The sequence below is a fragment of the Mauremys mutica genome, chromosome 6 (assembly GCF_020497125.1).
Source record: "Mauremys mutica isolate MM-2020 ecotype Southern chromosome 6, ASM2049712v1, whole genome shotgun sequence".
NCBI classification, from domain to species: domain Eukaryota; kingdom Metazoa; phylum Chordata; order Testudines; family Geoemydidae; genus Mauremys; species Mauremys mutica.
In genome coordinates this window covers 78,624,545-78,738,294 of record NC_059077.1, presented here as the reverse complement: position 1 = coordinate 78,738,294, position 113,750 = coordinate 78,624,545, and the positions used below count along the sequence as shown (strand labels likewise).

General features: G+C 46.1%; 1 protein-coding gene and 5 long non-coding RNA genes across 10 annotated transcripts; all 6 read left to right on the top strand.

The window, feature by feature from the left end:
- The first annotated feature begins 8,458 nt into the window (after positions 1-8,458).
- On the top strand, positions 8,459-14,072 carry HINT1 (histidine triad nucleotide binding protein 1). The gene is made up of 3 exons (XM_045020065.1): positions 8,459-8,636; positions 11,896-12,000; positions 13,744-14,072. The coding sequence occupies exons 1-3, from the start codon at positions 8,526-8,528 to the stop codon at positions 13,906-13,908; spliced, it is 381 nt and encodes a 126-aa protein (XP_044876000.1). The 5' UTR covers positions 8,459-8,525; the 3' UTR covers positions 13,909-14,072.
- Positions 14,073-43,985: 29,913 nt separating this feature from the next.
- Positions 43,986-46,716, top strand: LOC123372124. Its single transcript, XR_006580117.1, has 3 exons — positions 43,986-44,364; positions 44,783-45,849; positions 46,264-46,716. It is a non-coding gene; the product is annotated as an uncharacterized LOC123372124 (long non-coding RNA).
- Positions 46,717-49,691: 2,975 nt separating this feature from the next.
- Positions 49,692-67,023, top strand: LOC123372123. Of its 5 annotated transcripts, none has more exons than XR_006580112.1 (4): positions 49,692-50,255; positions 50,670-51,736; positions 64,661-66,156; positions 66,572-67,023. It is a non-coding gene; the product is annotated as an uncharacterized LOC123372123 (long non-coding RNA). The 5 variants fall into 5 exon arrangements; XR_006580116.1 differs by lacking the exons at positions 49,692-50,255; positions 50,670-51,736 and adding exons at positions 59,645-59,659; positions 62,186-62,386; XR_006580114.1 differs by lacking the exons at positions 49,692-50,255; positions 50,670-51,736 and adding exons at positions 60,460-60,592; positions 62,186-62,386.
- A 1,572-nt stretch (positions 67,024-68,595) lies between these two features.
- LOC123372126 lies at positions 68,596-73,379 on the top strand. Its single transcript, XR_006580118.1, has 4 exons — positions 68,596-69,117; positions 69,533-71,029; positions 71,444-72,513; positions 72,928-73,379. It is a non-coding gene; the product is annotated as an uncharacterized LOC123372126 (long non-coding RNA).
- A 1,535-nt stretch (positions 73,380-74,914) lies between these two features.
- On the top strand, positions 74,915-77,876 carry LOC123372377. The gene is made up of 3 exons (XR_006580248.1): positions 74,915-75,477; positions 75,892-76,957; positions 77,372-77,876. It is a non-coding gene; the product is annotated as an uncharacterized LOC123372377 (long non-coding RNA).
- Positions 77,877-78,238: 362 nt separating this feature from the next.
- Positions 78,239-82,356, top strand: LOC123372319. Its single transcript, XR_006580211.1, has 3 exons — positions 78,239-78,867; positions 79,286-80,673; positions 81,101-82,356. It is a non-coding gene; the product is annotated as an uncharacterized LOC123372319 (long non-coding RNA).
- Positions 82,357-113,750: the final 31,394 nt, after the last annotated feature.

Here is a 113,750-nt window from a genome sequence, read left to right as displayed (position 1 = left end):
TAAATCCTAATGTAATCAACATTGAAGGGAGAAAATTAAACTACCCATACAATTTACTGGATTCTAAATTAATTGTGTCAACTCAGGAAAAGGACCTGCGTATCAGACACCTCCGTAGAACTGTGCCCAATGTGCAGTTGTAGAAAACAAAGCAAACAAAATATTAAGAATGGGAGAGAGAATAATATAGTATAGAAAATATTATAATGCCATTATATACATCAGTTGTTCACCCTCACTTGGAATAGAGTGTTCAGTTTTGGTAACCATCTAAAAAAGTATCAGAGGGATAGCCGTGTTAGTCTGGATCTGTAAAAGCAGCAAAGAGTCCTATGGCACCTTATAGACTAACAGACATATTGGAGCATGAGCTTTCGTGGGTGAATACCCACTTCGTCAGATGCATCTGACGAAGTGGGTATTCACCCATGAAAGTTCATGCTCCAATATGCATCTGACGAAGTGGGTATTCACCCACGAAAGCTCATACTCCAATATGTCTTTTAGTCTATAAGGTTCCACAGGACTCTTTGCTGCATCTAAAAAAGGACATTGCAGAATTAGAGGAGGTTCAGAGGTGGACGACAGCACTGATATGAGAACTGGAAAAATTCATATGGAGAGAGATTGAACAGAGGACTATTATTTACCTGAGAAAGGAGATGAGTAAAAAGAGACATAATAAAAACATACAAAATAATATTATGGAGAAGGTAGATTGGGAACTTATTTTCTTCATCTCACACTACAAGAACAAGGACACTGACGCTGAAAAGTAACAAATTCAAAACTGATAAATTCTAGCTTACTAACTTATATAGTCTCCATTACTGTAGTAGCTGAGTACTTCACAATCTTTAATGTATTTATCCTCACAGCACCCCTATGAGGTAGGAAAGCACAATTATTCCCATTTTACTGATAAGGAATTGAGAGATTAAGGCCCAGATCCTCAAAGGTATGTAGGTGTCTAATTTCCATTGAGTTTAATGGGAGTTAGGTGCTTAAATACCTTTGAGAATCTGGGCCTAAATGACTTGCTGAAGGCAATGGAGGATGGTTAACATAGCAGGGAACTGAACCCTAGTTCACTCAAGTAGCAGGCTAGTAGCCTGACTACCTGACCATCCTTCACACAATATGTAATGTGACTATGGAACTCTGACATAGGATGACATTTCTGCTAGGACTTCAATAAGACTGAAAGAGAGAGTGGACATTTATATGGCTAGCTTGAGTTTCTAGAGTTATAATAATTAATGCAAAAAAGGTGTTTTGGAAGGGATATAAAATGCCATGCTTCAGGTTTTTAGCCATGTCCATCTATTACACAAGGCTTTCATAGGGGAAAAATCTCAAGTATCTATCTCCCTACTGTGGGATTTTTTGGACTGTCCTCTGAAGCATCTCGTAGTGGCCACTGTAGAGACAGAAGATTGGACTAGGTGGACCACAGATCTGATCCAGTATGCCTTTGTTTCTACACTGTATATGCTTGTATCTAAGTACTCTTCAACATGTAATGGAAGTCTGAGCTTTCTTTTCTGTGTGCTATAACCCTGACCTGATCACTTCTAGGGCAGGATCTGTTAGTCATCACACCAAATAGTTCTTTATTTCTTTGCTTGAGACTATCAACTATCACCCCATTCCTACAACTGTCTCTATAGAGGTACCTCCTGTGCCCACTCAGAGCCCCACTGAAGTCAAGGTACTTTGTGCGAGTACAGGGGTTTGCCCATGCTGAGCCAGTTGCCAGATTGGGGCTTATAAAATCAGTTAATACCAATTGTCGTGGAGCTGGTTTTTATTATGTGGATACCTCTCCACTAGGAAGAGAAGTGAGACTGACAGCTCGTGAATCATCAAACAATCATAAAATGATAACAGTTATGGGGCGCTAGCAACTGCACTAGATACAGATCAGTGACTGATCTTAAGCCATCAAGTGACCCTATCATCACCTTTTTCTGAGAAAGGGAAAATGTTATTACTTTTCTTCTCACATCAAAACACCTGAATCCAGTGATTGACTCTGTGTGAGTCTGATTATAAGAAAGCATACAATGAACCTAAAGGTGTCTCTGTCACGCTGATTTTCATTCATGGATGCAATTTTTAATTTAGAAAATTAATTTCTCTAACAGAAATAGACAGTTCTCTTTATAAGATATGTCGAACTTTATGGTGTGTAAGCCATTAAGTGTTGTACTTGTAATGTGTTAGTTAAGAATCAGTTGTCATTTTCTTTATATACCTAATATTTTTAGTGGTTTATAGCTGAGTTAAAAAATTAGCCAGAGGCTGAATCTTTTGATAGGATTAATTGAGGATGGAATAGGAACTGTAATTCCTTAATCATCTCTGCAGCTTTAAGTTAGACTTTTTAAATGTAGATAACTATATTTCTTTGTTTAATTATAATTCCATATGATATATACGTAACAGTCTGTCAGCATTTCCATTATCATCTTCTATTTTCAGGAGATCATTCTCTTTGGGGGAAATTTACTTTGAGATAAAATTTGTTAAATAGGAGCAGATACATTATTTTAACAATTTATTACTAACACGGAAGGAATAATTTTTAATAATCATGAAATTTTTTTGGGAAAACTTCCTGAAATATGTTGAATAAATTATTCAATGAACATAGCCCTGATCCTGGAATACAATCCACTAAGAGGTGCAAGAATCTTTGTAATCGAATACAATTGCAGGTTCAAGGGCCACATTAGTGAATTATTCAACTATTCATAAAAACTGGGTGAATAACATAATTTTTTTTGATTATTTTTAAGCTATTGCAAAATTAAATAAGTAGTTTGATAATAATTATTTAACCAGGTCTGTTTATTACATTTGAAAAATGCTGCAGCACATTTTGATCAATGTTTTTAAATTATGTTGGTTTATCATCTTTTTTTGAGCTACTAATATCTAGCAAATAATAGAGGCTAAGGTCTCCAATGAAATCAGTGGTACTACTTACAGAGCATACTGTTAAATACATGAATAAGTTTTGTAGGATCAGGGCCTTAAATAAGTATTTGTGTAATATTTTGATCTATCATTTTGTATCTAATCAATTATGTCAATTTTTATGTTCTTTCCTTAAAGATGTTTTAATCCTATGAAATAAAAAAGTAAGTTTAACAGCATCTTTGTTAAAATAACATTCACTGTCTGACAAACACAGAAAAGCAAGGACATTAAAAGCTGAGGAAGGAATTCTGTCCTTATCTCACCCCCTTACAACTAAGCAAAGCAGTACGCTTAGGACATATATGTACCAAAATACCTGCATACACTGGGGTGAGGTAAAGGACAGAATGTCAGCCCACGGTTCTTTGATTTGTTTGGTCAGACCTTTCTTTTTATTGTCCCAGGACATATTATTACTAGACAGCCACTAAGGAAGGAGTATGACAAATTCTGCTCTTTTACACCATCTTCAAATAACTGAAGTAACTCAAGATTTACACAGGTCTGAGAACAGAATTCTGCCCACTATTCTCTCCATAGTTATGGTTAAATCACATATTTCCCTTACAAGAGTATATAATGATCCTATATATAAGAATTTTTATGGAAAGTGTGAGAAAAATCAAACCAGGGCTTTGCAAACTAGGTTAAAAATTAGGTGGAGTGTTTTTTTGTTTTAGCTTTTTGAATGTTTTCTAATATTTTTAAACTTTTCATCTCTCAAAAGCAGCTTCACCTAGAAACACTGCATGAATTAGGTTTGTTAATCTCAGTGAGGTGTAGTGCATTTGTCTAGTTTTGAGGTTGGAAGATGGACCAATTTGCAGGACTGAAATGCTAAGATTTTTCTCAAAATCTCCTGTCAGTGCTAGCAAAGATGGGAATGCTAATGTAGACCAGCTGCCAGTGCCATTTTGTCATCTAAGGCCTTGTCTATACTACACAGTTTTGTCAACAAAAGCCAGCTTTCGTCGACAAAACCGTGGAGTTGTACATACTGAAATGCTCCTCCCGCCGATGTAACTTCCCTGTTATGCCAACATAATAACAAGCGGCATAGAGCTTTTTGTAACGTAGTTAGAGCGACACAGAATTAATGTAGACACCTCACTTGGTTATATCGCCCTAATTGGCCTCCAGGAGGTGAATGCCCATCATGACTGCTCTGGTCAATGGTTTGAACTCTGCTGTCCTGAAGGTACATGGGTATACCCCTTCTCCCGCCACACACATATACATTCCTCTTCCTGTTTGCTCGGCATACACAGTTCACACAGCATCTTCCCAGCTGACCATGCTGGCTTTCACCTGCGTGGAGCACACGAGAGCTGTTTAATCTGCTGAGTCTATGGGGAGAGGAGGCTGGGCAGTCACAGCTTCGCACCAACTATAGGAATTTTGATACCTACGGGCTGATTCCTAATGGCATGCAGGAGAAGAGGCACAAAAAGGACATGAACGGTGTCGTAATAAAATCAAAGAGCTGAGGCAGGCATGCCAGAAGACAAGGGAGGCCAACTGTTGCTCTGATGCTGCGCCAAAGACATGAGGAACAGCACGCCATCCTCAGTGGATGGCAGCAATCCCACTTCCACTGCCAAGAGTCCTGTGGATACTTGGAGGGGACTGGAGGCAGTGGCCAGTGGACTCAACCCTGATGAGGAAGTGGTGGATGAGGAGGTGGAGCTGGAGGACGATGTGGAGCACATGGCAAGGGTTGTCTGGTGTTGTGGTGAGTCAGCACCTCTTTTTTCCACTCCGGAGGAGTCTAGCTAGTCCCAGCACTCCCGCTCTGGCACACAGGATGCAGGAGGGGGGAGTTCCGGTAAGTGCTCATTTTGCTCAAGTGCTCATACTGCCCGATGAGAGGAAACTGAGCTCTCATGTACTTTGTTATATGGTAGAGGAGGGATAAGGGACAGAAATTAACAACAGAGTGGAGCCTGTCCATCTACTCAGTGGAGCCATGACAGAAAAGTTTGTTAATGTACATGGGGATGTCTTGGGAATCCTCCATAGTGTTCTCCAGGAAACAATTCGCTGGGTATTCTGCAATCTTTCGCTGAAGGTTCCATGGGAGAGCTGCCTGTTTATCCCATTGCTATAAGAAACTTTGCTGTGTCACCTGGCAATTGTTTCTGGAAGGATCAGAGCAGCACACAGGCGAGCGGCATATGGAGCCGGTCTGAAGCCACACACATATAGGAGATGCTCCCTTGCTTAGGATGCATGCTTAGGAGTGAGATATTGGGTTCTATTGCCCTAGCCAGTGGAAAAGGGTACCAATATTCACAATAGGCTCCCTAGTGGGTTATTAACCCCCCCTTCGCAAACCACCCATTGTCCCTTCCTGCCCTTTCCCTCTTGCCCACCACCTCCTTCCCTGTGAACTCACCATAATTAGAGCTCATGACAACCTGTGTATTATCCAAGGGACAGTGAGAAAGAAGTATGTGTAACTTTTGTGATTCACAGCAGTAAGCGCACTCACAATACTGTCTTTATTCATTGTTTCTTTGTCTTCTGCAGATGTGCCTTTGAGAACGCACTCCTCCACAGTGGCAGAGTGCCTCTGTCAGATAAGGTGGCGACTGAGGAGGAGTAAGGAGAATCTGTTTCGCGAGGTGCTGCAGTCAACAGATGCAGCACAAAGTGAAACAAGAATGTGGAAGGAGACAATGAATGAAAGACTTAGGCTGGATAGACAGGAAAGTACACAGGGACAGTAGTGGATGATAAAGCCCCTCGAAGACCAGAGATATTGAAGTCCCTTGTTAGCCTGCATTTCCAGCAATCTGTGTCCTCCAGCCACAACAGAACTGCAGTCCATGCTCTTCCCAAATTCCCCCCAGCGCATTCCTTGCATGTACCCGGTTCTCACAGTACCCCATGCATTCCACGCCTGGGGACTGGTTTCCCAGTGAAAGTTGGAGTTATACCCAGCTGCAAGAGCCCTAACGGTGAGACTGTTCTTCTTTGTCATGTCCCCTGTTTGACCAAAAGTTTGTGTTTGATTCTGTTATTAAACTTGAGTCTTTGAAATAAAATAAGTCTTAATTTGTGAAATACATCCATCCATCCATCACTCAGTCCTGTTGAGACACATTGGCTATAGGTAGGACTATTTGCTCTTTATAATTAACACTCAAGAAGCAAGTACTTTATGATGGCAACTAAATACTGCCTCGCCAAATGCACCTTACAGACACATGATTGGGAATCATTGTCAAAATGCTCCTTCAAAGCCTCTCTGATTCAAATAGCCTCCTGCTCTGGCCAAAAAGACAATGCCAGAGACCTTTTACTGGCCAAAAGCACATTCAACCATTATTCGGCATCTGCTGAGCCTGTTGCTGAAGTGCTCCTTGCTGCTATCTAGGTTTCTGGTGTAAGGGTTCATGAGCCCTGGGAGTAAGGGGTAAGTGGGGTCTCCAAGATCCCTATCGGCATTTTCACACACCCCCATTGGAATCTTCTGATCTGGAAAAAAAGTCCTAGCATGCAACTTTCTATACAGTCCAGTGTTCCGAAAAATGCATGCAACATGCACCTTCCCTGACCACCCTGCACTGATGCCAGTGAAACGGCTGTGGTGATAGACCATGGAGAAGTAGCCCTTTGAGTTGATGTACTCCATTGCAAGACAGTTGGGGGCCAAAATTGGGATATGTGTTCCATCTATCGTCTCTTCGCAGTTAGGGAATCCCATTGCCTAAAAGCCATCAATTATTTCCTGCACATTACTGAGAGTCACAGTCCTTGGTAGCAGGACCTGCACACTTGCATCACTGCAGCCTCCACAGTGGACTTTTGAACTCCAAACTGATTCACGACTGACCACTAGCAGTCTGGAGTTGCCAGCTTCTACACAGTGATTGCCACACACTTTTCTTCAATGAGGGCAGCTCTCATTCTGGTGTCCTTGTGCCACAGTGCTGGGGCAAGCTCCGCACACAGTCCCAGGAAAGTGGCTTTGTGCATCCGAAAGTTCTGCAGCCACTGCTCGTCATCCCATACATGCATCATGATGCAGTCCCACCACTCAGTGCTTCTTTCCTGAGCCCAGTGCCGACACTCTACCATGCCAAGCTGTTCTGTGAATGCCAGCAGCAATCTTGAATTATTTGTTTCCATGGCAGACAGCAGGGCAGGCATAACTGATACACTCTCTCTTTTGCAGCTCATGTAATACTGCAGGACCAGATGCGTTGTGTTCAGCACACTCATCACCAGAATGGTCAGCAGCTCAGGATCTATGTTGTCAGGCAGAGATGGCAGGTGCACAATTCACTGTGGATTGTTGAAAAACGGAGCAAAATGAAGTAGAAGCCCATGATGGGATGGAAAGAACTGCATCATGGGACAGCGAGCACATCCCCATAATGCACCATGATCCACTCCCAGAGCTCCCAGCAGCAGAGGGTTGCGAGTTGCACAGTGGGATAGCTACCCACGATGCAACATTCTCTCTGCCGATGCAATGACCGGATGTGCTCAGTCGACACAAGGAGCATAGTGTGAATATACTCCACCGATGCCATTAAAACAACTTACTGTCATTGACAAAACTTAAGTTGACTTAACTCTGTAGCATATATATGGCCTTACCCTGCTCAGAACAGGCAGAACTGCTGTGAGTCTGCTTAGCAAGGGGAAGTGTGCACAGAGGATGGACATATTTCACAGTTATGGACATGCAGGTAAGTTTTGGGGGCAGTGCAAGGGCAGTTGGGTAGGCTCAGTTGCTCCATAGATATGCAGATAAACCATCCATTTACTTCTTTTGAGCAGGAGCTCCAGAAACTACTAGATCTTCTCTCTATATTCCATAGAACAATACGTGGCCAAGCCTCTCAGTCTGTGTGCTGATTCCTAGGGTGAGAGCTTTTGGGAATAATCACTGAAGTCAGTTACATCGTGGGGGGTTCGTATGAGCACAGGGATCCACTGCCATAGAGTCAGGTTCAGAAGTGGGGCCTTTCCATTTTCTACTTTTGCTCTCCTCCCATTGATAGCAGTGGCAGTGGCACTGTAGATTGAAAAGCAGCACACAATCCACGGGCTACATTCCCTGGCCTTGTCACAGAATGAACGGGCCACTTCCGGTTAAAAAACCACACCAACAACCCCAAAGCCAGCGGGTACCGCTGGAATAAGAAAGTGTCGGAACTATTCACGTTTGTTTGGCTAAAGCACATTTTAAGACAACCTGAGACCTGGCCCTGCAATGTGAATAACTGCTCATGGGATCAGTCCCACAATCACACATGGGAGTAAATGTCCGCAGGACCAGGCCCTGCACTTGGGCCCCAATGTCACCTGACAATGTTTAATGGCAATGACAGGGCCCAGCAGCACGGCAAGAAGCACCCCGCTGCCCCTTTAACTCCGGGCCCAGCAGGGCGGGGACAGGTTGATGGGCAGGCGAGAGCACCAATGCCGTGGGCTGAGGCCGGCGGGGGGCGGGCGGTAGGTCACCACCACGCCAGTGCGCGGGCGGACGGGCTCAGCGCGCAGGGGGCCGAGCCGAGCCGGCAGCGATGGCTGACGAGATCCGCAAGGCGCAGGCCGCCCGGCCCGGAGGCGAAACCATCTTCGGGAAGATCATCCGCAAGGAGATCCCGGCCAAAATCATCTTCGAGGACGAGCAGGTGGGGGCTGCGCGCGGGGCGCGGCTGGGGGGGGAGGCGGCAGCTGCAGCAGCAACGGCTGCGGGCGCTTGCATGGGCGGGAGGCGGGTTGCGGGCTGGGGCTGCTGCGTGGTGCCCTCCTCTGGCAGCAGCTCCCCGGGCGCGGGGCTGTGCGTGTGCCCGGCATTGCACGCGGGGTGCTGGGCTGGGGGGGCTCCCCGGGCGGTCACTGGCAGGCGCGGGGGGTCCGTGGGCTGTTCCCGTAACTAACGGTGCAGGGCTCGCTGCGGGGCGAGAGGAAACGCGGGCTAAAGGCGTGAAATGCACAATCGCTTCTGTGGTGCATGTCAGAGCTCGCTGTTCTCGGCCTCCCCAGCTGGGGCAGCGGGCTTGAAGCTGCGGCCATTCCCCGAGCTCGTTGCGGCGGTGTTGCTGCGCTGATTAACAGCCGCGCCTTTTGTAATAATCATTTGTGGGAAAAGGGAAGCCAGGTTCCGATCCCAGCCCGCCAGGTTCCACGGCTTCCCTGTTGGTGCAGCGGTGCTGCCAAACCCTGGATCACGGATCGCTTGTTTCTGGTCACCACAGCCCCCTCTCCAGAGCGTAAATAGAGAAGTGTAGCGGGCCCTCTGAAACAAAACCAAAACCCTTCTGGACCTTAATGGATCCTAGCTGGTACAAGTAGTGCAATAAATTGCATCTGTTCCCTGGATCTTGTGTGATCCAGCCATTTTGCCCTCCCCCTCATAGATTGCATTGCTTAACTATTAAATAATAAGTTTAGCTGCTCCTCCTTTAGCAAAAAACAAACACCCCCCCCCATAACAATCTAGCAGACCCTGCAAGACAACAGTTCATCCTGGCATGGTAGTACTGACAACACTTGGACCCAGCACTGGATTCAGCCTGTATTGGGCTTCAGTGATCTAAATTCATGTTTAACCACTCTTGTATTTTAAAAATCAAGACATAGGCGTGTCTGTCTGAAGCAGCATTGCATGAACTCTGATCTGGCATCTGAATCATGCCATCTTTTAGCCACAAATCTAGAATTTGTACCATTAAAATACGCAGCCATCCTGCTATGAGACAGCAACCAAAATCCTAATTTGGCACTGGTACCTGTTGGATCTGGCTCATTTTTAATGGCATGTCTCCTGATTTTGACTCCTACAGTTAGGAAAAATTGCATATTTACTAGAGCAACATAATAATCCAGATCTTTTATCTAGCAGTTTGACTCTGACTGAATCCACTTGGGGTTGACACTGAACATTGAAATCATTGCAAGCTGTGGTTGCTCTTTGCTTGTGAAAATCAGGTCCTGTATAAATGCAATGCAGAAGATGGGTTCTCATTGAAAAATATACCATTTGTCTGACCCGTATGGCTAATGACAGTTGAAGAGCCAATATCTTAATAGGTCAGGATAATATCACAGTTGTTGAGGGGAAGTTTCATTCTAGAACACTAAATGGTTTTGAAGTAGATTCTAAAGCAATTTCTGTGCTGCTGCTTTGCAACCAAGATGTGTATATAAGTGTATTACTTTCTCTTTGTCTATGTGAAAGTTTCAAGAAACTTTGCCTCTAATGATGGTAAACTGTAGAGCAGGGGTTGGCAACCTTTCAGAAGTGGTGTGCTGAGTCTTCATTTATTCACTCTAATTTAAGGTTTTGCGTGCCAGTAATACATTTTAATGTTTTTAGGTCTCTTTCTATAAATCTATAATATATAACTAAACAATTGTTGTATGAAAAGTAAATAAGGTTTTTAAAATGTTTAAGAAGCTTCATTTAAAATTGAATTAAAATATAGAGCCCCCCCCCTACTGGTGGCCAGGTCCTGGGCAATGCGAGTGCCACTGAAAACCAGGTCACGGGCTGCCTTCGGCACCTGTGCCATAGGTTGCCTACCCCTGCTGTAGAGGATATATTGCTGGAGTCAGTGTAGTAAAATGAGTGTGCTTTTCAATTTGCCAGGTGAGCTGACAATAAATAACCTAGTATGAGAAATGGGAGAAATCCAGTTTCCAGTCTTAAAACACTTTGGGACGCTTAAGTAATTATGTGACCATCGTCTCTTACGTGATAAGAAGAGGAAACTTGTTATAACTCTTAAGGAATTAAAACTTGCAGGATTAAAGGATGTTTCAGTGTAATCCGCTAACTTAGTGGCTTTCAACCTTTCCAGAGTACTGAACCCCTTTCAGGAGTCTGATTTATCTTGTGTACCCCAAATTTCACCTCACTTAATAACTACTTGCTTAGAAAATCAGACACAGAAATACGAAAGTGTCACAGCACACAATTATCTGGTAAAAATGAGAAAGTAATTATTTTTCAGTAATAATTTTCCAATTGATTAATTTTATAAATATTGTACTTACATTTCAGTATGATTCTTGAACCTGTTTTTCACTTACAAGCCTTGTCTGAAGCCACCTGAGTACAATGCAGCCTGGGTACTTGCTCAGAAAGCTAGTCTGAGCTGCTGCAGCTGCACTGCTATTTTTAGTGCACTAGCTCAAATAGAGCTAGCATATGGCTGTCTGCCCATCCTGGGAAGCACTCTGCCAGCTACTAGGTAAAACATACCCTAAAGGCTTAAGAAAAAGCTTCTTTAGATAGGGTTATTTTGTAAGTCCCCTGTGGAGTCTGTTCCTCTGAAGGCTCTGTCATTTTCTGGTGACAGATAGGATACTGGACTGATGTGAGATTACAGTTCCAAAGAGATGGAAAAAAAGATGTCATCTGTGTTTCAATTACACTACTTGCATTCATGTGATATCTGTTATAATACTTAGTCTTTAAAAATGTATAGAATAGTAGCAAATTGTAGTGATATATTTGCTCTTTGATATGAATGTACATAACTAATTCTACTAGTTATTAGGTACAGCCGTGAAAAGAATAAATTGCAAAGTTCATTGCCTGAAAATTTCCTTTTTATTATTTAGAATGCTTACAACTATTTCTAAAGTAATTCCTGAAAATAAACCAACCAATGTTCTTTGTTCATACTAAAAACTGTTCTTTGTAGGCCTCTGTATGTGGGCATTTTGTGTTAATTTGAGTTAAGGTTTTCCTCTTATTGCTAACTACATTTTAAGGGATATCAAGTAACCAGCGCTAATTTTGGAAAGTTATTGAAGTTACCATCTCAACTTCAGTTTGTACCAGTAGGGGTGTGGGTAGCAAAGAGATGTTCAGATTTGTATATGGGGCTTATTTTCACCTAAAAAGTTAGTGCTTCAGCTCTTAATCATTTCTTTCTCCAGTGCCTTGCGTTCCATGACATTTCACCCCAAGCTCCAACACATTTCCTAGTGGTTCCTAAGAAGCCTATTGTCCAATTATCTGAAGCAGAAGATTCAGATGAATCTGTAAGTATTGTGAAAGTTTATTACACTACAACATATAAATTCTATCTACATTGAATCTACCATTATAATATATGAAAACTATTAGTTTTTTAAGGCAGGAATCTTGTTTTATTTTCTGCCTGAAAGGTGCAATGCGTGCCTATGGTGCTTTAACTCCAAGTTTAAATGTTATTATGACATAGGTTTAAAACAAAAGCTCTGAAAGTTTAAAATATTAAATGACCAAAACACACTCACAAGATGCAGTGGCATTGTTAATAATTCATTAGCTGCTCTGAGACCACCTGACTTAGGACTATGATAGGGTGTCATCCTTTAAAATGTTCATTGGCAGATGTACCCTGTAATCGGTTCTGCCATGCTCTTTGTTGAATAAGTTATTACAATGTTGAGCTGGTGGAAGTTGGTACAAGTCTGCCTAAAAATAAAAAACAAAACCTTGGAATGGAGATATGTTCAACGAAAGGAGAAACAGTAGAGGAACATTATCAGCTTTGCATTGGCATCAGGTGTAATTTTCCGTTCTGAATCATTGGTCACTCAGCTAGAGAAATGCCTTCTCAGTCTCCTGGTGGGCAATTATAATACCATAGAATCACAGAAGTGTAAGACTGGAAGGGACCTTGATAGATCATCTAGTCTAGTCCCATGCACTCACTCAGAATTCAGCATTATCAGGATCATCCGAACAGGTGTTTGTCTAACCTGTCCTTTAAAACCTCCAATGATAGTGATTCTATAACCTCCCTAGATAATTTGTTCCAATGCTTGCGATAAAACAGCTTAATGCTTAAAGTGGTGTATTGGGGGAGGAGTGACTTTATTTTAAAATGAAAGAAATCCAAAGAAATGGAAGTCCAGATGTGAAATTTGTTCAGGTGAATCATGAAAGTGCTGTGTATTTAGTATTAGGAAGTTAACTACGCTTGATCAGAATATGTTTTGTTCTTGACCCCTTTCGCACTATAAAGAGCTACAGGCTGAATCACCTTTTCTGGAACCATGGCTCAGCATTACATTTCGTAGCTTATATTGGTCATAGATTGTAGTCTCATTAGGGCAGTAATTTTTTGTAGATGCTAGAATGCTCTTTGGTGCATGGCCTCTTTCTCCTTTTTAGGCATTTGAACAGCATCTATTGTATCTAGGCTGCTATTGCAGTCAACAAAAAATATTATGTAGCTTTAGAAATGCATGTCTCTAGTGCAAAATATTGCTTTTGTTTGAAATATATTCTAATGTCCATCTTTCTGTCCTACACTAGATTATACTTGTTCTAATATGGAGAATAAGGGTTTGTGGCATCTTGTATTGGAGTGAGTTGTTAGGGTTGGCAAGAAGTGCCTGAAATGATGAGAACTAGGTCTCAGCTGTCTTGAAAATTGGTCCCCAAGTCTTTGTGAACATATACTAGATAAGTCAACTTTTTTTTTTAATTGGATTTTTCTTCATTGCCTAAGGAATGAAAGGGCCTAATCATGAGAGGTGCTGGCTGTTTGTGACTTCCATTGGCTGGAACTTGCCCCTAAACTCCCCCCCCCTTTTTTTTTTTTAAAAAAAAGCTATTTTATAAATAAGATTATTGATCTTATATGCAGTTTCATTTCACTGTAGTTTTTAAAATTCACTTGGAGGATGTTTTTTACCAGTTATTCCACATAACTGATAAACTAATATTCAAATTGCTCACAATTGGTTTTTGTGGCTGATTTTTCTCTCTCCCTTCCCTTTTAATCCTTTCAGCTTCTTGGGCATTTAATCATTGTTGGCAAGAAGTGTGCTGCTGAATTGGGCCTGACCAAGGGATACCGAATGGTCGTGAATGAAGGGCCAGATGGTGGGCAGTCTGTCTATCATATACATCTCCATGTTCTTGGTGGACGTCAGTTAGGCTGGCCTCCTGGCTAAGTTGCAGCAAGAATCAGCATTCTATGTGGAAATGATCCCTGTATAGTTTTAATACATTGCCCAAGAATCCAACTACTGTTTACAGAAAAAGGTGGTTGAATGTGTTAAGGGCAATAAAAGTTTTCAACAATGCTCACGCAATAAAGTTATAGCATATAACATCATCTCTGTGTTTTTTTTAATTCCTGTTTTTGCTTACAAAACTGTTTCTATCAAAATCTTTCCTGAATGTGAATATGTAGTGATGCTTACACTGCATTCAGTAACTTGCTTCACTGAATGTGGCGAACTGTATGATAAGGGTGGATATGAAGAAAGTTTTATTTAGTACATCCAGTCTTTAATATCTCATCAAGAGCGTACCTCTTCAGTTTCCTGAACACTGTAGGAACAATACACACAGAGGCAGGGCAGGTTGCCATTAAAACTGAGAAATATCTAAATGATGTATATGTGGTTAAAATACTCCCACAGCTATTATTGCAAACCTGAAAATTCCTCCTTAGAACTGGTTCATGTTTTCAGGATTATCTGTTTCTAACACCAAGAAAAACACACATTTTCCTTAAACGCTCTAAATGAATTCAGTGCTTGTGTAAGAAGCTAGATTGTCAGCACGGGCAGAGTAAAGTTCTCTTATCTGGAGAACATGTACTGCATGAACAGTAGAATTTTTTGCTATATTCACCCCCCTCCACCCAGTGTGCTTTTAGAGAAACTGCTTCGAGAGGTGAAAAGGGAATTCCTTTTTCTAGATTCATTCAGCCTTTGGCAAATTGTTAGAGAGAGAAGTGCACTGGATCCACCAACCCATTTCACATAAGTTGTCCACTAGAAGGTAACTGTGTTGAACTTATTTCAGTGCCACTTGTGGGGCTCCATACAGCCCTGTTCACACACCTGAATCCCACCTTGTGCAACTAGTAGCTCTTTCTCATCAGTTTCTCTTTTTACCCCAAACTGAAGATGGTTTCTCATTATGTCTGGTCTTGATTCAAGTTTTTGAATTTGCATCCCTGCTGCTACCCTTTCTGTCAGTCTTTAGCTATTGGTATTGTGGATGGATGAACAGATGAAGAAAAGATTTAGCACAGCTGGGTGAATGAGTTGCAAGCATTTTCTGAGGTGACTAGAGGCTATTGTGAGTATGGGAGAGGGAAGGCAATCACAAATGTGAGATGCACCTGGATACTCCTGGACACTTCTCTTTACATAGGGCACCACAAAACCCACTGTTACAACAACCTAAGGTAAAACTTTGTTACTCATAACCAAGGCTGAATTTGAGCTCTCACCTCAAGGTAAGAGATTCAACATTTCTTTGCTAAGGCCCAGATCCACAAAAGTATTTATTTAGGCTCCTAACTTTCATTGATCTCAGTGGAAGTTTGGAACATAAATACTCTTATGGATGTGGGCCTTAATTTTTGAGCAATCCAGGCCTGCTGGAGTACAGCTGACCAATGTACACAAGCAATTGTGAAAGAATTATAACTCGTTTGTACTAACCGCCTTCACTTTGACTTTAGTTATCTTATATATTGTCTCCTTCTTGTTTCTTTGTCTTTTTATTTTCTTGTATGCTGGAAGTTGATTCTTTAATCAAACAATTTATCTTGGGTGCTGTGTTAGCCTTTTATCTGAATATAATTGTTAGCTGTGGATTTAAATAGAGTTTTCATTCAGTCTGCTTCTTCTTTGGTTATCTGGGAAAAACAACAATGACAATTTCTTTTGGTTTTTGCCAGAAGGAGTGGGGCTAATAAACTTGAAGTGCAGCCCTGTTTTATTGTTTCAGTTATGAGTTTCTGCTTTATTGTTAAGGTGTGATACTGTTGTGTGTTAGATACTTTCTTCAGGTCCAGTTGTGAATTAAGATACGTTGGGGGAAAATTCAGCACAGGGGTAACATGTGGCTCTACTGGCCATGTAATGTGCGGGTGGGTGTGCCTATTGTTTAAATCTGAGCTAACTCCCATCTGATCCATAGAAAGTAGTTGCCAAGGTCCATAACAATTCTCGTCCAATCTTTCTCAGCATGAAATAGTTACCACAATCTGGGTCCTATTTGTATTCCAACAATATCCATAATGATCTAAGTGCTTTGTATATACACAGGAAGACTTATTTACTGCCTTAGGGAGTTTAGTTTAAGAAAGCAAACAACCCATGAAGGGCGGGGAAGAGTGTTGCAGTCAAAATATATGAAAGGTTTATATCTAGTGGGGGTTGTATTGTTTTCTGACATAAATACCCATTGACAATCTCAAAAAATCCGTTCTTAGGTTGGCCAACTTCCCATAGCCATCTTGGAAGAAGTGGGTCTCGGGGATAGATATGGAAGAGAGAGATTTGTGAATGAGAGTTTCATGTGTGATGGGGAACATAGAATATGTGGAAGTTGTAGGGCAGGTGAAGACAGACCAGAGGGAGCAATAGGATAAGAACAACAAAACAGATGCACAGGGAGAAACAGTGAGGACAAAAATCTTGTGATGGAAAAGGGAGAATAAGTGGATGGACTCAGAAGAGTGGATAGCAGGGGCAACAAAACAGACAAGGGTGATGGTCTCAGCAGCTAGAGGGTGGAAGATGTGTGTGATGGGAAGGCCAGAGAGAAGTAGCTTACAGTAACTAACCTGGCATGTGGTGAGGACCTACATACTAGACTTTTTTAGTGATATGGGTAGAAAGGGGGGCAGGGAGGAAAAGAGCAGAAATAGGAATCTTTCACACACAAAAAACACACCACTTCTGAATGCACCAAATCCTGTAAAACTGAACATAGACAAATTGGTTAATAATTATTAGAAATGTCCTGTTGTACATTAAAAGGATTCCCCTCCAATATATCATTATTAAATTCATATGATTCACTGTGCTTCAGGTGACAATGAGTGGCTTACATTAATCACTTTTTTTTAATCTGTACCATTTTTGCCTTTTCCCCCAGTTTCTGGTAAAGGATTTACTGGACTGCATTTCATTCAGTAAATCCTCTCACATAAATTACTGCTACATTTCATAACTCACTGAAACATCTTTTTTTATCTCTTTCTTGAGGGACTTAATCAGCTCCTTTCCATCACTCTCTTGGTGTGATATGTTTTTAACAAACCTCATCTGGGTATTTGGGACCACTTAGCAACTCACCAGCATTCCCCAGAATTTCTTTGCTTATTTGAGTGCATTCATGATAAAATACAACTTTTTCTTTCATTGCATTGCTTTTCATATAAATGTTTAGTATTATTTAGGGAACTAAAAGATGAGGTGTTCAGACTTCTAGCTTTTCAGGTGGATAACATGGGCCCAATGGGAATATCAGACCTATTAATGGTTTTCCTAACTAAGCAGTGGATGCCACTGTTCTTTTACAGCAGTGCTCTCCTTGTGCCAGTGTTTCCATTGAAGTGGATGGGGCCACAGTACTCATTTTTGTGGAACTGGCTCCTAATCTGTAGTAGATCTAGTTAAAGGGATCCAACGCCATAATGAAAATGAGGTGAGCTGCCAAGTGATAACATTAATACTAACACATTACTGAAAATGCAAAAAGCATTATCAAGCATCTTCAGGACTATCTTCATACATCTGTATTTGCCTTTGCTTGTAACATGCAGGCAGGAGTGGTGTATTGAATTGCTTCTTTCTTCTTATGCTGGCAATACGATTGCCTGATTCTTCCCCATTATTAAATTATAAATAAATGAGACTATAACCGTGATGCTGGGCTAAAAAGAATTTAGCAACTTGCTGGATAACTGCCCCTGATTGAATCTTTAGAGACATATCAGATAATTTTTGTGTTTACATATATATTGTTAGAGGTTAACTATGTAACCGAACAGTTTCTGTCTATGCTGTTGTCTGTTAATTCAGAGATCAAAAGAAGATCTTAACATTTAAGTGTACTAATATCACTGTCTTAATTTTTCTTTAAAGTTTGTGGTAAATCACCTGTAAAATGGTGTGAGATAGGAAATTGCCTTATGTTAATCTATGTAGCTAATTACCAGTGATGCTTAGGAAACAGAAGGTTACTACAAAAGCCTATGTTTGCCCAAGGACTGGTGCTGTCAAGAGCCATCAAAAATCTCTATTTAAAACTCTTGGGACCTGATCATTTCATCTCAGATATGCTTAAGCGTTATTCAGGGGAATTTGAGTTGTAAGGCAGCTCTCCAGTCCCATCTGGACTGCCCTAATATTGAATATTTGGGCATTGGACAACAACCTGATGAACTGATTCTGAAAAGGATTCTTTGCAATTCTAAAGCTCACCATCTCTACTGTGAAACTGACCTAAGGACTCTGTTCCATGTCTGTATGTATAATGATCTTTTAACCAATACTCTCTTTTATTTTTTAATAAATTTTAGTTTAGGTAATAAGAATTGTCTGTAAACGTTTATTTGAGAAAGGTCTGAAATATTCATTGACCTGGAAGGTAATGTGTCTGATCCTTTGGGATTGATAGATAATGAACAAGATTTTCAATAAGCATCATCATATTTGACTTGCTGTCTGGGAGGAAGCGCAAGGCTGGGTTGTGTTTTGGCTTCTGGGTAACCAGTAAGGTGTTGTAGAAGCTGTTTTGTTGCTGGCATGGTAAATCTGAGTATCAGAATAATCAGTTTTGGAGATCGTCTGCCCATTCTTTGCAGTTTGCCCTGATTAAGCAACCTGAGTGTGGCCCCTTTGGGACCCGGGTTGCAATAACCATAGGGTGACCAGATGTTAAGGGGTAAATATCGGGACCACTGCAGGGAGGGCGTTGGTTTTTTTGTTTTGTTTGTTTTTTTACACTCATCCATCTGGGAGTTCGGCGGCAATTTGGCAGAGAGCCCTTCAGTCGCAGACAGTCTTTGGCGGTATTTCAGAGGCGGGTAATAAACCTTGCTGCCAAAGACAGAAGCACCCGCCACCGAAGACCATCCACGACTGAAGGACTCTCCGCCGAATTGCCACCAAAGACCAGGAAACAAAATATCGGGACAAATGGCATCCTGACCGTACTCTGGTCGGGACGTGGGACAAACTCTTCAAAATCGGGACAGTCCAGTTTTTATCGGGATGTCTGGTCACCCTAAATAACCATCTCTAGGTCAGTTAAAAAGAGATGCAGCATGATGCATGGACAAAATAGCCACTGATGCTTTCTTTATGGTGCTGCAATTAAAATGAAGGGAACTGTGGTCTGATTTGCAGTTCCACTTATACTTTAGATCTTGTATCACTAAGTTAGTTAGGGGACAGATTTTCACTTCCACTTCCTTCCTTCCTTCTTCAATGCTTAGCCAGATAGTCAGCCATAGTGATCGTTCACCATTTGGTCCATTCCTGCGCAACTGCAAAGGCTTGACAGCCTGAGAGTCCAACATCGGAACAGACTTGATGAACCCATGTAATAGGGGTTCTTCCTCTGGATTGCTTCCACCCCTCAGATGTTACAAACCACCTGGAGAACAGCGCTGGAACATCTTGTGCCATCCTTGCGGTATGTCCAAAAAGTGTAAGGCACCGCTTGTGGACAATGGCCCCAGTAGTCTGTAGACCCGAGTGACCATAAACATCTGCATTACAGATGAAGGGCATAAAGTGAAATGACAATACACGACATTCACATTTTGTGTGGAAAGCCTCCAGCTTCCTTCCTGGCCCATCTTTAAAGGTATAATCATTCCTGTGGTGAGTGGTGTCTTCAATGTACGGATTAAATACAGACTAAAAGACTTGGCCAGCCCCCCGTTGATTACTATTTTTCTCCTAGACAGTGCTGAGGGGGGATATGTCAAAGGGCCCTGATACTGTGAACCTCTAAACCCACAGAAAGCTCTCTGCAGATTGTAGAGAAGAGACTGATGCCAGGGGTGTGCTGCCTTCCTGGAGTTCCTCACAGGGAATGACCTAGGCCAAGATATCTTGTCTTTTAACCAAAAGAGTAAAAACTAGCTCAAAAGCAGATCGGTGTGAATATGCAGTGAGAGTTTTGTGCAGATTTCAGGAGTTCTTGAAGTCTACTGCACTTAAATATGTTTTCCAAGGAGTTGAAGTGCCACATTTAATTAGTGTACTCATTATTAGCCACAGTTGGCTAGAGAAAAATGAATCATTCTGCTCTCGAAAGCCATTAGTCAGGTTCTATATGTGGAACATATTTTTTTAGACTGCCTTAATTACATCACCTCAGTTCTGGCAGTAGATGCAGACAAACAAGACTCAAGTCAGTTATGAATGAATAGGAGTGAATTTACTTTCTTCAGGTACCTTGCTCTTGAGAACTCAGCCACTTTCTGTTTGACCTACATTGCAGAAAGCCTACCTGTTTAACTAACTGGGCTGCTAATGAATATTTCCACCTGAAAATGGAATCTTCTTTGAGTGCTTTCATATGTCACTTACACTGTAGGTGTGTGCACGCATGCCTTGTGCACTGGTGTGGGAGTACCCATAGGGGTGGCCTTGAGAAGCGAGGGTATGAAGGGTGGACTTGCCCCGTCCGTCCCTTAGTTCCTTCTCACCTTCCGTGGTTGCTGGTCAGAGCCCGAGTGGTTTTTTTTGTGAATTATTTGCGTAGTGGTACTCTTTTCATCCTGGACTCTTAAAAGTTTTGTTTTATTTCTCATCTTATTAAATTTTTTTTACTAGTTTATTTGGATTATTTTAGCTTTCTGGCTAAAGCTTTGCTTAGCAGAGCCTCTGGGCCCCACCCAGTATGAGGAAGGTCTGTGCCAAGGTCTCCAGGATTTAAGTCACGCATGAGCTACAGAAAGCTTATGCTCATCAGTGACCCTCATTTGTGCTGTCTCAAGTGCCTGGGTGAGGGTCACGTTAGAGACAGGTGCTCCAGTTGCCATGGTTTTAAGGCCAGGGCAAAGAAACTGAGGAGGAGCATGTCTAGTACATCCTCATGGAGGCAGCCTAGAAACCGGTGTTGAAAACCCATCAGTCATAAACGGGAAGCTGTTCAGTAGCCCTTTGTTGAAGTGCTCTCCCAGCATTACCAGCAGAATGGAGGAGATCCCTATCACTAGGTCTGTGTTCTTCAAGTACTGAACAGTCCTGACCTCAGAAGCATAAGAAAAGAGTTGGTATCTAGTTCCTCGAAGTCCAGAGCCCAGGACTCCACAGAGGAGGTTGATTTGGTACTGATGATAGAATGCATCCTTCAGCTCCCTGGTACTGACTGGTGTGCTCTCAGGGACCACTGAGATCAACTGCCTCATTGGCTGTGACAGGCCAGTCCTTGATTCCTCCAGGTCAACTGCCTATCTCTGTCCCAACCACTCTGGAGAGGCCTATGCTGTGGCTAGAGATTTACTGTGCCTGCTTCAAGCCCTCCCCTCTGATTCAAGCTGAGGGAACCCTCTGTGACACTGCACCCCATATTCTTAATAGAGATATTATTATGATATGTTTATGGCATAATTATGATGTATTTTATGCAAGATAGGTGAGATGTGAAAATGAAAAGGTTATGAGTTAGTGAATATGAGTATCCTATTTGTATGCATTTTTGTATTTGAAGTTAGGAATATTGACTATGTATCTGTATTATAAATGTATTTACACTGGGGGAACGCCCACTAGGCAAAAGGCTCTCAGTCGAGATGGCTGGCTGGGAAGGGCCCTTTTAGGTTAATAAGCCATTAGGAGAAAACAGTAGGCCTTAGTAGAAGCTTATCTCCCACAGGGGAGCTTTCCTGAGAACACTATGGATAGCCTCCGCATTATGGCTGCTGTGACACTACAGGGACATGTGACCAGGTCATCTGGTGCTGGACGCCATCTTGGGACATCAGTGTTTTTTCACTGACTGGCATGGGAGCCAAACTTTGAAACAAAGGGTTCCTGCCATATGCAAAAGCTATTTAAGGCAGGGGAGTGATATCATCATGGTTTTTCACTGACTCCCCACCTAAAGAGACTCCTGGAAACATCTGAGGAACAAAGACTGAACTGGGGGAAGTGCTGGACCCAGGCTAAAGGGATTTTTAGCCTGTGAATGGAACACCTGGGGGATTCCAAGCTGTAAGCTAGTGCAACTTGCCCCTTAAGAATCTGCAGACTGCTTATATCATCACTTAGGGTAAGGATTTGCGATTGATATCTGATCTATGAAGTATATGTAGCATAGCTTGCATGTTTTGTTTATTTACTAGGTAATCTGCTTTGATCTGTTTGCTATCACTTATAACCACTTAATCTATCATTTTATAGTTAATAAACCTATTTTATGTTTTAATCCAAACCAGTGTGCATTTGACTAAGGTGTCTGGGGAAAATCTCAGCTTGGTTTCTACAAGTGTGCATGGGCCTCTTCACATTGAGGGAGAGGCAGAGCAGGTGCGAAACACATATACTGGCCAGATTTGACCAGGGTAGAATGGTACGTCTCTGGAGTCCTAGGCTGGTGGTTAGAAAGCCTGCATGTAACTGCAGCTGGGTGTATCCCTACCTGCATGACTGCTGGTGGAAGTACAAGCTTGGAGGGTTTTGGAACTTGTCACAGCAGCCCAGTGTTAGAGAAAGCCCAGGCTGGTGGGTCAGAGGGCTCAGTTCTACTTCAGTTCCAGGTGGCATCCCAGGGGAACTCATCACACCCTTGTCTGGCATTGCTACAGCATTCAAGACCATCGGCACTGGAGCACTGCAGTCACAAACTCCCTCAGCCCTGGTACCAAGACAACCTGTGCAGCAGGTCCCTTTGTCTCCACACATTCCTACCATGACTTTTTGGTAATGGATGCAGCAGCTATGGGATGGGGAATGCATCTGGGCAATCTTCGGGCTCATGGTTTATGGTTCGCACGTGAGGCCAGGTTACACATCAATGTATTTGAATTATGTACAATTTTCTGAGCACGTTAGCACTTCCTCCCTCACATTCAAGAAGAGTCAGTTTAGGTGTTTGTTGCCAACAGCAGCCTTTTACGCAAATGAACAGGGAGGATCCAGACTGGATAGCCTCTGCCAGGAGGCAGTCTAGCTCTGGAATGTGAACTTCTGTTTTTGAAACTCTGTCACTCTCAAACCTTCTCACTCAGGACGAATGTTTGCGGGCTTGTCTGCAACTTGTCAGAATAGCAAGTATGCCCATTTTTGTTCCAGAATTGGTCATAGACTGTGATCAATATCAGACAACTTCCCATTTCTTTGAAATAAGAGCTCCTATATGCATACCCACCAATACTCCTGATTCCCAGGATCATTTGTCAAGCTCAAGCAAGAACAGGGTAGGATGATTCTTGGCCCAGCCTGGCCAAGACAAACATGATATTCAGACCTCTACAGACTAGCCACTGTAGAACCCCTGCTGCAACCAGTATTTAGAGGCATGCTGACACAGAACCATGGCCAGGTATTATTCTATCTCATGGCTTTTCTTGTGTTTTTTCTTGTGGTTGAATGCAGAAGGGACTCAGAGGCAGTCCACAATGTGTCCTTAACAGCAGGAAACCTTCCATAGGGGCTACTTACCTCAGTAAGTGGAAACATTTCTCCATCTGGTCTGTCTGCATAACTTCTCACTGATGCAGATTAAAATTCAAATGGTGCTGGACTTTCTCTTGAACCTCAAGAAATCAGGTTTAGCAATTAGCTCCATCAGGATACATCTAGTGGCCATCTTGTCTTTTCAACCTTGCACAGATGGTAGGACTATTTTCACTCAACCTCTCACAAACAGATTCCTGAAGGGTCTAGATTGTTTCTGCCCATCAGAGAACCAACACCTTTCTAGGACCTGAACTTGGTTTGTCTGCACTTATGGACCCTCCCTTTCAGCTACTGCGCACCTGTCAGCGAAAGTTGCCTTCTTGGTAGTCATTATGTCTGCCAGGAGGATGCAGAATGCATTGGTCACTGACCCACTATACACAGTTCTTCTTCAAAGTCAAGATGCAGCTGGGATCACATCTCCGGTTCCTTTGGAAAGTGGTTTCTGACTCCCATTTGAACCATTTGCCAATGTTCTTCTCAAAACCACAGTCACATAGGGATGAGGGCAGACTCCACACCCTAGAGGTTCATTGAGTGTTAGTCTTTACTTGGATTGGACTAAGCCACTGTAGTTAGTGAGCATTCTGCAGGTGAAGCATTTGCAGACTGGGCCCTGTTTTATTACAGAAAGGAATCTGTGAAATTTCACATCTCCTCATGAGGAGATGTAGACTAAACATCCCTGAACTGCTGAAGATGGGCAATCAACTGCAGCTAATATTACTGTGTGACAGCAGAAGGCTACAGTCCAGTGTATTTGATACTCCAATTCCTGGAGAAGGGGTACATCACCTACAAGACAATAAACCATCCTCCTCCTCAGAGTCCAGGAATCTTGATTATATTTTTGAGCCATTATCTCCTAATTAGCAATCCTTTCTTTTGTAGCACAACTCTGTTGCTCTATACCTTAGGCAGCTAAGTCGATTGTTTTATAGAACTTGCTTTCTATATGTAATATATAAAATTTACTTTTCACCATTTAATCCATATGATAGCTTTTGCACTTCAGCCAGTTTGAACAATGAATATATATAACTGTCAGGTTCACTTTCTGGAGTTGCTCCATAGAATTAAATAGAAAATTCTCTTCCTGTTAGATTTTTGAACCCTCCTATATTCTTCCCTATCAAAAAGATGTTTTCCATTACAAGACTTCAATGTATAGAAATCTATTACATTTCTGCCATAATTAACCCCCTATTAAATTCTGTCAGATGTTCCCATAAATAAGAGGAAGCTTGCTATTAGCAGCCTATTCTTTTTGGGTCTGGCTTCTATACAGGAGGAAGTAGAAACCATGGAAAGCAGTGGCAGGATGAGCCACCATGAAGCTTGTTAGTTGTATTATATATTAACCCTTATTAGTATGTTTAAATGATCATGAACTAGTAGGCAGATCACCAACAAATATACCCCTCAGCTTTCATAATGCAAATATTTATGGATCAGTGTGTAGCAAAGTTAAATGGCTTCTTTTTTTGCTCTCTTACAACATTTTCTCTGTACACAGTGTAGTTGTAGCTGTGTCAGTTCCAGGATATTACAAAGACAAGGTGAGTGGGTGAGGTATTATCTTTTATAGGACCCACCTTGTTTCTCTCTAACATTTTCTTTGTGCCATTCTAATTTCTGAGCAGCTTTTCCTAATGCATTTTCCCAGGTTTGCCACATGAGGGCAGAGCAAGACAGTAGTTAATGTGTATTTTTAATTCTGTGACACACTGTTGGCTGTCGGTTGGTTTTCACATTTTCATTGGAATGTCAACTTTAACAATTAAAGTAAAAAAAAAAAAAGATAAAAAATTAGTGTTGTTGCTTCTCTTAAACAGTTTCTTCTCCAGAGCAGAAACACTCATTTGCAGAATATAGAATGTCAGTTTTCATCATAATTAGCATGGCCGGGAGTCCCTGTTCATAGTGTTTTTAGCTTTTAACTTGCCTGCCGCAATTTTCAGAGCTAGTGTCTGATGGATCAGAGAAACCTTGTGTCGTCCTGTATTGTTCTTGAGAGAGCTGGCATGCACACTAGTCCGGTTATGTTAATTTAACTTGATATATGCTGGATGGCCCTTTTGAGCAACCATCAGCGTAATGCTGTTATTAATATATTTTATTCCAAGTGTTAAAAGTGACATGCATGAAAGCTTCTTTACATATCTGACAAATTGCCATCACAGGCATATGAAACATACAAAGACACTCAGCACTTTGTGATTTCCTTTTGAAACCTTGTCATAGCTGTCTCATTATTCAGACTGCTGTTGGATTGTGGTATCGTGCTGCTAACTCTATAGGACTGTGTTCAGTATGTTAATAGGGAGAGAGGTCATAAACATTCACTAAATAATAAACAGGATTACACTGACACCACTCAATTATTAAGCAGTTTTCTTCTTAACTGAAAGTGTCTGTCACCTTAGCTTTCTTTCTGAAATACATACAGTTTAAGTACACTGGTACAAACCCACTATTGTTATCAGTGCAGCAGCCATTTAAAATGCTGTTTAAAATGTGGTTTGCTTTCGCAGTAAAATATTTCACACACCATTATTATTGGCTGAAATTGGTGTTTAAATTTCATAAAGCACATTTAATTGAAATATGAACATTCCAGTAACTTTGGAATAAGATACTGAATGCCCCAAATAGCCAGGTTGGGGGGCATTCAGTGTAATATTAACTTTACATGTATTTGTTTTTTAATTTAATTTTAATGTTTTGCCCCCAAAGCTCTGATTCACCAGCTCCTGCTCTGTGTAGTGCCTTAGAATTGCACACGCAACAGAGCCCCACTAGAGTATGGGCCAGCCTATTGGCAGGGCATGAGAGGGTGAAAAAATCCCACCCTTGACCAGGGGCAAAAGCCACCTGCCTTGCAAAACCTTCTTAGGCCTGGTCTACACTAGGACTTTAATTCGAATTTAGCAGCGTTAATTCGAATTAACCGTGCACCCGTCCACACCAGGAAGCCGTTTAATTCGATCTAGAGGGCTCTTTAGTTCGAATTCGGTACTCCACCCCGACGAGGGGAGTAGCGCCAAATTCGACATGGCTATGTCGAATTAGGCTAGGTGTGGATGCAAATCGAACTTACTAGCTCCGGGAGCTATCCCACACTGCACCACTCTGTTGACGCTCTGGACAGCAGTCCGAGCTTGGATGCTCTGACCAGCCACACAGGAAAAGCCCCGGGAAAATTTGAATTCCTTTTCCTGTCTGGACAGTTAGAATCTCATTTCGTGGTTGGACATCGGGGCGAGCTCAGCAGCACCGGCAGCGATGCAGAGCTCTCCAGCAGAGGAGTTCATGTAATCTCTGAATAGAAAGAGGGACCCAGCATAGACTGACCGGGAACTCTTGGATCTGATCGGTGTGTGGGGCGAGGAGTCTGTGCTTTCGGAACTGCGCTCCAAAAAACGGAATGGAAAGACCTACGAGAAGGTCTCCAAAGCCATGAGAGACAGAGGATACAGCCGGGATGCCACGCAGCGCTGTGTGAAAATCAAGGACCCCAGACAAGGCTACCAAAAAATCAAAGCGGCAAATGGACGCTACGGAGCCTGCCACCACTGTCCCACCAGTGACCATGGACTCTGACGATGGGACAGTGTCAACGGCCAGTTCCTCGGCGATGTTCGCGGACGGGGAAGATGAGGAAGGGTTTGTGGAGGACGAGGCAGGCGACAGCGCTTACAACGCTGGTTTCCCCGACAGCCAGGATCTCTTCATCACCGTCACGGAGATCCCCTACCAACCCTCCCCGGCCATTAACCCGGACCCTGAATCAGGGGAAGGATCACTCGGTAAGTGCTTTAACCATGTAAACTTTTATTCTTAATATAACAGGAATCTGAAGTATGTGAAAAGGAGGTCTCTCTATATATGGGGATAGAACAGAAATCCTCCTGGGAGATCTCAACGAAGCTCTCCTGGAGGTAATTGAAAAGCCTCCGCAGGAGGTTCCTGGGGAGAGCTGCCTTATTGGGTGCTCCGTGGCAGCACACTTTTCCGGGCGAGGCTTTCATGAGGTACTCAGGGAGCATTGCCTCCCCGAGCACAGCTGCATAGGGCCCTGGTTTGTGCTGGCTTTCACGCAGCATGCGCTCTCTATCTCCTTCAGTGACCGTCCTCAGGGTGATCTCGCTCGGAGACTCCTGCATCTAATTAGGGGAATTACTGTAATGTTACGCCTGGTCCAGAGTATTTTTCAAAAATCTCCGGACAGACGGCATAGCACAGACTCAGCACGCTGCTGCGTGACGAGCGTAACGGAAAGCCAAAGAATCAAATGGACGCTCATGGAGGGAGGGGGGACTGAGGACGCAAGGTATCCCACAGTTCCTGCTGTCTCCGAAAAGCATTTGCATTCTTGGCTGAGCTCCAAATGCTTCTAGGGTCAAACACAGTGTCCGCGGTGGGTCAGGGCATAGCTCGGCAATTTTCGCACCCCCCCCACCCCCAGAAGTGAAAGGGAAAACAATCCTCTGTTGACTCTTTTACATGTCACCCTATCTTTACTGAATGCTGAAGATAGATGCGATGGTGCAGCACTGAACACCGACATCCTCACTCCCCCCACGCTATGGATGGCTGATGGTGCAATATGGCTGGTATCCGTCCTCATCATCAGCCTATTGGCACATGGGGCAGTGCAAAAGGACTGGTAACCATGCGTACTAGCATCAGTGAGGTCAATCAAGGGCGCCTGGCCCTAATTTTTCCTGGTAGATGGTGCAGTATGGCTGGTAACCATCCTCATCATAGCAACAGGGGGCTGAGCTTCATCAGCCCCCACCCTTCATGTGTAAAGAAAAGATTCAATTGCCCCTGGACTAGCAGCAGGATGCTGGGCTCCTCTCCTCCACACTCCTTAATGTCCTATCTGGACTATCATAGCAACTGGAGGCTGCCTTCCACTCATTTCTCACTAACAAGGCACTGTGTCTTATTCCTGCATTCTTTATTACTTCATCACACAAGTGGGGGGACAATGCTATGGTAGCCCAGGAAGGCTGGGGAAGAATGGAATGAACAGGTGGGGTTGTTGCAGGAGCACCCCCTGTGAATAGCATTCAGCTCATAATCTATGCAGGATCTGACACAGAGCAGCTGTGCTCTCTGGTTCTCTGATACAGTGGTTCTCCAGTACACTTGCCCATATTCTAGGCAGGACTGATTCTATTTTTACATACCAAAAAGGAGGGATTGACTCAGGGAGTCATTCCCAATTTTGGCTTTTGCGCCCCTGGCTAAGAGCAGCCAGGGGCACTTATGACAGCAGCAAATGGCGCAGTGCAAAAGGACTGGTAACCATGCCCATCTTATTACCAATTTATGGTATGGTAGATGGTACAGTATGGCTGGTAATCATCTCTGCTATCATGCAAAAGCAAAAGCATGCTGCTGTGTAGCGCTGCTGGACCGCCTCTGTCAGCGGCATCTAGTACACATACGGTGACAGGCACAAAAGGCAAAATAGGCTCCATGGTTTCCACGCTGTGGCGTCTGCCAGGGCAATCCAGGGAAAACGGGCTTGAAATGATTGTCTGCTGTAGCTTTCCCGGAGGAAGGGATGACTGACGACATTTACCCAGAACCACCCGCGAAAATGGTTTTTGCCCCATCAGGCACTGGGATCTCAACCCAGAATTCACAGAGACAGACTACACTGTGTTCATTGTTCGCCAAAATTTATCTTTGTAAGGAATTCACTCTCTTTTTCCCATCACACAGCTTCGACTGTCTCCAGACCTGCCACAGCATCCCCCTCACAGAGGCTGGCAAAGATTAGGCGGCGAAAGAAAAAGACAAGGGACGAGATGTTCGCTGAAGTTAGGGGGTGCTCCCGAGACGAGGCGGACCAGCAGAGCCAGTGGAGGGAGACCCTCTCTCTGTACCAGCGCTCACACAGCGAACGGGAGGAGAGGTGGCGTGAGGAAGACAAGCAGTCGACTCAAACGCTGCTTGGACTAATGAGGGAGCAAACGGACATGCTCCTGCGCCTTGTGCATGTTCTGCAGGACCTCAGGCAGGAGGACAGAGCCCCCCTGCAGTGTATCTGCAACCGCCCTCCCCCGCCACAAAGTCCCATACCCCCCTCACCCAAAATAACCAGAAGGAGGGGTGCCAGAGGCCATGTAAACTGTCACTGCACCCCAGCAGAGTGCTCAAGTACCGAAAAGCTCTCATAGCCTAATTTTTGAGAAGTCCTTTCCTTCCCGCCTCACCCAAGCCCCCATCCCAGTTTCATCCCCTAACTGTCTAGTTGATAATAAAAAATACTTTTCTGTTAATTACTTTTTCCGTCATGTTCTTTTAGAGGAGACTGTGTTTGAAGGTGGGGAGGGGGTTGGTAATTTGACAGGACAATCACCTTTACCAGGGTACAGACATGGGGGCAGGATCAGCAGCAGGTCAGACACACACTGCAGTCAGTACGCACCCTGGTCGGTATGGGAGGTGGTTTGCAGGTTCTGTGTGGGTGGGGGGGTACGTGACTTTGTAGCGGGGGAGGGGGGTTACAGATCTCATGCAACGGTCCCTGTCCTGGACCACAGAGCCATGCAGCAGAGGAATCTGTATCCGTCCTCCCCCGCCAAAAGGCCACATAGCCCCCGCACACAGAGTCCCAAAAAGGAGGGATGGCAGGCTCTGTTGAAACATCCAGTCCGGCACTGCAGACCGCTCTGGGAGCAGGAGCCTGTCATTCCTCGAGTTTACAGGCGGTCTTTACATCACCGCACACCCTACCCAGCACGGTCCGTGTCCCAGTTTCAACCCTGTAACGCAAAGTCATCAATAAAGAAACCTTTGTAAAGTTACAGTGGAACATGTATTTTATTTTTATACGTGTGTTGGAAGTTGGGGAAGCGGGGTGGGCAGGGTATGTAACTGCAGATGCTAGTCAACAGTAACTTGGTAAAGAAACAGGGAGAGCTTCAGCTTCTCTGTAAAGAAACTGAACAGTCACAGGTCACGCTGCTCACTGCTCGCTGGTACTTGAAGATTTCCTTGTCGCTGTGCAAGGCGCCTGCACAGAGCTTCACGAGTCAGGGCATTAGCGGGTAGGCTGGGTCCCCGACGATCACTATAGGCATCTGCACATCCCCAAGACTTATTTTGTGGTCCGGGAAGAAACTACCTTCCTGCAGGCGTCTAAACAGACCAGAGTTCCTGAAAACAAGCACGTCATGAACTTTGCCTGGCCACCCGACGTTGATGTTGGTAAAACGTCCCCCATGGTCCACCAGTGCTCGCAGCACCATTGAAAAGTAGCCCTATTTCTCAGCAGCTGACTGTGGAAGAGGTGGACGATAAGGTGCGAGGAGTTGACAACGGCCATAACTGCAGCGGGATCCGTGCTCAAAGTGCTGTGGCGCCCGCGCTGTCACTGAGCAGAAAAGTGCACGAACAGATTGCCCGCAGGCGCTTTCAGGGAGGGAGGGAGGGAGGGAGGGAGGGCGTGATTGACGGTTCAATGATGACAGTTACCCAAAACCACCCTCGACACATTTTTTCCCCCAGCAGGCATTGGGGGCTCTACCCAGCATTCCAATGGGCAGCGGGGAGTGCGGGAACTGTGGGATAGCTTCCCACAGTGCACCGCTTCCAAAGTCGACGCTGGCCCCGTTACTGTGGACTCAGACAGTCGAATTAGTGTATTTAGTGTGGATACACAAATTCGACTTCATAAGGTCGATTCCACAAATTCGAATTAAGTAGATTCGAAATAGTCTTGTAGTGTAGACGTACCCTTAGAGATCAGGCCTAAGCTAGGGGGATTTGAACACATAAGAAGCAGATTCCAGAGGGCTTCTGCCCAGAGAGCAGGTTCCTGTGTATGAGAGAGTGTGCAGATGGATGGATGGTGTGGTCTGAACAGCATTGGGTTCTAAAAGCCTGGGGAGAAGGTTTGAGCAGAAATTTATATTGTCCAAATCATTTTGCTGGGCCAAATTCTACTGCCTTTACTCATACAGAGCAATGTGTATGAATGGGGGCTACTACGCAGAAAAAGGATGGCAGAGCCTGGCCCTGTGTCTAGGCATCTAAATACTACTACAGGATGCTGATTTGCAGAGGTGCTGAGCACCCAGAGTTCCCACCTCTCAGAACAGCTACAACATATAGGTGCATGGATTTAGGTTTCCCACTACAGGTATACAGGTTTGAAAATCTTGGCTCTATCGTGATTTTTAATGTCAGAAAATATGCACTTGAAACCAGTATAGGTTTGCTTTGTATTTGTTCTGTTTGTAAAATAAAAGCACTTAACTCATTTTTTAAAATACCACTTTTCCCTAGTATAAGATGGGTAGCCGTGTTAGTCTGGATCTGTAAAAGCAGCAAAGTTTCCTGTGGCACCTTATAGACTAACAAAATATTTGTGCCAACTGTGATGGATGTCTATCTGCTAAGCAAACCCCTTTTCTCGTCACTTCCAGGCAGGGCTGGATTCAGATTAGAATGATCAAGGGGTTAAATTCACATCCCTGCTTTGGCCCCTTTATGATCAATAAACGGCTCAAAGTGGCATAAAGTGGCCTTAAAAGGCCTAGATCTGGTAAGGGGAGGATTTCCCTGGTTGAGGCACTGCAGAGAAAAGACATTAGACTGCCCTATGAGGATACCCGCCTGCCCCATTATAAGCCCTGGTGTAGCAGATGAGCTGGGCTGGGAGGGTATGTCAAGGACATGGCCTCAGCATGCAGCACTGTAGAGATTCAGGGCAATGCTGCAGCACACTGGGCAGCCTGGGGTGGTTCCTGTAATTTAGACAGGCCCTCAACACTGTCTAAACCAGTGGTTCTCAACCCTGGATATATGGAGGTACTCGGAGGTCTTCCAGTGAGGTACATCAACTCATCTAGATATTTGTCTAGTTTTATAACAGGCTGCATAAATAGCTCTAGAAAGGTCAGTACAAACTAAAATTCCACACAGACAATGACTTGTTGATACAACACTGAAATGTAAGTACAATATATAAATATTCCAATTGATTTATTTTATAATTATATGGTAAAAATGAGAAAATAAGTATTTTTTCAGGACTAGTGTGCTGCGACACTTGTATTTTTATGTCTCATTTAGCAAGCAAGTAGTTTTTAAGTGAGGTGAAACGTCAGGGTACACAAGACAAATCAGACTCCTGAAAGGGGTACAGTAAGTCTGGAAATGTTGAGAGCTGCTGGTTTAAACTATGCAGGGGGATGTCTCCTGCAGCTCAGGGTTGAAAGGCTGCAAGGCAGCTTAAAGCTCCTGTACACCCTCCCACCTCTCTTTGGGTTGCAAGTCTTGTGCTGTGCCTCATAGAAGCACAACACAGAATCTCTACAAACAGTTACTAAGCCCCTGAATTATATCTACTTCTGTTTTTCCTATTATTTTAATGGCAATTCAGTAAACAGTAGTAGCAGGGAAAGACACTGTGAGGATGTGAAATTCTCCTGATAAGACCAATGACAGCTTGGTACATGAATCAAGGAAGGAATGTACCCATTGTTTACACTGAGTGCCTAATGGATGTATGATAGCAGCAGCTGGACCTTCCTGTAATTCAGGTTATGGTGCCAGTCACCTTCCCCTAAATGTGGAGGGGCATTGAGCTCTTTCTTTAATTGAGCATTGTGACCGCCCTGTAACTAAGGTCCGGGTCTCTGCCCACTTGCTCGTTTGGCATTGTCACAAGTTACTCTTAAATGGGACATATCGAGCTCTTTGGTACTTTGACAGCTGGACCTTCCTGTAATTCAGGTTATGGTCTCTCCTCTTTGGCTAATGCCAGCGACCACCCTGTAATGAGGGGACAGGTTGCATCTCGCTTTTGAAAACTGGGTGTTTAGAATCATTTGCGTAACATGGGCAGCTTGACCTCCCTGTAAGTAGGGTTTGAGTCTCCGAGGCCCTTTGGCTGCTTAGTGAGTGTGACTGCCCTGCAATCAGGGTGCACGTCACCTCCCCCTAAATGTGGGGGGACATTGAACTCTTTGCTAAACTGAGCAATGTGACCGCCCTGTAACTAGGGCCCGGGTCTCTGCCCACTTGCTCATTTGGCTTTACGCCGTGCTCTGCCCCATTAGTCAGTGTGACCGCTCTGTAATTAGGGTCTATGTCACAAGTTACTCTTAAATGGGACATATCGAGCTCTTTGGTACTTTGACAGCTGGACCTTCCTGTAATTCAGGTTATGGTCTCTCCTCTTTGGCTAATGCCAGCGACCACCATGTAAAGAGGGGACAGGTTGCATCTCGCTTTTGAAATCTGGGTGTTTAGAATCATTTCCGTAATATGGGCAGCTTGACCTCCCGTAACTAGGGTTTGCGTCTCTGAGGACCTTTGGGTCTCTTGGCCTCGTGCTGTCTTCACAGCGTGCTGCGAAGGAGCGCCCTGTCATCAGGGATCGGGTCTTTGCCCTCTAGTCTCTTGGCACTAGGCCAAATGCAGCCACTGCCCCGAATGAGCACCCTGTAAACAGGGTACAGGTCTCATCAGCTACTATTTATGGTGCCCCCATGAGACTGTGTCCAGAGTACCGGCCCTTTAAGCAGCGCTTGCAACGTGCCTGGAATTCTGCAGCCAAGTCTCCTGCTTTCTCCTCCCTTCTTGGACTCTTGGAGGCCTGACATGCTATTGGTGGTAAGTTGCGAAAGGGAGTGTCCTGTGGCGATTTGGACTAAGTCATTCCAGGCAGTAGACCTTGTCCCATTGCTTTAGGAATACTTTTCAATTAATTCCTTCCTGTCCTTCATTATTTACTTCCTCTTGATTTGGTATGGAGACTGCCTGGTGAAATAATTGTCAAGGGGAAATGTGGAGATTGTGGCTTTAGAGGAGGAGGGGTCCAGGACTTTTCTCAGCCAGTGCAGCTTGGGAGGAGGGGGAAATGCTTGTGGAAGTCTGTGAGGACCACAAAGTACTGTCTTGGACCTAAATCTCCAGACTCTTTGCAGATGCAGAAAAGACCACTGTATCAGTATTTTACACTGAGTTTGCATCCGGGACCTGGAGTTGTTGAAAGCGTTTCTCACTTACAGATTCCTTATGCTCCCTTTCTCTTTTTCAGACATCTTGAAGCACAAGTGGAGAAGAAGGAAGTATCAATACCAAGGCATAACTTTGAATCTGAAATGCAGAGACCTTAAACACACAAGTTCTATAGAACGATCACTTCCTTTTATTAATAAGTCATCATTTCCTATTGGAAGTGCAAAGATGTGACTGAAGGGAAGGCATATTTCTATTCTCCACTCATCCCCAATTCTGCCTCCCAAACTCCTCAAATAAATTTAAGGTTCACAAAATTAACATTTACTCCAGGTAACGCCTAACTTGTGTATTTCTCACAGATTTCTAAAAGGGAGCAACAAACTAAATGTTCTGGCATCTGACAGTTACTTCCTGCACTTCACAACTTTCAAACACCTACACTACTTAAACGGTCTCACCAACCAAAGTGTGCCACACATTCAATATTAACTTTGCACCTATTTTGTCAGAAGTTAGTGTTTTTAGTAGTTGTGTCCATTGGTGGATGTGGCAATAGTGGTGTTTTAATAATCTTTTATGCTTATTGAATTCAGAGGATGATGATGTGGATGTTTAGGTAGGTATTTTTCTGTTAAGTCTTGGTATTTGGGCAGAGGTGCAGCATTTTGTGATTATGATTGTTTTTCTGGTATTGGTTTAGTGTTAATTGTTGGCAATTTTAGATGTTTTTGTGTACTAACATTAGTAGATGTATTTAGAGGGCAAAGCTGAGGTTGTCTGTTTGGTGCAATTTGATTGGTGTAAAAGTTAATTTCGGGTAGGTGTTTGAAAGCCCTGAGCTTTGAATGTGTAGCTCAATAGGGATGCAGGACCCACCTGGCTACCTCAATTCTTACTTTCATTCCTAATTCCAAAATCTTGGATGAAGATGACCATATAAAGAAGAATAAAGATATCTCCAGAGACTTTCAAGAGGGTCGCATTTCTGCAGCTTAGGGGATCCCTTAAACCTTATTGAGCTTTTCAAAGTGCAATAATTGTGGAAAACTTCTACTTCTGCCACTTAAGTGTTGAACAATAATCTGTATTAAAGGATTTACACTGGTAGTTAATTCTGTTCTGTATTAAGATGATTTTGCTAAAATCACCACTTTATGATGTGTGAAATGAATTAACTAGGTCTGATTATACCTATTTGATAAAAGTTGGACTACTCCATATTAAATGCATGGATTGAACTTTGATTGTCAGATCACATTGCTTTGCTTTCTGTAACTCCTTATTTATGAACGTATTTATTACTCTTTATGTCATTCAATTAATAAAATGTATGCATTCAAGTATTGTCTCCGTTTTTTCTGTGGCTAAAGAAAAAGGAATCTGGTAAACTTGTGAAGAATTTTGGTATCGTTACGTTTAATTTAATTAACATTGTTTTACCCTTTTCATGCGGTCATTGGACCCTGTAGTGGTGCAAGTTTGATTTTTCTCTTGGATCCCGCGTTTTGGGCAGACTGCAGCGTGATCTTGAGGATGAAGATCTCTCTGCTACTTAGGTGCATAAGACTGCCCTCCCAGAGCTTTTTAGGTGCACAAGAATAGGCCTTGGTTTGGTCCCTTCACTGTTCACGGGCTTATAGATTGTTTGAGATCTGCAGGCCCTAGAGCTCACTTCCTTTGCACAAAATATGATTGTGGCTATAATAAGATTGGCCTAAAACTAGCAAGGTCCTCTGGTTTCTGCACCTTTCCCGTTCAGAAATTTTGTAAAAAGTAGATTTATGTAATATTTTTATATTTAACTTAATCTCAAGTTTCTCAGAAATTTACTTCTACGGTGCACTAAATTTTCAATATGCTAATACATGGGAGGTAGGGTGGTCTAGTGGTTTAGAGCACTGGCCTGGGATTCAGGTGACCTGGTTTCTATTACTGGCTCTGCTGCTGGGTCACTGGCTGTCCTTGGGTCACTTGGTTGTCACTTCACCTCCCTGGGCCAGTGTCCCCCTCCATTTAAAAAAAAGGGGGAAGGGAGATGATTGTACTGACCTCATTTGTAAATTGTTTTGAGACCTACTGAAGAAAAGCACTAAACAGAATTTTTACTAAAAATGAGATTGTATAGGGGCGGGAGAGAACTAGAGATTAACTTTGGTAGGGTGCATGAAGATATAATTCACTATGTAGGCATTAATTTTGCTAATGCTGTGAAGAAAACTGTCCTGTGAATAATGAATTGAAACAGCCTCTCTCTTTGCATTTGTTAATTCATTTCTCCTATACCAGATGCTTTTTGTTCCATTGAAATGTGCATGGGGATGTGCTTTTTATTTATTACCCTTGCCCTATGATTTATTATTCAAAGGTGGGCAACTTGGAAAGCAAATACTCAGTCTTAGGTGATTGTTCACCTGGTGTAGAAAAAGCAGGTGAACAAAGTCTAAGTGTGCAGCAGCTGCAGTTACACTAGGGGAAGTCTATGACTTCAATAGTCGTCTTTTCTCTGTTTACAGGTACTCTGACTTGCCCCTTTCCCCCTTCACTTAAACCCAATTCAGAGGCAGCTGGTGAGTCACAGGTGCACTTCCTTCCACACTAGGAGAGACCTGAAACCTGATGGTATGATGATGAGGGCGCTAATTCAGCAAAGTACCGTTTTAGCATACCTCAGCCAGAGTCGTCATGCGTACCTGGAAAAAGAAAGGGCTTCTACAGCTAAACAAAAGATCTGCCAGGACTGACTATTCAATAGAATAGGTTGCAGCTAGTTAACCTGGTGTAAAGTTGGCTAAACCTCTCAAAGACTGCGTTGGTGCAGGTTGCATTTCCACTGAATAATTACCATGCATTCTGCCTATTTAAAAATTATCTTCCTTGCTGTTTGATTTGTCTTATTGTTTAAAACTATTGTGTCGTATTGCTCTCTAATTAGCGGAGCTTGTTAGAAAAAAACAATTGCCAGAGTTTGCTCTTTTGTTGAAATTGAAACACACTGCAGGACAGTGTCAATTCTGACAGCATCCACCAGAAACCGAGCATGTGTCCAATGGAACTTTGCCGGCCAGGCAGAATGCCATCGGAAACTTGCTTGGCTTCCTGACAGCTCAGCTGCCTGGCTCCTTCACAGACCATGTGGCACGCTGCTGGGGAACCCGGGCTTCCAGGCTCCCAGCTCCTCAGCTGCCTGCCTGGTGGGCTGATGGGAAGCTGGGAGCCTGAAAGTTGCGGGAGCCCCAGCTGCCAGGCTCGTGACTCCTCGCCAGGTAGGGCTCTTAGGGTCCTTGGCTCCAGGACAGCCCACCAGGTGTGCTACCGTGGAGTTAGGTCTTGTAAGGCTCCAATGGTCTCCAGCTCTGGGGCAGCCCACAAGGCTGCTTTAGAGCTCAGTGGAGATCAGCAATTCCATTTCACAGAGAATTTCAAAATTTTTTAATAGGATTGCAAATCAGAATGAAATCTGATTTTGAAATAGCAAAATCCTCTACAAAATAGAATTACCGTTCTCCCCCCAGCTCTTTCCGACGGTGGTACTAGTGGGGCCTTGTAATGAATGCCGCCCTGTTTTACTGCTTCCCCCAACTTTCCCCCAGTTATTTTTCTCCTTTCATCCCTGTGGAAACAAAAATATTTCCCTTTCCTATATTCTTCCGGGGTGTGTGTGTGTGTGTTCACTCGGGGGTGGGGGGGGTTGGAACAGATGCCCCTGGGGTAGAAGGATCTTTCCCTGCTGCGTTCCTGCACGGCCCTTTTCTTGGTCAGAGCTGCCTGCAAAGCAGACTCCATCTTGGCCACGAGGGCGCTAAAGTTACATAAACAAATCTACATGTGTCCTCTGCAAACACTTATTCACGGCTAGCTACTGGGATTATTATCGCTAAAGATTCAAACACACATACAAACCCTATATATTCTGTTTCTTCAGGGGGAATAAAGAACAGAATTTCCATGTAACTCTAGTATGGTTTAAAGTTAAAGGTACTGGGTTATGACATTTGCTCTCTTGTAGATAGAATTGTAAAATTACAAGCTCTTTATTTTTGTGTACTCTAAAACACATCCATATAATTAAATCAAGGTTGAAAGTGCTTTGCCTCGAAGATTCATTTAAACCTCTATGGATAAAAAGAAGAACCTCGAGGACTCAGTATACTGATGTGTAGATAGCACCTCAGCACATTTCAGTGTGCAGGTCATTTCCTTTCTGATGCCTGTGCAGGGGATGTCTCTTTACACTAGAAGCTTTTGCTGTATCTTTTGGCTATATTGGCCCAGCTCCTCCAAGGTACATAGCCATTATGTGAGGGGAGTGAGGGGTCCAAACATCTTTGAGGATGTGGGTCGCTCTCCCCTGGTTTCTCTTTCCTGTCAGTGGAGTCAGGCTGTGCAAGTGGGAAGTCACTGCCTAAGGCTGGGAGTGGCTCAACTCCTCCGTGGGCTGGTGGTGGGCTCTGCCAAAGAGCCTGGGATGGCCCCACGCTGCTGGGGACGAGGGAAGCCATGGTGGGCTTGGTACTGAAGCCTGAGCAGCAGGGATGGGGCCAAGCTTGGCACAGTGGGGAAGCAGGTGCAGGCAGGCTCTGTGCACTACTGAGGGACAGCAGGGGATGGTTTGGTTCCTCCTGCCCCATAGGAAGAGGCCAGGGTAGGCTCAGTGTGGTGGCTGCCATGGGAAGTCTGACAAGTGAGATCCGCCCCTCGTGCCTCTGGAGGCAGCTCTGTGCATCGCTGCCCTGCTGCCACCAGGGCACCAGGACTCCAAAACTTAGTCACAGACACAAGGGCTGGACAGAGCCCACCTGGGGCTCCACCAGGAGGCGGGGCTCAGACTGGGCGGGAAATGGTTCAAGAGGGAGGGCGTTCGGTGTGAGAGAGAGGCTGAATCAGCTCAAGACTGAGGCAAGACTTCAGGTTAGAAGACGGCAGGCGCCAACTGTGAGGTGGGCCCGTGAGAACCTCTGAGGCGGCACGATCCGGGGGCGGGGCATAGGAGCAGAAGGACTAATACAAGAACTAGGGGTCACCAAATGAAATTAATAGGCAGCAGGTTTAAAACAAATAAAAGGAAGTTCTTCTTCACACAGCGCACAGTCAACTTGTGGAACTCCTTACCTGAGGAGGTTGTGAAGGCTAGGACTATAACAATGTTTAAAAGGGGACTGGATAAATTCATGGTGGCTAAGTCCATAAATGGCTATTAGCCAGGATGGGTAAGAATGGTGTCCCTAGCCTCTGTTCGTCAGAGGATGGAGATGGATGGCAGGAGAGAGATCACTTGATCGTTGCCTTTTAGGTTCACTCCCTCAGGGGCACCTGGCATTGGCCACTGTCGGTAGACAGATACTGGGCTAGATGGACCTTTGGTCTGACCCGGTACGGCCTTTCTTATGTTCTTATGTTAAGGCCACGTGCCCAGGCGGGGGCCCTGGTCTTCAAAATTCTGACACTGCTCCAGGCCCTCAGGGAAAGGGGGGCTCAACGGGGAGAAGCGGCACTAGGAGCTGCCCACAGCCAGTAGAACCTTGCAGGAGGCCCAAGAACATCAGACTGGTTGGGACCAGATGAAGCAAGCACCTCAGAGGCAGGGGGCTCGGACCAGGCTTCCACATGGCGGCATGAGAGGGACTGCGGCTGAGGCTGAAAGTGGTGCAGGCACCGCAAGGAGGCCGGACGGGAAACAGCGACAGGCACTGCCTGAGAAAGAGGAGCGGGTGGCCGGGTTGTGAGGTGGCAGGAGGGGCAAAGGTGAGGCTGGAGCGCCGCGATGAGACGGCGGGAAGCAGCTGGCTCTAGCAGGAAGTCTGAGGCAGCGGTAGACGGAATGTGGGTTGTTTGGGAAACTGCATCATGGGGCAGACAGAAGGCACTGAGGAAGGAGCAATGCTGAGAGGGCAGTAGGAGGCTGGGGGCAAACCCACAGAAGGGGCACGAGCAGAGGGAAGGGTTGGGCTTGAGGCAGGAAGCGCTGAGGTAACTCGAGGAGAGGGGTGAGAAGCGTGTGACTGGGCACCAGAGGGCAGGGCTCCAGCCAGGCACAGAAAGGTCAGGGCATAAGGAAGGGTTCAAGTTAAGTAGGGAAATGCTGAGGTTGCACAAGGGGGTGAGGAACGTGATTTGAGGCAGCAGGATGGGCAAAGAGATGTGGTGGCACAAGTTGGTGTATGGGGCTTGAGCTGAGGCGGGAAAGGTCTGAGGTAGATCAGTGAGGTAGGGGGAAGTGCTGAAGTGATCCAAGAGGAGTGGGCTTGGCACCTGGGTGGGAAAGGCTGAGGTGACGCCTGAGGAGGAGCATGACTCTGGGCGGGAAAGGCTGAGGTGGCAGCGGAAGAGGAGCTTGACTCCTGGGAGGGAAAGGGTGAGGTGACAGCAGGGGAGGGCTCAGAAATTAGGCAGGACTAGCTGAAGTGACTCTGAAGGGAGGGGCAAGGGTTGGAGACTGGGCGGGAAAACTTGAGGTGAGCCTCAAGAGGGAGTGCCAGAGTCTGGGCGGGAAAGACTGAGGTGACGCTAAAGTGGGGGTGTGTCAGAGCCTGGGCAGGAAAAGCTGAGGTGACTCTGAAGGAGGCGGGGGTCGGAGCCTAGGCAGGAAAAACTGAGGTGGCAGAGGAGGAGGAGGAGTCCAGCGCTTGGGCAGGAAAAGCTGAGAGGGGGTGAGAGCCTGGGCAGGAAACACTGAGGTGAGTCTGAAGTGTGTGCGGGGGATGGGCACTTGTCAGAGCCTGTGCGAGAAATGATGAGGTGACTCTGAAGGGAGTGGGTCAGAGCCTGGGCGGGAAAGGCCGAGATGACTTTTAAGGGGGTGGGTTGGAGCCTGGGCAGGAAAGGCTGAGGTGACGCCTGAGGAGGAGCTCGACGTCTGGGCGGGAAAGGCTGAGGTGACTCTGAAGGAGGCGGGGGTCGGAGCCTAGGCAGGAAAAACTGAGGTGGCAGAGGAGGAGGAGGAGTCCAGCGCTTGGGCAGGAAAAGCTGAGAGGGGGTGAGAGCCTGGGCAGGAAATGCTGAGGTGACTCTGAAGTGTGTGCGGCGGAGGGGGGCAGGTGTCAGAGCCTGGGTGGGAAAGACTGAGGAGACTCTCATGGGAGTGGGTCGGAGCCTGGGTGGGAAAGTCTGTGGTGACTCTGAATGGGGGTGGGGACTTGAACCTGGGCAGGAAAGGCTGAGGTGACTCTTAAAGGGGTGGGTCGGATCCTGGGAGGGAAAGGCTGAGGTGACGCCTGAGGAGGGGCTCAGAAATTAGGTAGGACTAGCTGAAGTGATTCTGAAGGGAGGGGCAGGGGTTGGAGATTGTGCGGGAAAACCTGAGGTGACTCTCAAGAGGGAATGTCAGAGTCTGGGTGGGAAAGGCTGAAGTGATGCTAAAGTGGGGGGGTGTCAGAGCCTGGGCGGGAAAGACTGAAGGGACTCTCAAGGGGGTGGGTCGGAGCCTGGGTGGGAAAAGCTGAGATGGCAGAGGAGGAGGTGTCCGGCACTTGGGCGAAAAAAGCTGAGGGGGGTCAAAGCCTGGGCAGGAAACACTGAGGTGACTCTGAAGTGTGTGCGGGGGGGCCAGGTGTCGGAGCCTGGGCAGGAAAGACTGAGGTGACTCTAAAGAGGGTGGGTTGGAACCTGGGCAGGAAAGGCTGAGGTGATGCCCGACGAGGAGCTCTACATCTGGGCGGGAAAGGCTGAGGTGTCGCCTGAGGAGGAGCTCGACATCTGGGCGGGAAAGGCTGAGGTGGCAGCAGAAGAGGAGCTTGGCTCCTGGGAGGGAAAGGGTGAGGTGACAGCAGGGGAGGGGCTCAGAAATTAGGCAGGACTAGCTGAAGTGACTCTGAAGGGAGGGGCAGGTGTTGGAGGCTGGGTGGGAAAACCTGAGGTGACTCTCAAGGGGGAGTGTCAGAGTCTGGGCGGGAAAAGCTGAGGTGATGCTTAAGTGGCGAGGTGTCAGAGCCTGGGTGAGAGAGGCTGAGGAGACCCTCGAGGGGGTGGGTCCGAGCCTGGGTGGGAAAGGCTGAGGTGACTCTGAAGGGGTGGGTCGGATCCGGGGAAGGAAAGGCTGTGGTGACTCTGAAGGGTGGGGGCTGTCAGAGCCTTGGCCTAAAAGTCCGTGGTGACTCTGAATGGGGGTGGAAACTGGAGCCTGGGCAGGAAAGATTTCGTATTTTTCTGACTTATCTGAGAGTTGTGGAGTTGATGTAAAGGTGTCTGACTAACACATGCCTCTGTGCTCCCTCTCTCTCTTTCAGGCAGCTTCAAACGCAAGTGGACAAGAGGAAAGGTTGGGGAATGTCAAGCCAAGAGGAAGAAAGAAGAGAAGTCACTGAAGATGGAGGCAAAGGAAAGGGACTCTGGGCACAGTAACCTGCCTGTAATCAGGCCACCGGTCATCTAATTACACTGTATGGGGATCTCGAGCATTTTAATCCCTTGAACAGCATGACCCCTCTGTAAGCAGGGTCCAGGTCTTATGCCTTTTCCCCTTCTTTTTGGAGGGGAGGAAAATTGGTCAAGTTTAACACTGTGGGTCAAGTAACCTATTGCAATGAACTCTCTTTCTGTTCTGGGAAGTCCCCCTTTGTTTTGTATATATGTGTATGTGAGTGAACGTGATACAAATGGGTGTGAATATGTATATTTATATATTTATTTATTTATTTTGAGTTCTTTCAGTTAAATCACTGCAGTGCTTTTTCTTTACTCTCCTCAGAATTGGAAAAAGAGCTCAATGTATACTATTATATTTATCCTCCTCCTCCCCACAAAAGGAAAGAGTAAAAGCTCAGATAGTATCTTTTAGTGCACAGGAGAATCTCTCTCTAGTTCTGCTTTCTTTAGGTTCAGTTCCTATTAGTGGGCTGAGGGCAAAGATTGGCCTTTAATGAGGGTGATTTAGGTCAAAGGAAAAACAAGATCTCCTAGTACCTGGGCAAATTGACCACTCTCTATCGAGGGTTTTGGTCTCTCCCCTTCATTATTTTGACATCAGGCCACATCAGCAGGTTGGTGAGAGTCCTGATTTTGTAATTAGGGGAGAGACTAAATCTCTCTATCTTCATGGGGATATCGATCTCTGTAGAAATCTGAGAAGAGTGAAAGCCATGTAAGCTGGGTCCCGGTCCGTGCCCTTGTGTCCTTTGGACATTCTGCTCCGTTATATGGCTAGTGTGAGTGACTGCCCTGTAATGAGGGTGCCAGTCACCTCCCCCTAAATGTGGAGGGGCATTGAGCTCTTTGTTAAACTGAGCAATGTGACCGCCCTGTAACTAGGGCCCAGGTCTCTGCCCACTTGCTCATTTGGCATTACGCCGTGGTCTGCCCCATTAGTCAGCGTGACAACCCTGTAATTAGGGTCCATGTCACAAGGCTCTCCAGAATGGGACATATCGAGATCTTTGGTACTTTGACAGCTGGACCTTCCTGTAATTCAGGTTATGGTCTCTCCTCTTTGGCTAATGCCAGCGACCACCCTGTAATGAGGGGACAGGTTGCATCTCGCTTTTGAAATCTGGGGGATAAGAATCATTTCCGTAACATGGGCAACTTGACCTCCCTGTAAGTAGGGTTTGAGTCTCCGAGGCCCTTTGGCTGCTTAGTGAGTGTGAGTGCCCTGCAATCAGGGTGCAAGTCACCTCCCTATGTGGGGGGGCATTGAGCTCTTTGTTAAACTGAGCAATGTGACCGCCCTGTAACTAGGGCCCGGGTCTCTGCCCACTTGCTCATTTGGCTTTACGCCATGCTCTGCCCCATTAGTCAGCGTGACCCTCTAGTCTCTTGGCACTAGGCCAAATGCAGCCACTGCCCCGAATGAGCACCCTGTAAACAGGGTACAGGTCTCATCAGCTACTATTTATGGTGCCCCCATGAGACTGTGTCCAGAGTACCGGCCCCTTAAGCAGCGCTTGCAACGTGCCTGGAATTCTGCAGCAAAGTCTCCTGCTTTCTCCTCCCTTCTTGGACTCTTGGAGACCTGACATGCTATTGGTGGTAAGCCGCGAAAGGGAGTGTCCTGTGGCGATTTGGACTAAGTCATTCCAGGCAGTAGACTTTGTCCCATTGCTTTAGGAATACTTGTCAATTAATTCCTTCCTGCCCTTCATTATTTACTTCCTCTTGATTTGGTATGGAGACTGCCTGGTGAAATAATTGTTAAGGGGAAATGTGGAGATTGTGGCTTTAGAGGAGGAGGGGTCCAGGACTTTTCTCAGCCAGTGCAGCTTGGGAGGAGGGGGAAATGCTTGTGGAAGTCTGTGAGGACCACAAACAACTGTCTTGGACCGAAATCTCCAGACTCTTTGCAGATGCGGAAAAGAACACTGTAGCAGTAGTTGACATTGAGTTTCCGTGGCGTTGTTGAAAGGGGATCTCACTTCCACACGCCTTGTGCTCCCTCTCTCTGTTTCAGGCCTCATGAAGCAGAAGTGGAGAAGAAGGAAGTGTCAGGAATGCCACAGACAGAGGAGAAAAGAAGATGGAGGAAAAGGAAAGGAACTCTGGGCACAGTACCCTCCCTGAAATCAGCCTCAGGTCATGTAATTAGACTGTATGGGAATCTCGAGCCTTTTAATACCTTGAGCAGCGTGACCGCCCTGTAAGCTGGGTCCCGGTCTGTCCCCTTTGGACATTCTGCTCCGTCATCTGGCTAGTGTGAGTGACTGTCCTGTAATGAGGGTGCCAGTCACCTCCCCCTAAATGTGGAGGGGCATTGAGCTCTTTCTTTAATTGAGCATTGTGACCGCCCTGTAACTAGGGTCCGTGTCTCTGCCCACTTGCTCATTTGGCATTACGCCATGCTCTGCCCCACTAGTCAGCGTGACAACCCTGTAATTAGGGTCCATGTCACAAGGCTCTCCAGAATGGGACATATCGAGCTCTTTGGTACTTTGACAGCTGGACCTTCCTGTAATTCAGGTTATGGTCTCTCCTCTTTGGCTAATGCCAGCGACCACCCTGTAATGAGGGAACAGGTTGCATCTTGCTTTTGAAATCTGGGGGATTAGAATCATTTGCGTAACATGGGCAGCTTGACCTCCCTGTAAGTAGGGTTTGAGTCTCCGAGGCCCTTTGGCTGCTTAGTGAGTGTGACTGCCCTGCAATCAGGGTGCAAGTCACCTCCCCCTAAATGTGGGGGGGGCATTGAGCTCTTTGTTAAACTGAGCAATGTGACCGCCCTGTAACTAGGGCCCGGGTCTCTGCCCACTTGCTCATTTGGCTTTACGCCATGCTCTGCCCCATTAGTCAGCGTGACCCTCTAGTCTCTTGGCACTAGGCCAAATGCAGCCACTGCCCCGAATGAGCACCCTGTAAACAGGGTACAGGTCTCATCAGCTACTATTTATGGTGCCCCCATGAGACTGTGTCCAGAGTACCGGCCCTTTAAGCAGCGTTTGCAACGTGCCTGGAATTCTGCAGCCAAGTCTCCTGCTTTCTCCTCCCTTCTTGGACGCTTGGAGACCTGACATGCTATTGGTGGTAAGCTGCGAAAGGGAGTGTCCTGTGGCGATTTGGACTAAGTCATTCCGGGCAGTAGACCTTGTCCCATTGCTTTAGGAATACTTTTCAATTAATTCCTTCCTGCCCTTCATTATTTACTTCCTCTTGATTTGGTATGGAGACTGCCTGGTGAAATAATTGTCAAGGGGAAATGTGGAGATTGTGGCTTTAGAGGAGGGGGGGCCCAGGACTTTTCTCAGCCAGTGCAGCTTGGGAGGAGGGGGAAATGCTTGTGGAAGTCTGTGAGGACCACAAAGAACTGTCTTGGACCTAAATCTCCAGACTCTTTGCAGATGCGGAAAAGAACACTGTAGCAGTAGTTGACATTGAGTTTCCGTGGCGTTGTTGAAATGGGATCTCACACAGGCCTTGTGCTCCCTCTCTCTGTTTCAGGCCTCATGAAGCAGAAGTGGAGAAGAAGGAAGTGTCAGGAATGCCACAGACAGAGGAGAAAAGAAGATGGAGGAAAAGGAAAGGAACTCTGGGCACAGTACCCTCCCTGAAATCAGCCTCAGGTCATGTAATTAGACTGTATGGGAATCTCGAGCCTTTTAATACCTTGAGCAGCGTGACCACCCTGTAAGCTGGGTCCCGGTCTGTCCCCTTTGGACATTCTGCTCCGTCATCTGGCTAGTGTAAGTGACTGTCCTGTAATGAGGGTGCCAGTCACCTCCCCCTAAATGTGGAGGGGCATTGAGCTCTTTCTTTAATTGAGCATTGTGACCGCCCTGTAACTAGGGTCCGTGTCTCTGCCCACTTGCTCATTTGGCATTACGCCGTGCTCTGCCCCACTAGTCAGCGTGACAACCCTGTAATTAGGGTCCATGTCACAAGGCTCTCCAGAATGGGACATATCGAGCTCTTTGGTACTTTGACAGCTGGACCTTCCTGTAATTCAGGTTATGGTCTCTCCTCTTTGGCTAATGCCAGCGACCACCCTGTAATGAGGGGACAGGTTGAAATCTGGGGGATTAGAATCATTTGCGTAACATGGGCAGCTTGACCTCCCTGTAAGTAGGGTTTGAGTCTCCGAGGCCCTTTGGCTGCTTAGTGAGTGTGACTGCCCTGCAATCAGGGTGCAAGTCACCTCCCCCTAAATGTGGGTGGGGGCATTGAGCCCTTTGTTAAACTGAGCAATGTGACCGCCCTGTAACTAGGGCCAGGGTCTCTGCCCACTTGCTCATTTGGCTTTACGCCATGCTCTGCTCCATTAGTCAGCGTGACCTTCTAGTCTCTTGGCACTAGGCCAAATGCAGCCACTGTCCCGAATGAGCACCCTGTAAACAGGGTACAGGTCTCATCAGCTACTATTTATGGTGCCCCCATGAGACTGTGTCCAGAGTACCGGCCCTTTAAGCAGCGTTTGCAACGTGCCTGGAATTCTGCAGCCAAGACTCCTGCTTTCTCCTCCCTTCTTGGACGCTTGGAGACCTGACATGCTATTGGTGGTAAGCTGCGAAAGGGAGTGTCCTGTGGCGATTTGGACTAAGTCATTCCAGGCAGTAGACCTTGTCCCATTGCTTTAGGAATACTTTTCAATTAATTCCTTCCTGCCCTTCATTATTTACTTCCTCTTGATTTGGTATGGAGACTGCCTGGTGAAATAATTGTCAAGGGGAAATGTGGAGATTGTGGCTTTAGAGGAGGGGGGGCCCAGGACTTTTCTCAGCCAGTGCAGCTTGGGAGGAGGGGGAAATGCTTGTGGAAGTCTGTGAGGACCACAAAGAACTGTCTTGGACCTAAATCTCCAGACTCTTTGCAGATGCGGAAAAGAACACTGTAGCAGTAGTTGACATTGAGTTTCCGTGGCGTTGTTGAAATGGGATCTCACACAGGCCTTGTGCTCCCTCTCTCTGTTTCAGGCCTCATGAAGCAGAAGTGGAGAAGAAGGAAGTGTCAGGAATGCCACAGACAGAGGAGAAAAGAAGATGGAGGAAAAGGAAAGGAACTCTGGGCACAGTACCCTCCCTGAAATCAGCCTCAGGTCATGTAATTAGACTGTATGGGAATCTCGAGCCTTTTAATACCTTGAGCAGCGTGACCACCCTGTAAGCTGGGTCCCGGTCTGTCCCCTTTGGACATTCTGCTCCGTCATCTGGCTAGTGTAAGTGACTGTCCTGTAATGAGGGTGCCAGTCACCTCCCCCTAAATGTGGAGGGGCATTGAGCTCTTTCTTTAATTGAGCATTGTGACCGCCCTGTAACTAGGGTCCGTGTCTCTGCCCACTTGCTCATTTGGCATTACGCCGTGCTCTGCCCCACTAGTCAGCGTGACAACCCTGTAATTAGGGTCCATGTCACAAGGCTCTCCAGAATGGGACATATCGAGCTCTTTGGTACTTTGACAGCTGGACCTTCCTGTAATTCAGGTTATGGTCTCTCCTCTTTGGCTAATGCCAGCGACCACCCTGTAATGAGGGGACAGGTTGAAATCTGGGGGATTAGAATCATTTGCGTAACATGGGCAGCTTGACCTCCCTGTAAGTAGGGTTTGAGTCTCCGAGGCCCTTTGGCTGCTTAGTGAGTGTGACTGCCCTGCAATCAGGGTGCAAGTCACCTCCCCCTAAATGTGGGGGGGGCATTGAGCTCTTTGTTAAACTGAGCAATGTGACCGCCCTGTAACTAGGGCCCGGGTCTCTGCCCACTTGCTCATTTGGCTTTACGCCATGCTCTGCCCCATTAGTCAGCGTGACCCTCTAGTCTCTTGGCACTAGGCCAAATGCAGCCACTGCCCCGAATGAGCACCCTGTAAACAGGGTACAGGTCTCATCAGCTACTATTTATGGTGCCCCCATGAGACTGTGTCCAGAGTACCGGCCCTTTAAGCAGCGTTTGCAACGTGCCTGGAATTCTGCAGCCAAGTCTCCTGCTTTCTCCTCCCTTCTTGGACGCTTGGAGACCTGACATGCTATTGGTGGTAAGCTGCGAAAGGGAGTGTGCTGTGGCGATTTGGACTAAGTCATTCCAGGCAGTAGACCTTGTCCCATTGCTTTAGGAATACTTTTCAATTAATTCCTTCCTGCCCTTCATTATTTACTTCCTCTTGATTTGTTATGGAGACTGCCTGGTGAAATAATTGTCAAGGGGAAATGTGGAGATTGTGGCTTTAGAGGAGGGGCGGGGCCAGGACTTTTCTCAGCCAGTGCAGCTTGGGAGGAGGGGGAAATGCTTGTGGAAGTCTGTGAGGACCACAAAGAACTGTCTTGGACCTAAATCTCCAGACTCTTTGCAGATGCGGAAAAGAACACTGTAGCAGTAGTTGACATTGAGTTTCCGTGGCGTTGTTGAAATGGGATCTCACACAGGCCTTGTGCTCCCTCTCTCTGTTTCAGGCCTCATGAAGCAGAAGTGGAGAAGAAGGAAGTGTCAGGAATGCCACAGACAGAGGAGAAAAGAAGATGGAGGAAAAGGAAAGGAACTCTGGGCACAGTACCCTCCCTGAAATCAGCCTCAGGTCATGTAATTAGACTGTATGGGAATCTCGAGCCTTTTAATACCTTGAGCAGCGTGACCACCCTGTAAGCTGGGTCCCGGTCTGTCCCCTTTGGACATTCTGCTCCGTCATCTGGCTAGTGTAAGTGACTGTCCTGTAATGAGGGTGCCAGTCACCTCCCCCTAAATGTGGAGGGGCATTGAGCTCTTTCTTTAATTGAGCATTGTGACCGCCCTGTAACTAGGGTCCGTGTCTCTGCCCACTTGCTCATTTGGCATTACGCCGTGCTCTGCCCCACTAGTCAGCGTGACAACCCTGTAATTAGGGTCCATGTCACAAGGCTCTCCAGAATGGGACATATCGAGCTCTTTGGTACTTTGACAGCTGGACCTTCCTGTAATTCAGGTTATGGTCTCTCCTCTTTGGCTAATGCCAGCGACCACCCTGTAATGAGGGGACAGGTTGAAATCTGGGGGATTAGAATCATTTGCGTAACATGGGCAGCTTGACCTCCCTGTAAGTAGGGTTTGAGTCTCCGAGGCCCTTTGGCTGCTTAGTGAGTGTGACTGCCCTGCAATCAGGGTGCAAGTCACCTCCCCCTAAATGTGGGGGGGGCATTGAGCTCTTTGTTAAACTGAGCAATGTGACCGCCCTGTAACTAGGGCCCGGGTCTCTGCCCACTTGCTCATTTGGCTTTACGCCATGCTCTGCCCCATTAGTCAGCGTGACCCTCTAGTCTCTTGGCACTAGGCCAAATGCAGCCACTGCCCCGAATGAGCACCCTGTAAACAGGGTACAGGTCTCATCAGCTACTATTTATGGTGCCCCCATGAGACTGTGTCCAGAGTACCGGCCCTTTAAGCAGCGTTTGCAACGTGCCTGGAATTCTGCAGCCAAGTCTCCTGCTTTCTCCTCCCTTCTTGGACGCTTGGAGACCTGACATGCTATTGGTGGTAAGCTGCGAAAGGGAGTGTGCTGTGGCGATTTGGACTAAGTCATTCCAGGCAGTAGACCTTGTCCCATTGCTTTAGGAATACTTTTCAATTAATTCCTTCCTGCCCTTCATTATTTACTTCCTCTTGATTTGGTATGGAGACTGCCTGGTGAAATAATTGTCAAGGGGAAATGTGGAGATTGTGGCTTTAGAGGAGGGGGGGCCCAGGACTTTTCTCAGCCAGTGCAGCTTGGGAGGAGGGGGAAATGCTTGTGGAAGTCTGTGAGGACCACAAAGAACTGTCTTGGACCTAAATCTCCAGACTCTTTGCAGATGCGGAAAAGAACACTGTAGCAGTAGTTGACATTGAGTTTCCGTGGCGTTGTTGAAATGGGATCTCACACACGCCTTGTGCTCCCTCTCTCTGTTTCAGGCCTCATGAAGCAGAAGTGGAGAAGAAGGAAGTGTCAGGAATGCCACAGACAGAGGAGAAAAGAAGATGGAGGAAAAGGAAAGGAACTCTGGGCACAGTACCCTCCCTGAAATCAGCCTCAGGTCATGTAATTAGACTGTATGGGAATCTCGAGCCTTTTAATACCTTGAGCAGCGTGACCACCCTGTAAGCTGGGTCCCGGTCTGTCCCCTTTGGACATTCTGCTCCGTCATCTGGCTAGTGTGAGTGACTGTCCTGTAATGAGGGTGCCAGTCACCTCCCCCTAAATGTGGAGGGGCATTGAGCTCTTTCTTTAATTGAGCATTGTGACCGCCCTGTAACTAGGGTCCGTGTCTCTGCCCACTTGCTCATTTGGCATTACGCCGTGCTCTGCCCCACTAGTCAGCGTGACAACCCTGTAATTAGGGTCCATGTCACAAGGCTCTCCAGAATGGGACATATCGAGCTCTTTGGTACTTTGACAGCTGGACCTTCCTGTAATTCAGGTTATGGTCTCTCCTCTTTGGCTAATGCCAGCGACCACCCTGTAATGAGGGGACAGGTTGCATCTTGCTTTTTAAATCTGGGGGATTAGAATCATTTGCGTAACATGGGCAGCTTGACCTCCCTGTAAGTAGGGTTTGAGTCTCCGAGGCCCTTTGGCTGCTTAGTGAGTGTGACTGCCCTGGAATCAGGGTGCAAGTCACCTCCCCCTAAATGTGGGGGGGGCATTGAGCTCTTTGTTAAACTGAGCAATGTGACCGCCCCGTAACTAGGGCCCGGGTCTCTGCCCACTTGCTCATTTGGCTTTACGCCATGCTCTGCCCCATTAGTCAGCGTGACCCTCTAGTCTCTTGGCACTAGGCCAAATGCAGCCACTGCCCCGAATGAGCACCCTGTAAACAGGGTACAGGTCTCATCAGCTACTATTTATGGTGCCCCCATGAGACTGTGTCCAGAGTACCGGCCCTTTAAGCAGCGTTTGCAACGTGCCTGGAATTCTGCAGCCAAGTCTCCTGCTTTCTCCTCCCTTCTTGGACGCTTGGAGACCTGACATGCTATTGGTGGTAAGCTGCGAAAGGGAGTGTCCTGTGGCGATTTGGACTAAGTCATTCCAGGCAGTAGACCTTGTCCCATTGCTTTAGGAATACTTTTCAATTAATTCCTTCCTGCCCTTCATTATTTACTTCCTCTTGATTTGGTATGGAGACTGCCTGGTGAAATAATTGTCAAGGGGAAATGTGGAGATTGTGGCTTTAGAGGAGGAGGAGGGGCCCAGGACTTTTCTTAGTCGGTGCAGCTTGGGTGGAGGGGGAAATGCTTGTGGAAGTCTGTGAGGACCACAAAGAACTGTCTTGGACCTAAATCTCCAGACTCTTTGCAGATGCGGAAAAGAACACTGTAGCAGTAGTTGACATTGAGTTTCCGTGGCGTTGTCGAAATGGGATCTCACACACGCCTTGTGCTCCCTCTCTCTGTTTCAGGCCTCATGAAGCAGAATCGGAGAAGAAGGAAGTGTCAGGAATGCCACTGACAGAGGAGAAAAGAAGATGGAGGAAAAGGAAAGGAACTCTGGGCACAGTACCCTCCCTGAAATCAGCCTCAGGTCATGTAATTAGACTGTATGGGAATCTCGAGCCTTTTAATACCTTGAGCAGCGTGACCACCCTGTAAGCTGGGTCCCGGTCTGTCCCCTTTGGACATTCTGCTCCGTCATCTGGCTAGTGTGAGTGACTGCCCTGTAATGAGGGTGCCAGTCACCTCCCCCTAAATGTGGAGGGGCATTGAGCTCTTTCTTTAATTGAGCATTGTGACCGCCCTGTAACTAGGGTCCGTGTCTCTGCCCACTTGCTCATTTGGCATTACGCCGTGCTCTGCCCCACTAGTCAGCGTGACAACCCTGTAATTAGGGTCCATGTCACAAGGCTCTCCAGAATGGGACATATCGAGCTCTTTGGTACTTTGACAGCTGGACCTTCCTGTAATTCAGGTTATGGTCTCTCCTCTTTGGCTAATGCCAGCGACCACCCTGTAATGAGGGGACAGGTTGCATCTTGCTTTTGAAATCTGGGGGATTAGAATCATTTGCGTAACATGGGCAGCTTGACCTCCCTGTAAGTAGGGTTTGTGTCTCCGAGGCCCTTTGGCTGCTTAGTGAGTGTGACTGCCCTGCAATCAGGGTGCAAGTCACCTCCCCCTAAATGTGGGGGGGCATTAAGCTCTTTGTTAAACTGAGCAATGTGACCGCCCTGTAACTAGGGCCCGGGTCTCTGCCCACTTGCTCATTTTGCTTTACGCCATGCTCTGCCCCATTAGTCAGTGTGACCGCTCTGTAATTAGGGTCTATGTCACAAGTTACTCTTAAATGGGACATATCGAGCTCTTTGGTACTTTGACAGCTGGACCTTCCTGTAATTCAGGTTATGGTCTCTCCTCTTTGGCTAATGCCAGCGACCACCCTGTAATGAGGGGACAGGTTGCATCTCGCTTTTGAAATCTGGGTGTTTAGAATCATTTCCGTAACATGGGCAGCTTGACCTCCCTGTAAGTAGGGTTTGAGTGTCCGAGGCCCTTTGGCTGCTTAGTGAGTGTGACTGCCCTGCAATCAGGGTGCAAGTCACCTCCCCCTAAATGTGGGGGGGCATTGAGCTCTTTGTTAAACTGAGCAATGTGACCGCCCTGTAACTAGGGCCCGGGTCTCTGCCCACTTGCTCATTTGGCTTTACGCCGTGCTCTGCCCCATTAGTCAGCGAAACCGCTCTGTAATTAGGGTCTATGTCACAAGTTACTCTTAAATGGGACATATCGAGCTCTTTGGTACTTTGACAGCTGGACCTTCCTGTAATTCAGGTTATGGTCTCACCTCTTTGGCTAATGCCAGCGACCACCCTGTAATGAGGGGATAGGTTGCATCTCGCTTTTGAAATTGGGTGTTTAGAATCATTTCCGTAACATGGGCAGCTTGACCTCCCTGTAACTAGGGTTTGCGTCTCTGAGGACCTTTGGGTCTCTTGTCCTCGTGCTGTCTTCACAGCGTGCTGCGAAGGAGCGCCCTGTCATCAGGGATCGGGTCTTTGCCCTCTAGTCTCTTGGCACTAGGCCAAATGCAGCCACTGCCCCGAATGAGCACCCTGTAAACAGGGTACAGGTCTCATCAGCTACTATTTATGGTGCCCCCATGAGACTGTGTCCAGAGTACCGGCCCTTTAAGCAGCGCTTGCAACGTGCCTGGAATTCTGCAGCCAAGTCTCCTGCTTTCTCCTCCCTTCTTGGACTCTTGGAGGCCTGACATGCTATTGGTGGTAAGTTGCGAAAGGGAGTGTCCTGTGGCGATTTGGACTAAGTCATTCCAGGCAGTAGACCTTGTCCCATTGTTTTAGGAATACTTTTCAATTAATTCCTTCCTGTCCTTCATTATTTACTTCCTCTTGATTTGGTATGGAGACTGCCTGGTGAAATAATTGTCAAGGGGAAATGTGGAGATTGTGGCTTTAGAGGAGGAGGGGTCCAGGACTTTTCTCAGCCAGTGCAGCTTGGGAGGAGGGGGAAATGCTTGTGGAAGTCTGTGAGGACCACAAAGAACTGTCTTGGACCTAAATTTCCAGACTCTTTGCAGATGCAGAAAAGACCACTGTATCAGTATTTTACACTGAGTTTGCATCCGGGACCTGGAGTTGTTGAAAGCGTTTCTCACTTACAGATTCCTTATGCTCCCTTTCTCTTTTTCAGACATCTTGAAGCACAAGTGGAGAAGAAGGAAGTATCAATACCAAGGCATAACTTTGAATCTGAAATGCAGAGACCTTAAACACACAAGTTCTATAGAACGATCACTTCCTTTTATTAAGAAGTCATCATTTCCTATTGGAAGTGCAAAGATGTGACTGAAGGGAAGGCATATTTCTATTCTCCACTCATCCCCAATTCTGCCTCCCAAACTCCTCAAATAAATTTAAGGTTCACAAAATTAACATTTACTCCAGGTAACGCCTAACTTGTGTATTTCTCACAGATTTCTAAAAGGGAGCAACAAACTAAATGTTCTGGCATCTGACAGTTACTTCCTGCACTTCACAACTTTCAAACACCTACGCTACTTAAACGGTCTCACCAACCAAAGTGTGCCACACATTCAATATTAACTTTGCACCTATTTTGTCAGAAGTTAGTGTTTTTAGTAGTTGTGTCCATTGGTGGACGTGGCAATAGTGGTGTTTTAATAATCTTTTATGCTTATTGAATTCAGAGGATGATGATGTGGATGTTTAGGTAGGTATTTTTCTGTTAAGTCTTGGTATTTGGGCAGAGGTGCAGCATTTTGTGATTATGATTGTTTTTCTGGTATTGGTTTAGTGTTAATTGTTGGCAATTTTAGATGTTTTTGTGTACTAACATTAGTAGATGTATTTAGTGGGCAAAGCTGAGGTTGTCTGTTTGGTGCAATTTGATTGGTGTAAAAGTTAATTTCGGGTAGGTGTTTGAAAGCCCTGAGCTTTGAATGTGTAGCTCAATAGGGATGCAGGACCCACCTGGCTACCTCAATTCTTACTTTCATTCCTAATTCCAAAATCTTGGATGAAGATGACCATATAAAGAAGAATAAAGATATCTCCAGAGACTTTCAAGAGGGTCGCATTTCTGCAGCTTAGGGGATCCCTTAAACCTTATTGAGCTTTTCAAAGTGCAATAATTGTGGAAAACTTCTACTTCTGCCACTTAAGGGTTGAACAATAATCTGTATTAAAGGATTTACACTGGTAGTTAATTCTGTTCTGTATTAGGATGATTTTGCTAAAATCACCACTTTATGATGTGTGAAATGAATTAACTAGGTCTGATTATACCTATTTGATAAAAGTTGGACTACTCCATATTAAATGCATGGATTGAACTTTGATTGTCAGATCACATTGCTTTGCTTTCTGTAACTCCTTATTTATGAACGTATTTATTACTCTTTATGTCATTCAATTAATAAAATGTATGCATTCAAGTATTGTCTCCGTTTTTTCTGTGGCTAAAGAAAAAGGAATCTGGTAAACTTGTGAAGAATTTTGGTATTTTTACGTTTAATTTAATTAACATTGTTTTACCCTTTTCATGCGGTCATTGGACCCTGTAGTGGTGCAAGTTTGATTTTTCTCTTGGATCCCGCGTTTTGGGCAGACTGCAGCGTGATCTTGAGGATGAAGATCTCTCTGCCACTTAGGTGCATAAGACTGCCCTCCCAGAGCTTTTTAGGTGCACAAGAATAGGCCTTGGTTTGGTCCCTTCACTGTTCACGGGCTTATAGATTGTTTGAGATCTGCAGGCCCTAGAGCTCACTTCCTTTGCACAAAATATGATTGTGGCTATAATAAGATTGGCCTAAAACTAGCAAGGTCCTCTGGTTTCTGCACCTTTCCTGTTCAGAAATTTTGTAAAAAGTAGATTTATATAATATTTTTATATTTAACTTAATCTCAAGTTTCTCAGAAATTTACTTCTACGGTGCACTAAATTTTCAATATGCTAATACATGGGAGGTAGGGTGGTCTAGTGGTTTAGAGCACTGGCCTGGGATTCAGGTGACCTGGTTTCTATTGCTGGCTCTGCTGCTGGGTCACTGGCTGTCCTTGGGTCACTTGGTTGTCACTTCACCTCCCTGTGCCAGTGTCCCCCTCCATTTAAAAAAAAGGGGGGAAGGGAGATGATTGTACTGACCTCATTTGTAAATTGTTTTGAGACCTACTGAAGAAAAGCATTAAACAGAATTTTTACTAAAAATGAGATTGTATAGGGGCGGGAGAGAACTAGAGATTAACTTTGGTAGGGTGCATGAAGATATAATTCACTATGTAGGCATTAATTTTGCTAATGCTGTGAAGAAAACTGTCCTGTGACTAATGAATTGAAACAGCCTCTCTCTCTTTGCATCTGTTAATTCATTTCTCCTATAGCAGATGCTTTTTGTTCCATTGAAATGTGCATGGGGATGTGCTTTTTATTTATTACCCTTGCCCTATGATTTATTATTCAAAGGTGGGCAACTTGGAAAGCAAATACTCAGTCTTAGGTGATTGTTCACCTGGTGTAGAAAAAGCAGGTGAACAAAGTCTAAGTGTGCAGCAGCTGCAGTTACACTAGGGGAAGTCTATGACTTCAATAGTCGTCTTTTCTCTGTTTACAGGTACTCTGACTTGCCCCTTTCCCCCTTCACTTAAACCCAATTCAGAGGCAGCTGGTGAGTCACAGGTGCACTTCCTTCCACACTAGGAGAGACCTGAAACCTGATGGTATGATGATAAGGGCGCTAATTCAGCAAAGTACCGTTTTAGCATACCTCAGCCAGAGTCGTCATGCGTACCTGGAAAAAGAAAGGGCTTCTACAGCTAAACAAAAGATCTGCCAGGACTGACTATTCAATAGAATAGGTTGCAGCTAGTTAACCTGGTGTAAAGTTGGCTAAACCTCTCAAAGACTGCGTTGGTGCAGGTTGCATTTCCACTGAATAATTACCATGCATTCTGCCTATTTAAAAATTATCTTCCTTGCTGTTTGATTTGTCTTATTGTTTAAAACTATTGTGTCGTGTTGCTCTCTAATTAGCGGAGCTTGTTAGAAAAAAACAATTGCCAGAGTTTGCTCTTTTGTTGAAATTGAAACACACTGCAGGACAGTGTCAATTCTGACAGCATCCACCAGAAACCGAGCATGTGTCCAATGGAACTTTGCCGGCCAGGCAGAATGCCATCGGAAACTTGCTTGGCTTCCTGACAGCTCAGCTGCCTGGCTCCTTCACAGACCATGTGGCACGCTGCTGGGGAACCCGGGCTTCCATGCTCCCAGCTCCTCAGCTGCCTGCCTGGTGGGCTGATGGGAAGCTGGGAGCCTGAAAGTTGCGGGAGCCCCAGCTGCCAGGCTCGTGACTCCTCGCCAGGTAGGGCTCTTAGGGTCCTTGGCTCCAGGACAGCCCACCAGGTGTGCTACCGTGGAGTTAGGTCTTGTAAGGCTCCAAGGGTCTCCAGCTCTGGGGCAGCCCACAAGGCTGCTTTAGAGCTCAGTGGAGATCAGCAATTCCATTTCACAGAGAATTTCAAAATTTTTTAATAGGATTGCAAATCAGAATGAAATCTGATTTTGAAATAGCAAAATCCTCTACAAAATAGAATTACCGTTCTCCCCCCAGCTCTTTCCGACGGTGGTACTAGTGGGGCCTTGTAATGAATGCCGCCCTGTTTTACTGCTTCCCCCAACTTTCCCCCAGTTATTTTTCTCCTTTCATCCCTGTGGAAACAAAAATATTTCCCTTTCCTATATTCTTCCGGGGTGTGTGTGTGTGTGTTCACTCGGGGGTGGGGGGGGTTGGAACAGATGCCCCTGGGGTAGAAGGATCTTTCCCTGCTGCGTTCCTGCACGGCCCTTTTCTTGGTCAGAGCTGCCTGCAAAGCAGACTCCATCTTGGCCACGAGGGCGCTAAAGTTACATAAACAAATCTACATGTGTCCTCTGCAAACACTTATTCACGGCTAGCTACTGGGATTATTATCGCTAAAGATTCAAACACACATACAAACCCTATATATTCTATTTCTTCAGGGGGAATAAAGAACAGAATTTCCATGTAACTCTAGTATGGTTTAAAGTTAAAGGTACTGGGTTATGACATTTGCTCTCTTGTAGATAGAATTGTAAAATTACAAGCTCTTTATTTTTGTGTACTCTAAAACACATCCATATAATTAAATCAAGGTTGAAAGTGCTTTGCCTCGAAGATTCATTTAAACCTCTATGGATAAAAAGAAGAACCTCGAGGACTCAGTATACTGATGTGTAGATAGCACCTCAGCACATTTCAGTGTGCAGGTCATTTCCTTTCTGATGCCTGTGCAGGGGATGTCTCTTTACACTGGAAGCTTTTGCTGTATCTTTTGGCTATATTGGCCCAGCTCCTCCAAGGTACATAGCCATTATGTGAGGGGAGTGAGGGGTCCAAACATCTTTGAGGATGTGGGTCGCTCTCCCCTGGTTTCTCTTTCCTGTCAGTGGAGTCAGGCTGTGCAAGTGGGAAGTCACTGCCTAAGGCTGGGAGTGGCTCAACTCCTCCGTGGGCTGGTGGTGGGCTCTGCCAAAGAGCCTGGGATGGCCCCACGCTGCTGGGGACGAGGGAAGCCATGGTGGGCTTGGTACTGAAGCCTGAGCAGCAGGGATGGGGCCAAGCTTGGCACAGTGGGGAAGCAGGTGCAGGCAGGCTCTGTGCACTACTGAGGGACAGCAGGGGATGGTTTGGTTCCTCCTGCCCCATAGGAAGAGGCCAGGGTAGGCTCAGTGTGGTGGCTGCCATGGGAAACCTGACAAGTGAGATCCGCCCCTCGTGCCTCTGGAGGCAGCTCTGTGCATCGCTGCCCTGCTGCCACCAGGGCACCAGGACTCCAAAACTTAGTCACAGACACAAGGGCTGGACAGAGCCCACCTGGGGCTCCACCAGGGGGCGGGGCTCAGACTGGGCGGGAAATGGTTCAAGAGGGCGTTCGGTGTGAGAGAGAGGCTGAATCAGCTCGAGACTGAGGCAAGACTTCAAGTTAGAAGACGGCAGGCGCCAACTGTGAGGTGGGCCCGTGAGAACCTCTGAGGCGGCACGATCCGGGGGCGGGGCATAGGAGCAGAAGGCCACGTGCCCAGGCGGGGGCCCTGGTCTTCAAAATTCTGACACTGCTCTAGGCCCTCAGGGAAAGGGGGGCTCAACGGGGAGAAGCGGCACTAGGAGCTGCCCACAGCCAGTAGAACCTTGCAGGAGGCCCAAGAACATCAGACTGGTTGGGACCAGATGAAGCAAGCACCTCAGAGGCGGGGGGCTCGGACCAGGCTTCCACATGGCGGCATGAGAGGGACTGCGGCTGAGGCTGAAAGTGGTGCAGGCACCGCAAGGAGGCCGGACGGGAAGCAGCGACAGGCACTGCCTGAGAAAGAGGAGCGGGTGGCCGGGTTGTGAGGTGGCAGGAGGGGCAAAGGTGAGGCTGGAGCGCCGCGATGAGACGGCGGGAAGCAGCTGGCTCTAGCAGGAAGTCTGAGGCAGCGGTAGACGGAATGTGGGTTGTTTGGGAAACCGCATCATGGGGCAGGCAGAAGGCACTGAGGAAGGAGCAATGCTGAGAGGGCAGTAGGAGGCTGGGGGCAAACCCACAGAAGGGGCACGAGCAGAGGGAAGGGTTGGGCTTGAGGCAGGAAGCGCTGAGGTAACTCGAGGAGAGGGGTGAGGAGCATGTGACTGGGCACCAGAGGGCAGGGCTCCAGCCAGGCACAGAAAGGTCAGGGCATAAGGAAGGGTTCAAGTTAAGTAGGGAAATGCTGAGGTTGCACAAGGGGGTGAGGAACGTGATTTGAGGCAGCAGGATGGGCAAAGAGATGTGGTGGCACAAGTTGGTGTATGGGGCTTGAGCTGAGGCGGGAAAGGTCTGAGGTAGATCAGCGAGGTAGGGGGAAGTGCTGAAGTGATCCAAGAGGAGTGGGCTTGGCACCTGGGTGGGAAAGGCTGAGGTGACGCCTGAGGAGGAGCATGACTCTGGGCGGGAAAGGCTGAGGTGGCAGCGGAAGAGGAGCTTGACTCCTGGGAGGGAAAGGGTGAGGTGACAGCAGGGGAGGGGCTCAGAAATTAGGCAGGACTAGCTGAAGTGACTCTGAAGGGAGGGGCAAGGGTTGGAGACTGGGCGGGAAAACTTGAGGTGAGCCTCAAGAGGGAGTGCCAGAGTCTGGGCGGGAAAGACTGAGGTGACGCTAAAGTGGGGGTGTGTCAGAGCCTGGGCAGGAAAAGCTGAGGTGACTCTGAAGGAGGCGGGGGTCGGAGCCTAGGCAGGAAAAACTGAGGTGGCAGAGGAGGAGGAGGAGTCCAGCGCTTGGGCAGGAAAAGCTGAGAGGGGGTGAGAGCCTGGGCAGGAAACACTGAGGTGAGTCTGAAGTGTGTGCGGGGGATGGGCACTTGTCAGAGCCTGTGCGAGAAATGATGAGGTGACTCTGAAGGGAGTGGGTCAGAGCCTGGGCGGGAAAGGCCGAGATGACTTTTAAGGGGGTGGGTTGGAGCCTGGGCAGGAAAGGCTGAGGTGACGCCTGAGGAGGAGCTCGACGTCTGGGCGGGAAAGGCTGAGGTGACTCTGAAGGAGGCAGGAGTCGGAGCCTGGGCGGGAAAAGCTGAGGTGGCAGAGGAGGAGGTGTCCGGCACTTGGGTGGAAAAAGCTAAGGGGGGGGGTGAGAGCCTGGGCAGGAAATGCTGAGGTGACTCTGAAGTGTGTGCGGCGGAGGGGGGCAGGTGTCAGAGCCTGGGTGGGAAAGACTGAGGAGACTCTCATGGGAGTGGGTCGGAGCCTGGGTGGGAAAGTCTGTGGTGACTCTGAATGGGGGTGGGGACTTGAACCTGGGCAGGAAAGGCTGAGGTGACTCTTAAAGGGGTGGGTCGGATCCTGGGAGGGAAAGGCTGAGGTGACGCCTGAGGAGGGGCTCAGAAATTAGGTAGGACTAGCTGAAGTGATTCTGAAGGGAGGGGCAGGGGTTGGAGATTGTGCGGGAAAACCTGAGGTGACTCTCAAGAGGGAATGTCAGAGTCTGGGCGGGAAAGGCTGAAGTGATGCTAAAGTGGGGGGGTGTCAGAGCCTGGGCGGGAAAGACTGAAGGGACTCTCAAGGGGGTGGGTCGGAGCCTGGGTGGGAAAAGCTGAGATGGCAGAGGAGGAGGTGTCCGGCACTTGGGCGAAAAAAGCTGAGGGGGGTCAAAGCCTGGGCAGGAAACACTGAGGTGACTCTGAAGTGTGTGCGGGGGGGCCAGGTGTCGGAGCCTGGGCAGGAAAGACTGAAGTGACACTGAAGCGGGTGGATCGGAGCCTGGGCGGGAAAGGCTGAGGTGACTCTAAAGAGGGTGGGTTGGAACCTGGGCAGGAAAGGCTGAGGTGATGCCCGACGAGGAGCTCTACATCTGGGCGGGAAAGGCTGAGGTGTCGCCTGAGGAGGAGCTCGACATCTGGGCGGGAAAGGCTGAGGTGGCAGCAGAAGAGGAGCTTGGCTCCTGGGAGGGAAAGGGTGAGGTGACAGCAGGGGAGGGGCTCAGAAATTAGGCAGGACTAGCTGAAGTGACTCTGAAGGGAGGGGCAGGTGTTGGAGGCTGGGTGGGAAAACCTGAGGTGACTCTCAAGGGGGAGTGTCAGAGTCTGGGCGGGAAAAGCTGAGGTGATGCTTAAGTGGCGAGGTGTCAGAGCCTGGGTGAGAGAGGCTGAGGAGACCCTCGAGGGGGTGGGTCCGAGCCTGGGTGGGACAGGCTGAGGTGACTCTGAAGGGGTGGGTCGGATCCGGGGAAGGAAAGGCTGTGGTGACTCTGAAGGGTGGGGGCTGTCAGAGCCTTGGCCTAAAAGTCTGTGGTGACTCTGAATGGGGGTGGAAACTGGAGCCTGGGCAGGAAAGATTTGGTATTTTTCTGACTTATCTGAGAGTTGTGGAGTTGTTGTAAAGGTGTCTGACTAACACATGCCTCTGTGCTCCCTCTCTCTCTTTCAGGCAGCTTCAAACGCAAGTGGACAAGAGGAAAGGTTGGGGAATGTCAAGCCAAGAGGAAGAAAGAAGAGAAGTCACTGAAGATGGAGGCAAAGGAAAGGGACTCTGGGCACAGTAACCTGCCTGTAATCAGGCCACCGGTCATCTAATTACACTGTATGGGGATCTCGAGCATTTTAATCCCTTGAACAGCATGACCCCTCTGTAAGCAGGGTCCAGGTCTTATGCCTTTTCCCTTTCTTTTTGGAGGGGAGGAAAATTGGTCAAGTTTAACACTGTGGGTCAAGTAACCTATTGCAATGAACTCTCTTTCTGTTCTGGGAAGTCCCCCTTTGTTTTGTATATATGTGTATGTGAGTGAACGTGATACAAATGGGTGTGAATATGTATATTTATATATTTATTTATTTATTTTGAGTTCTTTCAGTTAAATCACTGCAGTGCTTTTTCTTTACTCTCCTCAGAATTGGAAAAAGAGCTCAATGTATACTATTATATTTATCCTCCTCCTCCCCACAAAAGGAAAGAGTAAAAGCTCAGATAGTATCTTTTAGTGCACAGGAGAATCTCTCTCTAGTTCTGCTTTCTTTAGGTTCAGTTCCTATTAGTGGGCTGAGGGCAAAGATTGGCCTTTAATGAGGGTGATTTAGGTCAAAGGAAAAACAAGATCTCCTAGTACCTGGGCAAATTGACCATTCTCTATCGAGGGTTTTGGTCTCTCCCCTTCATTATTTTGACATCAGGCCACATCAGCAGGTTGGTGAGAGTCCTGATTTTGTAATTAGGGGAGAGACTAAATCTCTCTATCTTCATGGGGATATCGATCTCTGTAGAAACCTGAGAAGAGTGAAAGCCATGTAAGCTGGGTCTCGGTCCGTGCCCTTGTGTCCTTTGGACATTCTGCTCCGTTATATGGCTAGTGTGAGTGACTGCCCTGTAATGAGGGTGCCAGTCACCTCCCCCTAAATGTGGAGGGGCATTGAGCTCTTTGTTAAACTGAGCAATGTGACCGCCCTGTAACTAGGGCCCAGGTCTCTGCCCACTTGCTCATTTGGCATTACGCCGTGCTCTGCCCCATTAGTCAGCGTGACAACCCTGTAATTAGGGTCCATGTCACAAGGCTCTCCAGAATGGGACATATCGAGCTCTTTGGTACTTTGACAGCTGGACCTTCCTGTAATTCAGGTTATGGTCTCTCCTCTTTGGCTAATGCCAGCGACCACCCTGTAATGAGGGGACAGGTTGCATCTCGCTTTTGAAATCTGGGGGATTAGAATCATTTGCGTAACATGGGCAGATTGACCTCCCTGTAAGTAGGGTTTGAGTCTCCGAGGCCCTTTGGCTGCTTAGTGAGTGTGAGTGCCCTGCAATCAGGGTGCAAGTCACCTCCCTATGTGGGGGGGCATTGAGCTCTTTGTTAAACTGAGCAATGTGACCGCCCTGTAACTAGGGCCCGGGTCTCTGCCCACTTGCTCATTTGGCTTTACGCCATGCTCTGCCCCATTAGTCAGCGTGACCGCTCTGTAATTAGGGTCTATGTCACAAGTTACTCGTAAATGGGACATATCGAGCTCTTTGGTACTTTGACAGCTGGACCGTCCTGTAATTCAGGTTATGGTCTCTCCTCTTTGGCTAATGCCAGCGACCACCCTGTAATGAGGGGACAGGTTGCATCTTGCTTTTGAAATCTGGGGGATTAGAATCATTTCCGTAACATGGGCAGCTTGACCTCCCTGTAACTAGGGTTTGAGTCTCTGAGGCCTTTTGGGTGACTTGGCCTCGTGCTGTCTTCACAGCGTGCTGCGAAGGACCGCCCTGTCATCAGGGATCGGGTCTTTGCCCTCTAGTCTCTTGGCACTAGGCCAAATGCAGCCACTGCCCCGAATGAGCACCCTGTAAACAGGGTACAGGTCTCATCAGCTACTATTTATGGTGCCCCCAAGAGACTGTGTCCAGAGTACCGGCCCTTTAAGCAGCGTTTGCAACGTGCCTGGAATTCTGCAGCCAAGTCTCCTGCTTTCTCCTCCCTTCTTGGACTCTTGGAGGCCTGACATGCTATTGGTGGTAAGTTGCGAAAGGGAGTGTCCTGTGGCGATTTGGACTAAGTCATTCCAGGCAGTAGACCTTGTCCCATTGCTTTAGGAATACTTTTCAATTAATTCCTTCCTGCCCTTCATTATTTACTTCCTCTTGATTTGGTATGGAGACTGCCTGGTGAAATAATTGTCAAGGGGAAATGTGGAGATTGTGGCTTTAGAGGAGGGGGGGCCCAGGACTTTTCTCAGCCAGTGCAGCTTGGGAGGAGGGGGAAATGCTTGTGGAAGTCTGTGAGGACCACAAAGAACTGTCTTGGACCTAAATCTCCAGACTCTTTGAAGATGCAGAAAAGAACACTGTAGCAGTAGTTGACATTGAGTTTCTGTGGCGTTGTCAAAATGGGATCTCACACACGCCTTGTGCTCCCTCTCTCTGTTTCAGGCCTCATGAAGCAGAAGTGGAGAAGAAGGAAGTGTCAGGAATGCCACAGACAGAGGAGAAAAGAAGATGGAGGAAAAGGAAAGGAACTCTGGGCACAGTACCCTCCCTGAAATCAGCCTCAGGTCATGTAATTAGACTGTATGGGAATCTTGAGCCTTTTAATACCTTGAGCAGTGTGACCACCCTGTAAGCTGGGTCCCGGTCTGTCCCCTTTGGACATTCTGCTCCGTCATCTGGCTAGTGTGAGTGACTGTCCTGTAATGAGGGTGCCAGTCACCTCCCCCTAAATGTGGAGGGGCATTGAGCTCTTTCTTTAATTGAGCATTGTGACCGCCCTGTAACTAGGGTCCGGGTTTCTGCCCACTTGCTCATTTGGCATTACGCCGTGCTCTGCCCCACTAGTCAGCGTGACAACCCTGTAATTAGGGTCCATGTCACAAGGCTCTCCAGAATGGGACTTATCGAGCTCTTTGGTACTTTGACAGCTGGACCTTCCTGTAATTCAGGTTATGGTCTCTCCTCTTTGGCTAATGCCAGCGACCACCCTGTAATGAGGGGACAGGTTGCATCTTGCTTTTGAAATCTGGGGGATTAGAATCATTTGCGTAACATGGGCAGCTTGACCTCCCGGTAAGTAGGGTTTGTGTCTCTGAGGCCCTTTGGCTGCTTAGTGAGTGTGACTGCCCTGCAATCAGGGTGCATGTCACCTCCCCCTAAATGTGGGGGGGCATTGAGCTCTTTGTTAAACTGAGCAATGTGACCGCCCTGTAACTAGGGCCCGGGTCTCTGCCCACTTGCTCATTTGGCTTTACGCCATGCTCTGCCCCATTAGTCAGCGTGACCGCTCTGTAATTAGGGTCTATGTCACAAGTTACTCTTAAATGGGACATATCGAGCTCTTTGGTACTTTGACAGCTGGACCTTCCTGTAATTCAGGTTATGGTCTCTCCTCTTTGGCTAATGCCAGCGACCACCCTGTAATGAGGGGACAGGTTGCATCTTGCTTTTGAAATCTGGGGGATTAGAATCATTTGCGTAACATGGGCAGCTTGACCTCCCTGTAAGTAGGGTTTGAGTCTCCGAGGCCCTTTGGCTGCTTAGTGAGTGTGACTGCCCTGCAATCAGGGTGCAAGTCACCTCCCCCTAAATGTGGGGGGGCATTGAGCTCTTTGTTAAACTGAGCAATGTGACCGCCCTGTAACTAGGGCCCGGGTCTCTGCCCACTTGCTCATTTGGCTTTACGCCATGCTCTGCCCCATTAGTCAGCGTGACCCTCTAGTCTCTTGGCACTAGGCCAAATGCAGCCACTGCCCCGAATGAGCACCCTGTAAACAGGGTACAGGTCTCATCAGCTACTATTTATGGTGCCCCCATGAGACTGTGTCCAGAGTACCGGCCCTTTAAGCAGCGTTTGCAACGTGCCTGGAATACTGCAGCCAAGTCTCCTGCTTTCTCCTCCCTTCTTGGACGCTTGGAGACCTGACATGCTATTGGTGGTAAGCTGCGAAAGGGAGTGTCCTGTGGCAATTTGGACTAAGTCATTCCAGGCAGTAGACCTTGTCCCATTGCTTTAGGAATACTTGTCAATTAATTCCTTCCTGCCCTTCATTATTTACTTCCTCTTGATTTGGTATGGAGACTGCCTGGTGAAATAATTGTCAAGGGGAAATGTGGAGATTGTGGCTTTAGAGGAGGGGGGGGCCCAGGACTTTTCTCAGCCAGTGCAGCTTGGGAGGAGGGGGAAATGCTTGTGGAAGTCTGTGAGGACCACAAAGAACTGTCTTGGACCTAAATCTCCAGACTCTTTGCAGATGCGGAAAAGAACACTGTAGCAGTAGTTGACATTGAGTTTCCGTGGCGTTGTTGAAATGGGATCTCACACAGGCCTTGTGCTCCCTCTCTCTGTTTCAGGCCTCATGAAGCAGAAGTGGAGAAGAAGGAAGTGTCAGGAATGCCACAGACAGAGGAGAAAAGAAGATGGAGGAAAAGGAAAGGAACTCTGGGCACAGTACCCTCCCTGAAATCAGCCTCAGGTCATGTAATTAGACTGTATGGGAATCTCGAGCCTTTTAATACCTTGAGCAGCGTGACCACCCTGTAAGCTGGGTCCCGGTCTGTCCCCTTTGGACATTCTGCTCCGTCATCTGGCTAGTGTGAGTGACTGTCCAGTAATGAGGGTGCCAGTCACCTCCCCCTAAATGTGGAGGGGCATTGAGCTCTTTCTTTAATTGAGCATTGTGACCGCCCTGTAACTAGGGTCCGTGTCTCTGCCCACTTGCTCATTTGGCATTACGCCGTGCTCTGCCCCACTAGTCAGCGTGACAACCCTGTAATTAGGGTCCATGTCACAAGGCTCTCCAGAATGGGACATATCGAGCTCTTTGGTACTTTGACAGCTGGACCTTCCTGTAATTCAGGTTATGGTCTCTCCTCTTTGGCTAATGCCAGCGACCACCCTGTAATGAGGGGACAGGTTGCATCTTGCTTTTGAAATCTGGGGGATTAGAATCATTTGCGTAACATGGGCAGCTTGACCTCCCTGTAAGTAGGGTTTGAGTCTCCGAGGCCCTTTGGCTGCTTAGTGAGTGTGACTGCCCTGCAATCAGGGTGCAAGTCACCTCCCCCTAAATGTGGGGGGGCATTGAGCTCTTTGTTAAACTGAGCAATGTGACCGCCCTGTAACTAGGGCCCGGGTCTCTGCCCACTTGCTCATTTGGCTTTACGCCATGCTCTGCCCCATTAGTCAGCGTGACCCTCTAGTCTCTTGGCACTAGGCCAAATGCAGCCACTGCCCCGAATGAGCACCCTGTAAACAGGGTACAGGTCTCATCAGCTACTATTTATGGTGCCCCCATGAGACTGTGTCCAGAGTACCGGCCCTTTAAGCAGCGTTTGCAACGTGCCTGGAATTCTGCAGCCAAGTCTCCTGCTTTCTCCTCCCTTCTTGGACGCTTGGAGACCTGACATGCTATTGGTGGTAAGCTGCGAAAGGGAGTGTCCTGTGGCAATTTGGACTAAGTCATTCCAGGCAGTAGACCTTGTCCCATTGCTTTAGGAATACTTGTCAATTAATTCCTTCCTGCCCTTCATTATTTACTTCCTCTTGATTTGGTATGGAGACTGCCTGGTGAAATAATTGTCAAGGGGAAATGTGGAGATTGTGGCTTTAGAGGAGGGGGGGCCCAGGACTTTTCTCAGCCAGTGCAGCTTGGGAGGAGAGGGAAATGCTTGTGGAAGTCTGTGAGGACCACAAAGAACTTCTTGGACCTAAATCTCCAGACTCTTTGCAGATGCGGAAAAGAACACTGTAGCAGTAGTTGACATTGAGTTTCCGTGGCGTTGTTGAAATGGGATCTCACACAGGCCTTGTGCTCCCTCTCTCTGTTTCAGGCCTCATGAAGCAGAAGTGGAGAAGAAGGAAGTGTCAGGAATGCCACAGACAGAGGAGAAAAGAAGATGGAGGAAAAGGAAAGGAACTCTGGGCACAGTACCCTCCCTGAAATCAGCCTCAGGTCATGTAATTAGACTGTATGGGAATCTCGAGCCTTTTAATACCTTGAGCAGCGTGACCACCCTGTAAGCTGGGTCCCGGTCTGTCCCCTTTGGACATTCTGCTCCGTCATCTGGCTAGTGTGAGTGACTGTCCTGTAATGAGGGTGCCAGTCACCTCCCCCTAAATGTGGAGGGGCATTGAGCTCTTTCTTTAATTGAGCATTGTGACCGCCCTGTAACTAGGGTCCGTGTCTCTGCCCACTTGCTCATTTGGCATTACGCCGTGCTCTGCCCCACTAGTCAGCGTGACAACCCTGTAATTAGGGTCCATGTCACAAGGCTCTCCAGAATGGGACATATCGAGCTCTTTGGTACTTTGACAGCTGGACCTTCCTGTAATTCAGGTTATGGTCTCTCCTCTTTGGCTAATGCCAGCCACCACCCTGTAATGAGGGGACAGGTTGCATCTTGCTTTTGAAATCTGGGGGATTAGAATCATTTGCGTAACATGGGCAGCTTGACCTCCCTGTAAGTAGGGTTTGAGTCTCCGAGGCCCTTTGGCTGCTTAGTGAGTGTGACTGCCCTGCAATCAGGGTGCAAGTCACCTCCCCCTAAATGTGGGGGGGGCATTGAGCTCTTTGTTAAACTGAGCAATGTGACCGCCCTGTAACTAGGGCCCGGGTCTCTGCCCACTTGCTCATTTGGCTTTACGCCATGCTCTGCCCCATTAGTCAGCGTGACCCTCTAGTCTCTTGGCACTAGGCCAAATGCAGCCACTGCCCCGAATGAGCACCCTGTAAACAGGGTACAGGTCTCATCAGCTACTATTTATGGTGCCCCCATGAGACTGTGTCCAGAGTACCGGCCCTTTAAGCAGCGTTTGCAACGTGCCTGGAATTCTGCAGCCAAGTCTCCTGCTTTCTCCTCCCTTCTTGGACGCTTGGAGACCTGACATGCTATTGGTGGTAAGCTGCGAAAGGGAGTGTCCTGTGGCGAATTTGGACTAAGTCATTCCAGGCAGTAGACCTTGTCCCATTGCTTTAGGAATACTTGTCAATTAATTCCTTCCTGCCCTTCATTATTTACTTCCTCTTGATTTGGTATGGAGACTGCCTGGTGAAATAAGTGTCAAGGGGAAATGTGGAGATTGTGGCTTTAGAGGAGGGGGGGCCCAGGACTTTTCTCAGCCAGTGCAGCTTGGGAGGAGGGGGAAATGCTTGTGGAAGTCTGTGAGGACCACAAAGAACTGTCTTGGACCTAAATCTCCAGACTCTTTGCAGATGCGGAAAAGAACACTGTAGCAGTAGTTGACATTGAGTTTCCGTGGCGTTGTCGAAATGGGATCTCACACACGCCTTGTGCTCCCTCTCTCTGTTTCAGGCCTCATGAAGCAGAAGTGGAGAAGAAGGAAGTGTCAGGAATGCCACAGACAGAGGAGAAAAGAAGATGGAGGAAAAGGAAAGGAACTCTGGGCACAGTACCCTCCCTGAAATCAGCCTCAGGTCATGTAATTAGACTGTATGGGAATCTCGAGCCTTTTAATACCTTGAGCAGCGTGACCACCCTGTAAGCTGGGTCCCGGTCTGTCCCCTTTGGACATTCTGCTCCGTCATCTGGCTAGTGTGAGTGACTGTCCTGTAATGAGGGTGCCAGTCACCTCCCCCTAAATGTGGAGGGGCATTGAGCTCTTTCTTTAATTGAGCATTGTGACCGCCCTGTAACTAGGGTCCGGGTTTCTGCCCACTTGCTCATTTGGCATTACGCCGTGCTCTGCCCCACTAGTCAGCGTGACAACCCTGTAATTAGGGTCCATGTCACAAGGCTCTCCAGAATGGGACTTATCGAGCTCTTTGGTACTTTGACAGCTGGACCTTCCTGTAATTCAGGTTATGGTCTCTCCTCTTTGGCTAATGCCAGCGACCACCCTGTAATGAGGGGACAGGTTGCATCTTGCTTTTGAAATCTGGGGGATTAGAATCATTTGCGTAACATGGGCAGCTTGACCTCCCGGTAAGTAGGGTTTGTGTCTCTGAGGCCCTTTGGCTGCTTAGTGAGTGTGACTGCCCTGCAATCAGGGTGCATGTCACCTCCCCCTAAATGTGGGGGGGCATTGAGCTCTTTGTTAAACTGAGCAATGTGACCGCCCTGTAACTAGGGCCCGGGTCTCTGCCCACTTGCTCATTTGGCTTTACGCCATGCTCTGCCCCATTAGTCAGCGTGACAACACTGTAATTAGGGTCCATGTCACAAGGCTCTCCAGAATGGGACATATCGAGCTCTTTGGTACTTTGACAGCTGGACCTTCCTGTAATTCAGGTTATGGTCTCTCCTCTTTGGCTAATGCCAGCGACCACCCTGTAATGAGGGGACAGGTTGCATCTTGCTTTTGAAATCTGGGGGATTAGAATCATTTGCGTAACATGGGCAGCTTGACCTCCCTGTAAGTAGGGTTTGAGTCTCCGAGGCCCTTTGGCTGCTTAGTGAGTGTGACTGCCCTGCAATCAGGGTGCAAGTCACCTCCCCCTAAATGTGGGGGGGGCATTGAGCTCTTTGTTAAACTGAGCAATGTGACCGCCCTGTAACTAGGGCCCGGGTCTCTGCCCACTTGCTCATTTGGCTTTACGCCATGCTCTGCCCCATTAGTCAGCGTGACCCTCTAGTCTCTTGGCACTAGGCCAAATGCAGCCACTGCCCCGAATGAGCACCCTGTAAACAGGGTACAGGTCTCATCAGCTACTATTTATGGTGCCCCCATGAGACTGTGTCCAGAGTACCGGCCCTTTAAGCAGCGTTTGCAACGTGCCTGGAATTCTGCAGCCAAGTCTCCTGCTTTCTCCTCCCTTCTTGGACGCTTGGAGACCTGACATGCTATTGGTGGTAAGCTGCGAAAGGGAGTGTCCTGTGGCAATTTGGACTAAGTCATTCCAGGCAGTAGACCTTGTCCCATTGCTTTAGGAATACTTGTCAATTAATTCCTTCCTGCCCTTCATTATTTACTTCCTCTTGATTTGGTATGGAGACTGCCTGGTGAAATAAGTGTCAAGGGGAAATGTGGAGATTGTGGCTTTAGAGGAGGGGGGGCCCAGGACTTTTCTCAGCCAGTGCAGCTTGGGAGGAGGGGGAAATGCTTGTGGAAGTCTGTGAGGACCACAAAGAACTGTCTTGGACCTAAATCTCCAGACTCTTTGCAGATGCGGAAAAGAACACTGTAGCAGTAGTTGACATTGAGTTTCCGTGGCGTTGTTGAAATGGGATCTCACACAGGCCTTGTGCTCCCTCTCTCTGTTTCAGGCCTCATGAAGCAGAAGTGGAGAAGAAGGAAGTGTCAGGAATGCCACAGACAGAGGAGAAAAGAAGATGGAGGAAAAGGAAAGGAACTCTGGGCACAGTACCCTCCCTGAAATCAGCCTCAGGTCATGTAATTAGACTGTATGGGAATCTCGAGCCTTTTAATACCTTGAGCAGCGTGACCACCCTGTAAGCTGGGTCCCGGTCTGTCCCCTTTGGACATTCTGCTCCGTCATCTGGCTAGTGTGAGTGACTGTCCTGTAATGAGGGTGCCAGTCACCTCCCCCTAAATGTGGAGGGGCATTGAGCTCTTTCTTTAATTGAGCATTTTGACCGCCCTGTAACTAGGGTCCGTGTCTCTGCCCACTTGCTCATTTGGCATTACGCCGTGCTCTGCCCCACTAGTCAGCGTGACAACCCTGTAATTAGGGTCCATGTCACAAGGCTCTCCAGAATGGGACATATCGAGCTCTTTGGTACTTTGACAGCTGGACCTTCCTCTAATTCAGGTTATGGTCTCTCCTCTTTGGCTAATGCCAGCGACCACCCTGTAATGAGGGGACAGGTTGCATCTTGCTTTTGAAATCTGGGGGATTAGAATCATTTGCGTAACATGGGCAGCTTGACCTCCCTGTAAGTAGGGTTTGAGTCTCCGAGGCCCTTTGGCTGCTTAGTGAGTGTGACTGCCCTGCAATCAGGGTGCAAGTCACCTCCCCCTAAATGTTGGGGGGGGGGCATTGAGCTCTTTGTTAAACTGAGCAATGTGACCGCCCTGTAACTAGGGCCCGGGTCTCTGCCCACTTGCTCATTTGGCTTTACGCCATGCTCTGCCCCATTAGTCAGCGTGACCCTCTAGTCTCTTGGCACTAGGCCAAATGCAGCCACTGCCCCGAATGAGCACCCTGTAAACAGGGTACAGGTCTCATCAGCTACTATTTATGGTGCCCCCATGAGACTGTGTCCAGAGTACCGGCCCTTTAAGCAGCGTTTGCAACGTGCCTGGAATTCTGCAGCCAAGTCTCCTGCTTTCTCCTCCCTTCTTGGATTCTTGGAGACCTGACATGCTATTGGTGGTAAGCTGCGAATGGGAGTGTCCTGTGGCAATTTGGACTAAGTCATTCCAGGCAGTAGACCTTGTCCCATTGCTTTAGGAATATTTGTCAATTAATTCCTTCCTGCCCTTCATTATTTACTTCCTCTTGATTTGGTATGGAGACTGCCTGGTGAAATAATTGTCAAGGGGAAATGTGGAGATTGTGGCTTTAGAGGAGGGGGGGCCCAGGACTTTTCTCAGCCAGTGCAGCTTGGGAGGAGGGGGAAATGCTTGTGGAAGTCTGTGAGGACCACAAAGAACTGTCTTGGACCTAAATCTCCAGACTCTTTGCAGATGCGGAAAAGAACACTGTAGCAGTAGTTGACATTGAGTTTCCGTGGCGTTGTCGAAATGGGATCTCACACAGGCCTTGTGCTCCCTCTCTCTGTTTCAGGCCTCATGAAGCAGAAGTGGAGAAGAAGGAAGTGTCAGGAATGCCACAGACAGAGGAGAAAAGAAGATGGAGGAAAAGGAAAGGAACTCTGGGCACAGTACCCTCCCTGAAATCAGCCTCAGGTCATGTAATTAGACTGTATGGGAATCTCGAGCCTTTTAATACCTTGAGCAGCGTGACCACCCTGTAAGCTGGGTCCCGGTCTGTCCCCTTTGGACATTCTGCTCCGTCATCTGGCTAGTGTGAGTGACTGTCCTGTAATGAGGGTGCCAGTCACCTCCCCCTAAATGTGGAGGGGCATTGAGCTCTTTCTTTAATTGAGCATTGTGACCGCCCTGTAACTAGGGTCCGTGTCTCTGCCCACTTGCTCATTTGGCATTACGCCGTGCTCTGCCCCACTAGTCAGCGTGACAACCCTGTAATTAGGGTCCATGTCACAAGGCTCTCCAGAATGGGACATATCGAGCTCTTTGGTACTTTGACAGCTGGACCTTCCTGTAATTCAGGTTATGGTCTCTCCTCTTTGGCTAATGCCAGCGACCACCCTGTAATGAGGGGACAGGTTGCATCTTGCTTTTGAAATCTGGGGGATTAGAATCATTTGCGTAACATGGGCAGCTTGACCTCCCTGTAAGTAGGGTTTGAGTCTCCGAGGCCCTTTGGCTGCTTAGTGAGTGTGACTGCCCTGCAATCAGGGTGCAAGTCACCTCCCCCTAAATGTGGGGGGGCATTGAGCTCTTTGTTAAACTGAGCAATGTGACCGCCCTGTAACTAGGGCCCGGGTCTCTGCCCACTTGCTCATTTGGCTTTACGCCATGCTCTGCCCCATTAGTCAGCGTGACCCTCTAGTCTCTTGGCACTAGGCCAAATGCAGCCACTGCCCCGAATGAGCACCCTGTAAACAGGGTACAGGTCTCATCAGCTACTATTTATGGTGCCCCCATGAGACTGTGTCCAGAGTACCGGCCCTTTAAGCAGCGTTTGCAACGTGCCTGGAATTCTGCAGCCAAGTCTCCTGCTTTCTCCTCCCTTCTTGGACGCTTGGAGACCTGACATGCTATTGGTGGTAAGCTGCGAAAGGGAGTGTCCTGTGGCAATTTGGACTAAGTCATTCCAGGCAGTAGACCTTGTCCCATTGCTTTAGGAATACTTGTCAATTAATTCCTTCCTGCCCTTCATTATTTACTTCCTCTTGATTTGGTATGGAGACTGCCTGGTGAAATAAGTGTCAAGGGGAAATGTGGAGATTGTGGCTTTAGAGGAGGGGGGGCCCAGGACTTTTCTCAGCCAGTGCAGCTTGGGAGGAGGGGGAAATGCTTGTGGAAGTCTGTGAGGACCACAAAGAACTGTCTTGGACCTAAATCTCCAGACTCTTTGCAGATGCCGAAAAGAACACTGTAGCAGTAGTTGAAATTGAGTTTCCGTGGCGTTGTCGAAATGGGATCTCACACACGCCTTGTGCTCCCTCTCTCTGTTTCAGGCCTCATGAAGCAGAAGTGGAGAAGAAGGAAGTGTCAGGAATGCCACAGACAGAGGAGAAAAGAAGATGGAGGAAAAGGAAAGGAACTCTGGGCACAGTACCCTCCCTGAAATCAGCCTCAGGTCATGTAATTAGACTGTATGGGAATCTCGAGCCTTTTAATACCTTGAGCAGCGTGACCACCCTGTAAGCTGGGTCCCGGTCTGTCCCCTTTGGACATTCTGCTCCGTCATCTGGCTAGTGTGAGTGACTGTCCTGTAATGAGGGTGCCAGTCACCTCCCCCTAAATGTGGAGGGGCATTGAGCTCTTTCTTTAATTGAGCATTGTGACCGCCCTGTAACTAGGGTCCGGGTTTCTGCCCACTTGCTCATTTGGCATTACGCCGTGCTCTGCCCCACTAGTCAGCGTGACAACCCTGTAATTAGGGTCCATGTCACAAGGCTCTCCAGAATGGGACATATCGAGCTCTTTGGTACTTTGACAGCTGGACCTTCCTGTAATTCAGGTTATGGTCTCTCCTCTTTGGCTAATGCCAGCGACCACCCTGTAATGAGGGGACAGGTTGCATCTTGCTTTTGAAATCTGGGGGATTAGAATCATTTGCGTAACATGGGCAGCTTGACCTCCCTGTAAGTAGGGTTTGAGTCTCCGAGGCCCTTTGGCTGCTTAGTGAGTGTGACTGCCCTGCAATCAGGGTGCAAGTCACCTCCCCCTAAATGTTGGGGGGGGGGCATTGAGCTCTTTGTTAAACTGAGCAATGTGACCGCCCTGTAACTAGGGCCCGGGTCTCTGCCCACTTGCTCATTTGGCTTTACGCCATGCTCTGCCCCATTAGTCAGCGTGACCCTCTAGTCTCTTGGCACTAGGCCAAATGCAGCCACTGCCCCGAATGAGCACCCTGTAAACAGGGTACAGGTCTCATCAGCTACTATTTATGGTGCCCCCATGAGACTGTGTCCAGAGTACCGGCCCTTTAAGCAGCGTTTGCAACGTGCCTGGAATTCTGCAGCCAAGTCTCCTGCTTTCTCCTCCCTTCTTGGATTCTTGGAGACCTGACATGCTATTGGTGGTAAGCTGCGAATGGGAGTGTCCTGTGGCAATTTGGACTAAGTCATTCCAGGCAGTAGACCTTGTCCCATTGCTTTAGGAATATTTGTCAATTAATTCCTTCCTGCCCTTCATTATTTACTTCCTCTTGATTTGGTATGGAGAGTGCCTGGTGAAATAATTGTCAAGGGGAAATGTGGAGATTGTGGCTTTAGAGGAGGGGGGGCCCAGGACTTTTCTCAGCCAGTGCAGCTTGGGAGGAGGGGGAAATGCTTGTGGAAGTCTGTGAGGACCACAAAGAACTGTCTTGGACCTAAATCTCCAGACTCTTTGCAGATGCGGAAAAGAACACTGTAGCAGTAGTTGACATTGAGTTTCTGTGGCGTTGTCGAAATGGGATCTCACACAGGCCTTGTGCTCCCTCTCTCTGTTTCAGGCCTCATGAAGCAGAAGTGGAGAAGAAGGAAGTGTCAGGAATGCCACAGACAGAGGAGAAAAGAAGATGGAGGAAAAGGAAAGGAACTCTGGGCACAGTACCCTCCCTGAAATCAGCCTCAGGTCATGTAATTAGACTGTATGGGAATCTCGAGCCTTTTAATACCTTGAGCAGCGTGACCACCCTGTAAGCTGGGTCCCGGTCTGTCCCCTTTGGACATTCTGCTCCGTCATCTGGCTAGTGTGAGTGACTGTCCAGTAATGAGGGTGCCAGTCACCTCCCCCTAAATGTGGAGGGGCATTGAGCTCTTTCTTTAATTGAGCATTGTGACCGCCCTGTAACTAGGGTCCGTGTCTCTGCGCACTTGCTCATTTGGCATTACGCCGTGCTCTGCCCCACTAGTCAGCGTGACAACCCTGTAATTAGGGTCCATGTCACAAGGCTCTCCAGAATGGGACATATCGAGCTCTTTGGTACTTTGACAGCTGGACCTTCCTGTAATTCAGGTTATGGTCTCTCCTCTTTGGCTAATGCCAGCGACCACCCTGTAATGAGGGGACAGGTTGCATCTTGCTTTTGAAATCTGGGGGATTAGAATCATTTGCGTAACATGGGCAGCTTGACCTCCCTGTAAGTAGGGTTTGAGTCTCCGAGGCCCTTTGGCTGCTTAGTGAGTGTGACTGCCCTGCAATCAGGGTGCAAGTCACCTCCCCCTAAATGTGGGGGGGCATTGAGCTCTTTGTTAAACTGAGCAATGTGACCGCCCTGTAACTAGGGCCCGGGTCTCTGCCCACTTGCTCATTTGGCTTTACGCCATGCTCTGACCCATTAGTCAGCGTGACCCTCTAGTCTCTTGGCACTAGGCCAAATGCAGCCACTGCCCCGAATGAGCACCCTGTAAACAGGGTACAGGTCTCATCAGCTACTATTTATGGTGCCCCCATGAGACTGTGTCCAGAGTACCGGCCCTTTAAGCAGCATTTGCAACGTGCCTGGAATTCTGCAGCCAAGTCTCCTGCTTTCTCCTCCCTTCTTGGACGCTTGGAGACCTGACATGCTATTGGTGGTAAGCTGCGAAAGGGAGTGTCCTGTGGCAATTTGGACTAAGTCATTCCAGGCAGTAGACCTTGTCCCATTGCTTTAGGAATACTTTTCAATTAATTCCTTCCTGCCCTTCATTATTTACTTCCTCTTGATTTGGTATGGAGACTGCCTGGTGAAATAATTGTCAAGGGGAAATGTGGAGATTGTGGCTTTAGAGGAGGGGGGGCCCAGGACTTTTCTCAGCCAGTGCAGCTTGGGAGGAGGGGGAAATGCTTGTGGAAGTCTGTGAGGACCACAAAGAACTGTCTTGGACCTAAATCTCCAGACTCTTTGCAGATGCGGAAAAGAACACTGTAGCAGTAGTTGACATTGAGTTTCCGTGGCGTTGTCGAAATGGGATCTCACACACGCCTTGTGCTCCCTCTCTCTGTTTCAGGCCTCATGAAGCAGAAGTGGAGAAGAAGGAAGTGTCAGGAATGCCACAGACAGAGGAGAAAAGAAGATGGAGGAAAAGGAAAGGAACTCTGGGCACAGTACCCTCCCTGAAATCAGCCTCAGGTCATGTAATTAGACTGTATGGGAATCTCGAGCCTTTTAATACCTTGAGCAGCGTGACCACCCTGTAAGCTGGGTCCCGGTCTGTCCCCTTTGGACATTCTGCTCCGTCATCTGGCTAGTGTGAGTGACTGTCCTGTAATGAGGGTGCCAGTCACCTCCCCCTAAATGTGGAGGGGCATTGAGCTCTTTCTTTAATTGAGCATTGTGACCGCCCTGTAACTAGGGTCCGGGTTTCTGCCCACTTGCTCATTTGGCATTACGCCGTGCTCTGCCCCACTAGTCAGCGTGACAACCCTGTAATTAGGGTCCATGTCACAAGGCTCTCCAGAATGGGACTTATCGAGCTCTTTGGTACTTTGACATCTGGACCTTCCTGTAATTCAGGTTATGGTCTCTCCTCTTTGGCTAATGCCAGCGACCACCCTGTAATGAGGGGACAGGTTGCATCTTGCTTTTGAAATCTGGGGGATTAGAATCATTTGCGTAACATGGGCAGCTTGACCTCCCTGTAAGTAGGGTTTGTATCTCCGAGGCCCTTTGGCTGCTTAGTGAGTGTGAGTGCCCTGCAATCAGGGTGCAAGTCACCTCCCCCTAAATGTGGGGGGGCATTGAGCTCTTTGTTAAACTGATCAATGTGACCGCCCTGTAACTAGGGCCCGGGTCTTTGCCCACTTGATCATTTGGCTTTACGCCATGCTCTGCCCCATTAGTCAGCGTGACCGCTCTGTAATTAGGGTCTATGTCACAAGGCTCTCCAGAATGGGACATATCGAGCTCTTTGGTACTTTGACAGCTGGACCTTCCTGTAATTCAGGTTATGGTCTCTCCTCTTTGGCTAATGCCAGCGACCACCCTGTAATGAGGGGACAGGTTGCATCTTGCTTTTGAAATCTGGGGGATTAGAATCATTTGCGTAACATGGGCAGCTTGACCTCCCTGTAAGTAGGGTTTGAGTCTCCGAGGCCCTTTGGCTGCTTAGTGAGTGTGACTGCCCAGCAATCAGGGTGCAAGTCACCTCCCCCTAAATGTGGGGGGGCATTGAGCTCTTTGTTAAACTGAGCAATGTGACCGCCCTGTAACTAGGGCCCGGGTCTCTGCCCACTTGCTCATTTGGCTTTATGCCATGCTCTGCCCCATTAGTCAGCGTGACCCTCTAGTCTCTTGGCACTAGGCCAAATGCAGCCACTACCCCGAATGAGCACCCTGTAAACAGGGTACAGGTCTCATCAGCTACTATTTATGGTGCCCCCATGAGACTGTGTCCAGAGTACTGGCCCTTTAAGCAGCATTTGCAACGTGCCTGGAATTCTGCAGCCAAGTCTCCTGCTTTCTCCTCCCTTCTTGGACTCTTGGAGACCTGACATGCTATTGGTGGTAAGCTGCGAAAGGGAGTGTCCTGTGGCGATTTGGACTAAGTCATTCCAGGCAGTAGACCTTGTCCCATTGCTTTAGGAATACTTGTCAATTAATTCCTTCCTGCCCTTCATTATTTACTTCCTCTTGATTTGGTATGGAGACTGCCTGGTGAAATAATTGTCAAGGGGAAATGTGGAGATTGTGGCTTTAGAGGAGGAGGGGCTCAGGACTTTTCTCAGCCAGTGCAGCTTGGGAGGAGGGGGAAATGCTTGTGGAAGTATGTGAGGACCACAAAGAACTGTCTTGGACCTAAATCTCCAGACTCTTTGCTGATGCGGAAAAGAACACTGTATCAGTGGTTGACATTGAGTTTCCGTGGCGTTGTCGAAAGGGGATCTCACTTCCACACGCCTTGTGCTCCCTTTCTCTGTTTCAGGCCTCATGAAGCAGAAGTGGAGAAGAAGGAAGTGTCAGGAATGCCACTGACAGAGGAGAAAAGAAGATGGAGGAAAAGGAAAGGAACTCTGGGCACAGTACCCTCCCTGAAATCAGCCTCAGGTCATGTAATTAGACTGTATGGGAATCTCGAGCCTTTTAATACCTTGAGCAGCGTGACCACACTGTAAGCTGGGTCCCGGTCTGTCCCCTTTGGACATTCTGCTCCGTCATCTGGCTAGTGTGAGTGACTGTCCTGTAATGAGGGTGCCAGTCACCTCCCCCTAAATGTGGAGGGGCATTGAGCTCTTTCTTTAATTGAGCATTGTGACCGCCCTGTAACTAGGGCCCGGGTCTCTGCCCACTTGCTCATTTGGCTTTACGCCATGCTCTGCCCAATTAGTCAGTGTGACCGCTCTGTAATTAGGGTCTATGTCACAAGTTACTCTTAAATGGGACATATCGAGCTCTTTGGTACTTTGACAGCTGGACCTTCCTGTAATTCAGGTTATGGTCTCTCCTCTTTGGCTAATGCCAGCGACCACCCTGTAATGAGGGGACAGGTTGCATCTCGCTTTTGAAATCTGGGTGTTTAGAATCATTTCCGTAACATGGGCAGCTTGACCTCCCTGTAAGTAGGGTTTGAGTCTCCGAGGCCCTTTGGCTGCTTAGTGAGTGTGACTGCCCTGCAATCAGGGTGCAAGTCACCTCCCCCTAAATGTGGGGGGGCATTGAGCTCTTTGTTAAACTGAGCAATGTGACCGCCCTGTAACGAGGGCCCGAGTCTCTGCCTACTTGCTCATTTGGCTTTACGCCGTGCTCTGCCCCATTAGTCAGCGAAACCGCTCTGTAATTAGGGTCTATGTCACAAGTTACTCTTAAATGGGACATATCGAGCTCTTTGGTACTTTGACAGCTGGACCTTCCTGTAATTCAGGTTATGGTCTCTCCTCTTTGGCTAATGCCAGCGACCACCCTGTAATGAGGGGACAGGTTGCATCTCGCTTTTGAAATTGTGTGTTTAGAATCATTTCCGTAACATGGGCAGCTTGACCTCCCTGTAACTAGGGTTTGCGTCTCTGAGGACCTTTGGGTCTCTTGGCCTCGTGCTGTCTTCACAGCGTGCTGTGAAGGACCGCCCTGTCATCAGGGATCGGGTCTTTGCCCTCTAGTCTCTTGGCACTAGGCCAAATGCAGCCACTGCCCCGAATGAGCACCCTGTAAACAGGGTTCAGGTCTCATCAGCTACTATTTATGGTGCCCCCATGAGACTGTGTCCAGAGTACCGGCCCTTTAAGTAGCGCTTGCAACGTGCCTGGAATTCTGCAGCCAAGTCTCCTGCTTTCTCCTCCCTTCTTGGACTCTTGGAGGCCTGACATGCTATTGGTGGTAAGTTGCGAAAGGGAGTGTCCTGTGGCGATTTGGACTAAGTCATTCCAGGCAGTAGACCTTGTCCCATTGTTTTAGGAATACTTTTCAATTAATTCCTTCCTGTCCTTCATTATTTATTTCCTCTTGATTTGGTATGGAAACTGCCTGGTGAAATAATTGTCAAGGGGAAATGTGGAGATTGTGGCTTTAGAGGAGGAGGGGTCCAGGACTTTTCTCAGCCAGTGCAGCTTGGGAGGAGGGGGAAATGCTTGTGGAAGTCTGTGAGGACCACAAAGAACTGTCTTGGACCTAAATTTCCAGACTCTTTGCAGATGCAGAAAAGACCACTGTATCAGTATTTTACACTGAGTTTGCATCCGGGACCTGGAGTTGTTGAAAGCGTTTCTCACTTACAGATTCCTTATGCTCCCTTTCTCTTTTTCAGACATCTTGAAGCACAAGTGGAGAAGAAGGAAGTATCAATACCAAGGCATAACTTTGAATCTGAAATGCAGAGACCTTAAACACACAAGTTCTATAGAACGATCACTTCCTTTTATTAAGAAGTCATCATTTCCTATTGGAAGTGCAAAGATGTGACTGAAGGGAAGGCATATTTCTATTCTCCACTCATCCCCAATTCTGCCTCCCAAACTCCTCAAATAAATTTAAGGTTCACAAAATTAACATTTACTCCAGGTAACGCCTAACTTGTGTATTTCTCACAGATTTCTAAAAGGGAGCAACAAACTAAATGTTCTGGCATCTGACAGTTACTTCCTGCACTTCACAACTTTCAAACACCTACGCTACTTAAACGGTCTCACCAACCAAAGTGTGCCACACATTCAATATTAACTTTGCACCTATTTTGTCAGAAGTTAGTGTTTTTAGTAGTTGTGTCCATTGGTGGACGTGGCAATAGTGGTGTTTTAATAATCTTTTATGCTTATTGAATTCAGAGGATGATGATGTGGATGTTTAGGTAGGTATTTTTCTGTTAAGTCTTGGTATTTGGGCAGAGGTGCAGCATTTTGTGATTATGATTGTTTTTCTGGTATTGGTTTAGTGTTAATTGTTGGCAATTTTAGATGTTTTTGTGTACTAACATTAGTAGATGTATTTAGTGGGCAAAGCTGAGGTTGTCTGTTTGGTGCAATTTGATTGGTGTAAAAGTTAATTTCGGGTAGGTGTTTGAAAGCCCTGAGCTTTGAATGTGTAGCTCAATAGGGATGCAGGACCCACCTGGCTACCTCAATTCTTACTTTCATTCCTAATTCCAAAATCTTGGATGAAGATGACCATATAAAGAAGAATAAAGATATCTCCAGAGACTTTCAAGAGGGTCGCATTTCTGCAGCTTAGGGGATCCCTTAAACCTTATTGAGCTTTTCAAAGTGCAATAATTGTGGAAAACTTCTACTTCTGCCACTTAAGTGTTGAACAATAATCTGTATTAAAGGATTTACACTGGTAGTTAATTCTGTTCTGTATTAAGATGATTTTGCTAAAATCACCACTTTATGATGTGTGAAATGAATTAACTAGGTCTGATTATACCTATTTGATAAAAGTTGGACTACTCCATATTAAATGCATGGATTGAACTTTGATTGTCAGATCACATTGCTTTGCTTTCTGTAACTCCTTATTTATGAACGTATTTATTACTCTTTATGTCATTCAATTAATAAAATGTATGCATTCAAGTATTGTCTCCGTTTTTTCTGTGGCTAAAGAAAAAGGAATCTGGTAAACTTGTGAAGAATTTTGGTATTTTTACGTTTAATTTAATTAACATTGTTTTACCCTTTTCATGCGGTCATTGGACCCTGTAGTGGTGCAAGTTTGATTTTTCTCTTGGATCCCGCGTTTTGGGCAGACTGCAGCGTGATCTTGAGGATGAAGATCTCTCTGCCACTTAGGTGCATAAGACTGCCCTCCCAGAGCTTTTTAGGTGCACAAGAATAGGCCTTGGTTTGGTCCCTTCACTGTTCACGGGCTTATAGATTGTTTGAGATCTGCAGGCCCTAGAGCTCACTTCCTTTGCACAAAATATGATTGTGGCTATAATAAGATTGGCCTAAAACTAGCAAGGTCCTCTGGTTTCTGCACCTTTCCTGTTCAGAAATTTTGTAAAAAGTAGATTTATGTAATATTTTTATATTTAACTTAATCTCAAGTTTCTCAGAAATTTACTTCTACGGTGCACTAAATTTTCAATATGCTAATACATGGGAGGTAGGGTGGTCTAGTGGTTTAGAGCACTGGCCTGGGATTCAGGTGACCTGGTTTCTATTGCTGGCTCTGCTGCTGGGTCACTGGCTGTCCTTGGGTCACTTGGTTGTCACTTCACCTCCCTGTGCCAGTGTCCCCCTCCATTTAAAAAAAAGGGGGGAAGGGAGATGATTGTACTGACCTCATTTGTAAATTGTTTTGAGACCTACTGAAGAAAAGCATTAAACAGAATTTTTACTAAAAATGAGATTGTATAGGGGCGGGAGAGAACTAGAGATTAACTTTGGTAGGGTGCATGAAGATATAATTCACTATGTAGGCATTAATTTTGCTAATGCTGTGAAGAAAACTGTCCTGTGACTAATGAATTGAAACAGCCTCTCTCTCTTTGCATCTGTTAATTCATTTCTCCTATAGCAGATGCTTTTTGTTCCATTGAAATGTGCATGGGGATGTGCTTTTTATTTATTACCCTTGCCCTATGATTTATTATTCAAAGGTGGGCAACTTGGAAAGCAAATACTCAGTCTTAGGTGATTGTTCACCTGGTGTAGAAAAAGCAGGTGAACAAAGTCTAAGTGTGCAGCAGCTGCAGTTACACTAGGGGAAGTCTATGACTTCAATAGTCGTCTTTTCTCTGTTTACAGGTACTCTGACTTGCCCCTTTCCCCCTTCACTTAAACCCAATTCAGAGGCAGCTGGTGAGTCACAGGTGCACTTCCTTCCACACTAGGAGAGACCTGAAACCTGATGGTATGATGATGAGGGCGCTAATTCAGCAAAGTACCGTTTTAGCATACCTCAGCCAGAGTCGTCATGCGTACCTGGAAAAAGAAAGGGCTTCTACAGCTAAACAAAAGATCTGCCAGGACTGACTATTCAATAGAATAGGTTGCAGCTAGTTAACCTGGTGTAAAGTTGGCTAAACCTCTCAAAGACTGCATTGGTGCAGGTTGCATTTCCACTGAATAATTACCATGCATTCTGCCTATTTAAAAATTATCTTCCTTGCTGTTTGATTTATCTTATTGTTTAAAACTATTGTGTCGTGTTGCTCTCTAATTAGCGGAGCTTGTTAGAAAAAAACAATTGCCAGAGTTTGCTCTTTTGTTGAAATTGAAACACACTGCAGGACAGTGTCAATTCTGACAGCATCCACCAGAAACCGAGCATGTGTCCAATGGAACTTTGCCGGCCAGGCAGAATGCCATCGGAAACTTGCTTGGCTTCCTGACAGCTCAGCTGCCTGGCTCCTTCACAGACCATGTGGCACGCTGCTGGGGAACCCGGGCTTCCAGGCTCCCAGCTCCTCAGCTGCCTGCCTGGTGGGCTGATGGGAAGCTGGGAGCCTGAAAGTTGCGGGAGCCTCAGCTGCCAGGCTCGTGACTCCTCGCCAGGTAGGGCTCTTAGGGTCCTTGGCTCCAGGACAGCCCACCAGGTGTGCTACTGTGGAGTTAGGTCTTGTAAGGCTCCAAGGGTCTCCAGCTCTGGGGCAGCCCACAAGGCTGCTTTAGAGCTCAGTGGAGATCAGCAATTCCATTTCACAGAGAATTTCAAAATTTTTTAATAGGATTGCAAATCAGAATGAAATCTGATTTTGAAATAGCAAAATCCTCTACAAAATAGAATTACCGTTCTCCCCCCAGCTCTTTCCGACGGTGGTACTAGTGGGGCCTTGTAATGAATGCCGCCCTGTTTTACTGCTTCCCCCAACTTTCCCCCAGTTATTTTTCTCCTTTCATCCCTGTGGAAACAAAAATATTTCCCTTTCCTATATTCTTCCGGGGTGTGTGTGTGTGTGTTCACTCGGGGGTGGGGGGGGGGTTGGAACAGATGCCCCTGGGGTAGAAGGATCTTTCCCTGCTGCGTTCCTGCACGGCCCTTTTCTTGGTCAGAGCTGCCTGCAAAGCAGACTCCATCTTGGCCACGAGGGCGCTAAAGTTACATAAACAAATCTACATGTGTCCTCTGCAAACACTTATTCACGGCTAGCTACTGGGATTATTATCGCTAAAGATTCAAACACACATACAAACCCTATATATTCTATTTCTTCAGGGGGAATAAAGAACAGAATTTCCATGTAACTCTAGTATGGTTTAAAGTTAAAGGTACTGGGTTATGACATTTGCTCTCTTGTAGATAGAATTGTAAAATTACAAGCTCTTTATTTTTGTGTACTCTAAAACACATCCATATAATTAAATCAAGGTTGAAAGTGCTTTGCCTCAAAGATTCATTTAAACCTCTATGGATAAAAAGAAGAACCTCGAGGACTCAGTATACTGATGTGTAGATAGCACCTCAGCACATTTCAGTGTGCAGGTCATTTCCTTTCTGATGCCTGTGCAGGGGATGTCTCTTTACACTAGAAGCTTTTGCTGTATCTTTTGGCTATATTGGCCCAGCTCCTCCAAGGTACATAGCCATTATGTGAGGGGAGTGAGGGGTCCAAACATCTTTGAGGATGTGGGTCGCTCTCCCCTGGTTTCTCTTTCCTGTCAGTGGAGTCAGGCTGTGCAAGTGCAAGTTTCCTGTTGCACCTTATAGACTAACAAACGTATTGGAGTATGGACTTTCACGGGTGAATACCCACTTCGTTGGATGCATGTAGTGGAAATTTCCAGGGGCATGTATATATATGCAAGGAAGAATCAGGCTAGAGATAACGAGGTTACTTCAATCAGGGAGGATGAGGCCCTCTTCTAGCAGTTGAGGTGTGAAAACCAAGGGAGGAGAAACTGCTTTTGTAGTTGGCTAGCCATTCACAGTCTTTGTTTAATCCTGAGTGGATGGTGTCAAATTTGCAGATGAACTGAAGCTCAGCAGTTTCTCTTTGAAGAAGAAATTTGATAAGATTGGATGTTTTTCTAAATGATGTGCTCTCAGACATTTATTTTGGGAATGTTCTATTACTTGTGTTATGCAGGAGGTCAGACTAGATCCTTCTGGCCTTGGAATCTATGAAAACATTCATTGATGTGATCTAAAGAGTGAAGTCTGGACTGGTTATATTTGGAGACAGGTCATGTTGTGAAAGTTGAGATTGCATTTTTCTTGTTTTCACATTTGTTCTATTTTATTAGCCCCTCTTTTTATTAGAAGATACTTCTAGCCCCTTGCTACAAAAAGAAACAAACACTATTCTGCCATCATTTTACATGTACAATTCCTATTATCTATAATAAGAAGTCTGTCTCTAGATCAATTGTAGCATATGTCCCAAAGGATGGCCAGCTGCTTTCAGCTGGTCCAAACACTCACTTTCTCTCTTATTTTTGTGCGGAATCATGATTATTTTCAACAAATGCAAAAAGAGTTTTTTTCTACCCAAATTAGGAATTCCATGATCGCACTGTTGAAAAGCAGATCCATCCATGACAGCCATGTCAAGATGTGTCAGTTTAACCTGCTAAACCTGGAGTTGACCAGAAACGCCACCCATAAGCTGCAGTTGGTACACAATGCCAGTGCGCCATACCCTACATTGACTACATATTCAATACAAAAATGAATTTCTATGTCCTGATCTTCATGTAAAAAACGCTGATTAACCTGACTACTTTAGAAGCCACCTCTTTCTAGGCCACTGATCAGCAGGGACACTGAAGTTGATAGAGCCCAAGCATACCTGTTAGGAGGTAGCATCATTTATTGTTTCACGGTATATAATAAGATTATGATTTAGCAAGGTACTTAGGCACATGCATAATTTTAAGCACAAGCTTAGGTATCTTGCTGCATTGGAGCCAAAATCTTGTAAAGATTGTCCAGATACTATAGTGGTGGGGGCTCTAGAACAATTTAAAGTGACTTATTTATCTTGTTAATTCAGCCCCCTTTTTTTTCTGTTCACAGATCAATAATAATCAGGCTTTGATCTGGAATAATCTGTTCATTATTCACAATTATTTCTTTAATCATGTGTGAAAATACATTTTACTGAGTAATTGCTCATGAACTCTTTGCTAGGAGTGTTTTGAGATTGCTACTCATGCTATATGATTGGCTACCTAAGTCACATAGTATTATTTCTGTTCTCTGATTGAATGACTTAACCTTTATCAGCTACTTCTGCTTCTACCTGAAAGAATTTCAGTTAATTATGAAATAAAATTAGTTTCTGCGTATACTAATTTTGTTAGTTGTTTAAATGAATCTCAACCACAAGTCACACATTTGCTTTCTATTAACATTAATGTAAGCAAAGTTTGATATATATGAGTATTTGTGAAAAGCTAACAAAAGGTCTGAACATACTGGATTGAAACATGAGTCAGAAATAGCAAAAATATTTGCTAAGATGTTTCCCCCACTATTTTCTCTGCTCTTTTATGCATGGTTTGATCTTTGATGCTTTTTGTGTGCTATGTAAACTTCTGAGGTTTTTTTCATAAATGAAACACCACTATAGGAGATGAATGTACTTGGGTAATGTCTGTGACTCAGTGAGTAAGGAATAAATTTTGTAATGATCTGTTTAATGAGCTGCAAATACAAAAGGTACAAAGATACAAAAGTCTCCTCTGCTTTAGATTGTCTAAATGCAACCTGGCAGTGCGGACAATCCACCAATTTATCTTTATATAATGTTGTGACCATTTTTCCAATGGATTAGGCATTAAACAGTCTCTTTCAGCATCAGCCATGCATCACCTTCTTTTCACCTCTTTTTAGAACACAATACTTTTGAGAATTCAAGTGAAAATCACTTTCCATTTAATTCTGAATCTTGATCTCACATTGTACGAAGGTACTTATCCTGCAGAAAGGTGGTGCAGCCTTGATGTTCCAACCGCACAGGCAAGGAGGGGCATCCTGGTAGGATGTTCCCTGAATAATCTGATTGTCTGGTATGAGAAAAGACCACTAAAGATTCTGGATTCCTTCCTTTGAAAAATCCAGTTACAAAGCCACAACTCGAGTACTCCACACCTCTGTGGAATAGCTGGGTTTCCATTTTGTTATTAATTTCTGTCTTTGTAGGACACTGACTTTATCTCCAATATAGTAGTTTCTAAGCCCCAAATACTTCATACATTTGTCTGGCACTCTGGACCCCCTTTCGATCCCTTAAGGATATACACCTGTTCTAGGCCCTGGTCACCGGCTTAACATTCAGTTGTGTGTGCTCTTACCCCACCCCTTTTCCTCCTGCCCCCAATGGAGCTTGGATTGATCCAAGCTCTAGTCTCAAGATCAAAGGAATGGCCTTTTGTGCAGTCAAACTGAATGGGAAGTAGGATACAACTGAGGTATTTCTTTGGTAAACTATGATCATTGTCCAGAACAAGTAGGAGCCAATTTCTCTCTCTGCAGTCTTTAGGGACTCTCTACACTGTTCATGTTCTTCAAAATTCAGATTTTTTTATAATTTTTATGTTGGAAGTTCTTTTTACATCACTGCTCAAGAATGAGCAGGGTGACATCAGAACAGAATGTGGAGGCAGCAGATTTTGAGACAGTATCAGGGCTATCAGAATTAGTAGATCCATATACTTGGGATCCAGGTACAACATGATACTTAAGTGTCATTTGGAAAGCAATATTCAGACCTCTTCCAAATCCTACTGTCAGCAGTTTCATTGGGCTATTGTTCTAGAAGTCAAGTATCAGAGGGGTAGCCGTGTTAGTCTGGATCTGTAAAAAGTGACAGAGTCCTGTGGCACCTTATAGACTAACAGAAGTACTGGAGCATAAGCTTTCGTGGGTGAATACCCACTTCGTCAGATGCATGCCTTATGCATCTGACGAAGTGGGTATTCACCCACAAAAGCGTATGCTCCAATACTTTTGTTAGTCTATAAGGTGCCACACGACTCTTTGTCGCTTGTTGTAGGAGTGTCAGTTCATTGTATATGACATACACACAGAAGTAGCTGTACCGGTAGGTGAACAGGAACTTGTGATGAGTGTTGATTATGTACAAAATCCTCAGTATGGTGTTAGAAATAAATGAAAATAAGCATTGATACCACATCCTGACAGTGCAATGAACAGAAGTAGCACCACTGAGGTAAAAAAAAAGACAGGTAATTAACTCAGAGCTGTGTGACTCAGTTTTGCTTCCCAGCAAAAGATAAAACATTTTGTAATAAAGAGGATGGTTAGTAGGGTAAAGAGCTTTTATATAATACAGTTCTTACTCCGTATTCCAGAAAATACCAGAGAGATGTTGTAAATGGGGCATTTTTTGTGCACACACCAAAACAAAAGCTATACTGATTATTTCATATTCCTTTTTACACTATTTGAGTATAAATTACTTCAAATTAATTTTCTATTTTTCAATTTAATTAAATGTAATGTACCATATGAGGTACATTACTACATCAATACTATTTTCTTTAAAAATAATTGGAGTGTATTTAGTACTTGTGAAAGATGTTGGCTTTACAGCCCTGCAGACTATAGGCTTTTGATTATCCACAAAACAGCCATGTGTAGCAGTTTAGTCTTCTCTACACTGCTAACCATGTGTTTCAACCTTGTTTTGGAGAGATCATGTATAGAAGTCACAGAGTACATCAGTCCTCTAAAATTCTTAATATTGGTGCCAACTGTGATGGATGTCCATTTGCTAAGCAAACCCCTTTTCTGGTCACTTCCAGGCAGGGCTGGATTCAGATTAGAATGATCAAGGGGTTAAATTCACATCCCTGCTTTGGCCCCTTTATGATCAATAAACGGCTCAAAGTGGCATAAAGTGGCCTTAAAAGGCCTAGATCTGGTAAGGGGAGGATTTCCCTGGTTGAGGCACTGCAGAGAAAAGATATTAGACTGCCCTATGAGGATACCCGCCTGCCCCATTATAAGCCCTGGTGTAGCAGATGAGCTGGGCTGGGAGGGTATGTTAAGGACATGGCCTCAGCATGCAGCACTGTAGAGATTCAGGGCAATGCTGCAGCACACTGGGCAGCCTGGGGTGGTTCCTGTAATTTAGACAGGCCCTCAACACTGTCTAAACCAGTGGTTCTCAACCCTGGATATATGGAGGTACTTGGAGGTCTTCCAGTGAGGTACATCAACTCATCTAGATATTTGCCTAGTTTTATAACAGGCTCCATAAATAGCTCTAGAAAGGTCAGTACAAACTAAAATTCCACACAGACAATGACTTGTTTATACAGCTGTCTATACTAAACATTGAAATGTAAGTACAATATATAAATATTCCAACTGATTTATTTTATAATTATATGGAAAAATGAGAAAATAAGTATTTTTTCAGGACTAGTGTGCTGCGACACTTTTGTATTTTTATGTCTCATTTAGCAAGCAAGTAGTTTTTAAGTGAGGTGAAACGTCAGGGTACACAAGACAAATCAGACTCCTGAAAGGGGTACAGTAAGTCTGGAACTGTTGAGAGCTGCTGGTCTAAACTATGCAGGGGGATGTCTCCTGCAGCTCAGGGTTGAAAGGCTGCAAAGGCAGTTTAAAGCTCCTGTACCTCTCTTTGGGTTGCAAGTCTTGTGCTGTGCCTAATAGAAGCACAACACAGACTCTCTACAAACAGTTACTAAGCCCCTGAACTATATCTACTTCTGTTTTTCCTATTATTTTAATGGCAATTCAGTAAACCGTAGTAGCAGGGAAAGACACTGTGAGGGTGTGAAATTCTCCTGATAAGACCAATGACAGCTTGGCACATGAATCAAGGAGAGAATGTACCCATTGTTTACACTGAGTGCCTAATGGATGTATGATAGCAGCAGCACTTAGTTACTGAAGTAATGGGCACTGTAGAAAAACCTGAGATGATGTATGTTTGTAAAGTGGCACCAATATAGATTTAGACAGATGTACATCTGCCATGTCAATTTGGGCAGCTGTTTAAAATACTTGTAAAGTAAATACAGTGCGCTATTACCAGCCTGCTGTTTAGCACAGGTGGAATCTGCTAGCAGTTGGAAAGAACATGGACTCATTGTCAGCAACCGTCTCATCTCAAATCTGCATGGAGGACCTTGACTAAGGGTATGTCTACACTACCAGAGTAGTTCGATTTTACTTAACTCGAATATGTGGAACCGACCTTACAAAGTCGAACGTGTGTATTCACACTAAGGACAGTAATTCGACTTTGTGAGTCCACACTAACGGGGCAAGCGTCGACATTGGAAGCGGTGCACTGTGGGCAGCTATCCCACAGTTCCTGCAGTCCCCGCTGCCCATTGGAATTCTGGGTCGAGCCCCCAATGCCTGCTGGGGGAAAATATGTGTCGACTGTCGTCATTCAACCGACACTCCCCCCCGCCCTCCATGAAAGCGCTGGTGGGAAATCTGTTCACGCACTTTTCTGGTCAGTGACAGCACGGACGCCACAGCACTGCGAGCATGGAGCCCGCTGCGATCATCGCTGCAGTTATGGCCGTTGTCAACTCCTCGCACCTTATCATCTACCTTTTTCACAGTCAGATGCTGAGAAATCGGGCGAGGAGGCTCTGGCAGCGCGGTGAGGACATGAAGTGTGAGAGTGGCACAGACCTCTCACAAAGCACGGGACCCCGCGCCGTGGACATCATGGTGGCAATGGGTCATGTTCATGCTGTGGAACGGTGATTCTGGGCCCGGGAAACAAGCATGGACTGGTGGGACCGCATAGTGCTGCAGGTCTGGGATGAATCACAATGGCTGCGAAACTTTCACATGCTTAAGGGCACTTTCCTTGAACTGTGTGCCTTGCTGTCCCCTGCCCTGAAGCGCAAGGACACCCGGATGCGAGCAGCCCTGACTGTGCAGAAGCGAGTGGCCATAGCCCTCTGGAAACTTGCAACGCCAGACAGCTACCGGTCAGTAGCGAACCACTTTGGTGTGGGCAAATCTACCGTAGGGGTTGCTGCGATGCAAGTTGCCAACGCAATTGTTGAGCTACTGCTCTCAAAGGTAGTGACCCTGGGAAACATTCAGGTCATCATAGATGGCTTCGCCGCGATGGGATTCCCAAACTGCGGTGGGGCTATAGATGTAACTCACATCCCTATCCTGGGACTGGACCACCAGGCCAGCCAGTATATTAACCGAAAGGGCTACTTTTCAATGGTGCTGCAAGCACTGGTGGACCATAGGGGACGTTTTACCAACATCAACGTCGGATGACCGGGCAAGGTTCATGACGCGCGTGTTTTCAGGAACTCTGGACTGTTTAGATGCCTGCAGGAAGGTACTTTCTTCCCGGACCACAAAATAACTGTTGGGGATGTGGAGATGCCTACAGTGATCCTCAGGGACCCAGCCTACCCGCTAATGCCCTGGCTGAAGCCCTATACAGGCGCCATGGACAGTGACAAAGAACTCTTCAACTACCGGCTGAGCAAGTGCAGAATTGTGGTGGAGTGTGCTTTTGGACGTCTCAAGGGGAGTTGGAGAAGCTTACTGACTCGCTCTGATCTCAGCATAACCAATATCCCCATTGTTATTGCAGCTTGCTGTGTGCTCCACAATCTCTGTGAGAGCAAGGGGGAGACCTTTATGGCAGGATGGGAGGTTGAGGCACATAGCCTGGCTGCTGATTACGCCCAGCCAGACAGCCATGCGATTAGAAGAGCCCAGTGGGAAGCGCTGTGCATCCGGGAGGCTTTGAAAGCTAGGTTCCTCAGTGAGCAGGGTAACCTGTGACTATTAAGTTTGTTTACAGAGAAGCTGAACCTGCCCCCATTTCTTTACCCAGTTAATGTTGACTATCCTCTGCAGTTACATACCCCGTTCACCCCGTTCCCCCCCTTCCAACACACGTTTAAAAATAAAATACATGGAACTTTGTTAATAAACACCGTTTTCTTTAGTACTGATTTCATGGTAAAGGGTTAAAACTGGGACGCAGACTGTGGTGGGTAGGATGTGTAGTGCTGCAAAGACCGCTTCTAAACTCGAGGAATGACAGGCTCCTGCTCCTAGAGCGGTGCGCGGTGGCGGACTGGTTGTTTCAACGGAGCCTGCCACCCCTCCTTCTCGGGACTCTGTGTGTGGGGGCTATGTGACTTTGTGGCGGGGGAGGACGGTTACAGATCAGCTGCTGCGTGGCTCTGTGATCCAGGATAAGGACCGCTGCATAAGATCTCTAACCACCCTCCCCTGCCACAAAGTCACATAGCACCCCCAAAACAGAACATGAAAACAACCTCCCAGACTGACCAGGGTGCCTAGAGACTGCACTGTGTGTGTGACCTGCTGCTGAACCTGCCCCCGTGTCTGTACCCTGGTAAAGGTGACTGACCTGTCCAATTACCAACCCCCTTCCCCCCTTGAAACACAGTCTCTAAAAGAACATGACAGAAACAGTAATTAACAGAAAAGTCTTTTTTATTGGGTGAGGCAGGAAGGAAAGGACTTCTCAAAATTTAGGGAATGAGAGCTTTTTGTTAATTGAGCACTCTGCTGGGGTGGAGTGACAGTTTTCACGGCCCCTGGTGCCCCTCCTTCTTGTTACTTTGGGTGAGGGGGGTATGGGACTTTGTGGCGGGGGAGGGCGGTTACAGATACACTGCAGTGGGGCTCTGTCCTCCTGCCTGAGGTCCTGCAGAACATCCACAAGGCGCCGGAGCGTGTCCGTTTCCTCCCTCATTAGTCCAAGCATCATTTGAGTCGCCTGCTGGTCTTCCTGCCGCCACCTCTCCTCCCGTTCGCTGTGTGAGCGCTGGTACTGAGACATGTTCTCCCTCCACTGGGTCTGCTGTGCCGCCTCGGCTCGGGAGCACCCCCTAACTTCAGCGAACATCTCGTCCCTTGTCTTTTTCTTTCGCCGCCTAATCTTTGCCAGCCTCTGTGAGGGGGATGCTGTGGCAGGTCTGGAGACAGTCGAAGCTGTGTGATGGGAAAAAGGGAGTGAATTCCTTACAAAGATACATTTTTGCGAACAATGAACATAGTCTAGTCTGTCTCTGTGAACAAGACCATGCACAGCACCTATCTCATGCGCACTCAGGACAAGTTCGAATTTTCGGCCTTCGCATTCATTGCCTGGGGTCTTGCACTGGAGATCAGACAAGTGGGGCAGGACAGCAGAATTCGTGGAGCAGGCACACATGGTAAGCCGTAGACTTTTGGCTGCTTAAACCTTAATGTATAGCAGTGCCCTCCTTCCACGCTCAAAGCAATGGTCATAGCATTTGCAAGTTCCTGCTGCCGGCAATCCGGAAAGCATGAACTCTGCCCCTGTTCCACCCCCTCGCGGCTGTCCCTGGGAAAGATCCCTGTATGCTGCCCCTCTACCGCCTCCACCACGTGGCTGTAAACCGACGCTTATTGTTATGTAAAGGAACAGTCAAGCATTCCCAATACTAACATTCCCCTAATTCAAAGCAGAACGCCCTGAGCGAGATCACCCTGAGGAGGATCACTGACAGAGATAGAGACCTCATGCTGCGTGAAAGCCAACACAAACCAGGGGCCTATGACGCCATGCTTATCGAGGCAATGCTCCCAGAGTACCTGCTGATAGCCTGGCGTGGAAAAGTGTCCTACCACGGAGGACCCAATAAGGCCGCTCTCCCCAGGAACCTCCTGTGGAAGCTTTTCGATTACCTCCAGGAGAGCTTCGTGGAGATCTCCCAAGAGGATTTCTGTTCTATCCCCATATATATATAGACCTCCTTTTCACATAGTTCAGATTCCTGTTCCATTAAAAATAAATGTTTACATGTTTAAAGCACTTACCCACTGATCCTTCCCCTGATTCAGGGTCCGGGTTAACGGCTGGGGAGGGTTGGTAGGGGATCTCCGTGAGGGTGATGAAGAGATCCTGGCTGTCGGGGAAATCAGCGTTGTAAGCGCTGTCAACTGCCTCGTCCTCCTCATCTACTTCCTCATCTTCCCCATCCGCGAACATCTCCGAGGAACCGGCCGTCGACACTATCCCATCGTCAGAGTCCATGGCCAGTGGTGGGGTAGTGGTGGCGGCCGCACCTAGAATGGAATGCAGTGCCTCGTAGAAGCGGCATGTCTGGGGCTGGGCTCCGGAGCGTCCGTTTGCTGCTTTGATCTTTTGGTAGCCTTGTCTCAGGCCCTTGATTTTCACGAGGCACTGCGTTGTATCCCGGCTGTATCCTCTGTCTGTCATGGCTTTGGAGACCTTCTCGTAGGTCTTTGCATTCCGTTTTTTTGGAGCGCACCTCCGAAAGCACAGACTCATCACACCCCACACAGCGATCAGATCCAAGACTTCCCGGTCAGTCCATGCTGGGGCCCTCTTTCTATTATAAGATTGCATGGACACCTCTGCTGGAGAGCTCTGCATCGCTGCCAGTGCTGCTGAGCTCGCCACAATGTCCAAACAGGAAATGAGATTCAAACTGGCCAGACAGGAAAAGGAATTCAAATTTTCCCAAGCCATTTCCTGTGTGGCTGGTCAGAGTATCCGAGCTCGGACTGCTGTCCAGAGCGTCAACAGAGTGGTGCACTGTGGGATAGCTCCCGGAGCTATTAGCGTCGAATTCCATCCACACCTAGCCTAATTCGACATGGCCATGTCGAATTTAGCGCTACTCCCCTCGTCGGGGAGGAGTACAGAAATCGAACTAAAGAGACCTGTATGTCGAACTAAATAGCTTCGTTGTGTGGACAGGTGCAGGGTTAATTCGATTTAACGCTGCTAAATTCGACATAACCTCCTAGTGTAGACCAGGCCTAATACTGTTCTCTGTGCCTACACAGAACTGACATTGACATCAGTGGGAGTTCTGGGCAGGTTGGGGGAAAAGAACATTGGAGCTGAGATTTGCCATGTGGTTCTGACCGGAGAATTTGTTCATAATGTTTTATGAATATTCATCAATACACAGAAAGCATAGTGGACTCTGACTGCACACACTTAAGAGCAGTCAAACAGGTAAACAACCTTCATGGTCCAAATGAACAAAATAATTAAAAAACCTGCAATCTAAGTGGCAAAGAAACCACTTTTTGTTTAACAGAGAAATTCAGTTATTGGAGATTTGTTAATCAGGGCTGTATTGTAAACCTCTATTGAGTATTAACTAAAGGCTCCGCAGACCAGAGATGTCTTATAAGTAGTTGCAGTGTATATATGTACCTATCCAATTGTAATGAACTGGCTTGTTTGTAGCCTTGCATTGGATAGAGTATGTATTAAACCTGTTCAAGTGCTTATCACTTTCCTCTGCTGGTTGAGTAAGCTGAGCAGCCCCTCTAACTCAACTGTTGTAAAGAAACCAGTGGTTAGGTGAGCAAAGGTATTTGATGGCTTATATATTTGGTTAGTTGTTGACTGTCACGTCTACATATATATATGCAGCTGCATAATATCCTCCACTCCACACTAGATAAAGAAACTACCTGTACAGTTAAATAATTTCACCACCCATCCTGAAGCACTTCTATGAAAAAGTTAATAATAGTTCCAAAGGATGGTTGATAAGAAGGAAAGTTACTTGACACTACTAATTTTACAAAGAAGTGGTGGACTTAAAATGAGTCCAAGAGATCATACTGAGAGTTATGTGTACCTGAATATTTATAAAATGTTTGCAACTAGTGAGTAGTGAAAGTAGACAGAAATTTGTGATATGTGAGTGTCTTCTTGTCAAGGGGCATAAATTATCATGACTCACCCATCATAGCTGTCATATATTTTCTTTTCAGTTGCATTATATTTATCACAAATATAAAAACTAAACTCCATGATTTTTTTTCATGCCTCTGTTTTTGTTCCAGTTAAATGCCACTATTTTTGTGCTCCACTAGTTTTGTTTAAAATAAAAATCCCAGAGCCTAAATCAACATATTAACACCATGTGGCAATCAAAAGGACAAGGCAGCAATGTATTTTAATTATTTACAAGTTTCTTTTTAAATGAAAAAAATTAAATTATTTACATAAAACAAAAATGGAAAATTTCTGACTAAGATTTTTATCTGTTTTTAAATATAGTGTATTCATCAACAAATTTAGTATCCTTCACACATACAATACAGACTCCCAATATTTTCGTAAGCTACTGTACTTTCTTCCATTTAAAAGAGCTTTGTGATATTTTTAAAACCCCAGAGGTGGGTTTTCTTTCTACATCATGTTAAAGATTAGCTTTTGGAGATAATTGTACCAGATGAGCTGAAATCTTGTGATGTCAAGAATAGAGTTGGTCAAATTACAATTTACATTATTAATAGCTAATTTAGCACTTTATTCTGTTTGCAGTCTGGCTTCTGAGAGCATATTTATTATTTGCAATTAAATATATGAACAAATTTCTGCCCAGGAATTATTTGTTACCTGTTCACTTTGACTATTTGTTAATCATTCTTGATGATATGTGATTATTCATCAAAGTCAGATGGTAATGTTTCAGATGCTTATTCATTGGATGAATGAAACTTTTTAAACAGGAGGATGATGAAGACCAAAATAAAGAATAATGGCTACTGTTTTTTTCAGGTTTGAATTTTTGGACTAATCGTCATTTGTGCTAAAATCTATGAAACTTTCAGGATTCATATGTTTTCCTGAATACCTAGCAGTCATCTGAATACTTGCAAACAATGCATGACATGATCCCACAAACATTTATGAAGTGAACTCATTGTTTTCATATGTGAAAACATTCAGGAGTCAACTTTTGTCCAATTCAACCAGTTCTACTCAATGCCCTTAACTCACCTAAAATGATGGAATAACAAAAACGAATTCTCCAATTTTCCAATCAAATGTCATGTTGTGACTTCCTTGAAAAACACATTAATCAGTAGCGTGAGGATGTTCAGGTAAGGAAAGATATTCACACTCACTCTGACACATACCATAGCAACAAAGGTGACAGCACAGTAACATCAGCTTCTACACAAAAGGAAAAGCTGACACATATGGGCCATAGCAACAAAGATGACAGTATGGCAACATTAGCTTGTATACACACACAAAAAAAAGAAATGCACATTCTTCTCAAACCTCTGTATAAAAATAACCTGCAGATAACCGTGGCCCCAATTCTGGAAGCACTTAATCACATGCTTCAGTCTATCCAAATTCAGGACACACATGCTTCACTAATAAACACATATGTAGGTCCCATTGGAGTCAATGAGCCTTCAGCACCTGCCTAAGTGCTGTACTGAACAGGGAAGCTTACCTGAATTGGGGCTAAAGACACTAATAAATCTTCTAATATCTGTCCTGAGATATGTTGAGCACTCATGAATAACACAAATTTAAATCAGGATTTGAGGCTGCTCAGCATTAGTATCTGGTATTAGGTACCAAATGTATAATCATTGCCAAAACCCACCTGCTCTCCCAGGGGTAAACTTTTAATCCTCTATCCATATTAAAACAACCATTCTTGATCACCTACTTGGTTGTTTCCTTGGAAAAGATGTAATGTTTGTGTTATTTTGTTAGTTGTGGTGCTGTTTCTATTTTTTCCTGAGTGGATATACATAATATAAAATCTTGATATTTACATTTCCCCATTCATTTTCTAAATTATACTAATGTAGTAACACAGTTTCATCCATTGGATAGGCAGAATAATGGAGTGGACTGAGCTCAGGGTGTGGAGCCAGAACCTTCTGATCACAGGTCTGCCACTGACTTCCTGTGTGATTTTGGGCATGTCACTTAACTTCTCCATCATTTGTTTTCCCTAAAGTGTGGCTCAAAAATAATACTTAATTTCCTCTGAGTTGTGCTACAGCATCCATTAGCTCATATCTGTACGGCAGTTTGAAGTTATAAAATACTGTACAAGTGCTAAGAATCATTAAAGAGCTTATCAGTAGGGTTATGCAAACTATTCATAGAAAACCTGGAAGTTAACAAAGTTCACCCCTTTTTTCTATTCGCTAATTGTTCATTAACAGATTTTTATTTTTCTGACTCAGTGTATTCATAATTGCTTGATGAACAGTTTGGATGGCTTACAAAGTCTGGTCACTGCATATATCCACTGCAGTTTATTGTTATTGCTATGTGATTGGTCAACTAAGTCACATAGTATTGTTTCTAGTGTCTTATAGAATAGTGAATATAAGTGAATATAAGTGTCTTAAATAGAAACATTTTGAAGGGACAAACATGTGATCAAGTCCTTGGGCCTTTGCTTTTCTCAGGAACTGTGTGGGAGCAGTTTGTGGTGTTAGGAAAAGGAAGGAAGCTGGGAGGAAGGGCTTTTGAGGGGAGGCATGGGCTGATGGGTTAGGTGCTAGACTAGCATCTAGGGGAACTGGATTCTGTTCTTGGCTCAACCACTGACTTATTATGTGACATTAGGCAAATCTCTACACTCTTTGTATGTCTTGTCTATTTAGATGGTCAGCTACTTGGGGCAGAGGCTGCCTCTCACTCTGTGCTTTATAGTGCTTAGCAGAATAGGGTCCTGATCTCTATTATAGCAGTCCCTAGAGGCCACAATTGCAATTTAAAATCTTTTGTTTCCAGAAAGTGTGAGTCAGGCATTGTCTGAGACATGACTGTCAGAAAAGTAATAGGCTGTTAGATTCACAATTTAATTTCATATAAACTTGTCTGCGCAATCCCAGTCCCAGAGGGTGCAACTAGATCATTGTCTAGTTTATTTTACTGCCTCCTACAATTATATAACTTTGGTTATCTAACTTGTATTGATTCCTCTCAATACCTTTTCTGAAAACCAGGGACTCAGTTGTCAATACTGATTTGAAATGAATTGTTGTCCTACAATCTGAACTCTGCTTTCTATTGTTATATGGTTTTTATGGTGCTACACTAAGACTTGAACTGATTGTGATTAGTGGTATTGACATGCAGGTCCTGATCCAGTAAAATATGTGCTTAACTTTAATCATGAATGGTCCCCACACTGACTTGTGCTTAAAATTAATGATGTGCTTTGCTAAATCTCGGCCTTAGATACCAAGGTGATAGGCCTCTTAGGAACACTTATAATAGAAAAGTGGATGGTTAGAATTTTTTTTCTCAGGTCTGAGGTCTCTGAGAACTTCAGAGTAAATCTATAGTGGCACAGTATGCAGATTTTTGTCCATTTAGCTTGTTCACTGTCAGTACCTTTTGCTTGTATTTTGGCAGCATGTCAGAACATACAGCTTTGGCTTTTTCTTGCCTCTGGGTGCAACAGTGCAATACAGTACATCTTGGAGGGATATTTTACCTCTCAGAATTTGTTCTAGATCACTAGTTTGCATGATTATGGAAGGGTCAAACCACAGATAAATGAAAAGCAGTTTAGCTGCCAGATATAGTAATAAAGTTAAAAGTTAGGCAGGGGAGAAGGGATGTCTTTCAGAGTGTTATGGTAGCAAGCTCAGTTCTCAGTATTTAATTGCCCTGTGGGGATGAGCTCAGAATAGAGGTGAACCTTTTAAAAAATGTGTTGGATTAAAAAAAAATCAATTGTTATTTAAAACATCTGTTGCAGCAGCTTTAGAATTATGCTCTGAATATTCGAGAGAGTCAAGGCCATAGGGGAAATCAGCACTTCTCAGACTCTTTTTTTCTTCTGAATTGTATATCCCCTATGTGTAGGACCACCTTGGACCACTCTCTGGAACAGCCCAGCATGCACTTTGTTGGTAATAGATCCCTGCAGAATGGTGGAGTTGCCAGCAAGGTAGCGGCAAGCCCAGGTTTTTGTGTGTGGCATTTTAACATTCTTATTCTCTGTGTCAAATTGGTGAGTTTACAATTTAGGCACTAATCTTGCAGTCTCATCTGAATGGGTGAGTCTCTGTGCCTGCACAAAGCTTTGTTGACTTCAGTAGACTTCTGTGTGGTGTATGGTCTGCCTGCATGGATATGATTTCAGAAACTAACGGCTGAATTGAGTGACTGAACAACCCTCTCATCCTTCAAGGGGCTACACCAGGGGTGAGCAAACTCTTTGGCTGAGGGCCACATCTGTGTGGGGAAATTGTATGCAGAGCCATGAATGTAGGGCTGGGGCGAGGGTTAGGTGTGGGAGGGAGTGTGGGAGGGGGTACAGTGTGCAGGAAGGGGCTCAGGGCACGGGGTTGGGGTGCAGGAGGGGGCTCAGAGCAGGAGGTTGGCGTGCAGGAGGGCTGCGGCAGGGGACTCAGGGCAGAAGTGCTGAAGGGGGTGCAGAGTGCAGGAGTGGGCTCAAGGCAGGGGGCTAGTGGGCTCAGAGTGGGGGGTTGGAGTGAAGGAGGGGGCTCAGCACTGGGGGTTGCAGTGCATAAGCGTTGCGGGATGCGGCAGGGAGCTCAGGGCAGGGGGTTGGGGTGCGGGGTGAAGAAGGGGTTACCTCAAGCCGCTCCGGGGTGACAGTGGCACGCAGCAGGGCTAAGGCAGGTTCCCTGCCTGCCCGGGTCCATGCCACTCCTGGAAGTGGCCAGCATGTCCAGCAGTGGCTTCTGGGGGTGGGGTGGGACAGGTGGCTCCACCGCGTACCGCCCTTGCCTGTGGGTACCACCCCCAAAGCTCCCATTGGCTGCAGTTTCCTCGTTCCTGGCCAATGGGAACTGTGGGGGGTGGAGCCTGCAGGTGAGGGCAGTGCACTGAGCCCTCTGCCCCTCCCCCCAGGGGCTGCAGGGACTTGGTGCCAGCTGCTTCCAGAAGCAGCGTGGGGCCAGGACAGGCAGGGAGCCTACCTTAACCCCACTGTGCCTTGGGGCTAGCAATCCCGTGGGCCGGATCCGGCCCTGGCCCATTGTTTGCTCTCCCCTGGGCTACACCCATATGGTATTTGAGGCACATTGGTGAGACTTTGCACAGAGGCGCCTTATACTGTACATGTTCTGGGGATAAATAGAGGCCTTCTATTTTCAGGATTGACAATCTATCACCTCCCACAAGCATTTGAAGAGAGAAACAGGAAAAAAGGATTCTTTTTAATCACATAGGTGATGAGGGAAATTTACATGCATAAGTCCCATTAATATTCATGGTAATACTTCATGTGTATCACCCAATCATTCATAGGAGAATGGTCACCTTAGAGTTCTAAGTGTAATATCTCCATTGGCAAAGATATACTGTTCCTGACATCCAACTATAAAATACAAGGCTGTAAAAGCTACTATAATTTGTACAGCTCTTCTAGGTATCCACGGTGCTATATAATAGCTATTATAATTTATCTGGGAAATTATAAATTCAACCCAATTCTGAGCTCTGTAGCTTCATGTTGGTCCAAATAAATATATTCCCCATCTTATATTAGAGGTTTGAATCCATCTTAAAGGGAACAGGCAAGAGAATATGCAAACAGATGTTACTTCTTTTAAAGGATCAAGGTTACGTACACCCATGGTACAAACACAACTCCTGCATTGGTTAATAGGGGCAGAGGGTGAGCGGGAATGGGCATGCTCCCATTCCTTATGTCTCCTTTTGGAGTGTCCACCTGTTCTTCCAGAGATGATTATTATTATTTGTATTACCATAGCGCCTAGGATACCTAGATATGGCCCAGGACCTCATTGTGCTAGATGCTGCACAAACAGAACAAAAAGATGATCCCTGCCCAAGGAGCTTACAGTTCAAGTATATGAAGGATGCAATTCCTGCTTGCTATTTTGAGTGACCCACTCATGGAGCATATAGCAGAGGAAACTCATTGCATGCTTCCCTTGCCACATGCAGCTATGTAAGGACAAGTCATGATCTGGGCTGTAATTATTATTATGATTAATTATTTGTACTCTAGCAGCTCCCACAGCTTGTTGGACATAGTCTACATACATACCAAAGTGCCTATGCTTCCCTGAAGAGCTCACAGTTCAGGCTCTAGCCTAGGACTCAAGATACCTTAGGCCTTGGCGACACTTGAGAGTTACAGCGCTGTTGGTGGCATTCTAGCGCTATAACTCACTCCCCGTCCACACTGGCAAGGCACATACAGCGCTGTATCTCCCTGGCTACGAGAGCAATAAAGAGTATAGCTGGGGTGCCAGTGTAAACAGGGAATAATCTTAGTATGCTGTAACTGACCTCCGGAAGCTTCCCATAATCCTTTTAAGTGAAGGTCCCACTCTTTGTTTTGTTGTGATGCCGCTCTTTGTTTTGTTGTGAACTCCAGGCTCCTGGAGCTGCTTATCAAAAAAACAAACAGAGCTCCTGTTTGCTGTGAACGAGCAGAGGCAGGGAGCTCCCTTTGGAATGCCCACAGCTAGTGTTTGCTTGAAGAGAGGGGGAAGGAAGGGGCTTGAGGAGAGAAGCAGCACGGCAGGCATTGGGGGGGTCCGTTTCGGAGCGGCTGCTTATCTGGTCTGTGAGGAAAATCTGGTCTGTGAGGAAAATAAAATAAGCGGCTGCTTATCTGGTCTGTGAGGGCTATTTGCTTTCAGTGAGTGAGAGGGGGTGGGGGTAGGGGTCGGAACTTGCAAGGCAGCTGCTGACACAGTGTCGGCTCCAAAAATCCACTCTCTCTCTCCCCCACGCTCCCTGTCACACTCCACCCCACCCCTTTTGAAAAGCACGTTGCAGCCACTTGAACACTGGGATAGCTGCCCATAATGCACCACTCCCAATGCCGCTGCAGATGCTGCAAATGTGGCCACGACAGTGCGCTGGTAGCTGTCAGTGTGGATAGCTGTACGAAGACAGGTTTAACTCCCAGCTCTGTACAGCTGCAAGTGTAGCCATACCCTTAGACAAGTCACTTAATCTCTCTGTGCTGAGTTCTCCATCTGTGAAACAGGAATAATAGCACTTCCTTACCTCACGGGGTGCTCTGATAAGGAATACACTAAGTATTGTGAGGGGAGTCAGATACCACAGTAATAGGGGCCATATAAATACCCAAGATTGATAAATAAAAGACAATGTATGAGGGACAGGGGTATAATTAAGATGGATACAAGTTTCACATCCATGATACATATTTTATATACACTATACATACTTTTTGTGTGTTAAATACCCATTAACAGCACCTGACTTTCCCCCTCATTCCTTCTTTCCATTCTATAAAAAATGTTACCATTTTTACACTCTAAGATGTTTGGGTCAACGACTGTCATGTACCAGGTCTGTACAGTGCCCAGCACAGTAGGGCGCCTGTCTGGCTGAGGTCTCTGAGCACTACCACAGCATAAATGTTCAATATTAATAACAATTACATTACAGCTTCTCACAGGGCACAGAACATTTCTTTGGAAAGCAGACACAGTACGAAGGGGTAGAAAACAGTGAATGCAGTCTGAGTGGTGAGGCCAGGCTTATGCTCCTTACCCAGGCAAAACTCCCACTGTAGTCAGCAGGTGTTTTGCCTGAGTAAAGAGTGCATAGTGGGTCTGCTGTCTAACAGATAAATAGAATTATTGTACCTCTGTCATTAGCAGGATCTGATATTAATTGGTGCGACTAAAATGCATAGCACTTATTCCTCAGGGGGCTGCAAGCAGATCTGTTTTAAGTTTCTGCTCGAGACAATGAGAATCAACAGCTCAATGACACTAGGTAATAAATAACAGTTGGATTCAACAGCATCATAACAAACAGGCATGAATTCCAGATGCTCAGTGAAAACAACTAATAAATATAGTCTCACACAAAGGACAGAGTCTAATGAAACTAGAAGGAATTCTAGCAAGCTCCAAACACAATGTAACATAGGCAAAGACTTCTGCATCCTGTGCTGTCTGTGCTACTCTTCCCACTTTCTATCAGGAGCCTGATATGACATTTCACTAAAGATTCATATAAATGACTTTTGCAAACATACCCAATGGAAATGGTTTCATTTATTTAGTTCTTATAAAGGAGTTGTATGAACTAAATAAATTGACCTCAGTAGGACACATTTTCAAGGCTATGCACATACCTATCAGCCAATCTGTATGTGCATCACTGAACTTAATTGCTAGATGGACACATTCTATACTCCTCTCAACAGCTAATTCCCTACCCTCAGATTCCCACAAGCACTGTTTTAATAATATTTTAATAGCACTTATATAATACCTTCATCCAAGGCTCTCAACTCACTCTTTAAACTTTATTTTCTGAAAGCAAAAGCCTCTCTAGGTCTCCAATCCTAGTGCCTTAACCATAACACCCCCCTATCTCCCTCCTTCTCGGTCTTCCATCCTATTCTAGTTTTTTCAGTCTAAGGGGATGGAAAACATTTAAAGACACTTAATAGTTTCAGTGCAGTAGAACAAGTTGGTTGTGGCCCCTGGACAATGGGATTGAGGAGGGTGAGTTTAGGGGGTAGCTGGCATTGCTTATTAGAAATGTAATTATGAAGACATCCACCACTTATTTTGTTTGTATATTGTCTGTCTCCCCAGCCTAGAAGGAGCTTTCTTTAGGGCAGAGGTATCAGAGGGGTAGCCGTGTTAGTCTGGATCTGTAAAAGCAGCAAAGAATCCTGTGGCACCTTATAGACTAACAGTCGTTTTGCAGCATGAGCTTTCATGGGTGAATACCCACTTCTTCGGATGCAAGGCTGCAAAACGTCTGTTAGTCTATAAGGTGCCACAGGATTCTTTGCTGCTTTTAGGGCACAGGTTATTCTTCAAACATAAAATTCACAAAATATCACTAAATGTCCAAAACAAAACAACACTGTTCCCCTGAACAAAGCAGGCCACAGGACCCTTTTTTCAGCCCTAACCCTACCAATCTCTAGCCTACAAGACAATTTCCATTTCAACTTCTTCTTAGGCCTCTTCAACTGCAAGCACTTGCTGGCTTTTATAATTACTTGATCAATCTCAGCTGGGAGGTAGCTGGTGCAGCTGGGCCGTCCATCCTGTGATTGTCTATTTCTGTTTTTCTGTCTTGTCTAATTTTGATTGTAAGCTCCTTGGGGCAGGTACTGTCTAGATTTAACTACATATATGTGCAGTGTCTAGCATAATGGAGCCCTAATCCTGGTAGGCACCTCTATGTGCTACCAGAATACGAGTGTCAGTCCTTTTTCAAGTATAATTGCCTTTTTAATTCTAATTTATGAAAAGGAGAGAATAAACCCTGAGGTACTCCAGTTTATGCCAGGCGTTGCGCCTTGCAACCTCTAGCTCCCTGTGGAATTAGACATTTTAGCCCTGTGACCAAGTTGAATTGAGCTCAGCTGCATAGCAGAATCAGGACCTAAAACTTTATATGAACGTTGATTCTCCTGAATCTTTTGCCAATATAAGATTTGCTTGGTTAGCAAATGTAGAGATAATGCTGTGTTCATAGTTAGCTCTATATAATTACAGACACATCGAGTGGTTTTGATGACGGAACTCCCATTGACTTCAATGTGAGCAAGATAAGGCACTTCATGACAGGGAACCGTGGTAGGAAGCTAAGTGGTTTATAATGTAATCAACACCCCAAGATGTGCCTGCAGAACCTTAGCCATAGTTGCCCTGCTGTTAGCATATTTGATAGATCATTCAACAGTTAAAAAAACAGCCATTGATTAGAGTTATTTTAATTATTTTTTTAAAAAGCACATTTTGTAACAGTACCATTACCCTTGAATTCTATGTTCAAATTGAATTGCTCCATTGAATTTGTATCTTGCTTTTAGGCTAATGAATTCAAATAGTAAGGGGGTTTTAAACATCCTGAACCTTGTTGGCATCTTTTCTAGTGATGTTATTTATCTTTGAAATTCACACCCTTATAATGGTCCAGTTCCTGCTCCTGCTGGGCCAGATTCTGACACCGGTATTCCCGTGAGAAATATCTTGCCATGTGAATAGTCTACTCAATAAGATATTACTCAGTATAAATGAGGGAGTCATAATACGACTGATTAAAGGTAGTGGCAAAACTCCTGGTGACTTAAGTGGGATAAGGATCAGGTATTATCATTCTTACATCTGAACAGTAACTGTTTAACTCAAAAAACATTAAAATCACTATAAAATGTTGTTTTCATGTAAGATCCTGCATGAAAAACATCTCTGGGACTCTTGACAGGTAACAGAGCTTCTACGCAAGAGTCGGTATTCTAGTCTTACTTTTCCCCCATTCCCAAGCTCCTGGCCTTCCTGTGACCAAGTCTGACTTCCTTGCAACAAATCTATTGAACTAGCTAACACACAATAGCAATCCCAACCTATTCCTACAATTTCTTGTGCAGTATTCCTCACCTCAGCAACTTTTCCAGCTCACACACAAATCACCCCGACGATGACACGAACTCCCATGCCTCTTGCCTACTCAGTATATTTTCTTATCGGTTCTCCCAGACCATTGCTTATCAATTCTCCTGGCGCAGCATCAACCTTCCCTTTAAACTAGTTCTCCTGCTTTTCCCAGCAAACACCTTTCATTATATATTTCTCCACCTGTGCAACTACACTTTCTAACTCCCCAAGCCTCAACACATCTCCCAAATCTTTCCTGAGCTGCATCTGAATTTCTCCAGAGTCTGTGGGTGTTCCCATCTGGAATTTTGGTGTAGACCATCTCCCCTGTGAATTATTAACTTACTATAGCATTGTTAAGGGAACACTCTCTTTTCAAGGCCCCTTTGAACATATGAGAGTGAGAATGGCAGGGTACTACAGCAGCTGGAGTCCCTAAAAGGAATGACTCCTTTGGGTTACCTTCCAACACACCTTCACCTCTTTGAAAAGGGTGTAGCATGTTCCCTCTCTCTGCATAGCCACTGTGGCAAGGGGGGTTTGGAACCTTAATCCTTCCCTTGACCTATTCTTTCTCACTCTTTCAGGCATCTAGCACCCACAGGGGTGCTGAGAGGATGCAGGGATAATGCTCACACTCAGGATTCCAGAGACTCTCTGCACAGGGGCAGTAGAAAGGAAGAAAGACTTATTGCCTCTTTCCCCATCCTGAATATTCGGACACACCCTGGCCAGTAGAATCTGGCCCTGACAGCTATTACTACAGTCATGGGGCTTTTTAAATACAGACTCTTCATTTTGAGATTGTTATGGAACAGTCCAGTATTAGATGGTGGGACTATGGGATTTGTGTTCGCCCCATGTGGCTTTAGTCATTAGGTATTCATTATGTATTTGTTAAGCTCTGAGAGTGTGATCAGTGGTACACAAGATGCAGACCTTGAGGTTATGATAACCAAAAAGACAAAGGTCAGACCAGAATGCACTGGGAGATGTGCAGAATGGTTATAATTTACAGCATATAAAATAAATAGGGGACAGATGATAGTGTAATGTTCACTGTGGGTGCTGCATGCATATTTACATACAACAATTTGATTGGTTAAAATGCCCTAAAGTTTTTTTGGGTTTTCCTTCACACTAAACGTGTCATATTTTGTGGGCATAATTTGCAGCTGTGAAATATAGGCTCCTAGTGGCATCATCATTATGAAACATAACTCTCTCTAGCTGCTGATGGGGAATTCTGCTATATCTATTGGAAAAAGAAATATGCCCATGCTGGTTTTGTTAAAATATCATTTTCATGTAGCAGATTTAGCATGATAATTAGATAGATACTGTTGATTGATTATACAAGTGATCATTGAGCCGAAGCTACTTTAGTGAGGGATATGTCATTAGAGGAGAGGTAACTGTAGGGCAGATTTGCTAGTAATAACACAAATTGATAACTCTTTCAATACGTTAAAAGCATATGGGAATGAGAGAGCATATATTTGCTTAACACTTCATGTCACAATCTGCCAAGGAGTCAAGCCAAAGGGAAATTTCTTCTAGATTCAGCTAAACATAATTTATCATGTTTGCCACAGAGTTTTTAGATGAAACAGAGGAATTCACACAGTTGTGGTTATTAATTTACCACGTAACTCAGTTCTTCGCGTATTTGCCTGCAATTGCAGTTGGAACACAGCAGCACTTCTGTAACTCTTTCCATATTCTGTTAGTATTTACTTAGCACGTAGATCAGGAGTGACCAAACTTACCGATCCTCCAAGCTGCATACAATAATTTTCAGAAGTTTGAGAGCTGCAAGACATGCACAACCTGCCCTGTGGGGTAGCATCTGCTGGGGCAAGGGGCTTCTGCCCCAATGCCTCACTTGGGGCTAAAGCCCCTAGTTCCACCATCCTACCGTAGAGCAGATGCCCCGAGAGCCCTACGCCCAATATGGTAGGTGGAGAATGGGAGAGCGTGTGGGGGGACTCCATGAACCGCACTTCAACTGTAAAAGAGCCACATGCAGCTCATAAGCCATAGTCTGGCCATGCCTGACGTAGATCCTACTGATGTAATAATGATAAAAACCTTTAGGACAAACTTTCAAATAAGAGCACCAAAGTTGCACCAAAACCCAAACCAAATCTTATATGTACATATGTGTTAAACCTGTATTTGTGCATGTAACGTGCACACTTCTGTTGAGTGCAGTTTTGTTACTCACCTCTGAAACAAATGTAGCCTTTTGTGTTTAAATACAGTATTAAGATGTCCTTCTTGTGGCCAGAGGCTATGCTGATTGCCCAGCAAAGGTGCAGGGTTCAGCTGGAGGCTGATAGTTGTGAGGGAGCTTGTGTCAATCCTAGCACTGTCAGTGCCAGCTCAGACAGAACCATCTGCCTAGCTGCATTTTGATCTGGGGTCCTTCAAAACCATGGCTAATTCTAAAGGTCAGCAATGGATGACAATAGTTGGAACTGTGGATACCTGTGATCTCTTGAGGGGAAAGATTGACAAATTTTCAGCACTAATGATCAATTTATTTGTAAGGCTACTATTTATCTTTCTCACTCACTCACACACACGACTAGAAATTTATTTTAAAAAAGCTGAAATTAGCTTTGATTATTAAAGGTCCCAGAAAACAGGGAGGAACCTGAGGCTACAAGCTTTATGAATCCCCTAAACCACCTGTATCTTCAAGGTTGTTCAGGCCTAGATACTACACCACAGTGATGGGCATTGTACAAAAACCACAGTGTGAGAGAGAGAGATTTTTTTCAAATAAGACCTTAAGAGCTGGAATTTTGTCCCATGAAGAATATTGGAAGAGGTTTGCCCCTGTGGCCTTATCTGCACTACAGAAATTTGGCATGTTAACCACAGTGTAGACCACCTAGCATGCCTGTAACACACTATGGGTTCACACTCACAATTGCTACCAATGGTCAGGGCCGGATCCGGGCACCAGCACAGAAAGGAGGTGCTTGGGGCGGCCAAGGGAAAGGGGCGGCATGTCTGGGTCTTAGGCGGCAATTCGGCGGCGGGGCCTCAGTCCCTCTCGGAGGGAAGGACCTGCCGACGAATTGCCGCCAAAGAATGAAGCGGTGGTGGCAGAGCTGCCACTGAAGTGCTGCTGATCGTGGCTTTTTTTAATTATTATTGTTTTTCGCCACTTGGGGCACCAAAAACGCCGAAGCCGGCCCTGCCAATGGTGCATGGGCAATCACACCTCCATGTGGAATGCAGCTGTTGAGAGCAACGTTAATCACTATGTCACCCACCTCTATGTCAATCTCCATTAGTGCTGCACACTGCAGTGGTGCAATGAATCCTCTTGCACATGGACACTATTTATATGGCATCTTTGGTAGAGTTTTCTACTCTAGTGGTTTGGGGCCTAGCTTTCTGGAAGCCCCTCATCTGTGCAAATTAGGCTTCCTAAATGTTAGATATCATTGTGTGCACTTTCTTGTAAGCCAGGGGTCCCCAACGCGGTGCCCGCGGGCGCCATGTGCTCGCATCCTGGCCGGTAGTCGAGCATCCGCCAAAATGCTGCAGAAATTCAGCGGCATTTTGGTGGTGACGCCTCTGGATGACGCTGCGTGCTGCTGACAAGCGGCGTCATCTAGAGGCATCGCTGCCGAAATGCCGCCACATTTTGGCGACATTTCGGTGGATGCTCGACGACCGCTACGGTCCTTCATCTGGCACCCGCCAGTCAAAAATAGTCGGAGACCACTGTTGTAAGCATTCACTTCGCAATTTGTGTTACCAATCCAGTTTAAGAGCATATCTCAGAAGGAGCCAGCTGAGTAGACTGCAAGATGGATATAGAGCAGCTATGGTGATGAGGAGATAGATATCCAGCTGAACTCGGAACACCTGGTTTATGACTGGGTTCTTGAGCATTTTGCATCTTGCCCAGCTAGGCATTGCAAAGACTGGGAGAAGATAGAGTCTGAAAATCCAGTACTATATAGCCTGGGCTGATGCTCTAGCTCAGTGGCTCTCAACTTTTCCAGACTACTGTACCCCTTCAGGAGTTGGATTTGCCTTGTGTATCCCCAAGTTTCACCTCACTTAAAGACCTCATGCTTACAAAATCAGACATAAGTGTCACAGCACACTAGTACTGCAAAATTGCTCACTTTTTCATTATTAACATATAATTATAAAATTATCAATTTGAATATAAATATTGTACTTACATTTCAGTGTATAGTATATAGAGCAGTATAAACAAGTAATTGTATGAAATTTTAGTTTGTACTTTAGTTTGACTTTGCTAGTGCCTGTTGTAAAACTAGGCAAATATCTCTGAGTTGAGGTACCCCCTGGAAGACCTCTGCATACTTGAGAACCACTGCACTGGTGCAAGGAGAAAAAGTTGAGTCTTTAATGCTTGCTCTCAGGACTCAAGTCTCTATGGAGCCAAACATCATTTTGGATAGCACACAGGCACACCGCAACATGCTGTCAAAAGCCTGGAGGAGGGAAAGGAGAAGGATATCATTGGCAGGGTCCAGGCCCAGAACTAGGATGTGGACCAGGACAAGCCCAAGACTATGACAGGGTCTCAACACCTCTTCACTAGAAATATAGGGTGCTTCTATAACAAACTTTCATAGTGAGGGCCTCAACTTAACAGAGAGATTGTTTCATGGGCCACCTTCTCTTCCATTCACAGTTACACAATATTCCTGTGCAACTGGGATATCTGCTTAGATGGAAGAATATTAAGCTAGTGTTTAATGTATTTTTATCTTCTGTAAAAACACTTATTGCGTTAGTTCCTTTTTGAAAAATATTAATCACACTGTCTCCTTCTCTTCATGTCATCACTCTCACCCATCTGTTCTGTTCCTCACAGCTAAAAACAAGGGGGAGAGCCAGGACTATGAAACTAATCAGCTCCCTGTGGACCAATGCTTTGCAGACCACTAGTGGTTCACACTGGAACAAGACCATGTTATTAGTATCTCACTTTCATAAGAACTAAATTAACTTGTTTAATGTTTAGAAAAGATCCACGGGAAATTGCTTCGTGAACAAAACTGATTACCCATTTGTTTAAATGAAATAAACAATGTAAATATAATTATTGGTACTAACTGTGTATGCAAGACATTTATTTTGCAGAAAAGTTGTATGAGAAGCTATTACGGAGAGATGCATTAAAAGCTGACGTGGAGGAGGTTAGGGCACAAGTGCGTGTAGAGGCTAGAATTGAGGAGTATGGAGGAAGACGTGAACCCTATTACAAGTCATATGTACCACTCCTCTGGAACTAAAGAGATAGCAATTGCTGCACTGTAGCAGACCAGCAGTCCATTTGTTCCAGTATCATGCCTTATTGAAACCAACGTCTGCTGCTTAAAAAACAACAAGGGATCAGTAATTCAACTAATTGTGCAACATATTATGTACCTTCAGAACAGAATGCTGGTGATTAATGCCCTGAGTCTTTAGATGACAGCACTCTGGAGCCTAATGTACCCAGATTGGAGCTAAATTGTACCTATACATTTGCACCTGGAAAACTGAACAATTACTGCATATATTTACATGCAAATTAGAGCTGGGCCTGAACCCAAATCCTGGATCTATCCTTTCAGCAGGTCCCTATTTCTATAATAAGCTAAATTGACCCACTTTAACTCTGCAGAATTCAAAATCTGCTTGTGAATTTTGCAGCTTGAACTCAGTCCTTGTGGGAGCTAGGTAGATGTCTAATTAATGAATAATTGCATGTATAAATAATTGTGTGTGCAAAAGAGAATGCACATATTTAGAGATGCATTATGTCTCCTTTAGAAACTTGACCCTTGATGATGAAGCACTTTAACTACAGGTGTATTATAAAGCAGTCATTTTGTTTCACTACACTGAGACGATCCCGCTGTACATCACCTAAAGCAGGGGTTCTCAACCTTCTTCTTTCTGAGCTCCCTCCTCCCCCAACATGCTATAAAAACTCCACGGCCCAGCTGTGCCACAATAACTGTTTTTCTGCATATAAAAGCCAGGGCCAGTGTTGCGGGGAAGCAAGCAGGAGCCCCCATGAAGCCACATTGCTTAGGCTTTGGCTTCAGCCCTGGGTGGCAGGGTTAGGGCCCTGGGCTTCAGCCCCATGCAGTGGGACTTCAGCTTTCTTCCAAGGGCCCCAGTGAGTCTAATGCTGGTCCTGCTTGGCGGACCCCCTGAAACCTGATTATGGCCCTATAGGGGGCCCCGGACTCCTGGTTGAGAACTACTGACCTAAATCACTGTAGCCCAGTGAAATCTCCATCTCTGCCAAGTTCTTCACTGTGCTAAGCTTGTAGACCAGGATTACCTCTTTTTTTATTCCTTCTGTGTACAGTGAGACCTTAATCCCTGGTTTAGGCCTATAGCTGCTACCACAATAAAAATACCACCATGTAGACCATAGTTTGGAGTGATTTTGGCATTGAAAGAAATAGCTGTGGAAGGCTTATGATTCTGATACTGAAAACACTTCCTTCATGTTTCTGTAATTGCTGTTGTATTCTCCTCCATATAGTCTTGACGACTTAATTCTATGCACTGGGTGTCTATGTTTTAGAGAGGGTGGATTTTTCCACCCAGACTATAAAACAGGAGTAAGTGGGATGGGGATGCACCCTTCTAATCTCTAAGGGTGCATTCATCTGAGACTCAGCATGTGGTTCAAATAGCAGAGGAGGGTATCATTTAGCTCTCACTGCTGATGCTAAAAGCACACTTGTCAAGACACAAATATTCACCGTGTGATTGGATGTTCAGTGACCTCAGCAACCTCTCCGGGCCACCTTCAAAACCAATGTAAAATGCTGTTTTCATGCAAGATCCTG

Bases quoted from the DNA above. Each gene is read 5' to 3' on its own strand.
- HINT1 (XM_045020065.1), top strand. From the start codon at position 8,526: ATGGCTGACGAGATCCGCAAGGCGCAGGCCGCCCGGCCCGGAGGCGAA. The intron at 8,637-11,895 runs GTGGGGGCTGCG...TTCTTTCTCCAG, and splicing joins TCATCTTCGAGGACGAGCAG to TGCCTTGCGTTCCATGACAT. The intron at 12,001-13,743 runs GTAAGTATTGTG...TAATCCTTTCAG, and splicing joins CAGAAGATTCAGATGAATCT to CTTCTTGGGCATTTAATCAT.